The 144,179-nt window shown below is 40.4% G+C and overlaps 1 protein-coding gene across 1 annotated transcript; it reads right to left on the minus strand.

Annotated features, from left to right (window-relative positions):
• Positions 1-2,954: 2,954 nt before the first annotated feature.
• NOX4 (NADPH oxidase 4) lies at positions 2,955-109,570 on the minus strand. The gene is made up of 18 exons (XM_037377951.1): positions 109,491-109,570; positions 108,709-108,804; positions 97,347-97,457; positions 96,236-96,320; positions 95,482-95,579; positions 93,497-93,524; positions 90,306-90,378; positions 85,662-85,742; positions 80,911-81,139; positions 78,689-78,853; positions 78,478-78,540; positions 62,254-62,314; positions 39,955-40,036; positions 15,701-15,820; positions 12,099-12,207; positions 11,437-11,505; positions 9,311-9,411; positions 2,955-3,568 (listed from the first exon to the last, which is right to left on the minus strand). The coding sequence occupies exons 1-18, from the start codon at positions 109,545-109,547 to the stop codon at positions 3,448-3,450; spliced, it is 1,749 nt and encodes a 582-aa protein (XP_037233848.1). The 5' UTR covers positions 109,548-109,570; the 3' UTR covers positions 2,955-3,447.
• Positions 109,571-144,179: the final 34,609 nt, after the last annotated feature.

Consider the following 144,179-nt stretch of genomic DNA (forward strand, 5'->3'; position numbering starts at 1 on the left):
GGGCTGGAGTCCTGAAACACTTCTGATGACTAAAACACAAAGATCCCACTGAGCAAACACTGAGCAGTCTGCAGTTTTGTGCCGGACAGAGTGAGAAGTGGCAGAATACATGGTGGGATCCCTCCCCTGCAGGAGGGCACTTATGACAGACTCACTTACAGGACTCAGTTTAAAGCATTAAGAGACATTGAACTACATAAATCCGGTTGATCTGCAAATGTGGAATTAAGTGCTGTCAGCCTTCACTTACTTGTCTGGTACCAAGTTATATTTTCATGTATGCTTGGCTTACAGATAAAAAAAGCTATGGAGTTTTTTAAAAGAGGGGTTGGTTTGGTTTTACAAGCTGGAGACATACTCAGAAACAGCAAGTACAATGCAGCTTGTAGGAAGACAGCGTTTATCATAACATCTGCCACTCTTGAAGCCAATTGACAGTCACCAACCCTAAAACGTTTTGCTTCTCTAAAACGCATTACTCAAGGAAAAAGAAAAAAAAAAAGCCAACCACAACTGAGGCTTTTAACTTTCCCCAAAACTCACCTTCACCTGGTCTAGCAATTGCTTATATCGGCAATAGAAAGGTTTACACAAAACAAAACACAAATACGGTTGCATAGCAATTAGACAGAACTTTTCACTGCAAGTGCACTGAAGTGATCCCAAAACATTAATTAAGCCTCACAGCACTCCAGAAAGGTAGACAGTCCCAAGCCTGTTTCAGAAGTGGGTCAGTTGAGGCTGGTACAGGACAAAGGCAAAAAGAGGAGATCCTGTCTCTGCTTATATCTCACTTTGACAGCACTGCTTAATGTAAAAACAGGCATTTAACAATCCTACACACAGCGTCAGCTCCTGCTACAATGCAGAACAAGAGCACAGTACTAGTATTGCTATTTTAATTCTAAAGCGCTACCTATATAGGAGCTGAGCCAGAAAATATAATCTGTTTTAGCACAGAGCTAACTACAAAACTAGCTGCTCATTATACGGTAATGGAACCGACATCTATCAGACAGGAGGTGTGAAACGACAAACAACATTGTGATTAGATGACTCTAAACTGTATTTTTTTAAAAAAATTAGATACTAGACCCTAAAACAGGAGGAAGAAGATCACTGTCTGGTTGTGGTTAATAGATACAGTCACAATTCCAATCATAATTTAAGTTAACTGCCAGCAAACAAAAAAGCCTGCAGCATCAGCAATATCCAATAACTATGCATTTTGCCATCAGTGTCATGTTTATAATAAACCCCATACAGGCAGTATTAGAAATAATTTTAATGATTAAAACGTTCTAATCCTTTGCTGCATACCTCCGGTTTTACAGTGATGGATGAACGAGATCCAATGGGAAAATAATGATCCTTCCAGCCTCAAAAAAAAGAAATTAAAATCAGTAGCTGCAATGTAGGCTCCCGTCTCACACTCCATTTCTATTTTGTCTTCTCCCCTCTTGGCTGCTTTGAGAATTCTCATCAGTATGAGTATGCCCATCTCTGGCTCTTTCCTTCCCCCCTGAATTTCAAATCGGGCACAGCCAGAGGTAAAAACTTCAGTGCAAAGTCCAGACACTGAGGAACAGACCCTCACATGGCTTCGCTGCTGCACCTCTACCTTGCTGCTCCACTGAGGGCAACTCCTGAGCAGAAGCTGCCAAGACAAAGACCAAACTCATTTTCACTAGTTACACATACAACATGCCTGTACACCACCTACTAGAAAAATGCTTCCCTCTGAACAGATTCTGATACTTGTAGATCCCTGTAGAGGGTCTGTGTTGTGAGCTGAAAATTAGTGCCTTTCCTATTAAAACAACAAGATGTTCACTGGAAATATGCAAACCAAATCAAATGCACTGTGCTAAATACAGGTGAACCACAGGTGTGAGAGGTGCTGAGCCATCTTATGTCTGTGTGTGCTGCAAACATTACACAGTACTCCTCCCAAGCTTCTGCTGGAGATTAAGAGGGGCAGGTTTTCAGCATGTGTAAAGTGATGCTGCCCTATTAAGATGCACTAGAATGATGCCTATTTATGCCAGCTAAGTGTCTGACTCCTGCTTAAATGCCCTCTTCTCAGCAAAATAAGGGAAGGGGGTAAAGAAGAAATAAAAGGAGTTGGATTAGCTACTGGGTGGAGGAAAAAAACCTTGCTCCTCAGAACCAAAAAGTTATAAAGTACCTGCCATAACCTCTAGCCCTTCCATGGCAACTATGAGCAGAGTGGAGACAGCTGTGAGGAGAAGAGAAGATCTTAAATGTGCATGTTTCAGATCCCTTTGGAACATACTGAAAGCACACTGTAGCTCCTGGAAGGTTTCCCTCTGCACACATGATGCAAAGAGCCACAGTAATGAGGGCTTTGCTCTTACTCTGCTGTAGATCTAGCCTGATCCTGCCTTCAGTGACATCAGTGCAAAGAAGTGTGACTCCAGGGAAGGTACTCAAAGGATCACAGTCAACCAAATACACGCTGGGACCTCTAAAATTGTATTTAAACCTGTTGCATTATAAAATGATCAGTAAGACCATCTGAATGCTTCAAGCATTTGACATGCAGGGCATGTGAGTGCAGAGTGAGTGCAACTTCCACACTGAGCACGTGGTATAATAAAACATCATATCCTGCCTCCTCCTTTTAATTGCTTTTCCTGTTCCATCTTTCTGGCTGCCTAAATCACACTGATTTTGCAAACTCACTGAATGTTGAGTCGATGCAAGATAGAGAGTTCTCCACATACAGCTGTCTGCTTACCAGAAGGCTGTGATTTACATCACAGAGGGGTCTGCCCACAGGTACTACACAGTTGTGCTCGCTTTTCCATAGGTTAACTTACATCTTTCCCGATATTCCACTCTCTTCCATTTGGGGTGGGAATATTCACATCCATTACAGAAGTAGACTAGCGAGAGTAACAGTCATTATTGTAAATACAGAATCCCAATTCTGCAATGTATAAAATATTTAATACGGAGTGTTTTCACCCCAAAGCCATGAGATCTGTATACCAACAAAAGCGATAGTCTTTGCAATACACTATGTTTTGTCATTTGGATTAACCTGGGGTTTGGTTTACTGATCCAGCTTCAGAGGACTGAAGTGGAAGAAGTTCAAACGTTCCACGGATTCTTGTTCTGCCAGCTTTTAAAGCAATTGTGTCTCTCCCCAGCTTCTGTACTTTTTAATTAACAGAAACAACTCCAAAGAATCACCGCTGCCACAAATATTGTGCGAGCGCATTTGGGTTTGAGCTTAAGCACTTATTATTTGTTGGTATACTGCCACATCCATCATTTTCCAAAGTCTTAAATAATCATAAATAAGAAAATCTGTGCTATTCTTTGGTACATTTCTGTTTAAACCACAGCTGAACTTTTAAGTTGTACAAACAAAAAATTGCACTTTTATCTTCCAGAGAGTCTTGCTAGTCCAACAGACTTTCAGCTGAAGGATTCTTTATTATACTCAAACCTTGTCCCATAAGAGTTGCTGCTGTTGCTCAGTTTATGAAGTATCTTAGAGATTTTGTTTGGTCCACAACAGAAAACTCCAATGGTCTTCCTGTTAAAAAAAAAAAAAAAAAAAAAAAAAAGAAAGAAAAAGAAAGGAAAATTTAAAAAAAAAGAAAAAAAGAAAAAAAAGAAAAAAGTTATGATGTTGCAAATAAACAGTAATTTCTAACAATAGACAGAATTGGATTCTGGCCTCACTCTATCATACATAAGTCAACTACGCATAGATTTTAAGGTGAGAACAGCTCACTAGATCGTGTAGTTAGCATTACCGAAAGCACCAGATCTCCCAGGTATCCCCACCACAAGACATATTACTTATTTGACTAAGACAACTCTCAGAAAAAAGTGCCACATCTTAGTCTCAAGACACCAAGTGATGAAAAATTACTACTTCTCACTCCAATTTTTTCCATGATTAATCATTTTTTTATTAAAAATGTGTCTCACTGTAATGACTTCATTAGTGTAACTCGTGATTTACACCAGCAGGAGATCTAGTCACTAACGGTGATTTGTTACACTAATGAAAACAGAGCACTACTAACCCGTGATTATTTCTGGCAGCAGCAGAATAATTTTACCGCTTTAGTTTTACATTAGCATGCAATCTGCCCTTCAACAGCTACATCAGAAAGTCTTATGAAAAGCCAAATACAGAATATGGTACTTGTTCATCATCCAAAGCTATCAGCCTACGTTCATTAGTTAACCTGACTTTTTCACACCACCACTCCAATGACAACAGCTCTTTGCTCTCTGGTCACTTTAAACACAGGCTGTAAGTCAGATTTACAGTCATACAGCATCTAAGGGCTCACAACAGTAGCCAGCATCAGAACAGGGCATATCCACAACAGTGGGCCTGAGCCATTATGATATTCATCATCTCCCTGTTTTCTGAAAGATGAGAAGGGAAAGAAAGGAGCAGGGAAAGAGGATGCAGTGCTGTCTCTTTGATAACACGGGGAAAAAAATAATTCTTCATGTTCCTACTGAAATTGTGCCACTACAGAGAAAGATCTTAAAGATTTACCAGGATGGAGAAACAGCATGCAAGAGGGAACATGACTCTTGCAATTTACAGCACTCACCAAGAGGCTGAGACTTGAGTTCCGGTCCCCGCCTCTAGGACTGTTTCAGTATTTTATCCAGTGACTATTTAATATAAAATACTCATCACATGCAGGATAATCAAATGCACAATTTCACAAAGCAGCCTGTGTATGTATTTGGTGAGAGAAGGGAAATAATACATACAAGAAGAAAACTTCGATGGAAGTGTATGCGCCTGATGTTAGGCTGCAGCTCAAATACCGTGGCAGTCCATGCCATACCAGTGCGCAGCAACACTGGCATGGTACAACTGAGGAGTCAAAACATCAAAAAGCATCACAAAGTTATGCAGGTAACTGCAACGGTGTCCTTGTGCAGGCACCTTATAACACTGATTTCAGTTGCCTTCATTTACATCTCTCATATCAATCCATGGCAAACATTCGTAACTTGTATTTTGCTCAGCCTTATGTGTATCTATACAACGTTCCCGTCCTGGTAGTACTCCTTTCAATGGCAAGGGGTGTTGTGTTGGTGCCTGGATTTGCAGAAATAATGAGATTGCTATTGGTTGTTGCTCTCAAATAAGATTCCTCAGCACTTGCAGACTCTGAAAACTCTCTAATCCATGCACAGTGGAGAAAAACAGTGCATGAGCTGCCAGCAGGAATCTGTCTTCTACTGTGTAATTAATTGAGAGAATTAATGTTTTTGGGTTTATTTTTCATTAGTTTAATTAGTACAGACAACTGATAAATAAAACTCAGCAAGTTTGTCCATCTTTCTCCCTTTCATTACATATATATACCCTCCAAAGCACATACACATTGTCCTGGTCTCAGATGGGATGGAGTTAATGATATTCCCAGGAGCTAGTGTGGGGCTGGGTTTTGGCTTTGATGGGACTTTCCAGTTCCTCAGGCTTCACCAGCAAAAAGGCTGGAGGGGCGCAAGGAACTGGGAGGGGACACAGCAAGGACAGCTGACGCGAACGAGCCAAAGAGGCATTCCATACCACGGGGATCATGCCTGGTATATATACCTGGAGGGTGGCCAGGGCAGGTGGATCATCGCCCAGGGACTGGCTGGGCATCGGTCAGCGGGCGGTGAGCAGTTGTGTTCTGCACCATGTGCTCCTTCCTTCCGTTCCTTCTGGATTTTATTCCTTCCCTTCGCCTTTTCATTGTAACTGTTATTGTCATCATTGTTATTATTGTTCTTTCATTTTTATTCTATTTCCATTATTAAATTGTTCTTATCGTAACCCCTGAGTTTTACATTCCTTTCCAACTCTCCTCCCCATCCCTCGGGGTGAGGGGTGAGTGAGCGAGTGGCTGCGTGGTACTTAATTACCAGCTGGGGTTAATCCACAACACATGTCTAAGCAGCACACACTGTTAATGTATTCCCATTCCGGCAACATCTTTCCAAGGTACACTAAATTTTTGGCCAGTGAACAGAATCACAGAAAGGTTAAGTGATTTGCCTAAGGTCACACAAGAGACTTGTGGCTAAGAAGGTCTCCTGAAACCCAGCTGAGCCACTGTCCTATGCGGTGAGCCAGAAGCTCTCAACCTTCCTTCCCAGGACACCCACCGTCAGCAGCGGTTATGGACATCCCTTCACGTGCCTCTTACCTCCCACAGCTGATGCTCCACGTCCTTCCCCACCTACACCCCTCACTTCCTTGCTTGCAGATACTTTCCTCCCTGTCTTGCTTGTCTCCTGCCCAGTGCCTGTGACACAAGTGGGCAGGCAGCTGAAAGCACCTACTACGTGGAGCAGCATACTACTACCCTGAGCTGATGGGCTTTAATTGTGTATCACTTGTTTGAATCAATGGCTCGCTTTGTTGCTCAGATGCAAACAGGCAGCTAGTAGTGCTATGTCTGAAAATCTTTATAAATATCACTAACATTTTTATAATCAGGAAAACTGTTATAGGCATATATATATGTGTATACTATACATATATATATGTATAGTATGTTAGTACTTTGTAGTAATCTGAACATTAATACAGAATTTTACTCATTCAGAGCACTAAGCAAACAACTCCTGTTTCCTATGTTCCTGTGTTCCTATGGTATGAGTAGGTCAGAACGTATTCTTACATCCATTTTATGAGCAGGGGGAGGTGACGGAGAGGTGAACGCTTTGCTACCTAGAGAGGACAGAGTCAGGACTCGAAATGCTCCAGTTTCAAATCCCACATTCATTCCTAGAGAGACGTTTCTCCTTTAGACTGCACAAGAAATGTATCATGGTGCTCAGTGCCTTTCTCTCCTACATATATTCATGTCTTTTTCTAGGTCGGTCTCCATCCGGAAAAAAGCATGTGTCCACTTCATCTAAGTGAAACTGAGAAAGCCTGACAGCCAAGGCATGGTGTAAGCTTTTCATTCAGGGCACAACTGAGCAGGAACAAGGCTGCTGCTCCATCCCCCAAAAGACAGCCCGGAAAACCAAGAGCAGTACTTTATTAATTATACAAACCGTCCCAACGCACACCGCTGTGACTGCAGGTGTCGTATAAAATATCAACAGTAGATGGCACGCGGCTGCTCCGCTTCCTCCAGAAGAAAGCTCAGGAACCTGATGCTGTGCTGTCCCATGTAAGGCTCTGCTCTGAAGCTCTGGCAAAGCTCAGACCTTAACAAATGTACTTGGTTTATTTGGGACCCAAACAGCAACAACAGCAACAATTCACAAACCACAAACCCATCAGATGGCTGAACTGATGAGAGGTTTGCCAGCTGCATGTTTGTTTATGCACAGTTTTTACAAAAATCACAAGATAAAACGTGGAACATAGCTTGGCTGCCCATAAACAAGCTCAAGGGGATGATTGCAAATACATGCAAAAGCCTGGACACTGGCTCCAGATGCTGGAAACAACCTGGTTGCCCTGTTTTGGGTTTTTTTCTTTGTCTGGATTTGTTTTTTTGCCTTCTTATTGCAGCAGGGTCATTTAGATTGGAAGTTACGGAGAAGAAAGAACTCAAACAAAGCCTAGTAGGAGTCCTTGGAATTGGACTATAGAGAAAAACTGAAGTTCCCATCTCATCCAGGGAAATGAGGCGAATATTTACCTACAACAGGTGCATTTCTGTGGGATAGCTGAGTTACAGGTTACACTACTGTCCATTATGTTACGTGTAACTACCTCTATAGATACAGACCTGTATCTGTAAACCCTGATAAAGGGGTGACAAAGGGTGAGGAAGCCTACATCTTAGCAAGCTGCAGAATAATCAAGTCAGAACATATTTAGGTACCATAAAAGACACCTTGCTTGGAAATAGTGGCACAATTTAAAGACCTGATGTGAAAATGCAGAGGAAATGGTACTTGAAATCTAATTAGGAGTAAAGTGATGGAAAGCACAAAAGAAAAAGCAAGTATGACTACCACTAATATCTTCATCTATATTATGTGCACTTACAGCCTTGCAAGGAAGTGGCAGAAACCTCATCATTTTTACCTTTTAAAACTGCATTCACACAGTTAAACAAAAATACATTAGAATGGAGTGTAAAAGGACAGCAGCCCTCTATGCAGAGGACTCTGAGCCAGAGAGTCAACTTGCTTCTCCCATCTCTCTATTTCCCCTTTTTTCCCCATGGTTTTTTACTACAAAACTTTTCTCTAAGTGGTACTTGTTTCCACAGTGTGAGAGCCCTACTAGGGATGTTCCTCTGTAGCATCCTGGCAAGGGACCCTGTCCACAACATTCTCTAGGACCTGAATCCAAGATATACACTGTCAGCAGCTTACACTGACAACAGTGATACATGCTGGCACTCAATTATTTCTCAAGAGCCAGGGCTCAGTGTCCCCCAGCATATTCAGACTCAGACAGGAAGAGTTAATAAGCCATGGACTGATGTTTAGCTTGCAAGTGAAACGGGACCAAAAGTTCTTCAGGGGACTTGAGGTGAACATGAGAGCGCCTCTCATCCTGGTGCACCCAGATTACTATCAACAGCTACTGAAGGTGGTTTGCTCGCACCCCGCTGACTTTGCCAGAAGCGGATTAGGGAATGTTCACACAATCCCTTCTACCAAATCGGCTTGTGAGGCAGAAAACTCACAAGTGTGGGGGGGTAATACTCAACCAACGAAGCTCGATCTGGACAAAGACATTCCATAGTCTAATTGTATGTCTTCTCTGGTTTACAACTGTTTTGTTTCAGACCATAACATGACCGCCTAGCACAGTAAAAAGGCATTGCCAGGTCTTAAAAAAGAATAAAAAAGTGCCAAGAATCTCCAGAGAATGTATCCTCTGAATAAAAACAATACAGGACAGTCAGACTGTTCCTTACACATTTTGGTTTTAAACCAGCATATTAATGATGAAAATTATAGGAGAAGTCAACAGTTATAACAAATGCAACTTTGTATATAAAACCAGCATATGTTGCAAGCAAGACATTACCATGGATAAAAACATATGCAACCCCTGTGCAGTGAGATGGAAATCTATTACTTTTATTTTTTGGGCCACTGAACATCCTAGTTGCATGAGAAGTTGAACTGTTCCAAGTGTAAAAAAGATGTTTTAGTTTGTACAGGCTCTCTCACAGAAAAACATTAGCTAATTTCAACATCAGTAGCTTTAACATTACACTCTAATATAAAACCAAAAAATATTTTTGTACAAATGTAGCTAGAAACGGATAATATCCCCAGTCTTTGAACTGTGGCATCCTCCAAGTGGACTGGTACTTACCGCCTGTTACACTTTGCTATTTCATCAAACAGGAGTTTCCACCGGGGTCGTCCAATCAAAAGTCTTGAGTTTAAAGCTTGATATTTTTCACCAATTATTTTCTGCAAGAAACAAAAAATTCCATTCTGCCTGATTTGCAGATTGGCTCATATCACCCAGGGCTCCCATTTCTGACATTGGCTGACTTAGCATATCGCTGAGGTGTAAAAGCACAAGTTATCAGAGAGTTGTGATTAAAACTGCAGCCATTCCATGCACCAATACCTCTGCTCACCGCCTTTTCAATGGCTCTCCTTGGTGTTCGTTATACATTGCTCCTCATGCAGCTGCTCATTAATCTCCCCATTACTTTTAAACCAATTTACTTAAGCCATAAAACAATAACCACGCTCTATTATTCATTCCCTCATTGGCTTTTAATGCTAAGCTGGAAGAAACACTGCTGATGCAAAAATCATAATTCTGTCTGAAGTCTTTTCTTAACTTTGTAGAGGATGACTAGGTCTGGAAAAGTAACAGGGGAAATCTTACGTTTCTCCCTGAGAGTAGTTTGCCAGCTGTTTTGAGCTGCCGTAACAGCAGAAAGCAGCCAAAACTGCTCCCTGGATGGAACCCGACCCATTCCAGCAATGCTAACTCACCAGCACTTTCATATGGTCAAATGCCCTTCCACTGCAGGGCATTACCCTTCCTTGGTTCTGTCCTCATGCGATAGAAAGGCAGAAATTCCATCTTATCTAGGCTCCCACATCCACCCTGCCGCTGAATAACCTGAAACATTGCTCATACCAATGCAAGCACAGAGTACTGGCTAACTCATCCTCCGTTAGCCTTTTATATTCAAGAGGCATCTGCCGAAGGATGGGCTTGGCTCCCTGCTGTCACACAGGCATGCTACTGCTGAGCAAAGGGAGCACGAAGCAAAACTACCCTAATTTGGGGAGCAGTCAGCACTTTGGACTAACGTCAGTGGACACAGAAGCTGCAGGGCAATGGAGATTTGAGTTTAATTTCCCCTTGAAAAATCACGAGCAGCATTATGGTTCATGCCAGTTTTGTTGAATAGCCATGGAAGAAAGACTTAAACCAAAGCTGACTTAATTTCAGTAGCTGCTTGATACACAATATTAGGGAACTTGCTTTGAGTTATTTTTACAGTCTTGCTGTGTCATTGCAATGCAGTCCTGCTTTGGGTTTAAATTTTAACCTAACCGTTACATACTGGGTTCATCAATCTGGTATTTTCAAGCACTTCATTTCAATCAACATACGTTGTCCAGTCATTAAATATGTGGTGTGCTTTCGTAACTACTGTAGCTATCACATCATTTAGAGTATGGCATAGTGCTCCTACCAGAGCTGTGAATATTATGCTCTCTCTACCTGATACCAGGCAGATCACAATCCTTTGGGAACAGTTTCTCACTGCATTTGATGTTTTGTAGTAATTGTTAGGCTTGGTTCTGGGTCCGCTGCAGTCAATAGAAAGCTTCCAGACACAGCAGGGTGAAGAATCAGGACTAGGCTCATGTGCTAGATAATGTAAAATGAAGATCGTAAGCATAAATAGCTACAGGAGATGCCAAGAGTTGGGGAATTAGCCCAGCTTTGGGCTTGGCAATACATGACAATCAACAGTTCAGTATAATTTCCAGTCTCAGTCACCAAGAAATTTGTAACTTTTGTCTATATCTGAGGCAAAGAAATCCAAAAGTTTTAAAAATAGCCGGTTTCTCTCAAAATATTTATTTGAAAAGAAGATTTCAGCTGCAAGCTCCTAGAACTATTCTGTTTTGACTCTTAGCCCAGAAATGATGCAGATTTCCCATCAAACACAGCCAACTGTCTGGTCCGTGGCCTGGCCTGGAAGGACCTCTTTCCTAGAAAAGGAAGATATGGATTTCTGCCCACATCTAATCAAGTTAAGGCTACTAGACTACATTCTCTTCAGGCTGTGGGGATGGACTTGCTCTCTTGCCCTAGTAATGAATCAATCAGTTGAGTTTATGGCCTCATTTCCTGTTTTTACCATCTGCAGTAATTCCCTTCTGCCTTTGACTGACAAGTTTGCATCGTCTACTACTCCAAGGTCTAGCTCAGTTTACAAACAGCGTTTAGCCACATACCTGTATTCCATCTGTTTGACTGAGGTACAGCTGGATATTTATATAGTCTGGTCGATTCTCCTGCCAAAGCTGGGAGGATGATAAAAAACAGCTAATGAAATAATATCCCTTCTCTTAATGGTGGTGTAAATTCACTTGTGCCTACTGTGTGCTGAGGGATATGGGTTTCAGCATCGGTGAAGTAACCTTCTAAATGAAGAAGACACACCTGCATAGCACCCCTTTGTGAACTCCAGGATGTTGCACATCAAGCTGTGTACAAAATATTATTTTAGGAAGCTACACTGCCCTTAAAATCCACCTGAAATTTTAAACCCCCATCCCTTCTTGATCTGTCTACTAGCCAAATGGCTAAAGGCCACTCACACTCAGGTCCCCCAGCCTGCACATTCTTTTTACATCTCATAAATCTCACAGATAAGTGTCCAGACTACCGGTACATGGCAACACTGTGCAGTAAAATACTGGTGACAGATACTTGAACCGTTTTGCGCAACTCCAAGAATAAACGGAGTCTGGGTCAGGTAGCACAAGCAGAAGTACTGCTGGAGCTTGCTTGTTTTGAGCAAAGCTGCCTTTCTCGATAGCATGCCAGTTGCACGGTGGGGACATACCTTGCATTTATTAAGTTGTCAGTATCCCTTCAAGCAACACCCCATTACCTTGTTATGCAACATACACAGCAGATCTGCAAACCAGCGGAAAGATTCGATGTCCCTGCACACCCAAATGAAGTAGAGTCTTCTGAGCTTGTAGCATTTCCAGCCATCACTTGAAAATAAAATGTTTGGGAAATTAAAAATTATAATATAAAAAGAAAACATTAATTAAGAAGCTTTATATATATTTGTGGAAATGTGAATTTCCATTAGAAGCTAACTGCTAAGTTGTTGTTCACCCTACGATACATCAGACACTGAAATGACCAACGCAGCCTATTAGGATGATCCTGAGAATATTAAATCTCTTGCACAGAGCTAACACCCTTCACAGATACTTTTTTCACTTTAGGAAGTTGTCAGCTATACAGAAGATTTGGGCAGCAAATATGGATTCATGCATCGTCAAACTTCTATTTCAAAGTAAAGCACAAATTCTAAGTGCATTATGCCAATTATTTATCAGGCTTATGACGTGACCCGTAATAGGAAAATATTGACAAATGCAATAATGTCAGGACTTAATTCTGCCTTTATATGTGAAAAGTTCTGGTTGATTATAATTAATACTGTAGTAAAATCACGAAGACCAAATCAAATCAGAGCTCTATTGTGTTAGGGAACTGTGTGATGTATTACAGTCCTCAGAAAATGCTGGTGGATGAAGTGTAGTCATGGGCAGATTCTGGCATTACATTTAGAAAAACAGGACTCGCGTGTCAGATTTCTAATTCAAATGAAACACAAATACAGCACAAAGGAAGGATTGGAATGAACTGGGAAAGACAACAGAGGTGAAAAAGATCTTGATGATTAATGAGTGCACATAAAGCACAAATATCCAGGAAGTATCCTCTGAGCTGTCCAATGTTGGTTTCTGTTGTTCTGACCACTGAAATGGTCAGTGCAGATTGTTTCCTTCTGAAATAATTTTCAGATAGAGAAGGCCAGCCATATCCTGACAACTTCAAACGCTAGTCCCAGGACCCAACCCCAGTTGAAAAGTTTCATGATACACCTCCCCTTACCCACTGTGCATTACGTCAAACTCTAGTGTGGTCAGCATATCCAGCAAGGGTATAGTATTAGTAAATCTAAATTAGCGATGGCTCCAACAGCTGTCTTCCCTCCCCCTACTCGTAACCTCCGCTGTCAGCCAGAGAAGCAAGGATGGAAATACTCTCAGCAGCATGTAGAGGCTGAGAACTCACCTTTCGTGTAAACTCCCCACAGAGAGAAAAAAAGTGCTTTAAGACTGAGGAGTACAGTGTCTTTCAAGCCTTGATCTCAGCTTCTTTATTTGTAAACTGCTGACCTGCAGAGCAGAATTCCCTCCATCTTTTTCTGACTGCTCATACTAAGACAAGCCCTTAGGAAGGGTCACAGTCTGGTCAGATGCGACAAGATAACCATGAGCAATAGCAGGGAGAGTAAGTGCCTTTCACCATAAAAAGAACAAAGGAGGAGAAACATGGAAGGCATTTTGTATGGAAGTGTTGTAGTTCAGTTACAAAACACAACTCTCGGTGATGAAACATTGCAGCTAGAAAAGAGACTTGGCTGCAAGACTTCATGAAACAAGACAAGGATAGATTTAAAATAGCACCTCAGACGCATATGCTTGGGTCATCTCCAACAGGACTGACCATGCAGCAAAGGTGCAATCCCCCCTCCCAACCAAACCCACATGCCACATGCATGTAACACTTGTGTGTTTCTGCGTTACCACTGTCCATAATAACAGCCACTATTTACAGACCCTTCTACCTGAAAGCTACTAGCCTTCCTTAATATTAAGTTATATTTTCTTAAAAATAGGGCATAGTGTTCAACAGCTGAGTGGAGGGAAGAGCAGGACCAGGACTTAAATTGTGTACATACAACAGGAAACAAATGACTATGCTGACAGGGGTCTGATCTCCCCCCGACCTGCATGTCCTTGACACAACAGGACCGGCCCTGCTGCTCCGCAGCGCTGGCATCATAAGGCAGTTTGCACATATCGCACCTGTCAATTCCTGCTTGTAAGCCAGGGCAAAGACAACAGGCAGATCATCCACTAAACCAGAGCTTTGTTGATATTTAAATACTGAAAAGGGAAGCAGGCTAAGACTGTTACTTTCTCCCAGATTCACAGAATGTTTCCCCTGTGTATTGTACAGTGCAGAAGGGGAAGATCAGCTACAAAAGCAGGTTAGGGGATTGGCTGCTTGGAGGCCAATTTATGGCTTTATCCAGATAAATGGACATTGCAAAAGTATATGCTAACACTCTATGGCAATGTCTGTGCAAGTTCCTACAGCCTCTGATAACACACTGGTAGAGGCAAACACCTCATTACCTGCTGCTGGCCCATCATTATGGCTTGTGTCATTTTTGCTAAACATTGCCAAGGATAATCCATGACAAGGAAAATGGTCATCTTACCTACCAAGGCCCCAGATTTCAGCAAAAATTTACCCTCTTTTGGAGATGATGATCAATACACTCTCAGGAAAAGAAAATGAGGGAGCCCAAGGTGGTCTTTGAGGGCTGCAGCACTATGCAACAGGTGGGACTCACAATTTTCAGAAACAGCACTGTCAGGTCCAGCCCAGATCAATGACAGAAGAACATGCACAGCATCTAAATTCCAGGCTTTAACTTCACCTTTGAGTTAAGAGTTGGCCATTGGCATGTTCGTCTTAGAACAAACGCTTCAGCTGTGCATTGTGAAACCCTTGCAAAGCCAGCTAGCCTTTCAAGCACTTCAGAAAAGGTTTGCTGGTTTGGTTGGCTCTTTATACAGTGCCTATGAAACAAAGGTGCTTAACCTGACTGGAGCTCTTACTCAATACTTGAGAAAAAAACCCCAACAAACCAATCACAAAACATCAATAGCAATCATAAAAGCAAGCCTATCTCACACAGTGTAAGATTTGGTGGGAGCCACGTTAACTTCTTTGCCAGTGTGCCAGAGAAACAAGAGGTAAAAGGTTTGTCTGGTCTGAATAGAATGGCAAAGGCTTTAAATAAATTAAAAAAAGAAAAAAAAAAAGAAGAAGGAAAAGAGAGAAACAAACAAGAAAAGGAAAAAAAAAGCATACCTACAATATAAACTTTTCAAATGGAATTAAACACCCAAATGCTATCTGAATCCAAGCTGATCTCTTTGCTTTAAAACCTTAATCTTACACATTTACAGACAGACCAGGAGAGCTGGCCCTGCATTTCCAGCAGAAAGACTGTCACAACTTCCTGACTCTGAAAAGCTCACTATCACGGTCCATAGCCTCATCTAAGCTGGGACTAGAGGAACAAGACCTGCTGAAGGGCTGTGACTACATTAATCACAGGCCAGGCTGGTGGCAGGATATAAAGGCTAGTGACGCTGTCCTAGCTCTGGTGCATTAACAGCACAAGTCTGCCACAACTCTTTGGTTTACAAAGCCTCTATGAGATGATTTATGCTCTTCATGGCACATCTCAGTCCCCTACCTCCTTCCAACAGATCATTCGCTTATGTTGTGCCAATGGAAGTTTTTAAATACTCTGAAAGTTTTTCTGATATGCACTGCTATGATAAATTGGGAGGAAATTGCTTTAAAAGGCCTAAGTTTACTCACAGCAGTGTGTTGAGTACTGATGCGAATGGTGTAACTCCAATACCTCCAGCCACGCAGAGGCTGACCTCGTAGTTCAAGGATTCCTCAAAGGGACTTCCAAAAGGTCCATCCACATACAGTCTGCAGAAAAAGCAAAAAGAAAACTTTTAGAGCAAGCTGCTACAATCAGAGAGAGGAAAAGTGAGCTGGAATGAAAACTCTACAAATAATTTGTTTCAATTTTTTATTAGTCTTGGGATGCAGAATGTGCAAATCGTTTTCCTGGAAAGCTTTATGTGGAAAGAAACCAATGTACAGGTGGTATGAAAAACTGTTATATAAAATCTCTTGGCACATTGCATGATTAGACAAACTATTTTTTAATCAGACAAGTGGAGGTGACTTAATTATGATTGCCCTTTGTGTCTGGTATTAGAGGGCAACGGAAGTGCTGCATTGGAAACAGCAACAACTTGGTGGGTCATACACAGGGAGAAAAAGAGTTTGGCTACGCCTGACTAGGAGGTTCTTCTCTTGAACATCATTAACAGCTGAGTTGTACAAAGGATTAAAAAAACCCTGTTTTTCCTGGCTTCTCATAATGCTCTTGAACAGGCTCCAAGGAATAAATAAGAGGTGACACATCTCCATCCTGTGATGTGCAAGAGGAACAAATCAACATCTGTCTACTCCTTGGGAGTATGATCCTTGGGAATATGATCTACCCCAGTTGTACAGGAGTTCTGAAGAGGGAGAAAAATCTCTGAGTTGATCTCTTTTGACTCACACCTCTCATTCTTATAACAGTTTTGCCCACCTGTTTTTAAAGATCATTTAGGAGACTAAGTCCCGTTTCCAAACCATTTTGAGTATTTCAGATACTGATGGAAAGTCAGTTGACTATAATTTAAAAATGAGCTTTAAGGTACCTTCAGAAGTTTGACCTCCAGATCTTTCCTACAATTCTCAAAGTCTGACCAATGTCATCCCTAGATAGCTCAAAATTTACGGGCTTTAATATCTCTACTACCAAGATATACCAACTACATACTTACTTCAGTAATAGATTCATTTCTAGAAACTATTATAAAGAGAACTTGAGCAGTACATTTAGTCAAGGTCTATTCTGTGCATGAGTGCCTCACTGAATCACCAAATTTTAGGTGACTGGTGAATAAAGTGAAGTGTGGTGGGACCAGCGCTGTGTTCGGCAGCTCAGTGACTGGGTATTTGCTCACAGCTCGGCTGACCGAGATCAACCTTTGGCCCGAGTCCACAAAAAAGCTCCAACATATACTAGTTTTATACATACACGTACTGGTACTATTACACAACTAAGCTATGCATACTCTATGTCTAATGAAAGAGCATGAGCTTCTTTACAACATCAGCCAGAGAATTAAAGGCAGAGGAGACATCTCTTTTCCCAGACAAAGTCTTCCAACTCTCATCTGATTCTTTCCTTTTGAGGGCTGGAGCTTAGCCATAACTTAGGATCTCAGTCTGATCCAACTTGTGTTAGTTTTGTGGTCTGACCCTTGGCATCTTACCAGTCAAGACAACATCTTGCCTGGGTGTCTTTGGCAAATACGATCCCTTCTAGGAAATTTCTTCCATACCTCTGCTGTTGCTGACATCTTGATGCCTCATATGTTAGGCTTCTTCTTCTACAGTGTTTTCTCTAAACAGCAGCTAAGTACCCTACTTTTTGATGGGTCTGGAGGCAAACAGACTGATCCTTAACTATGCCCTGTCTTATAAAGGCCTTTCTTGGATCTTGGTGTCCTACCTGGAAAGAAAGGGAGAAGACACTAGGCCAGCCACAGCCATCATCATAAGGCATTGGAAGTGCTGGCAGTAGATGTTTCTAAGTAACCAAAATTCATCACTGATATTCATAACTAAGCAATCTGTACCCTAGATACATTTATTCTTATTTCTGTCTTTATATTCTGGAGTCACTACAGTATTTTACAAATGTCCTCTTGGAGAATCTCAAAGCTTTTCAACATCAGGTATGCTAGTTCCAGCATGATGAGAATGCTAGAAAAATAAATTCACTCCTTACTTAGGACAGATAAATTCTTTTGCACAATGGGGCCAAGAAAAGCTTAACCAGACAGGCGCATACAATATAAACAGATCTTTAAGTATCTTGCCATTAAATGTTTCCTGTTACACAACACTTTATAGCCCATTTGCTTAACAAGGATGTATTTTCCGCTAATGAAATTATAACACTTCTGATGCAGAGTGCAGAACCAGCTGCTTTAATAGATTTTCTAAATGTTGCACTGTCATTTGACTGAGGAGGTAAAGGAGCATCTCTTATTTAAATAGGCAACAGAGGAAATCCAGAGAAGCAGGTCATTACTTTGAAATTAATCTGGTCCAGAGGACATTTTGAGAGAAGTACACAAATGTGATGGGTCTCAGATGTATACCTCAACAGATCTGATTTTGGGATATCAGTGTAGGGCAAAAAGAAAAAAAAAAAACAAACAAAACTGGATAATGAAGACCAGCAACAGAAGTCCACTGTCATTCCTGGCATACCTCTTATACATGTGTTACCTGCCTAGCTGGTGAAATCTGGAGAATCACTCCTGAAGGTATGAGGGGCATAAGCACAGGCCTGAGGGAAATTCCTTGCATTTTGCACAAGCAGCACTAACTTTCATTTGGAGATACAAACTTAAAGCCGACATTTTTGGGGAAAAACACAAGAAGACAAAGCAAAAGCAAACTAGCAAAGCAGATTTTCCAGAAACTACCAAAGTGGAGGAGGCAATAGTCATATATAGTAGGGGTGCCACTTAGCAGAATTGCACTTAAGCCTACTTGAGGATTGTCTGAAGTATGTATTTATGTATGTCTGATCTCAGAAGGGACTAAGCAATTCCTGGAAAGTCTGAGCACCACTGAATACCATTGACATGATCAGGAGTTGAAACATGCAAAACTAGATCTGGTCACCGCAAACCAGTCAAGCATGGTGCATAATTCCATGCCAGAAATTCAAGAAACAACCTTCAATTAAGTATGTATTTTGGTCAGATTGCTCTGATTTGTGGGCCATTAGCCCCATCTGGCCTTCAAAATATTTCTGTCTGCCCACTGTGTCTTCCTCCGAGGGAGCGAGGAGCAGTTGTTTGGACAGCAAATGCAGTCAGAGAAGCCAAGAGCTTCCTGCTGCGTCTGCATGTGGTCCAGCACAGAACAGCCAGAAGTCACCACTTCCAAGTGTGAGAAAGAGAAATGGGGAAAAAGTTGGAGAAATATTGCTACTGCATTAACCCACTCCACAAGACTGCCTGAAAAGACTGATTCCAAGGATAATATGATCTCCCTGGACGATATTGTTGGATGCTATAAACATACAGTATTTAATCCTGTTTTGCTATGGGGATAATTTATAACTAAAATAAAGGTAGGGCTGATGTCTTAATGGAAGTGGTCATTTAAGAATTGATCCTTCTTTTATTCAAGTCAGTGGAAGAAAGAAACTTCCTGATGCCATATCAAAGAGCACGGTGATGAACAGAGCAGCGATTCAGTCACGGACTCTTGCAGAGATCATGCAGCTTTCGCTTCCTGTCAACAAGTTCCTTTCATTTGGTAGTGCTGAAAAGTTTTGCATAAAAGCAGTTCATTATTGCAAATGAAATTGCACAGAGGTCAATAAAAAGACAGACAAGTCAAGGGGGTTAAGATCACTTTTTGTTTCTTTAGTTGTGCCCCACATACATCACACCACCATACTATGCTCTCCTATCCCCCAGCCTTAATTTAATTATCATGAAGGAAGGGAATGGAATTATACTGAAAATTCAGAAATTCCCCCTTCAGGCAAACTTATTCAAATAACAAGTTGTTCTTTTCACATGTATTCATTTCCAGTCTTAGGAGTGCTCTGTTATTCCGGCAAAATTTCTTTGCTCATAAACAGAAACAAAGCTCCTCCAAACCGAATATATCACAAGAAATAACAGAGCACATTATTACAATGCATCTTACAGATAGCTGGTGAACATTTTTTTCTATTTGAAGCACAACCACGTTCCACAGTACAGCAGTACAGCAATATCCCAGCAAGCACCAAGAAAATTTGTTCCAGCGCTGGGCAACGCAACTGCAATTAACATGGGGCTGTCCCTAAACCAAGGGACACTGTCTCAGGGACACAGGCAGTTGTACTGCTTTTGAGATCCAAGTTATTACCTTCCATAAGGAACTGCATAGTGATGTACGGAGACACCTGCTCACACCTCTGTCTGACTTGGACCTCAGTGCTGTGCTCTACTTCAGGGTGTAGGTGCCCTTAGAAAAGTTTAATGTTTATATTGTACTTCACTATCCAACTGTAAATGCTGATATTGTTTTCCAGGCTCTTTGGGAGCTACTGTGAGTCATTACCTGGGATATTAGTGGAATAACAGATGGATAGGGGAGTTTATTCAAAAGTCTGAAGGAAATTTTATTTAAGCAAGTATAAGCATTTGCAAGCTGATCAAGCTGATCTTTGCACAGAAAGTGAAGTCCTAGTCTGACTGAAGTTTGTGACTAAACTCGTAACAATGTCAACAGCAGCACGAGATTTTATATCCTTGGAGCAGTATTCAGTTTGTTACTAAGACCCATGTGTAGGTATCTTTGTGTAAGCATACTGAGTAGGCCCCCGATGCACTCAGAAGATGCAGTCAGTACAGTTAATAGAGCCTAGAGAGAGATTCAGGGTGTGATGAATTGCCTGTGTCTACAGCCTATGTCTACTGACCGTAGACATTCAATTCTATAGGGCCTTAGAGATCCATCCCTCTGGAATGGCAGCTGAAGGCCAAGCAGAACTGAAGTGGCACTGGACACTGAGCCTGAGGGACCTGAATCCAGACCTAGATATCCACTGAGATAACTGGAGCTTTGACATCTAACTCACACACAGACACCTACATTTAGATGTCTTCAGCTGGAGCTGAATCCCCATCACGATTACCTATGAAAAGCCCATGTCATTGACCTCAATAGGTTTTGGATAAAGTTCTCCAAAATCACAATAAAATCAACTAACAGCCCTCCTCTCATGTTTGTTCTTCTCTGTAACTTGTCCTACCAAAACCACAGCTCAGTACTGCCATGATAGATACAGCCTAAGAACTCCAAGGAACCAGCTGTCTGATGGCTGACACAGTCTCCTTATGCTGTTCTTCTGCTGTAACTCTTATGCACCAGAGAGATGCTATCACCTCCCTCTGATAACTCACAATACCAGCCTCCACCCCCACATGATCAATATTCAAACAAGTGCCTTCATCTTCCTCCCACACTGACCTTCATGCCTGGGAGGAAAATCTGCAGAGCTATTTCATCATCTCCTTTCAATTTCCTTCTCAAGACTCCTCTTTCCTCTAATATCTAAAAAAACCCAATGAACCAGAAGTTGACAGTAGTTAGGCTGCCGATGGGCTCACCCTCGCTCAGTCATATTCTGCCCAGTACACTCTCATGGTTTCCCTGAATTTTGCTGATTGAATCCACCTGTTTTCTCTTGTTCTTCTAGTAAAAGTTGGTTGGGCCAAGACAGTCTCTCTGTTGTGTGACTGTGCATATTGGGATGGCTTCCTGATGTGTGACTGTTTCTCCAGGGCACTAAGATAATACAGGTAAGCAAAGAATCACTGGAAACCATCCAATTTGGAACCTTATATCAGAAGGAATCTTGCAGAAGGAAGGCTTGCAGAAAACAGAACTGACTGCAGAAGTGTTCCAGGCCACCTTGGAGTCCAAGGCTCGATTCACAGTTTTCAGTAAAAATCTAGCTACAAATTACATGATTTTGTTTTTCAAAGAAGCTGCACTTAATACTATCAAAGATTTTCAAGTATCTTCTGCAGCAGAAACCAAGACAACCGCTTCATCTTTTGAAGTCAACATACGACACTTTATGTCATTATTTAAGCCTCAATTAATAATATTTTTCCAGAGGGCTTGTGATTATTGACAGAAATTCAGTACCAACAGCCTTTAACAGACGAAGAACCACCACCAAACACAGCACATCATCCTTCGTTTGTATGGATTTCCGAAACTACAATGGCTTTCAAGGTTTAAAAGTGTAACAAAATGTGACATCTGGCATGTGAGATCAGAGATTCCCATGTGTTCTCCTGACATTGTGAAGGATGATGGCTTCATTACAGAAAACAGCAGCCCCTCAGACAAGTAAGCCTGCAAAACCCAGCGGGTCCAATTAACTTTATATACTATTTTGCACAAGACTGCAAAGTGTTATGATTCTAATTCAGATATCATTAGGCATCCTCTCCTTTTTTAACAGCTTGAGTTTAATTTCTAATTGATTATTCACTGTTTTTCCTTTAAACTTCAAATGAAATATATACTAGAGCTTGCAGAACCTTCCTTCTACAGAAGTTGCTTCCTTTATCAGTTACTGAAACATCCAACTGTAACAACGTAGATAGCTCAAAAACCTATAGAACCAATTAGGACCAGATCTTCTTCTCATAGAAACATGCCAAATTATAATTATTTTTAAAATTCTAGAAAATGCATTGGTTTTAGAACATCTCAGTTCAATTTATTTCTCCCTGGCTGGGCAAAACAAAATGAAATCACCTGTTCTTCAACTCAGGGGCCCAGAGATGATGGAAGAATTTCCATTTCCATAACACTCTTAGCAAGACAAAATATGTTGAAGGCATGATAAGGGCAAGAAAGTGGAAAAGCAGAGCACGTAACTGCATTTTCATGGATAAGGTTCGTTCTCTAAACCCCGAACTGAGATCCATGTTTTTCTTTGAGACACAGTGCATTTTCAAGGAAAAGAAGATCCCGTTGTAGTAGGAGGGAACACTACAGCAGCAGCAGTTGTACGGCTACCTATGGGGAGCTGGACTTCTAACAGAGGAGTGAGGGGGCTGGTAGAAGAGGAGAAAAGAACGTCACAACTATGAATGAAAATTTTGAAAAAGTTTGGAGACAGAACTTCCACGGAAGGCAATAGAAAACAGACTTGCACAACTGATGGACAGCCTTACAAGCACTGCTCTTCCTCGTTCAGGACTCCTAGAAGGCAATCTCTCAAATCAAGTTAGTTTTCCTCAGAATTGAATAAAATCCTATAAATATTGCCCAGTGTATTTATGAAGAACCCGTATTTCTCACTATCATGTGAGAGAAGCAACAATTTAGATTATTCACTGACTTCATTAAAAAGGTTTGCAAAACTACTATAAGAACTATAATCAAGTACAATTATGTATTCAGACAACTTTATTCTCTGAAAGTATACTTACTTTCTGTACCAAATTCCTGGGTCAATATTCTTAATTAGTGTTGTATTAGTTCTTCTCCATGGCAGCCTTTTTACTGTCATTTTTATAAAATGCTTCCACAATGTATACCTTTGATTAAAGATTACACATGATTTAATTTTACTGTAACAAGAAATCAAATTTTCCACTTGTCTCCTCACAATAACAGTATCTATTTTGTGAAGTGCCTTGCCTCTCTGTAAACTTGTCTCCTGCCTATTTTGCCTCAGCTAATAAAGTAAAATAAAGAGTATTTGTAATGCCTGCGCCACCTACTGCAGCTTGAATTGAAAATTCAGTTGTTACATCAAACAGTAAGATGCTGCAGACCAGCAATCACAATCAGGTTGACTGGGTTCACCATGTTTTTCTCCACAACTCATTCACTGCCCATCTCACTGCAAACAGTATTTCTACTTTAGAGCAATCCACTTTCATATTTGACCTTTGGCCTCTTTCATTATTTGCAGGAAGCTTTTTCTTGCCTATACTGCTTACTTTGGTGGTCATCTCAGAGTTGCCATCTAACAGACGGCATGGGTCTTTCTCACAAGCAGTGCTGATACTAGTGAGCCCTCTTCCTCCCTTGGTAAATTGTAGTCACTAAGACAGGACATCCCATGTCCCCACATCAGTGGAAATAGCTGCAGCATCAGTATCTCAGGGTATTATGGGATTCCTGAAGCACCCGAAGCATAACAAAGCATACTGATGCAACTGGATTGCAGATTTCAGATGCTGATTCAAGTTTTTTACACCCCTAATTATTACATATTAACTAGCACTGGAGGGTCCAATGCAGGTCCTTCAGCCAGGGTTTGGGTATTTTCAGTTTAAGTGAAAAGTCTACATGGGAGTTTAGGGCTCAGGAAAACCCGACAGTTAGTACATATAGCAGATGTAGTAGTCTTCCACTCCTGGCAGCTGCTTTGCACTTAGAAATATACTCAGGGGGCCTATTATACCAAAGGTCAAAATACATTTTTTGATAGAGTATGCAGGGGGGGAAAAGAAGACCACTCTAACTAGACATCCACACTGCCAGTAGACTTTCCTGGTCAAGCTTTAATACACCTTAGGGCCGCGGAAAGAAAAATTGGCACCTACTGACAAATCCCAAGGATGACAAGTGCAGAAATTAAAAACCTAGGTAGGTATCTGCAGAGACAAAAGGAGAGGAGAGAAGCAGCTGTAGAGAGTGCTGGAAGATAAAGTTGGCAGCAAATCAATCTGAAGGCAAAGCCAGGCATATCACGATCCCCTCCAAAGGCAGCCCACTCAGGCTCTTTGGACTAGATTAAGTAGAGATGAAGAATTCAAAATGAAGAGAGTAAGATGGAGGGAAAAAAAAAAAAAAAAAGAAGAAGAAAAAGGACAAATTTCACAACAAATTCTGCAGATGGAATGAATTCCTGCAATAAAATAAAATGTCATCCCTAATATATAGTAAACCTAAGTACAACTATGCTACCAAAAATTTAATAAACCTCCGAGAAACATTTGCCATGCCTCACTCCTGACTCTTTTCTGTCTTAGGGTGTGCTCTGGATCAGCAAAACGACATAGTCCAGTCACAAGCCCATCTTTTCTCTGGAAAACTCTCTTTGTAAGGAAATGTCTCTCACAGCTACACTTCCTTTAAGGAAAGACACTCTCCATGAGCCTCACATTCTACACAGGCCAGTGAATGTGCCTACAGGAGTAGGTTTCCTTCAGGGAGGTTTCATAAAACAAGTAATTGCTGGTCTTGGGGGGTGGGGGCTGTAAAATATCTTTGCTTGGACTTGACCACCAGGAAGTCTAGAAAGAAATTCTCTAAATAGTGCTCTGACACCTGAGGAGGGAGTTCTGCAAGATAATGATAAGGCAACTTCAGATGGCTTCCAGATGTTCAGTGATGGTCAGACAAGTTCATTTCCTTAGTCAGACAGTCTCTTATCTGGAAAGGGATATAGAAAACTGGCAAGGCTGACATGGAAAGGAAGAATACCTGCCGAGCGTTAGAGTGAACCACACACAGTTGCAGTAAAATGGCAGATTAAGGATGAGATCACCCACCCTGGACAAAGAATTCATGATGTCATCATAAGCCTATAGTTGAGTCTGCATACAGATTCATGGGCAGAAGCTTATCAAGCTACCAGAGAATATACTGCATTACATCGTAGGTGAGCTCAGTGCAGCCCTGACCATCATGACCTCTTCATTGTTTTTCTCTGAATATGCTCCAACTTCTTATTTTAAGTTCAGTTTTTTGCAGTGAACGGCCAATTATTGTCTGCAGTGTTCAAATTTCTGTCCTGCCAAGGCTCTATATAATGGCATTATTATTCATAAGTGGTACTGTCATTATTACTACCACTCTAGACATACAAAGATGCCTCTGTACAGCCCTCTTAGGTTATTGAAAATAATTTTTCATCCCCCTAATTTTTAAATGGCTTCAAGCTCTTACCTTTCTATATGCCGTAAGAATATCCATGACAACAGGAGGAGTCTTAATTTTAACATTTCTATGAGTTTTAAGAAGCTTAGAGAACAGGTGACCCTGCACAAGACAGATGAGCAAGTGATTTCATGAGAGACAGAGAGAGGGGACTGGTGTTTAAATAACTCAGATATATAATTCCTCTCGTAACCTTTCCTATCCTTACTTTTCACAAACATCCTGAGGCTGACACCCCACTGGGTATGAAACACTGCTGTAGGGCAAGATGACTATAAGGCACTGTAGAGAACAGAGGCTGGACATCACAGCAGAATACATCTGGAACACAGTCAGGGGCTAAGCCAAAGGAGCTTCTCCTGTAGGTCCAATACCAGTTCATTTGACCAGCCCGCCCTGAAGTTGCTCAGTGTCCAAACAGAGAAACCCCACGGTGTGTGACTGGTCTTGTCACTCTAGAGACATCCAGCAAATCTTGCATTGTGAGGTTTCTTGCACAAAACCAGTGTCCTGCAGCTCCACGCCAGCCAAGCTGATCACTGCCACTGTGAAATGCAGCTCACAGGACTGTGCCTCAGGTCTGACCTCGAAATGCCGGTTTCAATCAGTTAAGAGAGGAAAAGAAGTCAGGCCTTTTAATCCCATCTCCCTCATGCTGATCCACTGTCATTTCCAGAATGCTTCTTACACCTTCAGAAATGCTCCTGTTTTTGGTGAGAGCAGGAAGCAACACCTTCTCAGACCTCCCCTCCACAAGACCAGGAACTCTACATTTAATATATCTAATACTCTGATATACACAGAGAAAAGGCTGTTACGGAGTGCTAAGTATGATCCTAACATTTCCCCCACCCCACACACTGTTTCTTCTTTGATGATGATAATTTCTCTCGGTGAACTCACACTTCTGCCTATTCCAACTCATCTTCCTTTTCTTCCATCCACCTCCTGAAATTTTCCAGATCATTAAGAAATTTCTCTCCATCTACTCTGAAATATAAAATCCTTTCTGGTTCAATATCGTCTGAGGATTTGATTAACCTGGTGTTTACACTGCCTTCCTTGTCATTCATTATTTGACATATTGAAAAGAACAAGTCCCAAGATGAACTGCTGCATATTTGATACCTCACCCCTTTTAAAACCATCTGCTTAAGAACTGATTGCTGCTTGCCATGGGTCAGCACCGACTTTTTTTGGTTTTAGTATGTATTCTTATTTAGAAAATACTTTGCTAAATTCTCTATAGGTAAAAAAATAATTACCTGATTCCAGGACAAAACAAATGGTAAAAGTGCCACTGAATTCCATGATAGCAGGATTTAGTTCCGCAGGACTGAAAGGTATATTATTAAGCAGATATCCACTATATATACATATATATATATATATATATATACCAAGTCTACTTTTTACAATTTATCCTGCTGTGGTACCTATATTTGCAATAAAATACACCAGGACACAGGCAGCACACTATGGATGAAATCCCAGTGCTCAAGGTTCTGTGTATCTAGCAAACCTCATGTTTTTTAAGAACTCACTCTGTATCCATCAGCTGTGATCAGTGGTTTAGGTGTTCCACATATCATTTACTTTCTTTCTGCTTAAGAGTTCCCTTAACAATTGTAATTTAAACAAACTGTAAAGTAAAACTTGGACTGACAGGTGAATACTTCCTAATTGTTCCTTTACGAGATTCTGAAAACTGCATTTACTTTTTCCCTAATGGTTGCATTCATTAACAATTTGCTAAACTACCACCACATGTTGCTACTGTCATTACTGCTGCACCTATTGCGGATGTGCTCAACCCCTAATCAAAAGATACTTTCCCCCTTGGGTTTGGAACTTTCTAAGGAGCGCAAAGAGGAAGGATGAATGCAGCAGCCTGGGTGCTGTGCTGGGATCCAACCTGCTCTTTGTCATACTTTCCTCAGGAAAACTCTGGCAAGTCAGTTTGACACCATGTGACAGCATCTACCTTTAGACAAGAATATTTATATTTCTTAGAGAAGAGCACTGCAGCAATGACTTTATGAAAAGCCCATGAGGCCCATAGATACATATATAACAGTGGTCACAAACCCCATCAATATATGGATCACAGTACTTAATAAGCAAATAAAAGGAAAGGAAGGACAACATTACACAAAGGAGTGTTTCTAAGAGATCCATTGTTTTACCGTTTCCATCTGTCCAACTGACATCTTTTATCTGGAGACCTGACTGATACACAGTTTAAGAAAGGGCAACCGATAGCTTCATATCTCATTGGAGAAGTCTTGCCAAGACAAACAAGTGAAAGAAAAGGTAAAGATGACTGTGGATAAAGGCACCAGCCCTGTTATTTCCTTGTTAATTTGATTTCATCAGTTTAGTTAAACTCACCACCAGTGACCCCAATGATAATAAAACTATACATGATATAGAAGCACTTTTGATATACTTTTTTCTGTGAACAAGTTTTACGGTTCCCTTGAACTTTCACGGTCCAAGGGATCTTTAGTGCAGAGAAAAACAGACCCCAGACTCAGCAAAATCAAGACACCCCCTTTGTTTTTTAATAGATGTTAAATATTTCAGTTATGAATCTTCCCCTTGGACATCATAAGAAGGATGGAACAAGGGAACAAGCCAAATTTAATGGGCCCTTAATTGCCAAAACATTTCCACACAGTGCAGATGCTATCCACCGGTGCCAAAATCTGAGTGCAGGGCCACATAACTAACAACAAAGTCAGTCCAGTGAGGGGGGTTCATCTGACCATGTATCCCTGCCATAGCCAATGCAGAGAGAAATGGATTTCTTAAGCTCCAGGGATGCTCTTTAGAGTTGCTTACAGCCAACCTGTCCTATTTTGCTATTTTGACTTGAGCGCGCCAGGGCAAATTTTGATAACCACCATTTGCACCAATCCCTGAAAGCGGATTCCTTACTTGTACTGCGAATCTACACCAAGAAAAGTTAACCGTCACCCACTACTCAACTAGTTACTGCCATCTAATAACGTGAAGGCAAAATGCATATAGACACACACACATAATTGCATTCAAACAGCAAAGTGCTGCTGCAGATGGGACAGCAAAAGCTAGGAAAGCTCCCCATCACAGAAATGCTGCTTGTGCTGACACTGAAAGAGGGAAGCAGGGGCTGAGCCAGAGGGGACAGCTCTTCTGCTGCACTTAGAGCTTGGAATTAGATTCTCAGGTGCATAGTAATGGCACCACGGGTGAAAGAAGCCTTGGAGACGCTGAACTCACAGCCTGTTTTCTCCTGGGGACACAGCAACCCACACATAAATTGGCAAGAAATTCCTTACACCCTCCTCCTCAACACAAGACAGAAGGAACTCAAGTTGCCCACCAATGCCAGCATCACTTGCCTGTCAGAAAAGCAGTGCCCAGAGGCTCTCATTACAATCACAGCAGCCCTGTGCAGCTGAACAAACTCATTATATTTTGCTCTGCTGACCTCATAAGATAATCCTGTTTTATTGAATTAAGGTATCTTTCTCCATGTAACGTGCAGACTGTGCACAAAACAGAAAGCTCCATCTGTCTTTTCTTCCTTCCAGCTCTTTTTCCTTCCCTCCCTCCCTTCCTCCCACTCAGACCACACAATATTCAACATCACTGCTCCCTTCCAAGCCATTCAGAACCCAAACTTATCTTAAGAGTTGGTTTTGGCTTTTTCTTCTTTTCCTTCAGTTCACCAAGTTTGACATCTGTGAGCTGAAGCAAAACTTCACGTCATCTCCCTGAAACAAAACAGGGCTGACAGAGAGGCTGGCACACAATGATTGTCCTTCACAAAAAGTCTGCTCTTTCTGGATGGAAATCAGCATAGCATTTCACTTGGACATAACTGAAATATGTAACCAGTGACTTTTACACTCTTCAGATCAGCTGTGATCCTTCAGGACAGCAGCCCCTGCCTTTCCCACTCCCAAACACTGGCATAGCCACCGAATTGCCTACCGCATCACCCTAAATAGTGAATTGCGGTGCTTTCTAGTCCTTCTTGCAGCTTATACTAAAAAATTATGGGAAGCCCAAGTCCAGTTCACAACTCTGCTACATTTTATCATATACCAGCTTGAACAAAGTGCCAGTTCCCTAGATTTGAGCAAAGTGAGTGGGATCTCCCCAACACACTTCAAACTTACTGATGGAGCAATTAGCCAAAATCCTAGAACTGCTTCCCTTGAAAACTGCAGTAGCAGGAGATACTCTTGGTGTATTATTAAGATCACAGCGGTTCATCTTCACAGTGCCCAAATGCCCAGAACATCAGGTTTGTGACTCCTTCACAAGATAACATTACAGCTACATGATTTGCCTCATCCAAGTTGAAAATACATCTGGGGATCAAGCACAAGAAAATGTATGGCCCAATTCTGCCACCATTTCTTTGGTCTCTGGTAATAATAGTAACAAAGGATGGAGAAATTGTCACCAACCACTTCCATTGCTCTATTTTCCCTAACATAAAAAATATAGCACAAAAACCAAATAGCTTTCAAAGTCTTTTGAGAGGGGATGCAAATACCTTTGTTTTGGAGAGAACACTGGAAATAAATGCCCACATTTCAAATATTGTTTAGGAAGCTTCAGCTATCTGTGCAAAAAAGGATAATTTAATCTATTTTAAGATCTTCAGAATTGGTTTAGCAGAGGGAAATCAATATAATAAAGAAATTCAGTCTCTTATGGTGAATTGTCTAAAACAGGAAGTAATTATATCTCAAACGTCAGTATTAGAACCCACCAACAATAATGCATCTAAAATACTATTTAAAGTCTTAAAGACATGGTATATACAGTGAAGAGAAATACAAAGCTATAATATCCTTAGAAAACATCATGCGAAGGAAAGCAAAAGCCTGGTCTTCAGAAGTGCTCAGGTATTTGGCTTTCGTTAAGATTTGTTTCAGTACTTTTTTGAAAAGAGAGAACATCGACACTGACAACTCTAAAGGCTGTAGTATAGTTTACCATTTCCATACTGGTCCAGTGGATTTGAAGTAGGAAGACTGACCCTGCTCCCACGTGGATTTTTGGAGTGTGCAGCAACTTTGCCTTATACAAGCTCCCAGATGAATGAGGAAAGTTCCTTGCAGTTTGGTTTTAAACGAGCTTCACCCGTACACAAACTTAATTTAAACCTCATATTACAAAGATACCTTGACAGCAATGGAAAATTAAGTCATAAAGCAAAATGTTACATGAAAGCTATTAGGCAAAGTATTTTAGTATCTTTTCTTTCTGGTCAGTGCCTATAACACAGCTTCTCTCATTGCTTTCAGGGGAGGAAAAAACATCACTATATTCATGGTACCAAAGAAAAGCATTGCTATCCACCTCACTCAACACATGTAATGCCTCACTTTAGATGCAGATGCTTAGACTGGTAATTTTTTTGCCACATCTGTAATCCACAAATTCTTCTACTAAAAAACAACAACCAGGAATTCTTGACTATCATCCAATTTATTTTCACCATCCAGCAACTCAGTACATATCTTCTATTCAAACAGCTTTTGTGTTAGGACTTACCTGCTTTAGTCTCCAATTCTGCTCATGAGCAGCCTTAGCTAGCTGATTAGGCAACACTCGGAAAGAATTTGGCAGTTAATATCATGGGCTGTTGCTGTTCTGCAGCTGCTAACAATGTGTTCCAGCTGCTGGCTGTCTGGCTGTTCAAGCGCATTTGTGATTCTTACAAACCACTTGACGTGGTCGTGGAGGAACTTTCCTTGGGGCTAGGACTGGCCTACTAGGCACAATCTCCCAACAGCCAACTCCCGTCCCCATGACTGAGGATAATTAACATCTGGAATAACATATTATAGGATGAGATGGATTGTCTACCACTGCCAGTTTTTAAGACTTGATAGATGGTTCCGAGCTGAGCTCTAGCCTAGATCCTGAGACATCTTCCTCCACGAAATAGGGTTGACGTACATGTTTACTTGGGGATGCTCAATTCAGGGTGGCCCAGCTGGCAGCCCACAGCCCAGATCTCCTATCCATTTCTCAGAAGAGGCAGGGGACGGCTGTTAGATCAACATCGGCCTCTTGCTGCCCCTGAGTATTACCAAGAGCTTAAAGCCCAACTTGTTGTGTGAAAAATAAATGTGAAGCATCTCCCTCATGCATACAGAAGAGCCTGGCACTCCACCAGTGTCACCCACCAAAAGGTTGCCAAAAATCTAGGCTCATTCTCTGATGAGAACAAGCCATCCTTGCCCATCTAATGCAAAACTAGAACATCATAACTGTCTCTTTTGGCCTGAAGACTTGTCCTTCTCTCTGCAGTTATACTCTCTCTATATATATAGTCTATGCTCTGCTGCCCCAGGGCCAGCAGCAGTGTATGCTGGTTTCTGCAGCATTAAACAGCATTAAGAGGGACTTGGGACACAGCTGAGACAGTTACCGAACAGTCTACCTGCTTCTTCTAACCTTGTCTGAGGAAGAGCCAGAACAATGAGTGTAGCTAGATCTCTGCCCTCCTTAGAGACCAAAAAATAGAGTTTTTGCTTATGTCTTATATTAAATATAAAGAATAACATGGTAGGCAACTCCTTTTCTCCTCTCTGGTTATTTCATGTGTTTAGGGGCATAATATTGTTCATTCCCTCCTTTATTAGAGCTGGAATTTCTTTTCTCCCTTTTTCACCATGACTCATAAAACTAACAAAAGATGCTGCCTCTTTTAATGGGTCCTAGGAGTGTACAGGAGTGAATAACACGTATAGAAGTGAATGAATGATGCTCTTCCCTTTATCCATAGAGTTAAGGAGGAAGTCACTACTGTCAACAACCACAACCCTTTAGCACTTCTTTTTCTTCTTCAAGAGCCTTGCTGCTTGGATTTCTGTAAAACTGTGATAATTGTGAAACTATTTTTAAACTAGTAGAAGACATTATTTTTAAAACTATGGTAAAACTCAATGTAAGGGCAGAAGGGGTCATTGTAACTCTCTATTGCATAATGAATCAAAGAACTTCACTAATAATTTCTGCATCAAACTATGCCAACATCTGTTTGAGCTGTTTAAAAAAAAAACAACCTTCAAGACATCTGGTGGCAGATAACTCCCCAGTCTCACACTGCTGCTCAGTAGTAGGCAAGTACACAGCAATTAAATCAACAGGCTTTACCACGCTCATGCTCCCAAACAGCAGAATGAAAACTGTCTGTAACGTTTTGTCTTATACCATTCACTTTGAACAAAGCAATGACTTAATCTCCCAAATATTTTGCAAGGTTTAGGCATCTTTTCAGTCAACTCTTTCCCCTTCTCAATTGGGAGTATTGCAATGCTCTGCATAAAACAACAGTTCATGACTGCTAACGAGCCACAACTATGCTACGATAAACAGAGCTATGTTAAACTTGCATTCTAGATTGTTTGGTACTTAAAAAAGCATATATATGCACACAGAGCTTCAGTTTTGCATGTATGCTGCTGCACAAATCTCTCAGAGGAAACACATTTTCCCCCACATCTCTCTCCATCTGAAAGATTTGTCCTTGTTTCTTCAAAGCTTCTCAGATTTCAGGTCTAAGCCCTGTTGAAGTTAGCAGCAAAGTTCCCCTTGACTTTAAGGGGGCTGGTTTGCTCTGTGTTGTCAGCACTTGAACTCGAGGCCTTTGGAGAGGGAACAAAAGTGTCTTTATTTTGCACTAGAAGTTACTGGGGCATTGTACTGATACTCTAAACAAGTCCAGCCTCTGTCTCAAGGAATTTATGACCCATATTTGAGTTTAATGTGCAGTCCTAAATATTTCAAGATATTGACTTGGTCTTGTTTGATATTACGTGGATGTGTCTACACAAGTCTTTGTAGGATCTGAGCCCAAACACATACTGCACAGTATGAATTACTGTCCTCTTTCTTCCCATTTTCATTATGGTTTCAACACAATCTAGATTAAGTTCTTGCATTTTTAGTGACACACTTACTCCTATAACATGGTAGTTATTTTTAAAAAAACAGCTAGAAGCCTTTACCCCATCGTCACTGTTGGTTTTACCATTTGGTAAAAATCCCGAATGACAGGAAAATGCCCTTTACTTATAGTGGAGGTTTTACTGTCATGGAGTCAACCCTGCACTGGTCTGCAAAAGTCTAAAGTCTACAGGATAATGTCCTGCAAGTCACATAAAAAAAAAAAAAAAAAGAGAGAGAAAGACAAAATCCCAAACCACTAAAACATCCTATAAACATTCTTCTCTATAAGCACCCTGAGTTTCTTTTAAATGTCATTACAAATTCCTTAAATCTCTTATTTTAATCAAGTAATAAAAATTCTCTGAGACTCAGGTTTTCTGAGAGCTCAGTGCTGCTGGTGAGATAGTTAGCTTCTAGCCTGCATTTTGAAATAAATCTTGGAGCGCTTCAAAAACAGTAATTTTCATGCTTAATGTACAATGCTACACAAACCATTTAAAGTGCTTGTGTGGGCACTTCTGAAAGGCTCCTTCACTTGGCACTTTCCCGTCTGATTGCAGCAATATGGGCAGGCCACGAGTTTTTGCAGTGGAAAACAGGATAGATGTTATTTTAGATGAAAGCACCAATTGCACACAACTGAAAGGACTGTGGAAGACCTGATTTCTATTTCTGGCCTCATCCCCAGGAGAACTGTTCCTGAATGACACTGGTAACTCACATCAGAGTCCCATGCCTCAGTTTCTGCTCTGTAACAGAGAACATCTTTTGTAAAGCACTCCACAGAAAGCCTTTTATAGAAAATCACTCCATGAAAATTCTCCACCTCTTTTTGAAATTAAAAATCTCTGCCTTTACAATGAAGACTCAGTGATGAACGTGTAGGTCATGATTTTCCCCTTGCCGAACACCAAGGAAGATGTTGCTTTTGTTTCTAATGCAAACTGAATTGGATTTCTAGGCCATGGTCCTGCTAGCTGCTCTCATACATGCTGAAATCTGGGATTCAGGGGGAATCTGAGTGGATGCACTGTCCGAGCATCATCACTTTCAGAATCCCAAACTCTCTACTTACTTTTCTTAGACACAGATCATTTCCCTCTAAAAAGAAAAATGTTCTCAAGACAGTTACAAATAAGATGCAAGGTTTATTCCTGGGGTATTATTTATGAAATAATATCGGTTTCTTGGCTCAGATCTCATGCTGTAGTAAATTGGCATGTATCCATTACAGATCCATTACCATTAAAATGAGTAGCAATTGGGAACCAGATGGCACAATGGTTTAGGGCACTAACTTTCTGCCGCCTATTTGTCTAGACTACTCCATGATGAGAATTGAATAACACCATTTGGCTTTCTCTGAACTGAGACTTTCACCAGCTTTTCAAAGATGACCTTCACAAATACACATTTGAAGATACATATATATATAAAAATCAAGATCCTGTATTTTCTGGGGGTTTGTGACCATGAAAATAACCAGAATTTTTGTGCATACACAAAAAATCTACTATAATTTACTAGGAATATATGCCAAAGAAAGGGTTCTAAGTTTATGACTGATAGTATTTGGAATACTCTGTCATTTCATTGTATCTGCTAGGTTCTAAGTTATTTTTTTTTTTCTCTGAAGTTCAATACTTTGTCACTCCATTTAAATAATAAGACAGTGCTCAATTTACATTGTCTCCCTATTTGAGTACAAACAAGTGCTGTTATTTCTCTATGTGCACATTATGGAAACAGTTAACAAAATACTTTCTGAATTCCTGTCCATGTTTAAAAAAACAAAAAGGCAAATAACATTGGAAAAGTTTTAAAAAGAAACCCCCAAAACATTAGATAGAGACCTTTTAAGTAAACCTTACCATGCAAGAAAGTTTTATTTATTTAATTTGTCCAAGAGAAGGGTAAGCTTTTAAAGGACCTCCATACTCTTCTACGCAGGTGTCATTTCAGATGGTACAGGACTTTACTGTTTAGCAGAAAATGGTACAATGAGATGGCAGAGACTGGAAACTGAAGATAAAGAAATTAATGTGATATATGTGAAGTAGTTGATAATTGAAACACGCTGATCTAAAGGCTTGTGAATTTTCCAGTTTGTAACATCTCAATTTAAAGACTGGATGTCTTTCTAAATTTGTGCTCCAGCTGAACCAGAAGCTTGCTGCAGGGATTATCAGGTAATGCTCTATGGCTTATGTTAAGAAGGGACTCAAATTAGCTGGAACGTAACAGCTCCTTCTGTTCTTAAAATCTGTGTATCATCCAAGAACTTTTTCACCAAAGCCACAGCAGATAAGAATGAAGATGAAGTGGGGTGAGGGGTGGGGGGAAGCAGCAAATAATCCCCCTAAATAACCCACATACCTATTTGAGGATTTCAGCAATGTTGACAGTTGAACTGTCAAATCACTTGTACACAGAAAAATTTGCTAAAAAGCTCTAAAGTCAGTACTGTTTCTGATGTCTCCCTCTCAAGCACTGTTTCGTGCAGTGTCAGCCTTTCTCCTGCCTTTTTCACCCACCAACCTCATTCCTCACTATCACATGTCTTTTATCATTTCCCTTATCAATCTGTTCCTTTTCTTTTTTTCTTTTTCACATTATCAGGCCCAGCTACAAGAGACCCTCCTCTCTGGTGTTCCAAGGCAGTTGCGCATCCTTCCCTTGCGCACGCAGCATGGGCAGTCATGAGTTGTGAGTGGAGTCAGCGGGAAAAGACCAAAAGACCCTGGGGGGATGGTGCGACCTAGACCCCCACTGCTAGCACCAACCACCCTGTCACAAGCTGGACCCTACAGTCCAATTAATAAGCATAACAGTGTCTTCGTCAGAAGCAATCCCCTGTGTCAGCACTTTAGCAGTTCTTGCATTTTATAAGCGAATCTGTGTGATAAAACAGTAGGAATGCCGTCAGCAAAGTGGGCAACCAAGGAAAGCATGAGCTTGATATCAATGTGAGAAAAGCTCCTGCAGAAATACGCTGACAGTGAAACTCTGAAAAGTTTTTTATGAGGCATGAGAGCCCTAACGCTCATTGCCAAAGTAATGAGTCCGGATAAGACTCACTGCAACAAGTTTAGGTTGTTGACAGGCCTGATCGTGTTGGTGCAACTCACCTCGGTGACTTCAGCACACTCATGGAGTGAAAGAGAGAAGGAACAAGCTGCAAGAATGTCTGTGATCTGGTTCGCGTGCAAAGGCTCTTCCCAGGTGGGTACGCTCGGAGGCAGCTACGCACCCCAACCCACTTGGCTGCCCACAGCTGCGGATTTATTCTTAGTTTCAGGAATGTGAATCCTCATGGACACAGCAATGACTTCATGCCAGCTAGGAGACAGATTTTCTCCTCAAAACATTTCTCTCTGTGGGTGGGTGGGTTTCCTGATGAGGTGGATGAGGGGCGGTCTAGTGACATCTGATTTCTGAACCATGCCCTTCATCCTGGGACAGTCACTTGAGGTACCAAAAAGACTTGCCTGGATTCGACTGGTCTTGCGAGCTCAGTAACTTGTAACTACGTGCAGTGCAGGATGTTTCATTAAGAAACTCTACCGTAGGCATTTATGGAAGAACATCATTCCATACTCCTTCCCCAGTGACTACAATTTCTTCAACACACGGTTACATTGTCATGTGAGTGAAGCGAAGATAAAAGCCAAGCTCCTTCTGCTCTGCAACCTTGTAAAGAACAGTGAGAGGGCGCATACTGAAGGCTGGGCTGCCTGGACGGATGCTGTACCGATGTGCTGGCGTAGGACCGCGTGTCAGCCCACAGGCCACGACGCAAACCAGTGCGCGTGATGCCACACGACTTGTGGACACACAGTGGCAAGTTAAGGAAGACAAGGTGTTGTGCTGTGTGCCTTTACGATCCTTAATCTTTGTAATCTCAAACCTTTCTATCACCTCCACATGCCAGAGTATGTATTTGCTCCCTGGTTAAGCCAAGACCAGCAGAATAAACTCAGGCAAACACAAGGACCATAAAAAGATCCTGCATTTCTCCCTTCATCAACGAGGAGTGCAAAGCGTGTTTCTTTGATGCATTTGTCCAAACAAATCCAGAACGATGTGCACGCATATTCTAGAAAAGTTCTTCCAGCTATTTCAACGCACAGGCATCTCTGAGAAATCGTACCCAAAATTATCTGGGAAAGAGTTCAGGTCTTAACATAATAAATGTACAAGAACATAATTCAGGCCAGAACATCAAGCTTTCAATTTCTTTCAAAAATTGATGGATTACAGCTTGCTCATTTAGCCTTCAATATTTATTACTATCACTCTGAGTATCCCAAGAGATGCTAACATCTTCCTATCCAATCTCCTTACTTTGGACATAAGTGTCTTAAATATGTGAAAACTTTTGCCCTTTCTACCTAAACACTGCTTAGTCAAGCTATCCAGCTAAGCCATTACTAACATTTCTCTTCTATTTATAGCCTTCCATATTCTTAGGATTTCCTTCAATGTTACAAACTCCAGCTTGTGCCCCATGATGTCTCATTAAAATGACCTTACTGCCTAGATTCTTATGTAGTACACCAGCCATTGCTCAGCTGAAGTCAATGAAGGGACACTGATTTATGAGATCTGTCTTTTCATTACCTTCATTTCTGTTAACTGACCTTTCAAGGAAAACAAGCAGAGGGAAGGGAAAAAACCTGACATGGGAATAAGATAAAATATATTATGAACAGGTTTTCTACCTTCCTGAACCCAAATACTTCAGCTGAAAGACAACCCCTAGGGAAATTAGCACATGCCAATAGTCTTCAACCAGTTTCTAAATCAACTGAAATGAAGGATAAATTTCTGTAACAAGCAAGCAAACTTGCACCAATTAATGATGCTATAAACCGAAATCTAATGGATTTAAGAACACACGCAAACCTCTCTTTCAGCTGGATGCTGAAGTTTGGCTGATTTTGTCTATTAGAGGAATCAGTCGAATCTTGCCAAGTAATGTGGCTGAAAACACGTATTGTTTTGTGATGCAAGGCCAGTATAACTTCAAATAGCAATAAAGCTCCATACTATAAGGTATTTGTTGTATGATCTTCAAAGAGCTGAAGCATCCATTGAACGGAAGACAAGAGGCACTCATTCACCCATGAATCTGACAATCTGTAATATTGCTAGTAGACTGGACTTGCCAAGAATGCTAGCAATAATTTAACTGTAAGGAAATGGAAAGTCAGGCACCTTAGGAATGACTTACATAGAAATAAGAATAATGTTCTCTGAGGAAGGATGATAAACTAGATTCTCAGCCTAGTCTGACAGTGTCCATACTATAAGTGAAAACATCTAAGCCAAGTAAAGCATTCTACTGCCATGGAAAAATAATTGTTCCAATGCTCCAAAGGGTGAGGAGAAAGTCCTAATTTGTGGTAGTCCTAGTGAAACAAACAGACCAGTCCACCTATGTAAGGTGCCTCCCATAGTTTCATATATTGTACCTCCATAGTATTCCAGAAAAACAGTGGCAATGGATAATGCAAACAGTAAATTCAGATGGATAAAAACCCATCTTCCTTGAAGTCAGTGCAAAATTTCACCATTTTCAGAATCAGGATTTCACCCTTGAGTGCTTTTATTTTCAAGTATTCACAGTGAAGAGGTGACTGTTTTTCTGCACTTAGCCCCTCTGTTTGTTGCCTGCTCTTAAAAAAATTCAGATTATCAAATTTTAAGACCTGTATTTAACATTTAGCTACACTGGCTTCTTATTTCAGGAACCCATTAACAAAATTAACTAAAATAATTAACTTTGCTTATTCCATCATTACTGCTGGCTTGGCTCCTGACATTCTTTCTTCCTTCTCCTCCCTCTGTCCATCCTGCACTAGCCTTCGTTCATTGCTCAGTCTGGTCATGGTTAATGCAAGGACTATTTCTTCTTCTTTCCCCTTCACTGCCTCTTTTCAAGACGCATGACTGTTTCTTTTAACCCATGTAGTAACAAGGAGCATTTATTGTTTCGTTCAGGTATGTCACTCAGGAGAAGAGGTTCTGTCCAGAATACTCAATACATGCAAGACCTCCTAAACACACAACAAACTCCTTTGATTTGCCTGCACATGTATCCCTAAATAGGGCAGAAAAAATGTTTTATAGTGCTTACAGGCTTCCAGAGGGGAGCCCGTTAAAATCCAAGGGAATCTGTCACCATAAATGATGGAATCCCACAAGACAAGAGTGTGGATTAGCCTGACAAAACATCTGCCTATGTCAACACAGCAACAAGTGAAACAAAGCTCCACCAGACACTAATCCAGGCAACTAAATGTCTGCACTCCACCACCACCTCCCCACTGACAGCTGGGCAAGCTTGCAAAGCACGTCTGCTTCTCCCTGACTCCGCTGAAAGACTGCAAAGCTCAGTGCAAGTGTGGCTCCCTGACAGCTCTGTCTTAGGACTTCACACCAAAAGCATGTACAGTGCTATAAATGCTTCACTTTCCCTTGCTGCAAATAGACAAAGATTTTATTTCTCCCAAGAAGACAATCTTACTTACTTGGGATAGCGCCTCTGCTGAAAGATGGGCAGAATCTCTGTATCTTGATTTGAATGTAGAAGCAGTAAATCCCGAAATCTTTCTGTCAGGACAAAGAAAAAAAAAAAAGGGGAAAAAACAAACAAACAAACCCAGACTGTGACTCTGCATTATAAGTTCAGGCCACAAGTAAGCAAGCAGTAATATCAGTCAATTCTCTTCTCCAGCAATATTTACCAGAGGGCAAAGCTAAGTATATAGGGAATAAAATTTAGATATTCATACAAAACTGCTGCTAAGGCTAGAAATCACTCTTTCCTGCAAACGCTTTTAATAATATTTTAAAATGTAATTTCTTTCATTCAATATTGAATTCTAGTAGTGCTTGTAAGTTTCTGAGGTCTGCATTACAGGCCTTCTGGGTATCATACACAGACAGCCGTAAACAGTCCCTGCCTTGAAGAGCTTAGTCTAAATAGAAAGAAGACACTAACAATTCACGAGCCACTCAAGGATCACAGTATTCTAAACAAACATAGATTAATTAATTAATCTAAACTAGAAAACAGTATGAGTCCTTGGGTAACTAGTTCACTGGTATTTTCAAGGATGGTTTGAAGACCGGATCGCTTTTTGTTCACTAGTATATATTTAAAAAAACCTGCACTATAGGACCAGCTGCTGTAGGTAAGTTTTTTGTAATTTAGCTTCACCAACCACCAAGTGAAGGGGTGGCTGTGGTGTGTGTAGCTGCCTTTCCCTGATGCCTTTTTCTAGAGGTGGTTAGATGCAATATGTAAGCGGGATCTACAGAAGCTTCTATCAGTGTCAATTTCTCCATTTCTGGAAGATGGGAATCTCCTCAAAATTCACTTGATACCCTGATTCAAGGATAGAAGCAAATTTCCCACCCAGGTCAAATCCCCTTAGCACACCCTGTAGCTCTCCATGGTATGGGACCTGCTCCGTTTCCTTCTTTCCTTCCATCACCTGCAACTTTTATTTAACCAGCCCTCCAGTTTCACAGAAACCTAGGGTACTGGTGATGCCCTCCCACCTTTGCATCTTCTGCTCTTCCTCCAATACCTTTTAACTGTGGCTTGAAGTTCTCAGCTACATGTTTTATTCTTCAGCTGCTAAACCATAGTTTGTAGCCTGTGTTGTGTGTAGTAGCTGTACTACGGGTTTCTCTAAACTAGCTACTTCTTCCATATGTTTTTATGCTGGGAACTGGACATGAGGATCTGTAATCCTTCCTCCCCTTAGATCCCTATGTATCTCAAAAAAAATCCTCTAACCCCAGGTTTACAGATAAGGAAATCAAGGGAAAGAAAATCATTGGAGAAAAAATATGAATCTCCCAGCTCCAGAAAGGAACCATAGCAGCTTTCTTAGTTCCTACAGGTTAGTACATGATGGCTTTCTTAACGTTCAGTTTTATGTACTATTATGTCGTCGTAACTAAACTTCCATTAATTTGGACACTGTTCTGCTATGGAGCCTCTGAAGTGGAAACAAAACCCCAAACCCACACTTCATAAAGTTATAATACTCTGAAGAAAGCATAATAAATTCAGAAGAATAACCCTCTTGTTAAGGACTCCGTTTTAAAGCTCAGTTATCTCAGATGGTCTGATCTAGTCTTTCCTCCACTGATTAAGATGTATTTGCAAACACCTTGGAGAAGATAGCAGGATCTACCAAAGAAACAAGGGCCAATACTTAGTGTCTTTGTTCCTTTATTTCTACAGCTCTTCAGATTCAATTTTGAAAGAATAATTTGTACCTCCAAGATTCTTACTGCATCTTCACCATGTAACTTGGCTTTCCCTGTACCTAACTAGGTCACAGGCTGGATGCAGCCAACAACAATAAATGCAATGCTGTAAAAATGGAAGTGAAACTCAGTGAGCACCTTTTGGGAAGGAACAGCCTGCTCATCGTCTTGTCAAAAAGCTTGTCATTACAGCTACTTCTCTACCTCTTTAGTTTTCAGGAAGATGCAATGATTTTTTTTTTTCTCAGACCTCCAGTACACAGCAGTACACTGTAGGCGGGCATGCCCTGTCATCCTTAGAGATGATACGCTATGATTTTCAAAAGCCACTGGACAAGTACTGAGAGGCTTCAGGAAGTTTGCACTGGTGCAAAATACCCAACTGTGTATGTTTCAAAGAAAGCACATTAATTTCCACTCCTACCTCAGGAATCTCCCAAGGCAACTCAAGCTGCTGGCGCATTTCTGGGAACCCTTTACAGAAAGGCTCTGTAAGAACAACAGCCTTCATGCATGCATGGTGGAGGAATGAGAGGAAGTTTTCAATGGCAAACACTAATGATAACACTTCCTTCCACGATCTAAGGGTTCTGACCTCCAGAACATGATGCAAGTCACCACGACTAAGGATCTGTCTTTGGAGTGGTCTGATTTACCTAAGTTTGAGGGCCTACAACGAGGTTCAACGGCAATGCAAAGCATGGGGAGACATGCTCTTCTTCAGTTCAATACGGCACAACACCACATAATTACACGTGAATGAGTGAGGCTGGTTTGGCGGATCTTGCAAAGGGCCTGTGACTCTCTGGGAGAGATAAAACACATCTCGGTGAGGGTGCAGACATGTCCTGCTCCATTGTTCTGCCCAAGAGGGATGGCAGGGTGCCATATTCCGTCTGTATCACCTACTCCATGACTCTTTTTCTTGTACTGCTGCCCTTTCCCATTGATCTAGGCCACTTGACTGCACTCCAGGACTCAATTCAACAATCTTGAAAATATTTTGAATAGGAATGTGACAGAGCTGGCCAGTACTGGAGTGAAAGCATCCAAGTTATGGCATCTGAAATTGGCGTAAACAGCTTCCCTACTGGATCTTGTTTTAGTTAAAAGTCAACTTTTATTTTTCTCCCCTATGCTATGGCAAATTTTCCAGGCAGATGTATTTTCTTTTTACCATATGACTTCACTCATTTTTCCATGGCAACACTTACACTATATGGTAGCGTTCCATGTAATCTCAAATGCATCCTACAACTTCCTCCAGCACATGTAGCCTCCTTGTCCTGTAAAATTCTCTTAAGAGAAATGGCACACTGAACAGAAGCCTTTAGGATTAATTTGTCCCATAGGACCATTATGTACATGTTTCACCCTTCAGTTCTATGATATTCTCATATTAAATATATGAGTGCACAGTACAAAAGTCACGCTGGTGCAAATGGCACTATTGCCTTTAAGGACTGTCCAGCAAAGTGATGAGAAAGGTGATGAGAGCTTTGGCAGCTACTGACAGAACACAGGTGCTTTTGGTGCTTTCACAAAAGTATCAGAAGCCTAACACTTGACAAGAGAATGTTTTTCAATTTGCAAGAAAAAAATCCCAATGATACCTTCCAAGAGTGGAAATTGTTCAAAAAACTAAGATTCTTTTCTAATCCATGTTACAACAATATTGAAGACTTGGGAACTGATGAAACTAACAACTAGAGCATTTTTACATTATTTTGATTTGCAATCACTAGTTGATCAAAAGAACCAAACCAAGTCACACACAATCTTATTACCTGGCTCACTTAGAGAGACATCTCCCAAAATTGAGTCTTTTCCATCACTTCCTACAGTTTAGTACCTGAAGTGTGATGCTTTTGTCTAGGTGTTGGTCTGGTTTGTTACCAAAACATGAATAACGTTTACTTAACCAAGTTTTAAGAGGCTTACTTCTGAAAATCTGCAATTATCTTCTCTATCCCTCATTCTATCCAATTTGCAATTTACATTAGTTTAAGTCTGTACTGGCTAGTCTCCTAATGATTCTTACAATGTTCTGAGATCCATTATGCCATTGATTTTTTTGTCACTCTGCTGAGTGTGACACTGCAGACATGTCTCACTGACTCTCCCATAAGTCTACCACAGGACAAAATTCTCAGTGCACAGTCACGTTCTTATGCTCAGATTTATCTTTTCAGCATGCTGGGTGTCTCCACTTCCTCCTGGCTTTCATTTTGAACATACGGTTCCTTCCAAATCCTTGATCAGTGAGAAGTCCTCAGTTAAATTTAGTCAGTCTTACTGGGATCATAAATGTTTACTTAAATCTGTAGCTTGGTTACCTGCTATGACCAAGGGCTGGATGCAATAACACAATCTTATGCCCTGTCCTCCTAAATCGGGAAGGCTGTAGACTACGAAGAACAGAAAGTCTGTCACTGAAAGCTTTAGAGATTTAATCTGTCCTCTTATGTATACCTTTTTTCCCTGTCTCTCATCTAATTCTTCTTCCTTCTTTTCTACCCTTTACTCCTCCTCTCTACTCTCAGCTCAACATACAAGTCAGTTACTGGAATGTCATACGAACACCCACTAACACCTTTATAATACCTCTTATGACAAACCAGTTATCAATTTACAAGGACAGAAGGATGCATTTTGAGGGAATTTTTCCCTTTGAAATGTTTAGAAGCATGTCATTGCTGTTTTCAAGCAGAATGGGGTTGTGCTCCGTTTGGTGAGTCAACAATAGTGCTAGAAAAATTTGAGCAAGAATGGGTGCATGGTCTGAAGCCCATTCCAGCTGGTTACACAGTCCAGTTTCCTTTCTCCAGGACACACTATTAGAAAGGTGGGAAGAGAGACAAAGGGAAACTTTATTATAGTATTTCTCTATATGGGGCTGTCAAAACAAAGAAAAATATCTGTACAGAATGTCCCTTTGAATTAAAACGCATTATTCACATTTTGTGACAGAGACACTATTATAGGGAGCACTGCCCTTGTTTTTTTAAGCTGTCACATCCCTGGAGCTCTTATTGCTTTAGCACTTCGAAAATGATGCCAAAAGTCATGTGCTGCAGTTGTGTCAGGTTTGACTTTTACAAGTCAGGTCTTGTGGCTCTTCTTTCCTTGCTCCTTCTTGTTACAAAATACATTACTGAAAATAACAGTAAAGTAACTCCGCTGAATTCCAAGGGTCTTGAAAAATCAAATTCTAGGTCTTTCAGAGTTTGATGGGTCTGTAACTATGAGGACACAGCAGTATATAACCGAAGTCTGAGATACTACTGTTTTTAATAAAAACAGGCTGAACTGCAAGCAGTCATCTCTACTAAGAACACTGTAAAGCTGACGTTAATTGCTTTCTATGGGATAAGGATTTTTAATAGCAGTTTTATAGATTATTTTTTAAATCAAATTTAGTAAGAATAAAATGAAAGAGAGCAACCAGAAAATGGGAGACCAGAAAGCCTCATCAATAGAATAAAGTACAGAACACTGCAGTGCAGAAGCCTAGCCATCTACCAAAAGGTCTATCCATAGTGTCACGCTTATGCATTGGGACATTTTACAGTCATGTTTCTGTACCTGTAGCACTTCAGCAATCACTGAGACACAAATCTCAGTTCCATCTTTCACCACATGGGATACCTCCAAGCCCTGCAATTTCAAACTAAAAAAAATATCTGCCTAGTTTTATGTAAAATGCAGAGTGGTCCAGAACACCTTCTGTGTCATGAATAGCTCCTCAGCATCTCGCGGTAATAGATAGATAGATAGACAGACAGATAGATAGACAGATAGATAGATAGATAGATAGACGGATAGATAGATAGATAGATAGACAGACAGACAGATAGATAGATAGATAAATCAACTGTGTTAAAACCGCTAATGGCATTTGAAAGGACTTGATCTGCCTTGTTTTCAAGCTCTGTAAATTTGGAAATGCTGTCATCAGTACTTCCTCAGTGCCTTGTTAAAAAAAAAAAAAAAAAAAGAAAAAAAAGCAGGCATTTAAGAAGAAATCTTTGCCAATTAAGGGCTATAAAATTATGATGAGCAACAAGATGGCATCAAACTGAAACGTCCAATATTTTAGTTTGCCCTGTGGCTTATTAATGGCCAAAGTTTCTGAAATTAAGGAACTGTCACTTCTTTCCTCTTCAAGAGTCAGTGCTACAAATAACCTCCATCAGACTAAAAGGAAAGGAAACAATGATGAGGTAATGTTGATGAGCTAAAGGTTCCAAAATTATTACATCATAAGCCCAGGAATTCCCCTGAAACATACATATTTTGCTGATACAAAGAGACAGGCTTTTTGACTGCTTGAACTTCCATGATTCTCAGTCCATTAAGCCTCATGGAGTTTAATTCTTCCGTGTTTTCACTACTATTTCCTTCCCTCCTGATCCGTCATCTGAAAGACTAATCAGACTCCACCATTGACAGAGGTACTAAAAAAAAATAATATTAAAAGCTATTAACAACCCAGAAAGTTGAAAATTATATAAAAAAACCTTGCTGTTTGTATTTACTTCAGGGAAATAGACAAGCTTTTACAAAAAGGCAACTGGTCTCTTCATTTTCTAAGCCAGGTAAATAAAAAGAAACAGTGATCACCCTTCTGTTCAACATTTTCTTTCGTGGGATTTTACTTTATTTAAGCAGAGGGAAAAAATAGGAAAATCAACTAATCATTACAGAGGCCAGCAGTGAACCTTTCAGTAACTCTGGACCTGCAGAAGGTCTTCTTTGAAGAAAGTCTCGGTAGACCTTGCTTTCCCTCTTAACCTGCATTTGCTTCCTAAAATGTAGTCAGCTCCTTCTCTTTCTCTAGCTGTGTGCTTACCAGCTGGAAATCATTCTCCCTTCCCAATTCTGGCATCAGCAGATCGTTTCCCTGCTGGAACTCTAGGTGTTTTCTTCTGTCTTTTAAATGTCCTACCTACTATGTCAAAAATTAGCTTGGACGGATTTATTTCTAACTACACCTCCCTCATTTACACTATAATCACACATTGCATGATTTATGTGTGTATGCCTGTATCTCAGCCGATGCAGAAACAGAGTAAAAGGCAGTTCTTGTCCAAGGAACCTTAAAAGTTTGGAAATGAATGATGAGAAGGAAAAAAACATCACTTGCTTGTTTCAGACCAGGGAAGAGAGATGCTGAGGACCATATTTAGACTGCATTTTGTATGTCGAGCTTGACAAGGCAGCAGTGAATGACCCAGACTGCCAATTATGAGCTACACTGCCAGACTCGGGTTCCCCAGCCAGCCAGTGAAGAGAAGTGGACATAACATCAAAGTTAAGCAGCCTCGATGCTCAGGACTGTTAGAAACCCTTCTATAGGTTACACGGCAACTCCCTGGCAGGGCTGAGGATTAGCTGGACTGCTGGAGTTCAAAACTGATGTCTTCATTAAGGAACTGTTGTTATTTTGTTCTCAGAGGTACTTGCTATACTTGCAGACTACTTCTGTCACGACAGTAGAGTTCATTTCCCAACTCTACACTTAGAAAGTGTAACAGCAAAACAGGGTTTAGAAACAACACAAAATGGTAACTTTAAAAAATATCTTTATAAATACACACTTTGAAACAAATGTTATTTATGCAGATTTTTTTTAGCACTGATTTCTGCAATTGCTCCGTTTGAACTCCCCATGAGCCAACGTAAGGAGGCTCAGCTCCCACCTTCTTCACTAGTGGTGTACTTTCCTCTTTCACATGTCAGAAAAAATGATGAGGCACCAGTATATAGTTTTTTGGCTTTAAGGTAAAGCTGTGACACTTGATCTAGAAAGCCCTTAGATTCACAAAAAAAAAGAAGACTCCAATTATGCAAGGTGGGGGGGGGGGGGGGGAATTCAGCTGGTTCTCTCTTTGTAACTTGTAATCTGATACAGAAACTAGAGAATGCCCAACCTTTCAAACGCTACATTGTATTTTAACACTGAAACGGAGCTACTATCCAGCTATGCAATTACCACAATACTATCCAGCTCTGCAAAGCTCCACAGGGTATGCCTCTAAAAAGCTGAGCAAAGGCATAGTTTGTCAGGCTGTTCTGACTTACACCAAGGGTCCCCTCTACCCTAACATCTTGCTTCACATGCAGACACCTACGGAAGAATCAGCAGAAGACAAGACTCTCCTGCTGTCACCTTCCCAGCTTCCAACCATTTCTATCCCAGTGGGTCTCCTTAGCCTAAGGTGCTTTGTCTACTAGATATGCCCCGACTTCTCTTTGAAGCATTTGCCCAGTTCCCCATGTAAACCTCCTAATCTATCCAACACCCTCTGATAAGGAGTTCCGCATGCCTCCATGTGTCTCATATGAAGACCCATCATCTTATGTTTGCTCTGAAATAGTGTCTTTCTGACTGTATGTGATGGCCAAAAGTTCTGATACTGGCAGAAACCATGAATAGACATGCTCTACCCACTCACTCTTCCAGTGTTACCTATGATTTTGTAGACCACTGCTATGTCCCCCTGAATTATCTCTTTTCCAGGCTGAAAAGGCCCTGCATACTCAGTTGTCCTGTGTTTGGAATCCTTTTGCTCACTGTCATTCCTTCCTGAACCCTGTCCAGTATCCTGCCTGACAGGTGAGGACCAAACCTGCACGCAGGATTCAAGTCCTGGGAACACCACAGAAATACCCAGCTGCAGAGCGATCTCCTCCACTTTATTCTCTGCTTTTCCCCTAATAATTTTTCTCTTTATTGCTGCTGAGCACAGAGCTGAAGTCTTCATGGAAAAAATTATCATGACTCCAAAAATGTTATTCTTGGGCTGTCACGGTCACATCATCTCCAGCCCTGTGTATCAGTTTGTCACCAAATATATTAAACATCAGTACATACCCAAATGCATACATGCGCTGGTATTTTTAGCCAGGTCTATAAATAGGTTTGCAAATGTAATCTATTTTTTTATATTTGAACAAGTTACAAGAACTTTAAATCAAATGTTTTTAAATGGCAGTCACAAAATAATGGAATTAATCTCACACAAGGCTGAAATTTGTATCATAACAAAATCACCACCAGTCCTTGGGAACTCACTCTGGGGCTTTTGTTTATTCATATTTGCTCTCAGTTTAGACTGTAAGCATGGGACCGTTTCACCCTCTTACTAATACAGACACAGTTTCACTATTACACTCAAACATGCAAGTACATCACTGCATAATAACTTTGCAGAATCACAGAACAGCTGAAGATAGAAGGGATCCCTGGAGATCATCTAGCCCAGTCCCCTTGCACTGAGCAGGGTCAATGAGAGCAGGTTGCTCATGGCAATGTTCCATTTGGTGGTGAGTATTTCCAGTGATGGAGACTCCACAACCTCTCTGAACGACCTGTTCCTATGTCTGACCACCCTCACAGTGGAAAAGTTTTTCCTTACATTTAAAAAGAATTTGCTGTATTTCAGTTCATGCCCGCTGACTCTTGTTCTGTCACTGGGCACCGGTGAGAAAAGCCTGGCTCTGTCTGCTTTATTCCCTGCCAGGTAAAAGTAAGCAGGACAAAAGATTTTGAAGGGAACAATTACATGCCATGAGACTTGCATTCAAGATCTAATGAACTTTTCCCTGCACAACGTAAGGGGCAATTTCAGGCTGATAAGATTGTATTTTATCTTTGGCCACTGCTGTTGAGGTGGGTGATGCACAGAATGCTTTGCATACCCAGAACACACAACAGGCCAGTCTCATAGAAAGCACTGTAACTCCATTAGAACAGAACAGAAGAGAAGTGCTAACGGGTTTTGACATAGCAAAGGATGCCCCTACGGACACAACACTGCCAAGTATATCCCTGTTCTTTGTGTCAACCCCTTTCTTAACAGTCACCCAAAATTTCACTAACAGATAAAACCAGCAGGTCTGCTTATGGGGAAAAAACCCAAACATGAATATCAATATTTTGTGCTGTTTCCATTGATTGCAACCTTTGGCTAACACAGCAAACCGATGTCTGTCTGAGGAGAGGGAGGCAGCTAGTTAGGAGCCAACTGTCCCCACAGCTGGTAAACATGGAGCCAAGCCACTGCCCTGCCATCGGCTTTGTACATGCTGGGCAGGTTCAATGCTGGATTCTCTTCGTTGGGGCAGGGATGGGAAGGAAAGCAAAAATGCTAAAGGAAAAAAAAAAGAGTTTGCGAAATAGAAAAACACATCCTCCCTCTCTGCCTTGTAATGTAAGGTAGCGGTGAGACCGCCCAGCTCTCTTCCCTCCACCTGCAGCTGTGAACAGTGTTGTTAATCACCAAGGCTTAGCTGATGTAGTAAGGTCATGAAGCATAACTTTTCCTTCCTCGCAGCTAAGTTGTGTGCATACCGACACAGAAGGTGCTAAGTTTTTCTCAGGGTCTGTGCTGAGGGCCAGACAGAAAGCTGAAATATGCTGAACGCTTAGAAACAGTGCTCAGACAGAACAGCACTGATACACATACACCCTGCGGGGGAAACGCCTGTTGCTTAACTAAACCAAAATGCTAGAAATAACAGTAACAAGGCTCCAAATACGAAACAAAACAACAAAATTAAAACAAAAAAATAAAAATGGGGTATTAAGGGACTCCATTTATATATAAAAAGCATTCCTCCTGTGTTTTCAGCTGCCTGTGTCTTTCAGAGAACACACAAGTTTTTCTCTGAAAGCGCTCCCAGCACTAGTTGCACTTGAAGCATAACACAGGATAAAGTGATCAGAACTCAGCTGGATCCTATTTTCTATGTAAGTTTTGCTAGTCAGCTGGGGATGATCCACTGGGAAGAAATGCACGTGTTTTCCAAAGATCTAATCACATCTGAGGCTCCATTTCTTTTAACATCTCTCAAAGGGCAATATCAAAACTGAAGCAGGAAATCATGTGAATGACTGGCAAATGAAATGAGCCATTAGATACGGCTTTTCCTTTTTTTTTTTTTTTTTTTTTTTGGTAGGCAATAAAACCTAATGCACACAAGTCTATCAGGAAATGTATCAAAAGTTTCGTTTAATTTCACCCCGATATGCACAATTCTGTTATTTCTTTTTACATCTGAATGAGACATGTCATTCTTGAGAACTTAAATCAGCCCACTCCCTGAATATAAATTACTATATGTAACCTAGTCTGGGTAGTTTCGCTTACTCTTAATAACTTCTTAAAAACACATATATTTGTTGACTTAGCCCTAGCTCTTGTGTAGACTCTCCTCCAAATGCTGTGGGATTTTCTACCAGATTGTTGTCTTCATCTTTCAACTATCATGATGCTATGATGCTAAATAGACATGGTTTTACATGACATGAAGTCTGTTGCTACTCAAGTCAACAGAAAAAGTATTCCTAGCCTTGAATGGGAGAGAGAAGCTTGAAAATGTTACTATGTAATACACTACATCAGTAACTATTTTCTAGAACAAAGAATCAGTGGTTTAAGGTGATTTAGAGCACAAAGTTCCTCACAACATTGTCAGGAAATGGTTTGGTAGGTACTTTTCTGAAAAAGGAATTTTGCCAATTCTTATAACTATAAGCTGTCATTAAATATCTGTCTTTTCATTCTTTTAGTTACCAGTCATGGCTGGTAATGGCATACAGCAAGGCCTTGTACCATCACAAAATCAGCAATACAAAACAGCACAGAAATGATAACACCTCTTCATGCAGAAATGGCACATGCTGGTGTTGAGAAGTATGGGAGACACTTAAAGAAATATTATTTCTAAACAAATTTTTGGATTAAAGAAATGCTCCTTTATTTGGAAACTGCACTGAGAAAATTTCATTTGCCATGCTTGTTAATAATGGGGCACAATTAGCATAATCCCCTCAACACATTAAAAAATGCAAACATCAAATAACAGAAATTATAAAAATGCCTTCCTTTAATTATAAATTTTGCCTTTTTCAAGCCAGTCACAGCTAAGCTCAAGAGACATTCAGCTAACGCAGTGAAGTGAAATCCTTGAGGGAAAGCCCTGTGCCGTCAGGCTGGCACCAGCCACTTGGCAAAGCACAGCAAAGGATCACAGCTTCTTCTTTGAAAATTTGTGTGGGTGTCTGTGATATTTTCCTTGAGGAAATGGCACTTACAGTGTGCTTAATGAACAAGGGAATATGTTAAATTCATGGCAAGAGATAGTCCTTAAAACTGCTTATCGCAATGAAGAGCACCAACTGCCCACTGATTTTCATTCCACATAACACAAGGAGGCTTCTTGGAAGCTGTAGATGCGCTAATTATTGCCAACAGTACAGTAAAACCATCAGAGCAGCTATTCCATCAAAACTCAAAATAGCCAATAATCTCTGAAACTCCTGCTCTCCCCAAAATCCCCCTTCAACACTGAAAAATGTGTCAACAACCCTTGCTAAATGCCACTCTTCACTGAAACCCCCCTTGTCCAACACACATAAAAACACAAATGTGCCTGTTCGGATCCACAGGCTTTCCAGGCTCAATCCTCAGGAGAGACACATTCTCTTTTTCTCATGATTATGGTATTTACTACAGCATAACTTAAAATTTTCCGGTTCCAGGTAAGTCACAAAGCTAAGCGGTCACCCACTGTTTATCGGCTTCTACACACAGAACAGGTCCCTGCAAATTACTAAAAGTACAGTGATGCTTTGAGTACAGCATTGTCCAAATTTCCCTCTCTATAGATGGTCAAACGTTTTCAATCAAAATGTTCTTTAGATAGGATATTAAGATTTTAAGAGAGAGAAAATATTAAAATGTAAAAAACACACTCAAATGCTGAAACTTTAGGGACGTGTGTGATCATATATATCTAAATACACTGCGGCACTTCATGCAAGTCACAGTACACTTTTCCCACATGCCCATCTTTTTTCCCAGTTAGAGCTCCCAGCCAGACTGTATCTGCCGTGATGCCAGTGCTTTCTCTCTCCAGGAGAGTGTGAGACCGTGACATATTACAGCAAATATACACTAAACTGGGAAGCCACCCAAGAGAAGATAAAGAAAGCTGGAGACATACAAATCCTAAGAGGCAGCGAGGAGAGCATTTACAAGTGGTATTTTTGGCTTTCAGACAGTATTTCTGACCATATGAATTTTTTGGGAAACAAACAATATTTCTCATGGAAAAGGTAAACCAACTTCTTTTTTTTTTAAAAAAAAAAAAAAAGGCGAGCATCTTCTATTAATTTACCAGACTATTTTATCGCTCATATTTCCAAGGGAAAAATTGCTTTATAAAGTAACAGGGAATAATGTAATTTCATTCCCTGTTCTCTGCTTTGGCTACACTGCCTCTTTGTCAATCCTGCTTAAGGCACTGCATGCCTGAAAGACAACCTGTTTTTTCCGGCTGTTTCAGCTATCTAATAAAAGATATTACCGCTCCCTACAAAACTTGCCTCTCATGGAATATTATTTTCATTATAATGTACTTTGGTCTAATCTGCTACAAATGTCACAAACCATATAAATAAGAGGTAATGCGATATCCTTTCTGAAACAAGCTCTGTCACTTTATCCCCATTATGAGCAAAAAGTGCTTTAAATAAAGAGGAAGAACAAGAACATGCCTGAGCTGCAGAAACGTGGGTTATAATGTCAGTGAAACAAAATCCACGCGGCACCCTGCCCATCAGCTGCTGCAGCTCATACCACAGCACCGTTTATTGCTGTCATGGCACACTCTGCTCCACGTACCACAACGGGAAAGACTGCAATCCCATTCAGATCTTGGAAAGTGATTTCCAGCCTTTGAATTCCCTCCTACAGTTTCTCCTCACAGCGCTATAGTTAATGCTGAGAAAATTGAGTCGTTTGTCTCATTAAGAAATGCCATGTTCAGCACGTAGCAACCACCCTTTCAAATTTCAGTCAGAATCTGGATGCAATAGAAATTCATTTACTTTGTAGCTTCTTAAATTTTATGGAATATTTTAGGCATTTCTGCCTCACCGCTTTTTGAAATTTCAAAGCCTGATAAAAAATAAAATAATTGGGTTTTAATTACAAATTAATTAGTGGAGTGACACTCACAAAAGGATGTGTTCATATTAAAAAAAGGATTGCACTGGCAGTCTGACTCCATTCCCATCAGGAACTGCCCCACATCTGTGTTCTATATTCTCCTTTTTTGAGGCACAGGACCACAAGGTTCATAGTCCAGTACAGAGTTGTGATTAGCATGTACTTTTGTGTGTGGTTTAAGTACGTATAAAATACGGAGCCATAAAAAAATTTAAACTAGACTTTTTTATTCTGTTTGTAACAGATACCAAAATACTAATTTTGACAAATTGTGGAAACCTGCTGTTGGCCCACTGTCACAACATGGTTCTTTCAGGGCAAGTTCTGAGGTTTGGTTGTTTCCCTAAAGGAAGAACTAATACTTTTGCAGCTGTCACATACCCATATTGTTTTCACAGGACTCCTATTTTTGCAGTTGATAACTATATAGTTGCTTGGTGGCAGATTTTTATTAATGGTATTTATGACTTAATGGGACAGAGCTCCAGGGGAGGACTGGGGCAAAGAAAAGCTCTGATTGGCAAGATGCCCCTCAAAAATTCTTGGATCACACACTGGCTATATTTCCTTATGGTAAACCCCAGATTCTCCAGCTAGTGCCTGATGCATCAGAGAAACAACGTATATAGAATGGTCAAAGAACTGGATGGAGCAACAGGAAGGTGTGTGAGGCACATGAATGCAAAGCTAGGTTGCAAGGGGCTACAGGGAATTGATGCTAAAATTTGGGGTGTAGGATTTGCTTCACATGAACAAGGACAGCACTGATTTTAATGCGCTTTGGAGCAGAAAGATTTTGGAGCAAGCAGTTGCTGTTTCAAGGAAGTCTGAAGTTCGGGCTGAGGACATGCAGCTGGTGAAAAGTGGGGTAAATATACTTAAGGAATAATAATAATTTTTTTTAAAAGCAATAAAGGAGATGGGATATCCTAACTAGAACTTCAACATTAATATAATGCCAACAAGGAGTTATACAATATTTGCTGTGTAAACAGGGTGAAAATGTCATTTAACTATGTTATTTGCTCATGATGACATTTGCAATGTTGTGGGAGTTTTAATTAACTCCTACGCAAGTTAACTGCTGAGCTCAGAATGAATTCTGAGCAACTGATGGCCCCTCTCCCTTCTGATCCAAGCTCAGACAAAGCACCTGTGGAAATAAGGAGACAGGTAGGAGAGACCAAGGAATAAGGAACAATACAAGGTAGCATGATAGGTAGTCTTGTGAACAGCCCAGCAATCACCACTGCTGGTGGTCTTCATGGCAGAAGAAAGCTACACTTTAAATCATACCACAGGCCAAATCAGTGATGAGACCTCCGCTGCAAAGCAAGCCCATTTCTGTACTTAAAAGCAAAGTCAGAAGTGGAGAGGGTGAAGAAAGCAACGTGTCAGTCAAATGCAAGTTCTCAAAACTTGAACTCGGTAAAACAGATGAACCAAACAGAAGGCACAAAGGCACCACGCTCATGTTCTGTAAGCATCTGCACACAGACAGAGGCAACAACTGAAATGCACACATTTCCCAGGGGTGGTTTGTGTCCTGAAAGGAAGGAGTAAAGAGGGCTGAGCTTCATTTTCACAAACAGCACAGAAAGAGCCCATGGATACCCAAAGGTTGAAGCTGAAAAATCTGCAGACTATTTCAACCCCAGGTTTTGGGTTTGGCTTATGTTAACTTCTGTATAGAACTTACTGTAAGAAATTCTAAGCATCATGCAAGACTTGGGAGCACATAAAGATAACTGTCTCTTCTGATCATCAAGTTTAGAAATATCAACAGTTGTTGTTTTTTTTTTATAAATTTTCCAAATTTGCAATGTTTTACTTAATTAACGACACCACTTTTATAATCTGTTAGAAAAGGATCCCCAAAAAGAAACCTTTCAAATCTACTTTCCAGATATTTTTTAGTTAAACTGTGGTAACTCATAATTCCAAATCTGAGGAGTGTGTGCTTTCTTGTTCTGCCAAATCAGTTTCAATGAACTGGGAACAAAACAAGCTGATGTTTGGTAGCGATTATTCAGCAAAACTTGAGTGGCATCTAGAGGAGTCCGCTATTGTCCCCCGGGAAGTGCAGGCATGCATGAAGAGCTGGTGTTTGGATACAAACTGTCCCATTTCTCTGGAAACCGTTACACACCTGAGCTTGTTGAAGGTGCTCACACAAAGGAACCAGAAAGTCCAGCCAGACTTTGTATACTCATTGCTTGAAGCAGCCATGTACCTCTGCGCAGAAACTACCACAAGAACAGGACTTCCCTAAGCATCCCTAAGCAAAGACTAAAAGAAATATGGTGAAGCTAAGCAAAGATTTCCCTCCCTAAGCAAGGATTAATAGAAAAATGGTGACACACCGGCAACTCCAGAACAGCAACTTTGCCTTCTTAAATAAACACAGCATATAAACAGTGATTACAAAACCAGAAATCTGCCTGGCAGTAAACTCAAATATCTGTCCTAGAGCTTTTCTATCTTCTGACTCTCTTTCCTAAGTGGAAAGTAGCTTTTTGCTTTTTTTCACTACATTCATTTAGATCCCATCAGCCACTACATGTTAATGTGCTCCACAAGTTACAATCTTGTAGTTCATAAGGGTACTCGAAACATCTGAGGCACGACAAAGAATCCTTCAACCTTGTATTCCCGAACCAGTTCTTAGCTACAGCAACATCCACACATCCTGTGCGTATTATATAAGGATAAAAAGAATTTACATCATTCAGCCATGTCACTTTTAATAATCATTCCATAATTAAAAAGAGCCTGGGATACACAAACAGGTGGAAATAACAGGATGCATGAAGAAAGGACTTCAAAGTAGGAGAAAATTTCCTTCAAGGCAACTTTCTCACCCAAAAATCTTTTTTCCCTGTAGAGGCAAAACTCACCAACTGTTCAAATCAGAGTTGACTCAAGTTATACTGGTTTTGGTACTAAGACAGCTGGAGTTCAAATAACATAAAACAATCCAGGTCTGGAGCCAAAATTCAGATGTGTTCACCTTCAGCATTAATTATTTAATCAGAGGAAAGGGGCTTCCAGCATCAAGCCAATAAACTACATCTGTTCTCCTTTTTCTCCATTCTCTTAATCCTGTCTTTTATTGAGCCTGCTTTCAGTCATAATTTAAAAAAATTAATGAACATTAACGGCAATAAAGAATAAAACTAGCACTCCTTATGGCACTTTGCCTGAGTATATCGTTAAGGCATTTTAACTTCCCAGTAATGTAACAGTATTAGTTTTATTACTAATGTCAAATTTTATGTAAAGAAACATGATTAGACCTTTTTAGCAGCCAATTCTGGTATCTTCCTCAGAAGTGTCAGTAGGATTCACTGACAATATAAGAATTGGTAGTCATAAGATCTAACAGCAGAAAATAACCTCTATCCCATCTCTGTCTTCTGCTTCCAAAGCCATGTTGATTTTGCTGGAAAAACTGACAGTACCACGTCATTAACGTCTTTACCCACTGCCAGGAATCTCATGGAATAACTAAACACAACAAAATACACGTTACTATGGAATGCAAAAGGCCCAAATCAAACAGAGCTTGAGGTAACAGCAAAAGAGTTGACCAAGTGCTCATCGCTAGTGACTAGATATTTTTAAAGAAAATCAGTAGCAGTTATAGTGATCCTGGAACAACCTTGTCACATCCTGCAGGCAGACTTTGTAGTCTTATTATTCCTTCTTGTCATCTTCTGCTTCACACATTCCTCCAGTCTGAATTAAGAGCTGGTATGAATATAGCAGATACAAACTGAATGATCCACTACTACAGTATCTCTAAAACTGTCCCCAGGGTTACTAAAAAGAAAATATTGCTTCTTTGTTAGCTCCTATGCTTGCTGATAAATTCCAGCTAAGCACAGCAGTACACAGCAAACCTGGGGATGCTTCAGGCATTCTCTAAACCTGGAGCTGCAAGGGCTTAACAAGGTCATGTAGATACTCCTGACCAATTTGACAAACCCTCCCAGCCCAGCAACTGTGGATCATTCTTCCTTCAGAGTCACTCAAAAGGTTTGTTTATTTTCTTCTGTAAGCATGCAAAAAATCCTCAGTCAGCCTCTAAAATCCCAAAGAATTGCCTTAAAATTTTTATCTGTTTAGAAATAAGAACTATGGGGCATGTACTCTTCGCTGTCTCAGGTTTTAGTCCATAGGGAGTTAAACAAGATCCATGCTTTCATAAATTTGCTATGTTCTGGAAAATTGTTTGTAACTGAAAAAATTTTGGTGGGTTGCTGTTTTTTCCCCTGAAACTGCTTCAAATCTGGACCTTCCAGAAAAAGGACTATGACATCAGACAAAAATTCACACTATATCATGTCAGATTCAAAATACGGTAGTCAGTACCTAAATGACCTAGTGACAGCATATATCCTCATCTCTAGCAGGAAGAATTAAGCAAAGGTGTGTGTTTCCTGATGAGACCTAGAGTTTACTAGGGTGATGCATATTGGTATTCCATGATCTATCTGTTCTGGCTCTAGCTGGAGTGTCCCCACACACATCAACACCTCCTGCTGCCATGACATTTAGTAACCTACAGAACAGAAGTCTCAGATTCAAAGGGTGGTATTAAAGTGCTCTTAGAGCATCCCCGCAATAAATACCATACTGCTCAGAATGGTGGACGGGCCTTGTGAACGTCTCTAGGATCGTATACAACTACGCAGCAGGGTGATGTCACCACAAGATAAAAATTACTGTAGAGCACAGAACAGCAGCAGTGTTCTAAGCACGGTCCCTCATCAATTTGTACCAGCAACACACTGCAATTTAACAGCAATGTTTTATTGCCTTAAGGCATGTAGTTCACCTTAATACCTCTGAGTGCTGTGTATCTGCTTTCCACAAACACATGCTGCACAGCTTCAGAAGTCTGTTATTTCAGCATCATCAATATCACTGTCTGTCTCACACCCTGGAGCCTGTCTAGTCAATGAGACACATTGTCTTGATACACTGCCATGGCTTTTTTTCACTGCTGTCAAGTGGTTGGACACGAGGCGTGCCCTACAGCCTCTTTTTTTCCCTCCAGAGGTGCCAGATGAAATGTTGGCTTTAAAACTAAACAAGCAGTAGCACTTGAGGCAGCAGCAAGGACAGAAAAAGCATAAGGCTGATAGATGACAACACTAAGGACAAACTAGACAGTACATGGGACAAAAAAAACTTTCTAAAATCCCTTTTGTACATGCTAAGCCAACTTTTTTTTTTTTTTTTCCCCAAAGCTCAAGCAGAAATAGGTGACCACAGAGATACACAAGAGAAAGAGAAAAAAAACTCTTTAGAGGGCAGGCTAATAGCAAGATCAGCCTATTAGCACATGCATGGATCTCACATCTCTGATCCGGGCACGAGCCATTGCAGGGACTTCAATGTTACTGTAGGGTTTAAAGTCGCCATCCACCAGCTCAGCTGCAGCATCTGCCAGGCAGCCACAGAAGAAGACACACTGACTTAGCTCTGAGCCACAGGGCTAACCCAACCTGCAGGGCTTCACGTTTGCAACTACCACAGATCAACCACTGCAAACCCGTCATAACTTGAGTGTCTAAGTCCTGACAGGGTAACGAAGCTGTGGTCTACAGCCATAGTTTCACCTCTGTCATATCACAAAATAATTGCATTAATAGTACGAGCCACCACAATGCCATGAAACATTTTGTTAATAAATAGGTGCTGGCTTCACTAGTCACATGTCAGCACAAAGACAGTAATTACATTATCAAAAAAACATTGTTTAAAGAGGTCTATAATAGCTGTTCCACTACTCACAATACCCAGCGCACACAGCAAAAGATGGAAAAATCATGTTAGAAACCTTTTCATGGGAAAAATCACAAGAACTGTCAATTAACTAAACTACCTCCCTCTGAGGTAGTGATGTATGTATCTAGACTCTACTGTATGTCTCTCTTTTCTGTGATGCACATGAAAGCTAAGCACAATACATTTACTAATACCACCATAACGCAGACAATAAATGAAAGAGCTCAGATTTGTATTGGAAATTTATCTAAAGATGGTGCTGCCTATATAATGGGAGGTAATGTTGTGCCTTTATCCAAATCTCCGTCTCAGAACAGCAGGTTCTCAGCTCTTCTAACCTCAGATAAAGCCATTTGTTTTCAACAGAGAAAGAAATACATCACTTAGGGGTCTGGATTACCATTTAGTTTGCAAGGGTCTCAAAGCTACCATTTCTGAGGTTTCTTCCTCTCTTCCCTACTTTTTCTGTCCTACATTTTCCATTATTCAAATAATTGCTTTAAAAAGCAAGTAACAGTGTTGCCTGAAGACCTACTAAATACCTGCTCCTATGCAAAAAATTATTTCTAGAGTGACTGCTTTTTCAGAAGCAGTTTCTTGCAGCTTTTTCTTTTGGCTACCTAAAAAGATATGCATTGGGATATGAGCAATAAAAGTTCCATTAACAGCAACTTCTCATCAGGAGTTGACAAATCTATTACCCCTTATCTTTTCTCTTGATATGCAGTTGCTTTCCCAACCTAAAAAAAAAGTCACTAAGGCCACGATATATTCTTTTAAGGTTTCAAAACATAAGACTCTGTGTCAGTGACTTGACCCAAAGCATAACTGGCAGAATTGGTTTGCCAGCACTGTGTATTCCCCCTCAAGTCCTTGCAGCTAATGGCAGGAAATTGTTGCTTCACTTTTCTTCATCTCCCAGGTGCAGGCAGCAGCAGCTGAAGCCAAGCAAGAGGAGAAATGTCTCAAACTAACCCGTTCTTCTTCACATTTCACAGCATATCTCACTGCACTCTTCTTGTAGCCTTTTGATTTAGGTTTGTAACTGAGTTCCCTGAAATAAGCTGTTAACTGTCTTTGGTATCAGCACAACCTGTCAGGAATGGGAAAAGGCAATACGAAAGCGAATTTCAAGAAATAGGATAAAGGCTGAGAGAAGAGGTCATGAGAAGAGTTCAAATGACAGTATGTCACATAAAAACGCCAGCCCGATATCCTGTCTGCAGAAGTGGCCATTAGAGCATGCTTCAGCAAGATTGCAAGGAACGTGGCAAATATAATAAGCCTTCCTCAGTCAGTGGGTTAGAGACCATTAATTGTCACAGGGCTTAAGAGACCCAAGTGAGAACTGGGCTCCACGGTACAGATGGGGCATCAAGGGTTAGGTAAACTGCCTGCTTCTCAGCAGCACGTTTGTCCCCGGGAAAGAGATCCCTGTGTAGCAAAGCTAATACAACAAACGGTCTCTGTCATGTGACAGTGTCCTGCATCTTACACAGTCCTACCTGGGCAGATCTGCCCCTCAATGGAGAATATAGGTACTGAGTTGGGAAAATAACATTTAAATGCTAAGAGAGAACAATTCATGCCACAGAGGCAACCAAAAAAAACCTTCAGAGATGCCACTTCTTTCAGAAAACTCATTTAGCTAGTACTTCCCCACCCCACTTGTCCCAATAACCCACTGTACTCTCCCAGGTAGGAACAAGCCACAACAAAAGAGACACCATACTGCGACTGACCAGAGGTTAATTAGGTCCATAATCTACCTCTGGCCAACATCCTATAGTTGAAGCAAGAGCGTAAAATCAGGGTGATTATGGAGCATACGTGCATATGGCACTGCCCTCCCAGCCTTTGCCTATTAACGTTTCAGTGACTCCCACAGCCATGTATGCAGCCGGACCAAAAGTTCAACAGATACTCATGGACTTACTTACTCTTCCTGAATTGGTCAAATCCCTTTCAGGGCAGCAAACTCACTTGACTCGGTTCCACAAACACACAAGCTGATACAAATTTAACAGGGAAAATGTTTCCACATAGGAACTGAACAAGGTGGTGGTGTGTATTTGTCTTCCTTACAAGGAAATGCTATGATAAGCAAGGAATAAAGTTAGCCACCAACGAATAACAACAACAACTATCTCTTGAGTATACAACTGTCACCAGTGTTGTCACAGGGAGCAGCAAATTACCATTCTCCTCTGCAGGGAATCCTGGCTTACACCCCTGGTCTGGAGGCCATTCAAAGAGCAATGGAAGAGCATGGAAGAACATGAAAGCAACCTGTAATCTCAGTGTACTACAGGCATTAATAAACCTGGCAGCCACCCAAACTGCTGGCACCAAAATCCGTTTATCTGGGAGCTGCACATTTCAGGATTTCTGCAGACACTACTACGCACAGAGGCACTGCTCTGCACAGGGGCAGCAGGCTATCAAAGAATCGGAAAAAGAGGCAGAAACAGAGGAACATTGGAAGTTATTACATTGCAATCACAGGATCTGTTAGTAGTTGGAAAAATATGTTATCTGAAGAAATGCACATCTGAATAAAGCAGGGGTTGCATCAAGAATGTAATAAAAACAACTTTGGGAAAACAAGCATGAACAATCTGTAGTGAGAATACACCACAATCAAGGAACAATTGTGCTGAAGCCAGAAAGGGATAACAGTTCAAGCAAAGGTATTTGGCTCTGAAAAGGAATTGTTTTTCTACATACCTGTCCAGTCTCCTACTACTTTAAGGTGGACCCCAAACGTTGCTTTGGTATCTGTAGGGCACTAAAAATATTAAATATATTAAGGACCACTTCTAAGTAACAAGAAAACAACAAAATGCATTCAAAGTACAGTTGTTAAGACAGAACCTGGTGTAAATAGGTGATTCCTGAGCAGCCATACCAGCAGCTATACCCTTTAAAAAGCAGGCCTATCACCAGTACAGGTCAGGAACTCAAGCATGGTTAGTCTCCTCTCAGTTTTAACCCTTTCTTCTGGTCACAGAGGAGGTTGGGATGAGCTTGTCTGGGGATGTGATTTGGAACAGCCACTTCGCTAAGCATTACTCAGCAGTGATACCAACTGAGGATACAACAGTACAAATACTCCCTCTGTTATTGACAATTCTCACTCAAAATCAGGCACTGCCCCATCACTCTCCATCACATCAAGGCGCTTAAGAGACTTCTGGTTCTTAAATATCATGGCACATCTTTTCAAGCTGATCATTCGCACAAAACTCATGCTTTCTTCTAAACGGAAACTTGGATTTTGCTGCACTTCTCAAAAGTTTAGAGTTTGCAAAGGAAAAACACCAGACTGCATGGCACATGCTAAAAATCATTTTGCAGCCACCATTCTCTCACTCCGCACCTATGTCCTCACCTCAAGGCTACTTACTTGTGGCTGTCAACACAGGAACAATATTAATTACAATCTTATCCACACTACGGTATCTAAAAAACTCCAGTTAAGCCATATCAAAGGTCTAAGGAGCCTCCTCAGTTTCATTCCTTGTTAGCTACAAGGAGATTTCAAATGCGCCGTCTGGACAGCTTTTGCAGGTACACCAAATTTCATATATAAACAGGACAAGCAACTATTCCTCAAGATTGTTCACTTTCCTTCTATAAAGCAATGTCATTCATTTCTTTTGATAGAAGATATTAATACTGAGATCTGATGCCTGCCTTAGAACCTTTTAATACTAAAGATGATCCAAGCTCCATCATGAACCCAACACCCAACAGATGACGCTCCTATCTGGTTTTTAATACTGCTACAGACAAATATGAATTCTGAGGAGAGGGCTTAAATTCAAGGAACACATCTAGATTATAAATAAAGGAGGCTCAGGTAGTGAATCCAGGCACCAAATACTCAACTATCCACCACGCTTGTGAAGACACTTCTTGGCTTTGTTCCGGACCAGTACGATTAGCATTCCCAAGACAATTTCTTGTGGAGTGGGAAACTACTGGCCTCAGCGCTGAGGATCAGTTTCTATCGGTTCCTTACTTAACAGCATAAACATAACAGATAAAAGGTCAGTTTTCTTTACATCTTGGCAAACCTAGAACAGGGAATACAATGTCCCTGCTAGTCATTCCATTTTCCTGAAGGTGAAGAGCATTCTTGTTAAGAGTACTGATTACTAGACATACTTATATTTAGTTTCTTGTCATCTTTCAAGTTTTCTTACAAAAATTTGGTACACAAACGTAACAGTCATAATTATTGCAAGTCTCAGGCTTCAAAAAAATGGCATCAAGAGAGGGATGCAGGCCAATCTCACATGAGGCCAGTATTTTCTGTGGCTAGGTGCAATGTCTTCCAATAAAATTGTGAAGACCAGCTCTCCATATAATAGCAGGTAAGCAGCCTCTCAGCCGGATAGTTGCATACTGGCAGCAAAAACATCTGTTCTCCTGGGGGCCTCCGTAAAAGCCTTTGGCAGAGCGCATTTTCAGTCTGGTCTGTCCCAGAGCTCTCTGCTGTTCATAGGAGGTTGAGTGATTTTCTTAGTTCAACTAGGCACAGCCCCAGTCAGCATACCTTCTATAAAAGTGTCTGTCAGTCCCTCCTTCCATAAAAGTTTATAGCAGAATACCCCTTGGCTCCAGCCAAAGTAGGTCCAAACCCGTTATCCTTTTTATCACACTTGTGACCGACTCCTTTCTGCACTACTCTGAAAAATTATCCGATAAAAAAAGAGATTAATTTATCTTCAGGCTTTAGGAAGACTTTTTTGATACCTGTAACTGGATATGAGAGTTCCTCAGAGAGTTCTAGAAAAATCATATTGTGCCGCTAAATCTTACCAGAAGAAACATGCCCATTATCTAGGTTACACAGAGTGAATTTCCCCCCGCTCAAAAGAAAGACTGTAGACAGCCCAGCGAAGGGCCACCAAGACGATGCGAGGACTGAAGAACCTGACACACAAAGAGAGGTCAACAAGGGAATGTGCTTGTGTAATGCACAGAAGAGAAGGCTCAGGGAGATCCCTGTCTTCTAATACAAAAAAAAAAAAATCTATAGAGAAAACGAAGGTGCTCTCTTTACCACCATGCATGGTGACAGGACAAGAAATCAAGGGCACAAGTGCCTTTGGGGAACTTTCATCTAGATATAAGAAAAATATTCTTCATCACAGAATAGGTAACCAGAGAAATGGTGTAATTTCTCTTGCTAATTCAGTTTACAAGTCCCTGGGTAACCTAACCTAAGGCTCTTGCAACAGAGGGTTGAACCATACGATCTCCAGAGGCCTCGTCCAACTTAAGACTTTCCTATAGACTGTAATTTTAACTCTGAAAATTGTATTTATGTTTTTACTGTACAGAACACTTACTTTACCTCTCTCATCTCTGTAAACACAATTAAGTCTCCAAATTATGGCTTCTTCCAGACTGTTAGAGAATATATTCCAGAAGCTTAAGAAAATACTCAAAGACAGTTTTTCAGAAGTTTAATCATGAAAGTGGGTAAACTTTCCCATCAGACCACTGGGCATATGTAATGAAGTGCAATGAAAATATCCTCTTATATATTTAACCTTCTTCATGAAATCACGGAATCATAGGATAGCTGAGACTAGAAAGCACCTCTATAGACTGACTGCTTCAATCTCCTGCTCAAGCAGGGTCTGCAACAGCAGGTGGCTCAGAACAGAGTCCAGCTGCACTTTGAATGTCTCCAAGGATAGAGACTCCACAGCCTCTCTGAGCTACCTGTCTCACCCTCCCAGAAAAAGTGGGGGGTTTTCTTATGTTCAGATGGAACCTCTGTATTCCAGCTTGTGTTGTCCTGTCACTAGGTGCCAATGAGAAGAGTCTGGCTCTGTTTTCTTCACTCCTCCATCAGTTCCAGTTATCTCAGCCTCTCCTCATGTAAGAGATGCTCCATTTCTGGCCCTTTGTGCTCCAGTATGTCCATGTCTCTCTTGTACCAGGGAGCCAAGAACTGGGCACAGACCTCCAGATATATCTCACCAGTGCTGAGCAGAGGAGAGGGGTCACCTCCCTCAACCTACGGGCAATGCCCTGCCTAATGCAGCCCAGAAGGCTGTTGGCCCTCTTTGCTGCAAGGGCACATTGTTAGCTCATGGTCAGCTTGGTGTCCACCAGGACCTCCTGGTCAATTCTCTGCTGAGCTGCTTTCCAGCCAGCCAGTTCCTATCGTGTACTAGTACCTGGGGTTATTCCTCATCAGTGGCAGGATTTGGCAATTCCCTTTCATGATCTTCATGAGATTACTGTCCACCCAATCTTCCAGACTCTCAAGTTCCCTTAATGGCTGCACAACCAGCTAGTGTATCAACCATTTTTCCCAGTTTTGTATAATTTGCAAACCAGTATTTACCCCTGAGGTCATTTCTGACCATTTCACCATTTCTGACTGGCCTCCAGCTGGACTTTGTGCTACTGATCACAATCCTTTTAGCCCGGCAGTTCATGCAGTTTTCCATTCACTTCCCTGCCCATTCACCTACTCCACGCTTCATCAATTTATCTATGAGGATTTTATGAGAAACAGTGTCAAAAAACTTGTGAATTATGGTGCTCTTTTCCATTTTACATGTCTAAGTGCCTGATCACCTATTTTACTTTTAATTTGCCACATCTCATCTTTAAAACACTGCACAGCTAAACGCTGTTTCAAGATCCTTATTACAGTCAGCTCATACACACATTTAAACTGACATCTATTTATTTTCTATGAAGACAAGCATAAGCTGAAGCACCCTCTTGAATTGGAAAACATGAGAATAAGCACATAAGCCTCGGTCAAATAAAGGCGTATCAAAGCGGCCTCAGCAATGCATGATGTCCTCTCTCTGCAGCTGTGAACAAAAACAATTAAAATTGTTTTTAAAATGTGTTTTGGCAAATAATACTTGAACTTCCCCTTGCTCCTTTTAATCTGGGAGCCCTGAGAAACAATCCAGTGACTATTAACCGTATTGTGGCAAGAGCTGCATGCAGCCCCTTATTTTTCCCCAATTGCTCAAAAGCAAATTGTAAAGATTAGGCAAACCTGAAATATATATATATATATATATATATATATATAAAAGGCTTTCTCTTAGCTCCTTTACCTTAAATAATGTTTTCCAAACAGGTAAATCACTAACTTGAAAAGTCTGTCATGAGAAAGGACATTAGACATGGTTAAAGAGAAGTTGACAAGTGCATTTGTCAGTAGTTCTTTCCGCATTTTGAAGAGTTAAATGAACCCTGTTTGCCACAGTCATTTGATTAAAATGCTACAGTACACAAATTAACTGTGGCAGACAGTGTAATGACATGAAGCTATGTTAATCTTATTCTAACCTCAAGCTATCTATACCTTTAAAAAGGAAAAGATTTTACAGGTAGGAACGTCTACACTAATCAGGTTATCTGCCAGCATCTGGCCATCCTCCAAAAACAACTCGAAATCAAAGGAATTCTGTTAAATTTAATAGAGCTCTGCAGATTTACACCCCTGGAGAAACCAAACTACGCTCTCAGCATTGGAAAGTTGGTAGATTTTCTCAGAGTTATTAATCCTATGTGAGCAAGTTTACAATGCCTATTTTTACTGTGGGTTTGTATGTATTTTCACAATCAGAGCACTGAGAATAGTATTTTATATGTAGAAAAAATTATGGAATACAGATTATTCTATATCTTGATGAAAAAACACCTTTCCATATTTTTTTTTCCTTTTTTTCCAAGCTAACTTGAAATACAAATGCAAATTATCACACAAGGAATTTGCAACAATCCCTGGAGGACTTTATGCTTATAAACCACCAAATTAATTGCACTCATCAGTAGCTGTAGCTCTACTATTTACCTCTATGATGAGAAAAAAAGATTAAAATTTTTAATAATCTTAATAATTTAACTATTTTATGTTTAATGCACTACTAGATTAAAACAGACTTGAAATGTATTTTATTTATCAGTTTTACATTGTGAACATGACTCTCAGTTGTTCTCTGTGCCTTGCTTTCATATGACCCCAAAGTGAGTGCACTAGTTACTATTACACCCAATTTATACTGGTTTAAAAATCTATTGGAGGCAATGAGCAGTTGAGGAATCTGTGCATAGGAGAGCACAACATGTAGCAAATGAAATCTATGTTATCAGCATCTGTTTCCATCTTAGAATACCCTGGATATTTAACATTACTGGTATCTCTTCCCAGACAAGAATCCTGGCCAGATCAAGAAACAGAACAAGCCTTGCTGAAATTTAATGGTGTTAAATACTACTGAAATATTGTAAAAACTCTTTTTAGACCTTGAGTTCCAGGGAGTTGGGATGAGTCAACAGCAATCTAGCAAGAAAATAGAAAGTTATTTCCTGAAAGTTTCCAGTTTTGTACATCTCTACCACAAGAACTGAGAAGACTCTTGACGTTCGGTCTTGATTACAGCACTGCCACGGAAGCGCTGATGCATACACCAGGATAACACTGCCGAATACCTATCATCAGAAAAAAAGGAGATGCAAGGGATGCCCAAGTTATGTACCCCCATGTGGTTCTGCAAATAAAGCTCCTTACAAGTTCCATGTGGAGATACTGCTTTCAAGCTGATGCACCACAGTAAACACCAGCTTCTGTGTTTGGCGCTGTAGCAGGTAGCCTGAACAGTGCCCAAGGTTTCAAAGATCTGTGCCACAGCGGGAAGAACAAAGTGAAACCTCATCTTTGTCTGATCTGGGGAACTAAAAAGCTCATTGAGGAGTTTGTTCAAATAAAGGGAAACTCCTTCAAAGAAGGCTTTCATCTCGGGGGAAAAATCCACGATATGAACCGAATATGGATTTGCAGATATCCTGGCAGGGACCCCAACCACTGCTGAGCCCCTGATCTGTTTCCGTGTCTCTGTCTGCCTGCCAGGGTGATCCAGCTGCACTGCGAACCCTGTGTCATCAGCCCGTCCTTGCTCCAGACTCAGATGAACCCTTACACATCAGAAAAACACATTAAAATCTTAGCATGTTTGGGACAGCAGCAGAATTGGGGGGGGGAAAAAGAACTGAACTTTCCCTTCTGAAGCTGGGGGCAGCAAGAAGAAGAAAAGGTTTTCAGCTGTGAACCTCTGAAGCTCAGTAAGCTGTAGCTTGTCTGGTTTCACACAGAACTGATATAAACATTCTTAAAATGATTCATCCCAACATTAGAAAATCAAGGGGAGTGATGACAAACACAGACACGCTATATAAAGGTAGCCAAAAAATAGTAGCTAGACTTAGTCTGACTCACAGGAGGTGAACTCTGTTACACTGGCTACCCCTGCTTTAACTAATGAATCCCATAAGAAGCAAATTTCATAGGAAAAAAAAGTTAATCAGAGGAGTTACTCTTTTAAACACATTTCTGCCTCAAAGGCTAGGAGAGTCTCTGAAATGGCTTTGTTTATTTTTCTGTTTCATGTTACTTTACACATCAGATACTGTCTAAAACTTTCCCCTGTTAGACTTTGTCTTACGGCTACCCTAACTTAACTGGCAGACATCAGCAGACATTATAACATCTCTGAACGTGGGGAAATCCTAACTGTGGAACACTATTTAAGTACCAAGGGTGTCTGAATGATGGAGAGACCACCATGTCTTGAATACCTATTGCTTCAGCCAGAGCCCTCCCGTTGTAGAGGTGACTCCTTGCAAGAAGCCTGGCTGCAGAAATACATCCCAAACACTTTTTCCCTTTCACTTTTCCATTCCCCTATACTCCTGGTTGTAAGACACCTGCAGTCTAGCTAAGTGGAAAAAACACACCATAACACTGTGGGGTGCTCAGGATGCATCACTGGTGAGCTGCAGTGTCAAGGTCCTTCTGGTCATCTGAGGTCTAACTTCTTCTGTAACACAAACCACAAACCCACACCCACCAACTGCTGTGAGTCTGTCGTTCAGCATTTGCTACTTCATTCCCTGAAGTCTCTGTTGTTAAATTACACTGTGTTCAGAACAACCTTTTTGTTTTTTAGGTCTCTATCTCAGGCTTTGAGTTCCTTGATTTCACTCTTGCACCACAAGACGACACAAGTCTTTACTGTAATAGGTATCTTAGGACTGCAAATAGACTAACAGACTTATAACTGTGAAATACATATAAAGTGGCAGAACAGATATAAATTGGGAAATAAATCAAATGAAATTATTTGTTTTCCAGTAATTCTGTAATAGCCCAGCTGCTCCTCTATTGCCGCTACAGATGCACTACAAAGACACACTCCTACAGCCTAGTCAGTATTTGACTCCAGCAAAACCAAGGCAAAAACTTGCTGGCTACCCTTCCACCCCAGCAGACTCATTACATTTTCATATAATCACAGAACCACAGAATGCACAAGTTGGAAGGAACCTGTAAAGATCATCAAGTCCAATTCCCTATAACAGTGAAAATTTTTCAATCCTAGCAATATTCAACCCATATAGTTTATGCATTTCAAATTGCTAGCTAGTGGAAAAAACAAACCACAACCTCACAGGATGCTCAGGACGCAAGGCTTTGTCCCTGAAAGAGTAAAAGCCAGAAGATCAATGTTTCTGCCCAAGGCTGCTTCTCCAAGTCCTCCAAGGGTATGCAGACACATGTTTAAAAGTTGTGCTTGGTTGGTTTTCTTTTGTTTGTTTGTTTGTTTGTTTTTCATTTTGACATTCTCCTGCACTTCCTAGACATTTCTCCAACCTGACCTAGCAGCTACCCTAGAAGCAACACCTCTGATGTGAGAAAACTCACGTCTCTGCTAAAGTCACTAGATGCTTGTTATATATTGTAAATTTACTTTCATAACATCAGAAAAAGATACTGCTCGTGAGAGGGATCTTCTGTTTAAAGTATCTGCTGAAGGACAACCCAGGATCTAGTGAACTTGAATGTAACAATTTCTGCGTTACCTTGATCCAAGGGTCAGATTTGTAAGTTTAAATTAAAGTCAAGGTTTATTTAGGGTTTTTATACAGACTCCAAAACCCTTAACCCCAAAAACCAAACAAACAAATGCAAGGAAGTACTAAAGCCATCTGACATATTAATCTATTCTATTTTTGTTTTACTTGAATTCTTTGTCAAACAGCTGCTAGATTTTCTACTTCTATGAAGAACAAGCAAGCTCTAGGGATTTTAGTTTGCCAGCAAGATACTTCACAATATCTGCATTTCCCTAAATGCTCTGTAAATCATCTCATAAAGACAAGTTTCATAACCATTTGTACAAGATATTTAAAAAAAAACTTATTAAAATGTCATCGTGTTAGATTTTGGTTTTATTGTATTTATCTGTCAGTATGAACTCTCTTGATGTCCTTACATACTTCTTACTCAGGCAAACTTCCAACAACTTTTCAATTATTTTTTTTAATGAAGTATTTCAGAATTTGGCTCCTAGGCTTTTCCTGTTGTGGATAGTTTATTTCTCAAATTTACAGCACAGGACATGCGTTTCTCCATCATCTCCAGTTTTGCTCCTTGTACAAAAGTACATTGCTTAAAAGAAGCTTAGAGTTAAAACTTCACTGCTAGACTGTTGACACCATCACTGATTTTAAATAAACTCTGGATTATCCAGGGATAAAGACAACCTTGGCTCTACAAACCACTGGTTTTCTCTTACAAATCAGTGTGTTACTTGTGACATTGTTTAGACTCATGTATTATTTGCTGAGACCTTTTTGACAAGGCATCACGGCCACAAATGTAAATGTATAGATCAGGTTCATCATCTTTTTAATCCCATCATGCCTAAATCCAGACACCAAATGGACTTAAAGAGAGGTGAGGAGGTAACAAGGAAAACTCAATCTATAAAAAAACAAATCAAAACAAAACAAAAATCTTAAAGGTAGAAAATCTATGAATAAGCAATAGCTCTGAGACATTTAGGTACAGTACTATAACCAGTCATCTACATCACAGAATCACAGAACCACTGAATGCTTTGGGTTGGAAGGGACCTCAAAGATCATCTAGTCCCAACTCCCTCCTCCCCAGCACCTACAGCATCCAAGGGGGGATTCCCAGGGACTAATTCTAGCACCTTCTCTAGTCAATGGAATAATGTGGTTCACAGGATTTAAGTTTGGCTCCTGCCCTGAATGTCTCTTGGAAAAGTCTCTTACCCTCATACTACAGCAGTACTGAGTAGCCAAAAGCACTTCCCTTCGTCTGCTTTGCGTGCCACGAGTGCCCGTCTAGAGGAGGTTTTGTGTCAATGTCTGCATATAATGCATAAAACTCTGATATCTCATGTTTTGGGTATTAAAGTAATACTTTGGGTACCTTGTTACAGTGAAGTGTCAAAATACCTGACAAGATAATTTATTATACATACACAATTGTCAGAAATGAAAGAGGGCAATCATTTGACTCCAAATATTTTAGCTGGGGAAAAAAAATAAATTACTATTCAAAACAGCAGATCTACGCTGTTGGGTAAAACAAAACTTAATGAAGCCTTTCCATCAGCACTTCAACTTCAGCAAAAAGGATACTGCACTGACTCATTCAACAACCACAGCACCTACTGGGCTCTCCTCAGTAGCCACCACTGTAAAAAACAGCAGGAATGAAGCTTTGATGAAAGACTTGGTTCACTACTACATGTAGTTCACTACTACAGTAGGATTAAGTTTTCTTTTCCCCTTAGAAGTGGTATTTCTAGTTTAGAGATGGCCCTCACCGAAAGAAGGGTTTTGAACAGTTTGAACTCTTCCATGCATGCACCAGAAAGAAGGATTTTAAACTTTAAGCTATTCAGGCAGCAGTTTAAGTAAGCTCTGATTCACGCCACAACGGCAGAACGGTAGCTCCTATCATTGTGCAACACAGACTTGATCTTCAAAGGGAAATGGAGGTGTGACAGCAGCCAGTGACAACGAAAACTGTCCAGGATTTGGGATAACAGATCATTTGATCCTGTACATGTGTATGGTTGTTGCAGAGTATAAGTTTCACCAAACCTCAGATCTGAGCCATCTCCAAATTTAGAAGAATTCACCTCTTGGTTTTGTCCTTATTTCCAGGTCTGTCACAATCTAATTTCCACATGAAGTGATATAATTGTTTCCTACCTTCTTTCGCCACCAGCAAATCAACACTACTAAAACAACAACATTACCAAGGTTTATGAGGTGCTGGGAGTAGACACCAATCTCTTGGTAGCCAAGCTGCCTAAACTGCAGCCCACGAGAGTTTGTGGCTTGCATTGACTCTGTAGTAGATTCAGCAAAGGCTGCATGAAAGGACGCAGCACATCTGAAGCACTTAACATCTGCAAAACACAAGGCTACTTCCATGAGGCTTACTGCCAAACACTGCATGCCAATGCAAGAAATTCCAAAAACATAGCAGAAAAAGTGACTTCTCTGGTAAGACACTAACATGTTTTCTAAATAGGAAACTACTTCTGAAGTCATTAATTAGCGAAAAAAATGAAGCATGCAGCCGTAAATGGTCAATACTATGGCTTCACGCTGCTGCAAATAATCGGTAGTGTGGTTAAATGTCTGGAAGGAGAGGGAACTCAACACCACATGGAAAATGTAACATGGACATGGAAAGAAAACCAATGCTATAGTAAGCTGGAAGCCTTAGTCTCTTCTTGTTCATACAGGTTAAAACAAAGAGCAACCAGAATGAAGTCAGAAGAAACAAACACTTTCCAAAATGTTAAAAAAGAAAAAAAAAAGAAAAGAAAAAAGATGAAGGACCATCCTTTCTACTAGAAATCTGTACTATTGCTAAAGCTTGTTTTCTTTTCCAAGGGCTTTAAAGATTGTTATAGACAATGACATTTAAACTGCATTCCACAGCAGATGAGATCCATACTTTCTTCCACAAAAGTGTGAAGAAATGTCAGTCTTGGGAAGCATAGCACTAAAGAGAAAATTCCTGATGTTTCTTTGGATGGTCTGAACTCCAGACCATACTATACACTCGGTCTGAAAGACATATCACCTTTGAAAAGGGCATCAAGTAGAAACACACAAAAATAGTTTGTCCCTTTACAAACCCTTAACTAAAATATTTTTTTACAGAAAATAAAATATCTTGGAGCTGACTGTATTCTGCTCAGATTCAATCCTAAGATGCAAAAATGTCCTATCTAAAGTAAGTAAATTGGACACAAGGGCATACAGGACTGAAAATGTTACTCACCGTTTTACACAGCATAGTAACAGTTGTGTACAGTTGTGTATCGAAACCAGTGAAAGAAGCATGGTAAAACATGTTAAAAAGAAAGCATTTTGTTAAAGTAAAATCAAAGTTAACGGAGCAATGAAGACTATATGAAGCAAGTAGCCCACTATGAACTACCTAGAACTGGCCAGCTGGTCAGTTGCAGGAATCTCAGGTGTTGGGTCATCCCTTCATCACCATTCCCAGCCTTCCCAATGGATAACAAGTCAAGGAATCACAGAAGTGCATACAAAGTGAATAAAAAAAAGCGGGGGAAAAAATTAATAAAAAAGTGGAAGCATGCTTCAAAAATGGAGTTAAAACCATGCCAGCTTCCACATAGATCATGAGGGAAAATTGGGATCTCTGAGTGCCTGAACTTCAGAGTGTACAAGTGACACTGCCAGCAGGCTGAGGGAGGCGATCCTTCATCTCTACTTAGCACTGGTGAGGCCACGCTTGGAGCACCTGTGTCCAGTGGAATCCTCACTCCTAGAGAGACATGAACATAGTGGACAGAGTCCAACCAAGGGCCATGATGATGATTAAGGGTCTTGAACGTGTCTTTATGAGGAAAGGCTGAGAGAACTGGGACTGTTCAGCCTGGAGAAGAGAAGGCTCAGGGGGATCTTGTCAATGTCTATAAATACCTGAAGGGAGGGTTCAAAAACGATGGACCCAGGCTCTTTTCAGTGGTGCTCAGTGACATGACAAGAGGCAATGGGCACAAAGTGAAACACATGAGGATCCCTCTGAACATCAGAAAATGCTTTTTTACTGTGAGGGTGACTGAGCACTGAAAGAAGTTGCCCAAGGAGGATGTGGAGTCTCCATCCTTGGAGATATTCAAAAGTCATCTGGACATGGTCCTCAGTAACAACTGAGTCTAGGAGGCCCTGTCTGAGCAAGGGGGTTGGACTGGGTGCTCTCTAGGGGTCCCTTTCAATTTCAACCAATCTGTGATTCTGTGACAGTAGAGCCAGGTCACAGCTTAGCAAAGAAACCAGACTAGCAGTTCTGAGTTCAGAGAAACATGGATTTTGCTTCTCCAAATTACCGTGTGCATTTTGCACCAATGACTTCTGCTCATTCCTTCCATCAGCAGGGGGGGAAGAACATTTTCAAATGACAAAAAGAAAAAGAAAATAAACGGCACTGCACACATTTCTGAACAATGCCTACCTCTTTATGTTCACTTGGTTACGACTCAGAGCTCCCTCTGGCTCCAAGCGAAACACACGGGAGCTTTGCCAGAGTGTAATGGGAGTGGGTTCAGGCCCTTTACACAGCCTCCCAGTGTTCTCCTCCACCCTGGTGTTATGTAAGAAACTGAACTAAACTGTAAATATTACACAACCTCAAACAGGGAAGGGACTAGTAAAATATCTGCATGACTCCTTCACGCTGACTCACCCTTTCCTTTCCACTTTTGCTTATAGTCCTCACTTAGAGTACAAAGATATGCCTGAACTGGACATTTCTTGTCTTTTAAGCATACTCCAGGTACAGTGAGATGCTACATCAGCTTAAACAGGCCATGACACAGCGCCTGGGGACAGGCTTTTCAGTAGGGCCTGTTACGACAGGACAAGAGGTAATGGGTTTGAACTAAAAAAGGGTCCATTTGGACTAGATAGAAGGAAGAAATGTTTTACACTGAGAGTCATGAAACGCTGGCGCAGGTTGCCCAGAGAGGTGGCGGATGCCCCATCCCTGGAAACATTCAAGGTGAGGTTGGATGGGGCTCTAAGCAACCTGGTCTGGTTGAAGATGTCCCTGCTCATTGCAGGGGGATTAGACTAGATGACCTTTAAAGGTGGCTTCCAACCCAAACCATTCTATGACTCCAAGCAGGACAACAGCGCCAGAAGGCGGCTGTGGTTTTTCCCCTAGCTCTGCTGTAGTCACCACTGCACTGCGCTTCCCGTATCTGAAGCCCCACGTGCCTCTCATGCAGCTCTCACTGTGGCTCTAAGCCCCACTCTCCTACAACAGCCTAGAAAAATAATCCAGAGATTGTCATCATCCAACAAAACAAACAGCAGTAGTGTTCCAGATCGTTTGCTAACTACAAGTAGGTCAGATGGGAGCCGAACAAATACTGAGTTAAGCTATTGCCTACACACTCTATAAGCACAGTCCCATGTTTGGCATCATATTGAACAACAAAAAAGAAAAGCTTTCTAAGCAGGACAGGAGCCCGAGGCATATTGTATGACCTAGAAAGACGTGTGGAAATGACTGGCCCCTGCTTAGGCTGGGCAAAAAGACTCATAAACTTTAGACATTTCAAATCCTCATTATGCTGTAAAACAGCCATTTACCCAATAACAGCATTTCTCCAGCATAGCTGATGTTCTACTTAAGTTTGTTTGTGGCAATAAAAATGAAGCTCTGAAACTCAGTGGTAATTTCATATCTTGTAACAGTTAAAATATATATGCAGTCTTGAAGGATATGCTGTTATGCCAAAGGATATCACTGTATTTTAAAGTATGATGCATTGAGTATGAACAGAAATTGCCTGGTCTAGTATTACATACTTAAAATATAATGTCTTGTGCATGAGTGAACGTTGCTAGTTCTAATGTTACATATTTAATACGTGACTGTAAAAATTACACAAACTGTAATTTATCAACTAGACTTATGTATCGGAGATATACTGCACATTATCTGAATATAAATGAGCTACTTAAATTCACTAAGAAAACTCAGACTCACAACATCAGATATATTTTCCATAGCTCCAAGATCTAGGAGGTTTTATACAAAAATAATTTTTCATAGCATGCATTATTATAGTATGCCATTTTAAATATTAGATTAAATCCTCAACTCATGCAAAGAATCTGACTTCAATAAAACAACTTATTCAACTTAATCCTATGATCTAACTTAGTAGGTCCATGTCAGCAGTTTCTTTTCTGATAAAACCTCTCCTCATAACAAGTAAGTTTTGCCACAGAAGATTACTGAACCTGGCCTAATATTCTTTGATGGCATTATTTCTGGAAAACAAAATCACACAATCCATGCTTTTAGCAGTGTTATAATATAAGAGTAAATCTTTATACAGTCCCATAGTTTCCAAACTGTGAAATTAATACTAATTGATCAAATTATTACCATTATTTTAATTTCCACTGAGTTGAACAGTCAAATTAAAAACATGACGTTTTGAGATTAATGTTTAAATAAAATGTGTCCACTGGTATCGAACGGGGCTAACTTTATCAAATATAGCTATGCTAGGGCCAAATGAATGTAAAGAGCAATCGGAGACTTACACTAAGTTCTTTAAATTTATCCTCTGATCACTAAACTAATAAAAAATGTAAATAATACTGACTGAATCATTCTGCTCAAAAAAACAGCTAGCATTCCATCATACTCAATGCACACTATCTTTCAGCATTGCACACCTTGTTATCTTTATGCAGTATACAGTGGGAAGGCTTAAAAATTGCCCTCTGGAGTTATCAGCAGATAAAAACCACACGCCTCTGCTTTCTACTGGTAAGGCGAACAGCCAGGAAAACTGCAAAAATCAGGCTATGCAAGTGCCAATGTTGCTTCACCAAGCTATCCAGAGGCAGTTTCCCTTAAGTGAGATTCAATCCCAGATGTATAGCACAAAATTCATTTTGGGTGGAACTTAGTGCGGGTTCCCCCATGACAGCAATTGCCTCCTGGCTTGGCACATAGGTAAAGAAACTAAAAAAAAACCAACCAAACCACAAAAAACAAAGCAAACCAAAACACCCCACAAAACCAAAGAACTGGAAGTGGACAGGACCTGCTTGTGCCCTCTGAATTTCACATATTATCTCAGGTAAAATGTCTCAGCCGTTCCATAGCACTAAGTACAATTCAGTGGGCATCAGATAGCAGTCATCTGTCCAGATATCAGTTATCAGTCCAAAGAAAAAAATCAACTGTGAGCATTTATCTCCATGGTCTTCTTGCAGAAGAATATCCATTTCAGGCAATCATAAAGCCTTTATTCCCTTTGGAAGGAAAAGGCTGCCACTAATACTTAACCTTAGATTCTGCTTTTTGTAACAGTACAGCCAGTGCAGCACAGTGATTTTTTTTTGGTAGCATCTCCCAGGCATTTGCACTGCTCACTCCTGGAGGACTTCAGGTCTGTTCATATACAATTTCATTGTATTCCAGTCTGTCTCCAGGGGGTCCAGTTCCCATTCTAGATCAATTAAGCTGAGTAAGTAATAATCCCAACGTTGTATGACTTCACTGGTATATCACTTTCATCAATATATCTCTTAATACAAAAATAAAGCAGAACACTTAGAAATTTCTTTTTTAATCTTGATGTTTTTCTAACTTTGGAAAAGAGAGTTGCAGGAATATCTCTTCACTGAACAGGAAAGACAACAGAAAATTCACTGCAATTTGTGCTCATTCTGTCTTAAGGTCTATAAAAATGGCTGAAACCTCTGTAATGAAACAATGATCAAAATCACATGGGCTTTATTTATTTATTTATTATTGCTTTTCAATTACGGAAGACTTTCAAAAAAATTCCCATTATCATTCTTTCAACAGTGGAGAAAATTAAGTATGTATTGAGTACTGTCATACATAATAATCATCCCATTTTGAATTCACTGGTACCCTCATGAATGAAAACATAAGCTCTTCTGGAAGGAATTTTCACCTTGAAGGAAATAAAGACCATTTGCTTACCAAATATAAATAAAAGGAAAAGTATGGAAAAAAACTGTATTTCTTACCATTGTAAGGGTGAATGGATGGCTTTCCAGTGCAGACACTCTTGGACAATGTAGAATCACATACTGAAACAAAATCAGCCAGAGAAAATAAAATGATAGAAGAAATATGTTCAAAACATTCAGCGACAGGTTAGTACCTACAGAGTGAAAGTCATCCTCATAGACAACGCTACGCAAAGAGCAGTAATTTTTTAGGGGCACATTAACTCACCTGGCCAGGCCTTGCTTTAAAGTTGTCTTTTATCATCCTTACTTCAAGGACGTTGGAGGGATGGCTTAACACTGACGTTATTGTGACTGGTTTATTGCTGCGGATGTAGCGGTACAGCCTCTCCACACAGTACAAGCACAGAGGTCCAGAAATCCAAAACCAGGTCTATGGGGGAACAAAAATATGTTACCTCAAGGACTTTTCATTTTATGTTTTCTAATTTCAAAACTACATGAGTGCTTGCAGGACCTAATTTCACATCTATTGTGGAACAGCATTTTGGTCACAAGTAACCTCTGTATCTCTCTACATGCAGAAATCCACGCGCATTATGGAGGCTTAATCAGTCCAACCAGCGGCAGCATCCACAAGCACAAACAATTTCAATCATAAACCTCATCAGGAACAAAATGCTAATGACCTCATTTGCAACCATGTTACTCTGGTTTTATGTAGTTAGACTGCAACTGGTTTCAGCAGTGATTGACACAGTACGTACACTGTTTCAAAATCTAACAGACCAGAGTACTGTAAAACTGGTTAACCTTTATGGAAAAACACTGTCTGACTTGCAATATTGTTTGACTATTAACTTTTTCTAATCACCTTGGGTACAAGCAAAAACCTAGGAAAGAAGCATTCTTGTGCTGTAGAATTTATGCTTATACTAAACTAGTGTAAAATCATAGAAAAGGGAGAGAAACGGGCACTTTTGAATCACCACTCGTTTGCCCCTGTGGAAGATGTGTACGCTAGGCAAATAATGCCCTGGAAATAACCGTTTCTCTGCACTGATTATAGGGGGAGCCCTGGGTGACTACCTCAGAGAGAGACATTTGCAGCTGCTCAGCTAAATCCCATCCTGACCCTACGACTCAATTACTGACAGCTTATGGCAGAGCTAACTACTAATTCCACATGTGCTCAGTCATTCAAGCCACAGCACTGAAGTGCCCTCGACCCCCATCCATCTTCCTTCCCCCGTGTTTGAAGTTACACATCAGGATCTCTTTCAACTAGCAGATTATTTAATTTCCTCAAGCACCTCTGGTGTTACAAACTTCAGTAGCTCACAAGACCTAAGGCCTCATTTTTTTTTACTATTTTTTTTTTAGACTTGGTATAGCTAAGTGCATAAAACACTTCCGAATCCAAAAAAGTTCTAAATAATGTTACAAGCTGCCAGGAGAACACTGAGTGGCCGTTTCTTTCCATGGCTCTTCTTTTCCTCTGAAAAGCTCTGAAGTCCCTAAGAAGGCTGTTTGATGTCCTGTGGGTAATATGGGGCCAGATATAAATTGATGCTTGTAATGCAGCAGTATTACTAAAAAACCAAATCCAAATAATTTCTTGGAGGAATTGAATGTAGAATTGACTGTTTCTTATTATGATTACATAATCCATAGAAAATGGGTTCCCACTGCAGCTAGTAAGGGACATATGTGTTCTACAGAAAACAATGATAATAGTAAAGAAAAACTCCTGTGAGGTCTGTTATGGGACCACCTTGAATGGTGGGCCTTGGACTTGTGAACTCTCTGTTCCCAAACTTCCTCAGGCTACTTGCCAATACAGCCCAGCTCATCTTTTCTCAAAAGAAAAGAGAAAATTTGGATGAAGAAAAATCTGCTGCCACATAACATAAAGAAACAAAAGGAAAAGGCAAAACAGAAAAAGGCTTTTCCGTCCCCGCTGTCATTATACCCATTTACCCATGCCACATATAAAACAAGCCTGTCTGCAAACAACAGGCTATACAAAGCCAAACCACAACCAACTGCAACCCAGAAATGACTTGCATCCTCACGGTAAAAAAAAAGAACAAATGAAGTTTGATTATTTCAATTAACTACCGCCTCACAATGCTTACAAAGGGGACTTTATGAATATGTTATATAAATGTTTGCTCTGAAGTGCTATGCTGTAATTTAAAGTCACATTTATAGCAAGACCAATACATCTCTTATCATGTTGAACAAAAAAGAACATTACAGCCAACCTCTTGACGCTTTTCCACCCTATTCTATGCACCACATTGTAATGCAGTTCAAGGTTTAATACAGATTGTTTTTTTCCCCACCAAATCTCTGAACGCCTGAAAAGGTTTTAATAATATTTTCCATTATTAAAACATCTGGTCTGGAAAAGCAATAATTAGTGGTTATGGCTGACTGAAAGACTTGGCATGGCTTGTAATACCTGAAACGTCGGATCATACAGACCTCTGGGAAGTGTGACTGGAACTTGGGTTCCTCAGAACAAATTCCCATAAAGTTATTTTGTACAAAGGGTTCTGGTACTGGTAAGTCCTCTGGGAAAGGCTCAGTAGTATAGTCAGGAAATGGCTCTTCAAAAGCCTTTGGCACCGTCATACTCTGTCGGAGTGTTTTGTTAGGATTAAAGCAACCAGGAGGGTGTTCCTCTAAGTTGGTCTGGTACTTGAGCACTCCCCTACAGGAAAATAAAAACAGCAAAGACACTGAAATAACAGTCAAAACTAAGCAACTTATCTTAATTCGGGGAGGGTTTTAGAAAGTGGTCACAAGGCTCATCTTCCGTAAGAATTCTATTACATTTGTTTTCAAGACTTTCAATGAGATCGAAGCTTTGCAACATTAGAGCCCTCTGTTACTAGAGGCAAGGTTTAACTTTTCCAGCTCACTTGGCACTCCCCCACTGAACAGCCTCAAGCTTAATACTGCTTGAAAGGGGGAAGATCTTGTGGAAGCCTTGAAAAAAAAGTAAATAATCACATTTCCAGTTCAATCACACCCAGGTTGTTTTCCTGGTCTTCCCTACAGTCAGCAAGCCCTGTTTTTTAAGGCAACCTGTATCACAAGTGGCCTAAGCTGCCAATTCATAAACTGCAGGAATGCTCCTGCTACTTGGTGTTTATTAGGTTTGCACACAACAGTGTAACTTGCTCCTTTGAGTATCATTTTTCTCAAATAGAAGCCAAGAAGAAAGTCCTGCATGGTAGGTAAGGAACCTTTCTTGCATATTATTTTGTGGGGTCTGTGCTCGTGTTTTAAGCTAAAGTTAAATTTATAGTAAAATGAAGTGAGAACTTTGCAGCTGCAGCTAGAAACAATAAAGAAAGCAATGGAAACAGGAGATGTTTTGAGGTATCTCAAACATGAACAAATCACTGAAAATGAGGAAGAAACAATAATGCTAGCAATGAAAATCCTCAGAAGTACTACTTGCCTCCAAATCTGGATTAGATGACAGTAAAACCACAAGAAGGAATATTTTGGGAAAGAAAAAAAAAAAAAAAAAAAGGGCTAAATGACAGCTGTATAGGAGGTGCTGGCTGGAAAATAATGCACACTGACACAATGTCTGGTGAGACGTGCCCTCTGAGCACGGTGAGGCCATGTGGTGAAGGTTCATCAAGTATGCAATCAAATATAAGGACATATGCCCCCCCCCCCCCTCCTCAATGTACACACACAGCAGCAGCGGCGACAGAGTTTAACTCACAAAAAGAAAGCAAAGTACGACATCTGCAATACTCCCAACTTAAATGGGCTCCAACAGGCTACTGGCAATCTTCCCTACTGAAATGCAGTCCTGACAGCTAGTAACATGCTTCCCGCATGGTCCAGTGAATAATGTACAGCTTGGAAGCTAAACCTGCTCACTCTGAAGTCCACGTTCAGCCCTGGGAGAATCACTTGGGAGGTGTCTGTGCACCTCCACCCATGCTTCTGTCTGCATTTATTGTCTGATCATGCAGATCACCTGCATCTGGCATCCCTGTTGGTCGCTGCATATCTACAAAGTGACAGACACCCCTAGTATTAGGCTAGTTCCCTGCTCCACAAATGATATAGTGCCTCATGGATTTAGTTGGAAGTCACAGCACATGCGATATTTTTCCAATCAACCTTGTATGCATGCCTGCCAGCTGCTCCCACAGCTACTCTGCTCTCACAACATCCCAAAAGAGGATTCAAAGTTTTCCTTGAGACATGAATAGCTGAACTGCAAACATGAGCATTCTCTCCAGTGATATCTATTTTGTTTAAACTATTACAAACATGCTAACTGAGCAGCAAACTGGAATGACAAACCTGCCTGTTAACAGCAGCTGCAATGACTCCCCTTTCTGAGGCTGTCAAGGAAAGGCAAGTTGTCTTACACACCCAAGACCGGCTCCCATAAAGGTTGAGTTCTGCATAACTCTTAAGGAGCCTAAGATATATCTTCAGATATTTATTTGGTGCAAGACTTGTATACCTAAAACTCAGTGTGGATGTCAGTAAGCAGGAGACAGACATCTTTAGCAAACAAAAATTGGAGAGACAAAAAGGATAAGTCATGTGAAAGTGTCCTAGGAGCTGAGCAACACAGCATGCAAGACTCGCATGGGCATACGTCAACGTGTGCCCCAATTTTCCATCCCCAAAACAGAGACAAAATTCACATCTGGCTGGAGTTGGAAATGATATATCACTATTTCTTCATATTTTTCTGATGATAAGCTAGAGGCCAATGGTTCTAAGTATTCTTATGGGGAACTGCACTGCTCCTATCTTCTCATCTGTTTTCTGCTGCTCAGCTCAAGGTGAGTTGCTTGAAGGGTCTGCTAAAGGTCAGTGTGGGTGGAATCACAAGAATTTTCAGCCTTTGGAAGATAAGTCTTTGGATAACTCTAGTGACAGCACAAAGGTCTTATTCTTAGCTCCTGTGAACCAACATAACCCATTTAACTCCACATTAATATCAAATTCAGATCCACTGAGGATCTGGCTCCAAATGTTTTGTACATTTTATAGATCTTTACATTGGTACTAGAAACATCAAGCTTCTATTTTACGTAAACAATTTTATGTTGTTGCTATTACTGGCTTAAAATACAGATAAATTAATGTAGATATGCACCAAGCCTTAAGCCACTAAAATATTTGAAAGTCACATTGCAAGAAGTACGAGAGCAATGAAAGTCTTTAAGGATAATTCCCTGATAGATTCTCCTCTCCCTTGGGGTAGGGTTGAAAGAACAAACGAGTAACATGAGAGATGAATCATACCACTTTATACACTGCCAAGAAGAACCTGACTACCCTGAAGAAGAGGATACTGTAAGAACATACCCATAATAGTTTGAAATAAAACAAGAATCCAGGAATACTGTGAAATACCGAAAAGGAGAGTCTTCCAAGACAGGTAAATCCTCGCCCAACCTGCCTGCGCAGTTCAGCCACAGGAGATGCATTGCTCTGTGGAGTAACTGGCCATGAGTCTGCAAATCTCTAAGAGATGCCATGCAGGAGTCATTTGGGCACCTAAGCGTGGCTATCTAAGCTTCCTTTCTTCTCAGAAGTGATCTTCTAATCAATACCACCAACAGCGCCCAGAAATCAATGCAGCTCACTTGAACATAGGTCTTTGTAGCAGCAAGTTGGTTGAAGCACCATTCAGGCTCCACTGACTGTATTTATTAGCACTCATTAGACTACAATGGAAAAAAAACACTTAGAAAACATGCGGAGTCCTACATTTATATATCTTGAACTGACTCCCACTCTCCATGACTCATACTTCTCCCACTTTTAACTGACATTCAGTTCTTTCAGATTTGCACTGAAAGACTTTCCAATTCAAAACTAAAGAGGCTGCATACAAGATGCCTGTTTAGTGCTCAGTGTATTACCGCAGCCTTGGTTTGCAAATGTCTCCAACTAGACCTCTTCCTTCACGAAGTCACAACACGGTTAGGAATACAATGAGCAAAGGATAATACAGAGAGGGAGATGAATTAAACTGAACATGAAAAATACTCCGAAGGCAATCACTGGAACAGATTGCCTAGGGAGGTTAGAGGATCTCGGTCACTAGATGTTTTCAAGAAGTTAGACAAACACCCGTCAAGAATAACTTTTACAGTAAAAGGTCATCCAGGCCCAGGGTGGGGAGAACAGGTTAGATCCATCTTCCCCAGCTAAGAACAAGAGCTATGCCACAGAAAAAAAACAACAAAAAACAAAACCAAAACAAAACCAACCAAACAAACAAACAACATAGATACAAAAAAAACCCCAACAAACACACAATACAAAACCCCCAGCCCACAGAGAACTGGAATTATGTCCAGGAGTTTCAATTGTTTTGACCTCATTATTTCAATTCACCAGACCTCAAGCTGAGTTTGTTTTGTTCAACAATGTATTCCTACCGTGACCTTGCTAGGCCTAATTACCTTTCCCTGTTTGCTTTAAGCAGCGGTACTCTGTGTCGCACAGACGTTAAAGCACCCTGTGTTTCAGTAGATGTTTGATAACATGAGAAATAAACGCCATTGAAATACACCTTCCCTTTCCTATACCAACCTCTGTCTGCATCTACATCCACAAAGGAAACTTCAGAGCCATTAATGGACCAGATCTTCACCCAGTGTAACTTGTGGAAGCTGCTCTACCTTGCAGTAGAGCTGGGCTTGTTTGTGCCCAATACAGACCTGACCATCAGCTTCCTGGCACACGAAAACTGGTCTGATGTTTTTGAAAACAAGAAGAAAAAGTACTAAATTTTGTATCATAGCAATGAGAAAGAGATAATTAGGGTGAGGCCGTTCCTTTCCTCTCCTTAGGACTCAAAATGGAAGGTAGAGAGGAAAGAGAAAGGGATGAGCAACTTTGCTTCATGTTCTCCTCTCAGCAGCCAGGTAAGAGGAGTAAAAAAGAAACAATAATGTTTTCTTGATTTCCCCCTAGAAACTGGTAAAATGGACAAGGAATAAACTTGAAAGTGAAGAAATCTGTGCTAGTTGGCTGTAGCAACACACAATTCTCTAACCTACAGTCTGAACGTGTTTTAAACAAAGCCCTGTCAAAAACCTGGAGAGAATATCATCTTGTCAAGAAGCTGGCCCACTGTGCACAAGCAAGCTTGGGAAAGGCAGCAATCCAGGGAACTGCTCTTTCTGCCTGTGCTTCAGGAAAAGGGACAGTGTTTTCCATTTACTTACCCAGAAACGTGCAGCATCAGCAGCATATAGAAGACAAAGAAAAGGTTGTGCGTATACCAGAAGATGTCATAGTTTGAAACCCTGAAAAGAATAAACCATGTTTCAATGCTGTTTCACTCAGATGGAATCACTGCTAATTAAAAGCAGATCTGTGCACACAGGACATCATTATACACCCCACACAGTCATGTAGGATAGTCAAAGCCCAGTACGTATTCCTACAGGCACACTGTGCTTGCCAGCAATTAAATGTTGAGAAGAACAGGTGACTGGCACAGAAGTAAAAAGCTGAGGAAGAGAGACGAAGGACATAAAAGTACAGAGCCAGCTAAAGAACTCCTCCTCAATTAGAAGACTTCACTGCTTCCATAGGTCCTACTTAGACCCTATCAGATCCTTATAGGTAGAACAGTTCTTCAGTCTCCAGGCTCAAAACTCAGTCTCTTTACAGCAAGTGCCTCCTCACGTCCTCCCTGCCCCAATACAGGGCTGCAGTGTTTGATGTGTCCCGGCGGTACAACACACAAACAGGTAGCATAGCAAGAGAAGGGCTGGTGACAAAGCTAAAAGAAACTTGTGAAGGTATGGAGTAGAAGGAGATATAGGAGGAAAGGGAACTACAGCCAAAAGGCAACAAGAGGACAGGTAGGAGAATTTCTGGGGCAGAAGGCCACATTCCGTGGGACTCTAGGTTTGATGTTCTTGGGAGGAGCAAGAAGAACATTACCACTGTGAGGATCAGGAGAGGCGAAGGGGAAAGAGGGCTTCCTTTCATCAGTACTTGGTTAGGTAACATAAAAAGAATCAAGACCAAAGAAAATACCCATCTGGAACTGTTTTCTGTTAAGCTTGTTTGTTTTTTGCTTGAGTAAAATAGTCACCAAAAAACAACAACAACCAAATGGTTAAGAAAATACTCTACTTCATAGCACACAAACATACCTTTCACATTACACAGCATGGTAGGAGAGTTCCATCCAAAACCAAAAAACCTACCCCCATTTATAAGCCAAAACAATTATTAAATGAAAAAAAAACAACCTAAACTCTGAGAACATAGTTTAAGAAGCTACTCCGACATAGCTAACTTTTTTCAGAATTTCCCCCCACACACAGCCTTTTACATAAAAAGCAAACTACCCTTGCTTCAATATATCTGGAATGCACCCCGCATTTGTTTCTGTCAATACAGGACTTATTTTCTTTCTCATGACAGAAAAAATAATTTTGACAATCTGAGGGCCACCAAAACAAAATCCAAGCAAGGGCAGTTCTAAGGAACCCAACAAATGCAGGGGGCTCTGACACCCCCCACCCCCCTTCCCCCTGCCATCCTTCCCCCATTCAGCACTACACTAACACTTTTTCCTCCTTGAGGCTACTCAAACCATTTCCAACTACCCACTCTCCGGTAGGTATTTCCATGCAGTCACTCATCTTTATCTGTAAGGAGCTGTGGGAGCGAACTATATAAGCAAGATTGAAGTAAAGGATGATGGTGTGGGGAGTGGAAGCACAACGGGAAGGGACAAAGAGAGTAACATTTACCCCCAGGCCCAAAACAGGTCTTGCAGCTCTGGTTAAATCTGGTATCTTGCTACAACACCAAAAGCAGCACACTGAATTCATTTATATTGGATCTTGAGCATTTTTTTTCAGAATGTATCAATTTTTCAAAATTTCAGTGATGGAAAGTCAATCCCAGCTTCTGACATGCTGTTTTCAACAGTTAATTATTATTAGTGATTAAAATTAACTGCACACCTGTTGTCTGAATATGTCTGAGTGTCAGCTTCCAGCCAGTTGAGCATTTTATCCTTGTTTCAGCATTCCTTCAGATACCTCTACTACAGAATCCTGGTTCCTCATATGTATCAAGTTTCCCTAAAGGTAATGAAGTCCTCTCAACTTCACCTCCTTAAACCAAAGGGATGGAGATCCTTGAACCTCTTACCATGAAGCATATTTTCCAACATTTTAATAATTATGTATTTCTTACTTGTATCCTTAAACCGTGTATCCTACAGATACATACAGTATTTGAATACATTCAACCTCCCTACTACTACATATATATTTTTACAGTTTTACAGAACATTTATTACTTTCTTTCCCTTCTTCTTAAGGCTTAAAATAGACATTACTGACCAAATGAATGCATTTCTTGGAAACACAAAGTCCTGAAAATTTCAAAGCAAGCTGAATATTTAATTTTAATTTTGGTTAACCTGCTTTAGAATTTTGGAGGTGAACACCTGCAGGAGTTAACTTGCTGAAAAATACAAGGGGAGATCGCCATGCTTTAAAGGGACACAGTAAGAAGACAGTTTTGGAAAAGTATTTTTAACCCTGTTACAGTTAGTTTTGAAAAAGAGGGTATATGTGGTGGTTTAGAAGATGAAAGTGAAGGCTGGAATATTTGGCTACAAAAGGGATGGCACTGAAGTAGCTATAAATTAATGTTCCTTTAAATATACAATTTTCAAAGTCACTAGAGATTGTGTTTAATGGAAATACTCTTGATCAACATTAATTTGAAAGTTAGTAAAAATGCCAACATTTATTCACAGGATTTATTGTATTTTCTAATATCTTCATAACCCTACCAACAAACAACTACCGAATAAAAGACGTTGGTCTAATTCTCAGGTATGACAGGACATAAATTTAGAAAATTTTTCAAACAATACTCACTTTCCCCTTTTAAAACATCCGCAGTTAATTCAATCCTTCTAATATTTATTCACACAGTTTACTGAACAAGTAAAGGCACAAAAATAACAGGATAATCATGCATAGAAAAATTTCAAGAAGAACAAACGAAAGAAGGAATTATTAAGCAGGTCAATGTGCAAGAGCGGATTAGGGATGAAATCCCAAGAAATTATAATAGCCTCCGAAATACTTTCTAAAAAGCACAGATTCTGACAAGCAGTGAACAATTACAATTAGTTTTCCTAAGATTATAGTGTGACCACAGCCATCATAAGGCATGTGAGAATCCACAGAGAAGGAGACTGAAAAGGGACAGAAATATGCACGTGGAAGCTTGTTTCCTTAGGAAAACACACTATAAGGACAAGCTTGAGCCACATGCCTGAGGGAAAAGTCAGAATAAAATTTCTAAATAAGAATTACAGCTAGAGTAACAGGAGATGCAGATGATGTCTTAAGGGCTTTGATTTTGCAGGCTAGATGGCAGAAAGACAGGAAAGCACTTGAACTCCGAGTAATTGAAGAAGGAAATAACAAGCATGTAACTTTGAAAGATGAAAACCTTAGTGCAAGAACCCCAAAATTATTATTTCCAAGAACGTGTTTGTAACTACATATACTTTCCTAAGTTTCCCAATCATTAAGAAATGCTGTTCTTGTCTTTTTTTTTTTTTTTTTTCTTCTAATTTATCATGGCCTTGGAGAAAACAGGATTTTGTTCTGGCTCTCTGCTGCAGAGTGAAGTAATTGTTTTATTTTTCCATATTTCTAAAACTGGCTTTCTTTTGCAAGTAGAGCCATCTGTGTGGACTATGTAACATGCAGCCATGTCTGACATCTTCTGCAGAAGTCTCATCCTGCACTTCTGCAGCCTACAGTGCCTCACAAAGGTCTCAACCCTGGAATTACCTTTGTCAACAAAAAGTGCACAAGTATTTGCTGAACTACTTTCTTGAATCAGCACCTGATAATATTACTACTCAGGAAAGGCAAATTAGTTCAACAAAGTTCAAAACCACATATCTAGCTTGCATCAGTGGAGCACCATTAATGTCTGAAGATACAGAATTAAAATATCCTTCAGTGTTTACTGAATTGAGATGATGCATTTACGTAATCAGTCTCTGAATTCACAAGAGACTGCTATAAAACATCAAGGGGGATTTTATATGCTTCAATTGGAGAATCTAAGCCTTAAAAAGGCTACAGTGTTGGGCTAGATCCTCCAAGGTAGCGGTCACTCAAATGGACTATGTGTGTTCAATAATGTTGGTGCAGAATGTGAACCCACTGGAGGACCAAACCTTTGGAAAACCCAGCAGCTACTCTGAGCCAATACTGCATTGCTGTTTCGAATTATAACCGACATGAAAAAGAATGTATCTGACAACCAGAAGCAGAGCTTTAAAAAGGCAACATTCTACTTAAGTAGCACAATTCTGTTTTGATTTGTTTCGTCGATGGGGTTTTTGGCGCTGTTCTTTTACAGTTTGTTATTGCAATTAATTGGTGAAAATAATTAAGATAAAAATATCATCTAATTTTACTTCCAGTGGACTTAATTTATGCATTGGACAGAACTTCCCATATGCTTAGTTTACTGCCTCCCTGTACAAAGAGGAAAAAAAGAACTATTTAAATTTGTAAAGGTCTAGATTTTTAACTGAGCACATTCTTCACACAGTATTTTTCTCTGAGGGCAATTTAATCAGGTTTTATAATTTCTGAATACAAAATTCACTGTGCTAATTTACCTGCAAGCTAGTAAAAATAAAAATAAAAAAAATAGGGCAAGAAAACTGGTATTTTTAACACTAATTTAAATAATTCTTGCCTTGTATTGCATTTACTTTTCATTCCCTCTAATCAGTACCAGAATATGATTACTCAAATGGCATTTTTCAGTATAATGAACAGATTATGCCTTACCTGATGGCATACGTAGAAGCTGTACACATCAGGAATAACACTAACACCATAATGACTCCAGTCAGACCTGGAACTAAAATGGACATAAGGTAATTGACATTTGAACTGCGAAGAGGTGTACGTCTCCTACGACCTTTTAAGAAAGTGGATGCTGCTAGACATACAAATCATGACTCAGTCAAACTCTTGCATCTTTTTACCTCTTGAGGACAATTCATGTTTTAAATTAGATAAGAAAGAAAAGCTGTTGTGTAACTTCCCACCTTCCCAGAGAAAACCACCCTTTTCCTTGCATTTCACCATGCATCACTGATTTCCTATCAGTCTTTGCTCCTGTAATCTTTTGCACATTGACATTTGTCTCTAAGCAGGTCACCAAGAAAAAATCCTGTCTATTTGTTTATTTGTAAGACTGACTGTTTATTTGTAAGACTGACTGTACAAGTTTCTATATATCTCTTTTTTTCCAAACCCTAAACTCTCTTGAACACAACAATTAAAAACCTGGTCAGAGGCAGAATTTCAAGCAAATCAATTTCTATGCAAGCTGTCACTACAATTGTTTGCCAACCCGTTTCATCCTGGAATGAGAAAGTGCCTGAAATTACTCTCCATAGCATTGTATCATGCTTGAAGTTGCCCACAAAGCAAGGTCTGTGACAGGGATCTACAGCCAGCATTTGAGAAGGAAAGGTTAACAATATTAAAGATTGGACTCATCCTCTCAAAAGCAGACTTGTACCAAAACTAGTCTATCCTCAGCTTTTTTTAAGTCAAAGGAGAGTTACAAGTATTTCTACAGCATGATTCATCTCACCCTGAAGTAGAATCCTGCCCATAAAGCACAGTAAACCATCAGCCTAAAGATAAACTAGAAAAATCCCAAAGCTACCACTTCTTCTGAGCACCTTATCTTCAAAACTGGAATCCCAGGAACTAAGAAATGTGAATTAAGAATTCAGAAACTAAAAGCCATAAAGCATTACGTCAAAAAGAATGACAGTTTTTAAGCACAGTCTCTGGTCACCCTAAAAGCCAAGTGTTTGGGTTTAAACAAAGTCAGGGCAATCACCAAGCACAAAGCTAAGTAAGTGCTGGTTTAGAGTCAGAAAATAAACATCTCAACCAGCTTTCATGGATGTAAATGGCAAAACCATGGATTTTTATAGTTCAGAATCTTTTACAGGATCATATCCTAATGGTAAAGAACAAGCCAATTTTTTAAATAATTAATTGGGATTTTAGACTCTTCAGCAACAAAGAGACAATTTCAAATCTTAACTTTTTATAAACTTCTCAATATCCTCTTGTTGAAAAGTCTGATACATCCCAAATCACCCCTCAGTTTTACGAACTGTAGGAAAAATCCTGGTCCCACAATCAATGGAAGTTTTGTCATGGACTGCATAAGAAACATAATTTCACCCTTTCATGGACAGGTTACAATTAAAAACAGCTGCAATAAAACCCGTGCATATTCTTTCTGTTGCCTGCTTCTTCTCTTCTTCTTTCTTAATCTTATTTGATATGCAGTGTGCAATCAGTCTCCCCTCTGATTATATATCAAATACTTCCAATCCAATTGCATTATAGAACCTGATTCAGCTTCCCACACTGTCAGTCAAGCCACAGGTCACCTTTTACATCCAGTTCTTCAATTCTCTTCTCCATCAAACTGCAAACGTGAAATCACTCACAACCTGGCCCCAATTCATCAGTGCATTTTTAGCGTTCCCTCTCCTCCCTGTCCGTATCTCTCTTTACCTCTACCACCTTCAACACTTGTTCCTCCCCCTGTCAGCCTCACACCCTTATACAAGGAGGTTCTTTCCTGGACTGATGTGAAAAGGCGCTATAAATCCTTCAAACTCCTTATTCCTTCTTTTCATTGTGTTAAAAAAAATCAGCCGATAAACTAGTTCTGGACTAGTTTAGGAAAAGACCATTTTTTGCCTATTTGCACCACTCCCAGTGCAGCAAAATCTTGGTCCCTGCCTGGGCACTTCTTCAGCACAAATAATAAATGTTAGTTACCAGTTGTTAGGATTGGGGGTGATCTGAGTATTTTTAAATTTAAGATGACTGAGAATCACTGCTTTTTGCAGCATTGTGCTCAAACTTTCAAAAATGCAGGATTTTCACGGCTGTCAGAGGGTAAAAGGAGTTCCACCTTGCAGGTCCTCTGCGCAGCTAGAGATCTCAAGGTGTTCCCAGAAGCCAGGACAATACTTGATGGGGCCTCTGCACTGGTTCTCTACCCCAAGTCCTTCTCCTTTATCCAAGATATAAAATATAATTCTTAGCTGTTCGTTCTGATTATCCCTCCACACCTTCAACTCCCTCCTCTGTCAGTTACCCTCTTTTAAGCCTCCACCACTGAACCTATTTCCAGTTAGCAGTTAACTTACGTGTCTATTTCTATGATTTCACTTTCCCACTTCCTCTACTCTCAATTAATCTAAATGTTCCCTAGGGCTTCTGGAAAGCACTTCACGGGTTGCTAATTCTAACAAACGTATCAGGATTGACAGATCTAGAACCCCACTCATTGCTGTCCTTTGGATAGTTCCCATTGGACCTTGCCCTAAGTGCTACCAAGTTGGGATTTTTGTGTTTAATCTAAATAAAGGTGAAAGACAGCTGACATCAGGAAGGACCTTTACCTGCTTGTGAAAGCATTTGCACCTCGGGATTGTGCCTACCTCTCCATACCCAAACATTGCTCCCTTCTAAATTCCTGCACCAAAAATGTCTTTGCTTATGTATTTTTTATGAGTGCTGAAGCCTGATTCCTGTGTAACAGTTTAGATTGCTCTTATGTCAAACCAACCCTTAAATAAACCAGCTGAAGCAAGGAGACCGCTTTTTTGTTCTCTTTCTTTTTTTAGGAATTGGATCATTTAGGAATTTGGGTTTAATATTATGCAGAATCTCTGTTTGAAACTAATGATTTTCCACTGACTCATCTGTACAACAACTTTGAAGATGCTGTTCATCCTACTACAGGGCTTACATAACTCCTCCATCCTGACTACTGGATAAGCAAACCCAGGTTACATTAACACAAACAACACATCTCAACCTAGCTGACATACAACACACGGAGCATGCAAACACAGGATCAAAATGTTTTGTCTCCAGAACGATGATGAGAAGCAGCAAACTTTCTCACTCTTTCACAACCTACTTACCAGTAGCAAAAAGCAGTTTCCTCGGGTCCTGAACAACAGGCAAAAACAAACAAACAAACAAACAAACAAACAAAAAAAAATACATGATTTTATATCTATATGAATAATGTAATAGTAATAAGTAGCTCATAAAGCTCACACGCTCGAAGGCATAAGCAATCCCTATATCTGGATGCAGGGATGGATTTGGTAGTTGGTAACAGTTTACACTGACTGCAATTCAACATGAACAAAACCTTTAGACTTTGCATTCCCCCGGGGAAGACAATTCTGATCTGTTATGAAAAACTAGGATCCAGATAATTTTACAGATGATTATTTTTTTGAAAGCTTAATTTTACTCAGTTACCTCATACCTTTGGGAGGTCAGAAGGCAGCAGAAGAAAGAGAGATTTTTAATTTAAATGAAAGACAAGCAGTGAGCATTTTCTGCCAGTTAGATCACCCAGTGGACTCTAGTGAAGCAGGACTGGACACAAAGGAGCTGCCAATATAAAAACAGATGTTCCTGTGTCCTTCACCACACATGAAAGGAAGAGGGGATATGTCAGCCTCACAGGAAACTGCTTCCCACCTCCCGAGCCCTACACCTTGTGACATTGTCTTCACTGGGGATAATTTAAAAAAAAAAAAAACTTGCAGTAAATGCAGTGAGGGGAGGTGAGCAATCTTCATACAGGTCAGGCAAAATGAAGTGTCCCTCTCCTTGACCTTGTCTGCATCCAGATGTGTGATACCCACATACAGAAGATGACAGTAGCATCCAGACTGCCCACCACAATTAAAAAAAACAGGTTTAAGTGGAATTGAAGCACAAAGGTTCAAGAGCTACCTAAAATCTGGGAAGTTTTGATCCTAGAGTTAGTAAAAACTTGTTATTATTGCCATTTGCTATTGCAAAATTCCTAAGGCTGCTTACTACAGGCTGCCACGCACGCCCTGGCCCATTCTTGCCTGAGGCAAGCTCCTGCTAATGTTCCTGAGGAAGTTAAGTCTTTCAGACCACTCCTAACACATGCAGACACTAGAGTTCAGCCCAGACCATCAGCACAATAGCTGGTGTTGGCATGTTTGTCTGCCATAGATAGCTTGGTGATTAGATCATTCACCCAGGGAGTGGAAGACCTTGGTTGTTGGTCCTTATGCGCCTGGGCTGAGTCAAGCTTTCCTTTTTCCAGGAAAGGATGCAGATGGGATAGGGTCATCCTAAATCTTTCCTAATGAAGCTGGTAGAAAAGAAATGCAGACTTGAGACTAGAATGAATATAAACAAGAGAGAACTTGATTGTAGCCCAAAGAAGAAGGAGTCCCGGACTCTGGTCTTACTCCTGAAATCTGCAAATATCTCTCCAGTGCCAAATACACAAGGAAGCACCTGGAGAGGGGTCCAGGACTCTGATGTGCCTGCAAGATATCTGCGCCACGGTCAGAGGAGTCATGCAAATGAAGTATTTCATAAGTAAAAATCAGCTTCCAGTGCAGTTTATGCAGATAACTAATTCCACTCTTAGCATATATATACTGCAGTTTCTATCGCAGTTTAAAAATGCAAAATCAATCTCAAATCTCACTGTCCCCAAATCCCCAGTACACATCACATAGCACTATATTCTAAATAGTGAAAATGCAAAATGTATTTTCCCAAATGGCAGCAGAAGTGTCTGAACCAGGCCCATCCAAGGAACAGAGAGACGCAGAAGAGAAGCAGGAGAACAAGGTGCAAGGTGAAAGGACGACCGTATTCTCCACCTCATAATCCAACAGGACTGAATCCTGCTGGCTTGAACAGAAAGTGCTTAATACATGCTTTGTTCAGAGAAAGAAGTAAAATCCACAGCAATCCACATGATGGTGAGTTTTCAGTGCACAAAACAGCTGCACTGTATAGATTGCACAATGGATCATACAACTGAACTGAATATACAAATAATCATATATTTAAATTATATCCTCAAAAGTAAAATATGAAAGGACAGCTGGCTCACCTCACCGCGATAGTTTGCTGCATTTAGCGCCAGAAACTCTTCATTGTATTTCTCAGAGAAGTTAAGAGCATTCACCAGATGAGCAGCAACATGTAAGACTAAAAAAAAGAGAGTAAAGCTGAGATCCGTAAACAAGAGGTAGACGTCATCCTGAAGTAAAGAAAACTGGCTACCCAGATGCCAAGCTGTAATCACATCACCTGTATGAGATGCATCAGGGACTAAGGAATTCTTTTTCTGAAGTAAATCAGGTTATAGATATTCATGGCAGAACATTGTATGTATTTTAGTATTTATTAACACTACAGCAATCATTTCCATACTGCAATGCTTCAGCTGGGAGACAACATTCCAAGGTGTCCATTCAAGAATATTTCTTCTTCACCAAATTGGTGATTGCTATTTGTCTCTACTGCTCCCTGTTCTGCAAGTAAGCCTGTAGCACCCTGCTTCTTTGCTCAAATTGCTCAGGCACAGTAAGGGATCACTTGTAATGTCAGATTTTGAACTTATCTCATATACCTGTCCTTTTAGAAAGTGGAATTTTAAGGAAAGGTTTGGCATTAGAATGTAAGCACATGTGTTTAAAGGAAAAATAAACAAAAACCCACACACATCTGAGAAAGTATCCACGATTTAAGATGCAGAAGCACAGAGCAAGACTACCTCCAAATGTACTGTACAAGAAAAACCACAAACTACTGCTTCGATATGTTTCCAAAACAAGCTACTGCTCAGCAGAGTGAGATCTCACCTGAAAAGACGCATATTGTAACCCCGCACGTCACATGGAAAGTTTTACTTTTATCTAGCAGCCTTCTGGTTTTCCTGCTGGCAACCTATTAAGAGAATAATTTAAGCAATCGCTCTTCTAAAACAAAGCAAATGAAAAAAAAGATAACAGCAACTGAGCTGATGTAATAGCAGCTCTAGCTTTTACTAGGTTTAACACCCTTGCAAGCGAAGTACCTAAATTTAAAAACTACAGGATTATGTCAATGAACAAGTTTTGTGGTCTTAATGAAGAAATTACAGTTGGGTCTGTATTACATAGATGTCAAGAGCACATAAAGTAATGTCCCTCCTGGCCTTAAAATTTAGGAGTTCCAGCACTAATAGTTGTAGGTATCACTGGCTCTTTAGTGAGCAGGATCAGAGGGAAAGATCTATTTGCATACATATATGTGTACATCTATTTCCATACATTTGCATACACACATGCATCAAATCTCATAGGTACTGTCACATGATGAACAGAACTCACAGGTTCGATCTGCAACCATCTAGAAAACACAGATGTTCCTCAAAGCTTTACTTATATTTCTGTATAAGCAACGGGCGAATCACAAACAAGCTAAACTATTTACTGAATACTGGTACAGAAAAGAAACCCTCTTAGCTTTGCCAGAACGTTTTTTCTCCCATGATAACGAATGTATCCCATTGGGTATTTTTATTTAAAGTCCTGCCACCTCTAGCAGGACATTTTTGGTCACGCAGAGACAAAGTTCTTTTTGCTCTATTGGATTCTACCAGGAAGCAGTAGAGAGGACACAGACATCTTTTATATTAGAGTTGGGAAGGAAGGAGGAGACTACATCTGGTTACAGTCCCACCGCAACGTCCTGTCCTTCAAAAATGCGTTGAAGAAACCTTCCTCACAACAGGTCCAAGGAAACTAATTCCAACCAAGGCATTGCCTTCAAAGGAGTCATGAATCTAGGCTGAACTCCCGATACTTGCACCATGCAGGCACATACTGTATAATAAACAGGGATATAACAGGGTTTTTCTGTTATTTTTAGACTAAACAGAGACTAGGGCCCTCTCCTTCTCAACTGCTGCGCTTTGACAACAGTTCTTACCTTCTGAGATCCTCGCAGGAAGGCCAGGAGAACACGGCACATTGGTAGAAGGACCAGGCAGCAGTTGAAATTGAGGACAGATGCTGAAGCTCTGCTAACACACAATCCTAGCTGAACAAATATAGCAAGAGTTAGATTACAGGGAGAAAAGACACTCTAATGATTCAGGTGTCAGTATTCAACCTCCTTTTCTTTGCTGTCAAACTAAGCAGTTCCCATGCTCTCTTAACTTCAGGCCTTCATGATGTTTTACATGTACTGGAAAAACCACTGTACACACAGCTTGCTAGCCTGTTCTCCAAGGGAAACGGCTCTCACCTTTGCATCAAAAATTATTCAATATTAAATCTGTCAGCAATAATGCCAGCAAATGACACCTTTCTACCGAAAGAACCAACATCCTCATTAGTGATCAAAGCCACAGAGAACAAAGTATCAGAGACAACGGTAAGTGTCCGCCAAGAAACTACGCAAAAGCTTCAACAGACATAATTAAATAAGAAAGAGGGATAAATACTGTAAAGACACTAGACAGCCACTCAGGTAAAGTGTAATGATTTTCTAGTAAACAAGCCAGAAAAGGATGTTAAAAAAATTATACTGATTCAATCACATTGAAATGATAATATTGTTTCAAGGGCTTTTACAGAACTGCACGGAACTCCTCACCCATTCACACTATGCAGTGCCATATTTTGACCTAAAGAAAAGTAGCTTTTCTTCAGTTAAATACTCAGTAGCTGAGAACTATAACGAAATCTAATTTCATTAACGCTTTTACTGGTATATTTGGAACTTACATAATTAGAACAAAAACACTTGTCAAATAAATGAACAAAGCACACATTAATGTCATAACCCTGTATTTTCAAATCTTATTATATTCTCTCATTCATTTATGATTTTTTTAAAAGTTAGCAAAATGCCATTGTTCTCCTAGTTATTAGGCTGAATTACCATTTTACTAGCTTACATAAAGGAGGCTTTTAGACTGTCAACAGATTTCTAGAAGGATATTTCTTACAATGTTCTCTGAAGCCCAAGTTTTTAAACTCCTGAAAAAAATAATAAAAAAAATTATAATACTATAAGATAACTCAAATACTGCAGAGCTATATGAATTATTTGAACAGGTACAAATTATCTAATATAAATTAATGAAGATTTATTACTTTTTCAAAATGATACTTTAGGTCAAAAACAGAATATTTGTTATTTCTCAGTCAAAAAAAACCTTCAACAGTGCAACACATATTCATAGCTTATCAAGAAAGCTATGGAGAGAAACAAAGGGTTTATTTATTTATTTATTTGGAAACATTTTTTTTACCAAAATTATTAGAAAGGCCTTGTAGTTTCACGAAAGCCTTGTAGTTTCACAATCTGTAACTGTTATTAGTTGTTTTTACAGACGTATCTACATGTCACAGAAATGGATGAATATATAAACTAGTAAAAATAAAGTAAACAAAATAATTGAACTTCAGCATGTCTAGCAAGTTCACAAGCACAACAGCGTGACACGAGCTTCTAAGTACTATAAAACTTCAAAACTGCCAGTTCTCACAGTAACACCCACCTTCTCTGCAGTACATCTGGGCTCAAAACCAGAAGGCAAACAGAAGGTAAAGATGTTCAATATACCTGAAGCATCAAGCCCTCCCCCTAAACCCCGTTCCTCTTCTGCCTGCTTTACATTACTTACTTAGACCTGAGTGCCAGGGGCCTCCTCACCAGACATCACCAGCTGCCACAGAACAAAGGTGCCACAAGGGCACCTTCTCTCACAAGCTGCCCGGGCAATTACCCGACAAAATGCGCTCTAACTTGTCCCCTGCCATGTAAATGTGGGATCCCTGGCAAACATCCTTCGAGCAGACCTCACAAAAGGGAGGGACACTTACAACACAGGCATCTCTAACCTACCGAATTACAGAAAACAAGAGTGGAATGAACCACATCACTTAGTTCTTTCCCACCCTCCAGACCTCCTCCACTACTTCTTCTAAGGCACTGCTAGTTTTTTTTCCTTACATAAAACCTCCCTTGCTTCCATTTCAGCTGTTACCCCACACTCTGTTCACAAGCACTATAAGGGATTATTCTTGCTACTTCTCCCTCACAAGTCATGTTCTTCCGACATTGGATCGTGCTCTCCTCCTCGCTCCAGACTCTCACAATTGGTCCAGAGCCCAAGTGCGAAGACTACAACTGAGCACCAGCTACAATGGACACAACCTCAGCAACTCAGCTGCGACCTTACTGAAAGCTGATGTCACTTTCCACTTCAAAGTATTATTAAAAAACACGTATGTCAACAACCAAAATAGGTATTTCTCTATCTATCCTTGTCCACAGTAGCTTAAAGTTACTTCAGAACATCATAAATATTGTTGGGCTATCGGATAAAATGGCAATACCCTTAGATTAATGGATTTAATGGCAAGTAAAATGTCTCTGTAATGTGCCATTTGAATATACAAGACCGTCTCTATTTTCATTAATTATTATTCCTCGAAAGGGAAGCTAAAAATTAGCTATACACCTCATAAAAGCAGTAACTTCAAAAACATAATCATTAAACACATCTAAGCATTTTTATTACAGCTTGCTGATTTGCTACAGTATTTCATTGATTAAATGAGCATGACTTGAAAAACCCAAGAATTATCTACAATTAATGTTACACAAAACCCACAAGTAAATTGAATCAGTTTTGTAGCTCTTGACTAACACCCAACAGCTGAAAGAAATTCCAATACAATTAATAAGCAATCCAAAAACATGATGTATCATTACTTTCTCAAGAATTTATGTTGTCTTTGAGTTTAAACATAAACCAGGCATGATATCAGTTACCCAAGAATTCCTTTATCAGAACAACTATTCTTCCTACAAAACTTGAATAAAGCAGTCTAGTTTCGAAGAGTCTAGAACAGAATTAATTCTACACTGTATGGTATCAAATAAATGAAATAATTTGTGGTAAGAAATAAGTAAAATGCCAAGCAATTCAACTGGTACAAAAAATACAAAACAGTGATAATGAGCAGAAGCAGCTACCCTACTAACCTTTCATTGTGTTTTTCCATGCCACTATTTAACAAATAGTAAATATTCATTCATAATGCAATTGCTACTGAAGAATGCCCTTACATTAATTCTAATTCCGTTTTATCAGCATCTGCACAAAGGGAAAAAAAAATAACCAGAGAGAGAAAGAGCAGGAAACAACTTCTTCAAATATGGAGTGCACTTCGAGGAAAATGCAATTGAAATATTTCCACCAATGATTCATTTAAGATTTTATACTGAAGAAATCAATTTGGGCAATGTTTGCTGCAAGAAGTCCATGACCAGTTTGAAAACAATGGTAAAGCAATACATTTAGCAATGCTTAGAATCATAATTCATGCACGACCCAGAAGAATAACAGAGTACTAAGTTCACTCTTAACATATATGCAAAGGCTAAAAATATCCCCATGAAACTAATCCTTTCCAAATGGTTTTCAAGTGGTCTCTTTCTTGACTTCCTCACATTGCCTGGGTGGCATAGTAACAAATGAACACAGTGTATTGTTGGATTTTTAAACAATAGTACAATAAAAGATGACTTTTGCTCCAAGGCAACTCACTGGTTCTAGAAGGGAATATATATTCTTATTAAGTAGCTAAGAAATGAGAAAAATATAGTCCTCTTTTCTTCATAAGACTATTATTGTTTTCAGGGGGAAAAAAAAAAAAACACAACGTGTTATTTCATGTTAGTAGCACATGAAACTTCTGTAGAATCAGAGAGGAAAAAACACCCCCAAAATCTCTGCTGGACACTCTCTTCTATCCACTTCTGCTGCTATCAAATCTGAGCACCTGCCAACCCCCTTCTATGCTCTGCCTACCCAGTACCACACACGCTGTTATCACATTTCATGGAGGGGCAAAGAGGCATAGAAAAACTAAAGGATTAATCAAATTCACAGAGGAAATCTGTGGCAGGGATAGCAGGGAACCGGTCTCATTACAAACCTGGACCCTAAAAAGTAGTGTAGATTTTCCCTCCAGACAAGTACAAAGCAACCAACATATTTTCCTTCTCCAAAGCAGCAGGAAAGGGTTCCAGAGCTACAGCGGGAATGTAAGTTCTCCAGCTATCCCTGTCGGATGCACAGTTCCACAGAAATCAGGATGGACTCCTGGTGCTCATACAACGTGCAAAGTAGGGCAGAGGAGCAAAAAGTCAGTTCTCATGAGATGTTTTGTGTGTTGCTGGCAGCAAAGCAGGGGAAATTAGCTTCTCTGTAGTTAGGTAAATTACTTCAGTATTTCGTTGAGGGCTCGTAACTTATTGTGTACTACAAAATTCACCACAGTTCATCAGTTATAAATACAGAGATGAACGTTACCTGCAACTGCTGTGCACAGAAATCTAATATTCTACATATGGCTCCGAAACATACGGGACAGCAGAATGCAGGAACGCTTCAATAAATACTGTTCTACCTCATCTTTTAAGCCCATCCGGTAGGAAAAAAACTGGAATACCATAAATACTTGCACACCTAAGTGATGTGAACCTGTTTCTCAAAACCTCCCCACCTACAAGCAAGAATCCTAAGCAGGTCATGGCGCAGTAGAGACACCACACTTGATGCTCTCTCTGGAGGCCTTTCCTTAAACTTCTTCAATCTTCCATGGTTCAGGGCAACTTGAAAGGTTGTGGGAAGACTCATAAGCCACATGCTGCCCTGTAGACACAGGTCACAGACCACCTCCTCAAATCAGTACTGGAGCAGCTTAACATATTTTTGTAGTGGGACAAACCGTGCCACACAGTGTGCATCCTTTTGACCTGACTTCCTTTTCTTCATAGAGTACTCATTGTTTTGAGCAACAGAGCACAGATAATCTAAGATGAAGGCCAGATCTCAATTGTACAGATAGTAATTATGCCCCCTAGGCCTGCCAAATCTTTCTGGGAATATATATCTTTAAAAAAATAAAAAAAAAAACCCCACAACAAACCAAAAACCACAAGCAAACCCTGAAGGAGCTGAACGGAAGGAAAATGCAAGGGTAGCATTGACGCATGTGAAAACTTCTACAAAAGTTTGACTTGATTTTCTTCCTGAAGATGGAAGGTTTCAAGGCAGGACTCTGTAAATCCCAACCTCATGTACTGCAACCCTTTAAAAATTAAGACTCAATGGTGTGATATTTATGAATCATGTTTGACAAAGTATATTAAGTATTATGAAAAAAACACGACAAACCCCAGCAATTCTCTACAAGAGGATTTATCAGCAGCCCAATTCTCTATGCTAATTCAACATCAGTCTTCTGCTTCAATATATGAATCACAAGTTGGGTATGATATTACAGAAAGGGAGAAACAACAAGTTTTAGCTCTTTCATGAGGTGCTGGGTATCTTCCCTGCACTACTGAGAATCAATATTCTCACTGGTCACTTGAAACTCACCAAAGAGGCATTCCTTGAAGGTTTTCCCTCTCTTTCTGTCCACATAGTCATGTCATGTTCTCATTTTATACACAGTGCCTTTGTGTTAGGTGTACTTTCCTTTTGCTTAAATCAATCACTCAGTCTGAAGAACGCAACGATCTTAACCTGGAATTCAATATTAGCTTCCAACTTCTTGATAATCTCCAAAGCATATTCACTTAAAAGGTTTCAGACCAAATGTTCTTCTTTGTTAATCTACTAACAGTTAATTTAATCTGTTAGAATCCTGACCCCAGGAAATGCAATTTTAAAAAATACTTTTGTCAGTGTTTCTGAGATACAGGTTTCATTTTGTACCACACAGAACGATACTTGCACAGACTGGAAGGAAACTGAAGTTATCTTCCAGATTTGAGTGTTCCAGAGCATCCTTCTGTAACAACATCACAAAGTGTCAGTATTTTACATATTAACTAGCAACAAGAGCTTGAATGGTTAATCCTGCAAGATGCAGCATGACCTAACCTTCACAAACTTGGTCATGAACCAAGGGATTAAGGGTACCCAAGTCCCCCCAAGAGATTCACAACACAGTGCAACTCATGGCCAGATCAGGAAGTTGTTTATTGTCACATCTGAGTCACAGTTACACAGAAGTGATGCAATGTCTGCTATTAAGGGCTTCCTTTATGCTGAATTATTTCCCCTTATCACAACACAGTAGGCAATATGGTCTGTAAAACCAGTCTTCTGCAGTGTAATGCAGCTATTTTTATTTTAAGACCTGCCATTGTTGGACTACCATGGGAAGCATGCAATAATACATAATATAATTAATAACATGCCAAAGAAACATTTTGGCTGCAATTCAGTTCTGCTCTACACAGAGTATTATGCCGTGATCATCTTTAGAACAAGGAGCAATGACAACAAGAAGACACTTTTTAACACAAGCCTACATGATACGGTAGTAAAAATTTCAGTTAATCTTTTCAGATGTACCTCTACTAATTGAGCCTCCAGTACGGACAGTTTCACAAGAACTTCTCAGAGGTGGAAGTTCTCCCATAATTAGTAATAACATAGATGTCCTCCACAGGATTACAGCCATTTGAGCTAGAAAGAAAGGAAGAAAGGGAGAGAGAGAGAGGGAGAGAGGGGGAGAGGAAGCGAGGGAGGGAGGGAGGGAAGGAGGGAGGAAGGAAGGAAGGAAGGAAGCAAGGAAGGAAGGAAGAGAAAGAAAAAGACAGAGAGAAAAAAAAAGGAAGGAAGAGAGAAACACAGAGACAGAGAGAAAGAAAGTGAAAAAGACGGAAAGAGAAAGGAAAAGAAAGAGAGAAAGAAAGAAAAAGAGCAAGAAAGAAAGAAAAAGAAAAAGAGAAAGAAAGAAGAAAACGAACAAGAAAGAAAGAGAAAGGAACAAAACAGAAGAGCTATATGGTGCAAAGCCTTAGATCTTCATTGGCTTATAACTGACAACAAGCTCAGTGATGCTGAACTGTAGGCTGTCCAGGAAGGCCAAAAGGTTGAAGGAAAAACAGTTTTGGCACACCAAAAACCTAGAACGAGGTAAAGCGAATGCAAGGAGAGATTTACTTGCAAATTCAAGGGGACTATCAAGGTAAGGTCTTGTGGATTAACACCCTCAGTCTTCATTAGGGGATCTTGCACATAGGTATAGATATGTATAGCTTCCATAGCAACATAAATCTAATATTAGACATTTTTGCTACATATAACACTCTAAAGAGCAGATCCCAAATTGCCTGGTTACAAGACAATTAAATAGCAAAACCATGCTGAATTAAGGAAAATAAAGGGTCAAGATACACAACTCCCTCCAATGCTTATTTGTGTGGGAAGCAGACGGCAGTGCGGTTGTGTAAGGATCAATGAAAGCAAAATTTGGCCTCAATTAGTAAAATCTCTATCATTACTAGCCAGAAGAGATATGCAACTTACTGGAACATCTGGAACATATTCCAAGTAGTGAATAAAGATGACATAATACTGATGCACAGTACTGCACCGTAAGCAGCAATTCTATAGACAAGTGAGGCAGCACTTCTTTTCAGTCCCATTTCCAGTTATTCAATCTTTTCCCAAAGAGATCCTTCTGAGAATGCATTTTCTTCAGTTTGGTCTGAAACCCAGTTTATCTCTTGCATTAGCAACCATGTGACTGCATTAATTTGCGCAGGGACTAGAGAAGGAATAGGGAAAGAGAGACCTTTTATGCTGTGACAAAATGAGCCCGGTGCTCTTTCTGTTCATGGGGAACTCAAGCAACAAGAAACAGGTATTTCATTTAATGCTTTTAAAAGCAAGATTTGAGTTCTATAATAAGGCCGGTACTGAATTTCGGACTGAATTTCTCAGTAAGACACAAGCAAGTTTGTTGAAAAAAATACACCCAAGCTAATCTGAAGAGAGAAATCTTGAAGTCTACAAAGAAATTAATCACCTGTACAATTTCTCTGACCGAGCAGACACAAATCCTCCAACAATGAATATTTTGGAGTCACATCACCTGATTTATGAATCTTCCTTTCTGTTAATTCATGCCTACTACATCTTCTAGTATCTGTCATGAACATAAAGATGAGAATATTCCTTTTATAAGAAATTCATGCCTGTTCGGTGTTTCCAAGGCTTATCTTCTTCTTGCAATGCAACGCCACAATTTAACATTCATTAAATGTTATTTTGAGACTTGATGATCTTAAAGGTCTTTTCCAACTTAAATGATTCTATGATTCTAAATTATGAAAAACTAAGATTTTTTATCTGAATTATGTTGCTGAACCAGTGGCAATGAATGCATTCATGCAGTAAGAGTATGATTGTAGTGTTACAAGCAATTAAGTATCTAAACGGATGGTTCATCAAGGCAAAAGTACTGGGAAGTGGTTTACATCCACTAGGTTCTGGTTGACCTTACACCACAAGAATCGTATAATCACAGAATTATTCTGGTTGGAATGGACCTTGGGATGTCTCTGTTCCAACCTCCTGCTCTAAACAGGTTCAACACCAAACTCAGACTAAGTTTGCTCAGGGTTTTGCTCAATTACTTTTTGAAAATCTCCAGGAATGGAGATTCCACAGTGAAGAGTTTGTAGTCTCATCAGCAAGACTCAAACTGAGCAAAGCAGTGACATTTGACACAACATAAATTTACCCACTAAATTTTATAGCATAGAATAGGCTAATTAACCTCCTCCTAGCACATCAGTACCTTTGACTTGTTTATTCTCTTTGTACTTCCAGGACACCACCATGGTCTTAGTGTCTTTTTACAGTTACAGCATTAAGGATCAGAAAGATTGTCATTGAAAGACTGAGCGGCAGTTGGGAACCTAAATAATTTTAAAATCCTGTGCTTAGTATCTTGCTTAACATTGCAGTGGATGCAATTGGAAAAGCATAAAATTGAGCCTCCTTCTTCTCTAGAAGGCTGGAGGAAGATGAGCCACCTCAGTGACCACTGAATGAGAGACTAACCTCATTCTTTCTCCTTCTTCACATCAGAAAGAAAATACATGGCATGAGAACACGGCAATATTGAATATATGCAGGCTATTCAGCCCAAGATCTTATTTCATATCACAATCTGATTTCACACAGCAATTCTTCTTGTTCTCCATCCTGTTACTCAGTAAACAATAAAATTACCTGTGTAAATCTTTCAGTGCTGCAAGTACAGTTCTTAAGAGAATTTTCGGCTATCATAGCAAAGAGAGAAAAAAAACCTCCTTAGCAGACCTCACTAATAAAAAGAGAATGTTTTTTTATTGGAAAAATGCCATTCCTTCTTGCCATTTTTTGTTAACTTGCTGGAAAAAGGAATCAATTATCATGCAAGCACCTGTAAAATTGTTAAGACTAAAAAAAATAATCAACTGTTGAATTATAAATGAAGAATTTTAATCTAAATCTCAAAATCTTCAAACATCAAGAAATGGCACACAGAGACTCTGCAAGCCACTCACCCACATACAGAACAGCGAGGAGACTGGCTGCGCTGACGGGCCACGGACCAGTGGCTACACAAACCAGTACAGAAGAGGAGCAAAAATCCCCATGGAAGGTAACAGCAGCTCTAGCATGGATATGCTTACTTTGTTTCCTGAGGAAACTAAAATTGGGTTCAGCTTTCCCAACCCCTGCAAAATAATCTGTACATGTGTATAAATATACACATATACAAATATACTATAGAGAAGGGAGAAAGCTAACTTGGGGGTATAGGGATGATATTTAGGCAAACTGTAAAAAGTGAATTGCAAGAATGTTTTACAGTCTTTAATATTTTCAAACTTTTGAAATTAGTTTCAGAACTTTGACCAAAAGTATCCTGAAGACTTAGCTCTTCACTTGCCACCTCATTGTAGAAAGTCTTTAAACTTCTTTGGTATTTCACAGTTGCAAACACAGCTAGACAAACTCAAACACATGGCTTTCTGGTCCTCGTCTCCTGATCAGCACAAGGAATCTGTTGCTTGAATAATCTCACAGGTTCTAGACACACATTGTATTATTTTGTATGTGACTTTCATTTTGAAGTGTAAGAACACCCCAGACAATGAGCTGGCAGAAGGCAGATGAGTCTTCTGAATTGAGAGGAATTTTGCTGATTGATACCAGCTGACAATCTGGCCAAACATGTTGACCAAGAACATTTGCTTTATGAACAACCCACTTGCTCTGTCAGGAACAAACAGTTTTCAAATGGATGCACTGGGCTACAAAGCCATTAGAGATTATGGTATAATTAAAAATGGTTTCATGCTTTTTCCTGCCATCATCGTGAACAATTTAAGTATTTTCATTCCCTTCTTTTTGCACTACCTTTGCTAAGATTCATTTCTTGAACACATCTGAGTCAGCCATAAAAAGAAAAGAAAAAAACCCACCTGTACCAGGTCAAAAGTTTATGGAACTGGCTGGCTATGGCAATGATATCAGTCATATAAAAGAATATATCCTGGATCTACCAAAGATAAAACTCAGAGGCTCTACAACAGGTTAGGCTGTGCATCATCTGTGCTTTAACCCCATGTCAACTTCCCATTGGAATCCATTCCTGAGTAAGACACAGTGTTACAAAGCATCATGTTATTCACCTACTTTTTCCTGGGTTCTCAAATTCTGAGCAACCCTAAAACATCCTCCAGAAAGCCGTTAAGCCTTAATCTATCCCTTTGCACAGAAATCATTTCAAACAACTGCAATGGCATAGCTCTGGGTAACTTCACAAGACAGACCAGTATCTCACTTCCCCAAATTATCTTTCTGGGTCCTTCTGGTAGTGCTGGATGCTACCCTTGCTAAATCAAAACAGCCAAATCTTCATCAAACCATTCATATTGTAAAAATTTGTTATTAGAAAACAAAACTGAAACTACATAGATTACAATGATTTACACAGAATGGAGGACCTGTGAGGGTGACAAAGATTGAAAAGAACTAAGAATTATCAAAGGAATTCCTTCAGCAAATACGTATCACAAAAACGAGGTTAGAAAGAATTTGCCACCACAAGCCCATAAGCTTGGCTAACATTTTTATGACAAAAAAGTTGAGCTCCAGTCATCTGTTGAGCATGTTTCTGTTCCTGTGAGCCTGCAAGCAGCTGGGAACACCGGGAGGGAGGAGAGCAGAGGAGGGGGAAGGATAGCTGTCCCACACTTGACTGGCTCCTTTTTCTTCTCAACACTGTTCACTTTCTACTCCTAAACAACTGTCAACGCTATCCCAGTAATTTCCGACTTGATCCTTCCCCACTTTGCAGAGTTAACAGGCAGTTTGTGTCATCCCTGATTAGCAAATGCGTTCTGCCCCCCCCCATCTCCCAGCATCCCAGTTTCCAGGGCAAAAAGTACTGTCTGGGTCACTCACCCCTAACATCTGATGCAGATAATAATACTGCAGCCCTTGATTATAGAGCAGAAAGGTTTTCCAGAAGAGCCATACATTGAGGAAGAGCCAGAAAACCTAAAATGAAACAGAAACAAGAGACTGTAAGTGAAAGTTACATGTGCAAACTTTTCAGTGGTAATTTCTTTCATTCATAAAACCCACATGCCTGCAGTTTCATAAACATGTAAATGGAACGGGGAAACAAACTCAAAGCGTGGAACGTTTTAATGTATTAAAAGCAACAGCCTCTATGGGAGAGATTTTCACTTTCACTGAACTTCACGAAACTTTACCTTTGTGACCCAAGAGGGCTGAGAGCTGGGCAACCCTCTGCATGGGAAACGCTACCCCAAATCTGCAGTTAGGTACCGCGGTTAAGGACTCAAAGAATGAAAACCAGCAACAAAGAGACAAAGACAAAGGCAGGAAGAACTTGACCTCCAAGAAGCCGCATCTTCTCCCCCAAACTTTCCCGCAGAGGCTCCAACAAAGAGCGGAGGCCGGCAGAGCGCGTGCCGAGCCGCAGCAGGACACGGCCGCCTGCCCCGTCCCCGGGCCACGGCACGGACGGGTACCGGGGCCAGCCGCACCGCGGGGCGCGCATCCCAGCCACCGCGGCCGCGCATCCCTGCCCGCGCCCCCCCGCGGCTCCTCGGTGCCCCCGCCGGGCCAGCACCCCCGCGCCCCCCTCCCCAGCCTTCCCCGCAGGTCAGCCCCGCCGCCGGGACCCCCCCCTTTCCCCGCCGGGGCAGCCCCCTCACCAGAAAGAGGTGTTTGCTCCCCTCGTTGGCCAGCCAGCTCCTCCAGGACAGAGCCATGGTGCCGGACGCCTGCGGGGCAGGACCCGCGGGGGTGGGGGGGCGGCCGAGCCCTCCTTTTCAGCTGGGCTGAGCCGGTCCTCCCCTCTCCCCACCCCTCACCCCCCGCCCTGTCTTCCGGCCGCCGGGGCGTTGCGCTCCGGCCCCGCCGCGCCGCGCTCCGGCCCCCCCCGGCCCCGCCGCGGCCACCGGGCGCTGCCCCTTTGTCTGCCGCCGGCCGCCCTTTGTGCGCGGCGCTGCCCCGGGGGCTCGGCTGGAGCCACCCCCGTGAGGGGCTCGGGATCGCCGGGGCCTCCGCCGCCGAGCGGTGCGGCCGGCTGCGCATCCCCCCCCCCGCCCGCGTCTTGCAAAGCGCGTTTGCCCACGGAGGGTCCCGTCCGTGGGGTTGCCCCGTGCCCCCCGCCCCGGCGGCAATGCGAGCAGGAGGAGTGGGGGAGCCGCCGTGCGCGCAACTGTGCTGCGATCCGGGGGCAAACAAAGAGGCTGTCCAAGGAACTACCGTCGGGGCTGTACGTGAGGTCCTCGAAAGCTGGGAAGGGCCAGGCGGGGATGTTCCGAGGTTGCTCCAGCCCCGTCAGGTGTCCCTGCGGGCAGGCGCCGGTGCCCAGTGTGCGGGCACGGCGGGTGCTACCGTACCGCAGGCACAGGGAAGGATGCTCTGGGCACCTCTGCACCCACCATGTCCCCACTCCCGATTGCTATGCTTTGCAACCAGGCTGCTTTTTGTTGCAGGCTTCGTGTTGGGTTTTTGGGTGGGTTTTTTTTGGAGGGGAAGTTGCCCCGGGTGCTGACTTTCATATTAAGGAATGGCTTTAACAACCCCCTTGTTGCTAGCAGCTTTTACATACAACACCCTCATGAGTCACCAGGGGAGCTTCCACTCCAACCCAGGCATCGTGGTACACAGGGCTGATCCTGGAGATAGCAGCAGCAATGATAACTGGCAGCAGAGCAAGGCTGTTTTTCCAGGAGTTGCCAAGTCCAAGGAGCAGTGCCGAGCAGTCTCATCCAATGCAGCTTGAGCTGGCTGTCTTTCTCTTACAACTTGAAAGGTGGCGTTTTTCTTGTTCCTCATGAGCCACGTACCAAGGGTCCGGAGAAAACTGGGATGAAGCTACGTACCATCTTTCTGCAGTTAAAGATGGAGGGAGTGTCTGACCCATATGTGGCCCTACACATAAAGAGTAGAAGTAGGGCATGGCTCCTGTGAAACTTGGTTGGGGTTATTGTGGCTGCAGTGGGAGCCCTGTCTGAGAAAGTGGCAGGATTTCTGCAGTTGTATGACACGCCAGGTGAAGTTTTGGACCAGCAGGACAGAGGATTACAGCTATTTCATATCATCAAATGACATTAAAAGGAGAATAGTGAAAGGGAACATACATAGTTCAAATTTAGGACTCACCAGAACCATAGTTTCATGCCAAAGCAGCTCTAACAGCAGAAGAAATAGTACAGTTTATTTATCTTGTTTGCTATTTCCATTCACTTGCTCGTTTCTGTTGGATTGTAAAGAGAAATGGAAACTGCTTACAGAGAACCAGATGATGAAACTTCTCTAGACAGGCATGTCAAAGCTGGAATGACAGAAAATAAAACTTGTAGGATATGTCAGGCCTAATAATATGGGGCCTTGGCCAAAGCTGAAGCTGCAGCAAGCACAAACAAAACCAAAATAATTTGCCCGTGCCATATGCTATACTTCAAAATACCCTTAGAAATGTCTCTGAAAAATCAGCTTATGCAGGATTTTACTGCCCACTCACATGAAGCTGATGACTCATGAGCCAGAAACGGTACTTCACTGCCCACTTACCAAGTGCTGCAATGCATGTGGAGTATATGAGTCATGCTTCAGTCAACATTGGATCCTACATCATATCTAGGTACAGAGCAAGGAGTGTTTTTGTAGAAAACACCCCTTTTTCTTTCTCCCTGGAAACAACCAATACAAGTTTTTCTTCCTCAAAAAGGTTGAGTTTGCAGGTGGCTAAATCATGCCTTCCCAGGGATCTCTGGAAGTTTTCTATCTTCCTTCTTTGTTTTAAACCATTCCAGATGGTTTATATAAGCACGTGTTTAAAACTTATTGGTGAGAGGACTCAGAATGGCCATAGATGCTAGTTATAACCTGAATAATTAGAGAAATTATAACATGATCTCAACCATCATTTGAGAACCAGCTCATGTCTCCCCTGCTTTGTGAGCATCCATCCTCCAATTATGATGACCTCTGTGCTTTGTCCTACCAGCTGTTCAGAGCAATGTCAAGGCAGGCAGTCCCTCTAAAGAGACTGATCTGCTAAGGTTGCTTCTATTGCATCAGCAAAGTCATCCTGACCTCACACTTACCTTTGAAGTCTACTTCACGTCAGCATCCACTATGTTCAAATCTACTCTCCCAGAGCTTATTCAGGTACTTCACAACACTTGGCTGAGTGTTGTAGTTAATGTTACAGGTGTAGCTTAAAAGATATCTGGTACTGAAATTTTCCTCACATACCTGGGAGTGATCCAGAGTCAAATCACCTAAACTCCTAGCTGTCTCCCTCTCAGCATATCGTAATCATCCTGCAAGTTCCTGCAGTGACTGCACATATTGTGAGCACAACACTGTGTCCTTCCAGTCTGGGGAGTGATCCAGGCCCTTGATCTGCTCTGTTGCAATCTAGATTTAGGCAGATGGGCCCTTAAATTCTGCGTGCATCCCTAAGGGGATTGATCCAGCATGACTTCTTAGAGTATCAACCCTTAACACTGAGGTCTTGGGAAGAGAAGGAAATGTTGGCACCAATTTCATTACAGAGAATGGGAAAAGTGTGGTTTCTGCATAACAGCCAAGTATGATTAGAGCACTTGCCCAATAGTGGGAGAGCTGGACCTTTCTCAAAGAACTGCAGCCATTGTATTCACATCCCAGGAAAGTTTCCTAACCACTGCCTTTCACCGGGGTTGAAGAAGGAAACAATCTCCAAGTGAGCCACTGTGCAGCCAGGAATGCAAGAGAGAGGTCAAAGAAAATCAGAAAGGGATGCTGGCCAAGTGGCAGCAGCATGCATCTAAGGAATGCATCTTAGGTGGATGGAAAAGATCATCTAGGAAAAGGAGATTTTGGGATGCTAGTTCATTTTTTGTTTCCATTGGAAGAAAAAATGTGGAACAGATTTTGAATTCAGAATGTTCAGGAGAAAACTGCAATCACAGGAGAAACCAGAATCAGAAAGGTTTCCCCACAGATTAACTTCCTATGTTTCTTAGAACATTAGACTTAAGCTACATGTCATTTGCCTTTATCATTTTTCCTATAACTCTAGTGTGTAGTCACAACATTAGAGTAAAATGACAATCAAAATGTATGTCACTTAAGATCTGCGCCTTGTGAGTAATATCCTGTGTAATGGCATATGGTTTTTATGGCATTACATCTTGTGTCATTTTTTTCCTTTTTTGAAACTGGATCTTTACATTTGCTGCATACCACAAGATCAACTTGCTTTCTTGTATGCTCCCTGATGGAGTCGGAGGCCTCCCTAGGGTGAAATGCTTCTCCAGATTTGGGTGACAGCCAAGTTTATTAATTTCAGTGAAGCTGCAATGATTCACGATAATGCATTATTTACTCTGCTGTAGTGTCTAAGAATATCAGACATGGCCCAGGCCCACACTTTACCTTTCCAGAAAAGTAGAATTTATGCCCAAAGACTTCAAATGAAAAGTCAGACAACAGCAGATGGGGATCTGATCCTCGAATCTTGTAGATGCAGCAAAATGGGCAGCAAGGCACAAGTGCCCTGGCAGCATTAATAGGCTGTGTTTTGATTCAATTCAAACAAACTCTCTCCTAAACCAAGCCATTCAGCCACTGCTCCGTCCCATGCTACAACTTCAAAAATATGACAGGAGGTCCTACAGTATTTTGTCCTCAAATAACCTCCTACACATCCCTGATTGGAACAAGAAAGATATCATGACAACTCCAACACACGGCACCATCGTTCATCACGAAAGAATGCAAGCACATAGCACATGGGGAAAATGTGTATAATAAATACAGCTGGAGTGCATTCCGTGACAATTTGAGAGAAATGCCAGTTATATTTATTTTTCCAATGTTTGTAAGACTTTCTTGAACACTTATTACAGAATTAAACTACATATCTATGGATGATTAACACACAGCATCCTGCACCTTCTAAAAAGTTTTAGGTCCAATCCATCTTCCACTGAATTTGTGGGCCTTTCCTTGATTTTTCTATGAGTGGAGACCAGGTATGAGGATAGTACAGGGCTTAAAATGTATACTGCATTTAATGTAGAAGTCAAAGGAACTATTATATTCCCCCAAACTGGCATTCCAGAGATTCTCAACCAATTATTTCTGTATTTGGCCAATCAACTCTGTTTCAGCTTGAACAGATCTTTAAAAAAAAAAAGCAAAAAAAAAAACCAACAAAAGTTTGTTAGCTTTATTTTAAAAGTTTGTTAGCTTTATTTTAAAACCTTTGAAGAAGGAAATAAACACAAAACCTACCAAGCTAAGTGATCCCTTAATTCATAATTCTTTGCTTTTTTTTTTTATTTTTAGACCAAACAGGACTAAAACCATTTTGGGAGCATTGGCATTATCATGTAGTTTGCTGTTACATGTAAATTAGTCTATCCTCAGAAATCCCTCTTCCGTTTCAAGTAACTTACTATAAAGTCACCTTTTACCTTTTTTTCTGGTTAATTGAATAGGCTGTGCATTTAGTTCTTAGTTATTCCCTCCAAGACAATGTTTCCAGAGGTGGAGGGATTTTAGTAGATATTTCATCTTCCTTTCTGAAGAGGAACCCCCTTCTTTTCACACAACAGTCCAAAACCAGGCTCACTATTATAGGTAAGAGCGCAAGTATCTTAATACATCATGGGATACTCCTCAGCTTGTATCATATTATCATAGAATGGTTTGGGTCAGAAAAGACCATAGAGTAGTCCCCACCCCCCTGCCATGGGCAGGGACCTTCCACCAGCCCAGGCTGCTCCCAGCCCCGTCCAGCCTGGCCTTGAGCCCTGCCAGGGATGGGGCACCCACAGCTGCTCTGGGCAGCCTGGGTCGGGTCTCACCACACTCACAGTAAATTTCTTCCTAATATCTGATCCAAACCCACCCCTTTTCAGTCTAAAGCCATCCCCCTTGTCCTGTCACTGCCTGCCCTTGTAGAAAGCCCCTCTCCAGCGTCCTTGTCGGCCCCTTTAGGCACTGGCAGCTGCTCTAAGGTCTCCCCAGACCCTTCTCTTCTCCAGGCTGAACAACCCCAACTCACCCAGCCTGTCTCCATAGGAGAGGGGCTCCAGCCTCTGATCGTCTTTGTGGCTTCCTCTGGACCTGCTCCAATAGGTCCATGTCCTTCTGATGCCGGGGGTCCCAGAGCTGGACGCAGTACTCCAGGTGGGTTCTTATGAGAGCAGAGTAGAGGGATGGGCAGAATCACCTCCCTCACCCTGCTGGTCACGCTGCTTTTGATGCACCCCAGGATTCAGTTGGCTTTCTGGGCTGCAAGTGCACGTTGCCAGGTCATATTGAGCTTCTTGCCCACCAACACCCCCAAGTCCTTCTCCTTGGGGCTGCTGCTCTCAATCCATTCTCTACCCAACCTGTATTTGTGCTTGGGACTGCCCTGCCCCATGTGCAGGACCTTGCACTTGGCCTTGTGGAACTCCATGAGGTTCACCCAGACCCACCTCTCAAGCCTGTCAAGGTCCCTCTGGATGGCATCCCTTCCCTCCAGTGTGTTGACTGCACCACACAGCCTGGTGTCATTAGCAAACTTGCTGAGGGTGCGCTCGATCCCAGTGTCTGTGTTGCTGACAAAGATGTTGAACAGTACCGGTCCCAGTACGGACCCCTGAGGAACACCACTCATCACTGGTCTCCACTTGGACATTGAGCTGTTGACCGCAACTGTTTGTGACCATCCAGCCAATTCTTTATCCACTGAGTGGTCCACCTGTCAAATCCATGTCTCTCCAGTTGGGAGACAAGGATGTCACGCAGAACAGCATCTGATGCTTTGCACAAGACCACTTAGATGAAGTCAGTTGCTCTTCCCTCATCCACCAGTGCTGTAACCCCATCATAGAAGGCCACCAAAATTTTCAGGCACCATTTGCCCTTAGTGAACCCATGCTGGCTGTCACCAATCACCTCCTTATTTTCCATGTGTCTTAGCATGGTTTCCAGGAGGATCTGCTCCATGATTTTGCCGGGCACTAAGGTGACACTGTCTGGCCTTTAGTTCCCTTGGAGTAACTTTTTTTCCCTTTTTAAAAATAGAAGTTATGTTTCCCCTTTTCCAGTCAGTGGAAACTTCACCAGACTTCCAGAACTTCTCAAACGTGATGGATAGTAGCTTATCCACTTACTTCACCAGTTCTCTCAGGACCTGTGAATGCATCTCATCAGGTCCCATGGATCTTTGCACCTTCAGGTTCCTTAGATGGTCTCTAACCTGATCTTCTACAGTGGCCAGTTCTTCATTCTCCCAGTCCCTGCCTTTGCCTTCTGCAGCTCGGGTGGTGTGGCTGGAGCACTGGCCAGTGAAGACTGAGGCAAAGATAATGTGCTTGCCAGTTTAGCTACAGCACTGCACTGAAAATTTTTGGTGCTTCCAGACCATGAATAAAAGCTATTGAACAGAGCGGGTGTGGAAAAAAAGTTACTGAACATCCACACTAATACACTACCACTGAATAACAATCCCTTGTGATATGCACTTAATAAAATAAAAAAGTTATACCCTTCAAAGGGAGGCCAGAGCTTTAGTGGGTTTGTTAATAACTGAGTTTTGGAATTATCCATGAAATAAGTAAAAAGTGGGCAAGAAATGTTTCATATCAGCACAGTCATTTCTCAGATAGAAGGGGAGAGCTGGTTACGAGTGCACAGCAATAACTGAAGACAAGAAATAAAACTGTCTTTTACACCTCCAGTAGCTTGCATCCCACAGTGACGTACAGCATCCTAACATTGTGCCAGGGCATCCTGATGTGGTGCCAGGACACAAAGGTCAGTACCAAATAATCTGCAATATCCAGGTTTCCCAGCAGGCTCATTGAGAACCCATCAGTCGCTGTTCACTGAAAAATTTTAAACAACTACAGTACAAACTACAGTTCTGATAGTTTACAGAACATAGTTTACAGAAACTCTTAATGATTACAGTACAACATCCAACAACATACTTATGTAAGCATCATAAATATCAGCATTGAGTAAACAGTCATAATTTTCCGATTCTTGGAAAAAAAATTTCCTCCAAAGAGTGTAAAGTTACAAGCATCAAGACTGCAGATCCGAGATTGGCACGTTCTTCCATGTTAATTCTACCAAACTGCTTTTGTGCTCTTACTACACAGTTAGTGGGGCAGGAAAAAAAATTGGAAAGGCAAGGGCAAAGGAGGGCACAAAGCTAGCAAAGGAGCTCTGAGAAGTAAAGCCGACTTTTATCCATGATAAGAAAGAAAAAAGTTAAATCAGGAAAGAACTTTCGATACAGCAAGATTAAAAGTTACCATATTTTGGTCAGATATCCCAGATACTATAAATTCCTAGCTGAGGAAGAGTTCGTTCTTTGTCTATTCACATTGTCACACATCAGAATCCTCTTATAAAAGTCCCTCAGCCAACTTTACTACTCTTATTTAATCTGGGGTTACATTTGTCTTTGTAAAACTTGCTCAAATCACTCAGGTAGACTACTTTGTGGAAGATCGCTGCTGTCTCCACATTTGAGAAAGAAATTCCCATGGGAATGCAAAAAAAGAGCTATTCAGATGCTTCTCCTCTAATGACATTGTCTTAAAAAAAATTTGCCTCCTGAAGGATGCCTTTAGACTGCCTCCAAGACGAATCTTGCTGTCTGTACAGATAGGGAATCTGAAGTGCAATACATGCTGTTGCCAGAGGTATGAAAATGTCCAAATGCTCACATGAAGAGGAAAGGTTGTAACAGCACCAATTTAAAAAAAAAAAAAAAAAAAAAAAGAAAAGAAAAAAAAAAAGAAAAGAGTAATAAAAAAAAGAAATAAAAAGAAAATAAATTAAAAAAAAAAGAAATAAAAAAACCCACCTCAACACATAAGGAATGGCTGGAACCTGCCAGACCAGTAGTATGAACTTAAGGCAAAAAAGCTGAGTGTGCCATACAGCTGCACTTGCTGGGGAGCTGAGGAGTAATACAAGTATGGTGAAAAAGGAAGATCTGCTTAGATTGGAGAGAAATGATGGTCTGAGATTCAGTCAGAACAAGCAACTACAGTTGGCAGTAAAAATGCAAACGCTAATGAGGCAAAGTACTCTACCACTCGTTAAATAAAGGGGAACACCAGTACGTGGATAAATATTTATACCCTGTTCATGATTACAATTAGCCTGGAAACTAGATGAGGTGCAATGAAGTGCTGGAACAGCTTTCCATTAAGAATAGTGGGGAAAAAACCACTTGTTAAATGCTAGAGCTCTATTGTTTTATGAAAAGGATTGTATAATATCTTCCAGAGTAAGTGGAAGACTGTTAAATGATTAAAGTTTCAGAAAATGTTTTCCAGTCCAAACACACCTTCCACCAATCATTACAACAGCTGGGGACTGCCCCCCAGGGCTCCCAACAGTCAGGCGCCGTCCTGATTTCACCACTCCCTCCGTTTTTAGTGGCAGTTTTTTGGGTCAGAATTGCAAAGTTATTTCTGATGTTTTATTTTCAATTTAATATTGAACACAATGTTTCTTTCTCTTAATTAAAATCCTCTTGAACACTGTTGAGAATGTGCCTATTATTGTCACATTTATGGGGCCATGCTCCAGGATTCAACTATTTTTGTAGAAGTAATACTTAATATTCTTACTTGGCAATTAACTGCACTGCAAATTTAACTCCTGTTCCTTGCTTCCTGTGACCTACAGAGGCAATCTCACAATGTTAGAGGATCCCCACCCCCTGTTCAGTTTGATAAAGCCCAACAACATGTAGAACTTTCTGCGGCTCATGTTGCATTTAGTGCTAAGACAAGGTAAACAGTATCAGGCAAGATAGTTTAGAGAAGAAAGATTGTGAACATTATGGAGAAGATTATTGGGGATAGACTCAAATCCTTTATTTTATTCAATTAGGCTCTCATCCAGTAAAGGTCTTAGGCACACATTTAACTTGAAAAAAACTCAAGCACTGAGGTCTGGTCTAACTTTGCTTACAGTTCAGGGATTTCTTTACTCAGAGAGGGCTTTCACCACGTATGTAAGCGCTTTGTTTAATCTTGCACAGGAGTAAATGAGAAGCTACATTACTGAAATGCATGGAATTATGTCAGTTAGACTGGGAACACAATATATGTATATTTCTCCTTGTTCTCCCCTCAGTATTGAGTAAGCAGAACCAGTTTTATTAGAGATGGCCGTTATGTAACTGCTTGACACAAAATGCTGCTGGCTGGAAAACCTTGATTTTATATGTATGTACAGTTTTAATAACACATTTAATTGTTATTGAATATCTAGAGGTTTATGATTTGCTTGCATAGATAGATACGCTTACTAAGTGATGCTATGACTTTTTTTCAGACCCTGGGATTCTTTTGCAAAATATCTAGGTAGAAAGTTAGGACAGGTTTTAGTTATCTGAAACTATTTTGGGCTTTCTTACTAGACAGTCTTCTGGAAGAATCTGAAGGTCTCCTCATTGTATAATAAGGACGCATATTAAAGTGAATGTTCTTTATTCCTCTGGTGCCACAAGCATTCCACAAGACCTTGCAAATTAATGAAACACAGTTTCTGGTGAGACTGCTTAAACTGAACCAATGAACAGCATCATGACAGGTGGGTCTTGAATTTTTGTGAGACCAATTCTGCAACTAAGAAATAAATATTCTTGCATGGCAGTCATACCTCTCAGCTACACAGTAAGTGAATTATTTCCACAATGGTTTAGTATTCCCCAGCCATGTTTTATGACAGCACTGTTCTCTTTTTCCTTATTTATGTGGTGACTCTGAAAAATATGCTGCAGTCACCTTCCCATATTGCAGGTCCGATATATGCTTGCCAAAGGCTTCCTCCTGAGAACAGTGCCACTGTGGATTGTGTTAAGCCTCACTGAAACTAAGGACTATAACCAAACTCACTGCCCTCATTTCTCTCATTGAAGAGAAGCATAAGAAGAAGTCGCTGAAATCCGTCAATGAAAAAGGTTGTTGAAAAGAAATATCCTCAGAAAAGAGCATGTTACTGCTCCGAAAGGCAAGTGTGCCAAGGCTGAATTTATTACAGGGCAGGGTTTGCTACACAGCAATTTAGAAAAGCAAAGTTTACTTTTGCATATGAAAGTATTGCAAGCTAAACCCAAAACAAATAAATGGAAGAAACACAGAAGCAGAGACACCTTGAATAAAAGTACCAAGATCTGTAGCTGATGAAAAAAGCATGGACCACATACAAAGACAATCTTCTTTTTACTAGGTCCCTTGTTAGGAAAATATAAATGTACATTCTTTATGAACAAACATTTTTGCAAATATTTATTGTATCAGGAAGTGCTTTGTTTCTTCATACATATTTTCTTCAAACATTTTTTCCTTGTCTAGTCCCAGTGATTAAAAAATAAAGGAATACTGTAGAAGATAATGACAAAGTTTCTTCAATTCATGTACATTCAAAATGAATTGTTCAGTAATTCAAATTTTAATCTCAGGGAAAATATATAAGATATAACTAACTTGAAAAAAATGTTCTTGTTCCCCGAAGTAAGAATTCTATCATAACTCATCCTTTTATGTTTATAGTATTATGAACACTTTATAAACTAGAATAGATTAATAACATCTATTTTTAATTATGCTAGGCCTTTGGAATTACAGCAGTAACTCCTCCTTACTTGGTAATTAGTGGCCTATAAGCAGGTTCAATCCTTAAATGTTATTAAAAAAAAAAAAAATTCCCTCACATACACAGTTTGAAGCACATTAAATCATTTTAATAATGAATGATATACCAAGTAATCTTGAGCAGATTTTTGGATGTTCTTTTCATTACCCTATACCCTCAGTGGAATTTAAGCTATCATCATGTACTTTGGAAGCCAAAAATGTGAATTACAGTATCAACTAAACAGTTAATATTAATTAATTTTAAGGACTTTCGAGTGGAAAGATTTATAAAGATGTTTAAAAACCAAAGGTCAGTAAACAGCATAATTTTTCAATAATTTAATACAAAGCAAATTTTTCTATTTGATTAAGAGACAGTAGGGGAAGGTGAAATATGCTTGCCAGGAATGAAATGCATTTACATTTTTGTGCCAGTAAAGGTAACTGACTGACAACAGAGACAAAAAGAAATAAACAAAAAAGATATAGTCAACTGTCTGCGAAAATGAAAAACATTTTTCTGTAATTAAATTTCTTCCCAAAGGAAATAAATTTTTCAGTTCAATGCCAGCGTTTTTCATCAGATAACATTCCCCAACATCTACAAGGAGAGTGCTGAAATACTATGGCACTGGCATTTTAAAGTATGTAAATCTGTAAGATTTTATTTGACAAGAATTAATGCTTTTGATAGGAAAAAACTAGTTCAGCAGAAAATTGTTTATATTAGCTGGTTGCTGCTCACTTTCATTCTCAACATTTCTCTCTTTCCCTTGTTTTGCTACATGTTAGTAAAGGAAATCACAGGTACATTCTCATCAGGTTTCTCTACCAGTAGTAGCACTACCTGTCATCTACACTGACCTGGATACATCTTCTCGTACCAAGACATGTTCTCTTGAGGGAAACTGAGGATTTTGGTACCCATCTAAAATTTCCAGACATACATCAACTTGATCAATTTATAATGGTTGAGGTCTGAAAACATTTCAGCTCCTTTTTGGAAATAGGTCCTTCATGAAGGGTTTCTTTTGAATCATATGTTCAATTCATCCCAAGAAACCAAAACATAGTTCATGGTGGTAGTGAAGTAAGAAAACAATTGAGCAAATCCCAGGTCACTGATGATGATTGTTAGATCTAGACCCTATCATTGAGTGGCATCTGACATTGAACCTAGGTGTTTTGTCCTCAGTCCAAGGAGATTTAGACCTGTATTTTCCTACCACCAGTTTCCAGGGGTGGCTAGGGTGTGGATATGCCATTGAAACTCTCATCCAGTGCACTAAATGATGCAAAATTTGGGCAGCAAAAAGGACTAAGAGCACAAGTTATATCTGGACTCTGCCACAAATGGGAGAACACGAACAGAAAGTATAAATTCACAGTTGCAGTCCCAGCTCCTAGCATTGCTGCTGAGCAGCACATTAACAAGATAACACAACTTTTTGAGAAAAGCTGCTCCTTAAATTAGTTCACCAGATGGTTACCTTCTTTTGTGTGACATGCCACACTATTGCAGTAGAAGCAGATGGATTCAGAAAATCACATATTTTTATTAGTATTCAATGACTATTGTAATTTCAGACACAGAATTTTACTGTGTTTCTTCTGACGTGCTATGATATTTTTCAAGAAGATGTGATAAATGTTAACAAGGCATTACAAAATTTAACTATAAAAAATAAACCCACCATTATTTTTTTTTCCAAAACAAGACTTTTATAATTTCCACTTTGGAACAAATTTGAAGATAGTTTTCATTGTGATTAAAAATACCAATATTTTCTGTGAAACAGACCTCTCCTCTCCCCTCCCCTCCCCTTTCCTTTCTTTTAACAACCTCTAAAAAAACTCAGTGGTGGGCAATTGGGCAATAAAGTAATATTGTTGTAGCAGTAGTACCAGCATAGATATATTCCAAGTCTACTGCAGAATCCATGACTTCCAGCCTATGTTCTACTTCTGTACCAACTGCCCGTGCTACATCTATGTCTCCTTGCCGTCCCCTCTGGTATCTGCACAAAATTCCTTATCCTGCAACTGGAAGGAGATTGCACTAGAAGGAAAGCACACATCCCTTCTCCCTGAGGAATAACGCTCCCTAGAGCGGTGCTGCTGAGCATTTGAGATTAGCAATCTCAAAAAGCGAGTGAAGAAGGTAGATGCTTGCAGAGCGGGGATGGTCCTGCACATTAGGAAAGTGGATGAGGAACGGAGAGTCCAGCAACCTTCTACAGCCTTTACCTTGAGATCAAGCTCTCAAGGAACATTTTGGTGTCTTAGCAAGTTTGGGCAGAGAAGGAAGCAAGAAATAAGAAGGGGAAGAGTGCACAGCCAGAGTCACCTCAAAACCTATCGAACCGTTTCTAAGAGGTTTAGTAGGATTACTAAATACATAAATATATGTGTATCTCATAGAAGATTAAACAGTATCATCTGTTGCACTAACACAAATACTTATCCTTTTAGCAGAGTGCAGTAATTCCACTAGGATGTTGCAGTCATCATCTGTTTATGCATCAATCAGCCAGGTCTCAGGTAAGATATACTGCAAGGGTGACAGTCATACCTGGATGGGAGTGCTGAGCACCTGGGTGGTCACCACATCTCCCAGGACACAAAAACAGGCATCACTCACTGAGCAGTGCTAATACAGGAGAGCTACAACAGTTCGTCCCATCTTCCAGGCAAACCTGTGCATCATATGAGTGCTGTTTGTATAGCCACAATCCTAAATGTCAACCTCCTTCAATAAAAATCCACAGTACATGTGCGCACGTATGTATAAACACAAATATATATTTACTGAAAGTAACATCTCTTTGTTATAGCCAAAACCAAAGAGAACATTGCAATGATAAATTGGAAAATGCATCTTAAAGATCCTGATAGCATTTTTTATTTTTATCCATTTGTTTTATGCCCCACATTATTTGTAAACATCATTATTTTAAATTTTAAGTACTTAATAGGAACACTTTTTGTATCTATTGCCTTTTTATGACTGCTGTAGCTATAAAAATATATACACTTTATATTTTTAAATAAAGAACTCACAGTGCTTCGGAATATAATTGTTCTCATCAAAGAATCTGTACCTACCACAGAGAAACTGTCGTTCTCACTGGGGAATGTTTTGTTTACCTGTTGTTCCATATAATTGCTAAATTCTAGAATTCACAATTGCCTACTGAATGCCAAGATAACATTTCACTTTAGGTTTCCCATTAAGCTGTATTATTTGTCTTTGCTGTAGAAATGAAGAACTGGAATTTAGAAACCCCATTGTTCAAAGGAAGCAAATAGCCGTGCATCCTGAGGAACAGTGCTTCCTCACTCAGTCTGCCTTCTTCAGGAACAAAGGCAGCAAGAATGACCTTACCTGTGCAGAGTTGTAGAATTTTTTTACAATAACACAAATACTTGATTTGAAATACTGCTCCGCATTAGTTCACACAACTCATATAGCACATCTAATTTCTGACAGCAAGAATAATTGACAAAGTATTGGTGTTATATAGCATTTCTAATCACAAATGTTGCCCTTCTGTTTTTTAAGCTAGCCTAGACAGTCATATTTTAAAGTAGTGTCAGATACGTACTGAAGTATGCTCAGTGCAATTCTAATTTAGCTGGACATTTCTCATGCTTTGATTATCAAACCACTTAAATGAAAGAAACATGAAGGAGCCATAAACTGGCGTATAATGAGTGCCTGTATCAAGCCATATAAAGAAAGAAAGGAAACCAAAACCATTTTGTAATATAGCTTTTAGAGTCATTTGTTATTTAACCTGTTTGTTACTTTTAAAATTGTCTTCCTGTTATTTCAATGAACAAATCTGAAGTAACTCTGAACAGCACAACAAACTTACTAGACATGTCAGTTCCTTGGGGTAACCTAGCCTGGGGGCTGAAAAGTTTGCTTTTGAATTGCGTTCATTCCAGAGATGATCATGCTAACATAATATGGAAAAGGTCTGACAATATTGTATCTAAAAAGGCATCACTAGTTTACACCAAGATTGATGAGTCTATGTCTAAAAAACACACTTAAAAGAAAGATTCTCAATGAGTGAATACATGAGGAGAATGACATAAGTGTTTGTTATATATCTAAGTAACCACTTACATTAAGAACATCACCATCAGTGGCTAACATCATCCTTGACTGTGACTTTCCAAAGATAGAAAACACACAAGAAGATAGACTAAAGTCAAGGCAATTAATATCAAGGACATTAATAACTATAATAGGTGATACAAGCCCACCAGCATGGTCAAGTTTTTTTGTAAGCATGATACTGGAGGATTTGAAGGAGGTTAGTGAAATGGCTTTCAAGAGTTTTACAGCAAGCTCCTTTTAGCAAGGAAGGCAAAATGGGAAAAGCCCAGTTTATGTTTGCTGTTGAATTTACTAACTGGACCAGGAAAGTCAACAGTACTGGCTGAATAAAGCTGGTGATTGACACTGTAATAGCAGATGAGAAGTAATAAGCACCAAGGTACTTCATAGCCCGAGTATTTTATGTTTGATGTGTCAGTGAAAAGGAACAATTCACCACAGTGGTTGATAAAAATAAAGAGGAATTTTCCATATGAAGAAAGACAGTTTCGGTGTCAAAAACTTTGCACTGGTGGCAGGAACAAGCTGCAGTACATTCGCATCCTGTCTGTAAAAGGAGATCAGTGGTAGAACCTTGATCTTTCAGTATTCACGTAATGCAGGAAGTACGACTGTTTTCACTAATCCTAATGAGATCAGAGCCGTAGAAACCTAGATAAACAGGTGACGGGGGGGGGGGGGGTGGTGGGGGGTGGTGGTGAGATTAATACACTGGTTCTCTGTCTCACTAATGTAGCAGTCAAAGGCAGTTCAAAAATAAGCACCTACTTTGACTACAAGACAACATTTTTTTTTCAACCCTCTAACTCTGTTTAACGAGTCAGATGTTTTAGACATCAAAGACTTTAGAGCAAAGACTGGAAATGAGGTTGCTGGATTTTCCTCCTCTGCTCAGAGACCTGTCTTCTACCCTACAAAATCCTACAATCTTTCTGTAGAAGAGCCAAGTGTCACAACATCACCAGAGGGAAGACATTGCCTCCAGCCCAGCCTGCCTGACAGCCTGGTAGTTAGAGTACCCTCCCACATAGCGTGTAGGGTGAGTTTAATTTCCTGTGGTTGAGGAGTACTTTCACCATTAAATCTTTCAGCATCTTGCTTGTATGCTTGCACCATCAGAATACTGAATGAAAACAGGTATCATCTTACTCTGTATTTGAAAGGGGGGAAAAAAAATCCAATAGCATTTTTCAAAGTCCCCAGTTTGATAAAGAGTTTTGACAAAACCTGCTAGATGTAGCCCAGCTGTCATTAAAATTTTCAGAGGTGATTATGTAACGGACAGCTTGATTCCTGCTAGGAACGAGATACCTAGGCCTGGGTAGAAGCACAACCTTTAAGATGCTTGAGAATTGCCAGTGTTAAAATGATGCATCTGAAAGAGCATGAATAAGTGACTGAGCTCAGATAAAATGGAGATATCATCTTATTGTGCAGGGAAGGAGAGTCAGAACTGTGGTAATTAGGGCCATGCACATATGTTCAGCATCCAGAACCATAACCACAAAGACTGAGCAAACTAACACAGCACCAACAAAATATGCAGTTTGGGGACAGCTCCAGGGAACAGACATTTGCATGACAAGGTCCAAAAAGACTTCAGAAACCTCACAAGGTTGTAGAGGACAGACTGTACATATCCCTAAAAATATGGTACCAGACTGACTAGTTAAGAGAATTAAAAAGGGGAAAAAAAGAATAAAAAATCCCTTCCATGGGGGGGGGGGGGGGGGGCAGGGATGGGACACTGAACCAAAATAAATCCAGAAACCAACCAAAAGAACATGCCATCCTTTCACATTGACCATTGACTAAGACCCACTGTAGGACAAGATGTGTTAATCAGGCTGGTTTTTTTGTCGTCAGAAGACTGTGTCTACTTTTAATAGCTCTCGTTGTTTGGGGTTCTTTTTAAGTTAGACCCTTTGATGGAGGGTGCTTAACAAATGAACCATCTTGCATTTTGGAATTTTCTTTTTATTTCTTTATTTCTTTTTTTTTTTTAATCCTCTCCATCCAGCGTGTGGCCTCACACTTCTTCACATTGCATTGCACACTGGATACTCTGCTTCCTAAGGAACTTTTTTATTGTGTGCATTACTGCAGAAAATAAGTGTCTCTAACTTTCACAAATTTGCACGTAGCCTTGTGACATGTCCTCATTTTACAGGTAAGAAACTAGAGTGGTTGTCCCCTAAAATGCTTACTGATTCTTACATCCTTCCATTTTCCCTCTCCTGATCTCTGATTATGTTGGCTTTCCACTTGTTACACTACAAGCTTTACAAGACCAATAGCCCTTCTCATCTTTGTGCCTTGTCAGTGCTAAATAAACAAAGCAGGATGATAGAAGATATTTTTTTCCCACACAGATTGAGAAAGAATTTGCAGTTCTGGCCATCTTGCCAGGCATGTGTCAAGTATTAGTTAAACAGCAGTTTGGGGAAGAAAGTTTGGACTCGGACTTATTACCTTTGCTTTGCCTCCAGTTTTTCAAAATAGTTCTCTAGGCTATGCAACATACAGGCAGATTCAGTTCACAAGGGAATTGCTGTAGGGACTATGTGCTCTGTAGTCCACAAGTACATTTATTTCTGTAGACTAAACATAACAGATACATCTCTCTAGCACGGCAAACCCATTCCAGTTTTCAAAGTTGACTGTCCTGGAGGCTCCAGTCTCTGTGCAATGTTAAGTGAGCCAAAATGCAGAAAGACAACATGTAATTTGTATTATTATTTATTGTATTCCAAGCATCCAAGTTCGGATTATAAAAGCCTGAAAAGAATGCTTTAGCATGCAATATCCATTCCAGGTCAAGCAAATGGCCTTATATGCTGCCCTGTCTCTGAGAGCGGCCAGGGTCAGATGCCTAAGAAAAAAAAAGAAGAAAACAGCAAGAGTCTTAGGGATGTCTCTGCAGAATACTCACCCAGCATCTCACTATTCATGGTCCAGGGAGTTCCTGAGAGTCAGTCTTTTTTTTTTTATTTTAATCCTTAAGGTGTTTTTCCTTCCATTGATTGTCCATCACTTTAAGAACCATGTGGACTTTCAGTGTCCACTACCTCCACTGCTAAGAAATTCTACGGCTGAACTCTAGATCAACGAGTATTTTCTTCACCTGCTTAAGACCACTTACCTACCAGTTTCATCTGACATTTCCTGCTTATTCTTTTAGAAGTGCAATTGTTCTGTACTGATTTTTATCAAAGCACTCAGGATTTTGAAGACCTGAATGTCTTCTCCTCCCCAAAGGTATGTTTCTTTCTGGACAATACCTCTCAGTTCTGCTATAAGTTATTTCTCAAACTCAAATCACATTGGTTGCCTTCTCTGTTGCTCTCCTGAGTAGTACTATAACCTTTTGGAAAGAGATGGACACTGTGTAGCATTGGTTCAACAGAGGCCTGACATTGCTTCTGGACTCTGTAATTCAAATATATGTAAGGAATAAAGGTTTACACTGAAGAAACAAAGAATTTTAGAAGTGCCAACAGATTTGTATAATCAACTAAGACAATTGTCAGGTTTAGTCAGAATAGGACCAATTAAAGCTTGAATAAAACCAAGAAAAAATACAATAATGTGTAAAGGTTGTACTAAATATGCAGAGAAAAACTTTACAGAAAATACAGAAGAATAATGTCACACTTTAGCTCAAATTTATGAAACAAAATGAACAACAGAAAATAAAAGCTTGGGTTTTTTCCTTTTTTTAAAATGTTGACTAAATTAGAAAAGATATGCATCAACATTTAAGTAACATCAAAGAGCTGCAGGTGATGAAACTAAGCTGATTTGGAATCCTTAAAAGATGTGACCTAAGTTACAAATATTTTGGATGGTACTGAGCCACTTAGCTACCTGTCAAATCCCATCAAGGATCCTACTTAGTGGATGGTACAGTGTGTCCTAACAGGAGGAGAAACTAACAAAAATCTAAAGAAAAGGAAGCCTTAGCAATAATAAGCAGCATCAAAAAGTATGTGAATGCAGAAACAAACTGTGAAAAGAGACATTATTGAAGAAGGATGGTACTTTGGGGATCTCATGAAAGAGGCTGAAGAAATAATATGTGAGCAAATAATGAGAAGAGAAATGTTACCGCCAGCTTGGAAGAAGCTGCAGAATGACAGCTCCAATCACACAGCTGCACAGAAGATAACTAAACATGGACTGGGAAAGAGAGGAAAATGGATATGATTTAATTATCTCAACAGAGCTGGTTTTAGCCACATCTGAAGACAAATAGAAGAAAGGTCATCTGAAAGAATGTGAAGCTGCTAAAAACCCAAAGGAAAATGGTAAACAACATTTTAAAAAATGAGAAATGGGAATAAGGAGACGAAGAACTCCCAGTCCTTGTCTTTATTAAATGGGATTTTATTAAGTTTAATTCTGTAAAACATTCAAACATAACAAACAATCCACAGAAAGCATAAAAACAAGGATCAGGGTGCTGCAGAAGTTCATAGAGCGAGTCATCAGGCTTGGCCCCTAAAATCAACCAAAAATTGCAGGCAGGAGGAGAAAACCTTGAAACGCTACAGCGAAGCCACCCTAAAGACTGCCTTGGATTTTATATCGGTAACTTGGAACGAGGGTCCTTCTTGCAAAGCCAGAGACATGTCAAGGATTGAAAGATTATCAAAATCTATGGATAAATATTTATGTTATCTTCAGTTGTTCTGAAGCCACACAAAGTTTCACAAGGCAAATCACATTGGGATGGGAAAAAATCAGATCAGATTATAATGCAATTGACTTCATAACAGGAAAGTCATCCTGAGGTAGAAAGCAACACAACCAAGCCTAATTGCATTTCAAAATGCAGTTCAGATCCAGAATAAAAGAGTGGGTTTGTCCTCCCAAAGAATAAGGTTAATAGAAGTCATTGTATAATAAGACTCCATTGTTACGGAGGAAGAACTGTGCGTTCCTTGGAACTGCTCTGAATTCTCATTTGCATTTAGTGCCTTCTTATAACACTCATGTGCAGAGGCTCCTGGAAATGGAAACCTGCAAGTCCAAGTCTGCACCAAGTGCCAGGTGGGACAAGACATCAGCAACATGTTTCTGCAGCTTATGCCTTCTTACTTCTGAGGTTTTCTTTTGAAATGGTGTTTATAATTTCACAGTCAAGAACTGAATCTCTTGCTCTGCTACAAATCAAACTGTTTGCATTTTGAGCTCTAGTTAAAATGAATTCAGGTGAATCTTACCAATAAAAGACATCTTACTTTTGGGGGGGGGCAAGCAATTGCAATAACATATTGCTGTAGGTGTACTCTCCCTCTGCTTCGTGGGATCTCCACTGTGTGCCACATGTTTATTGCAGTGACAGAGGAAATGGTCAATGCACAAGTGACAGGAATAGAGCCAGGACATGCAGAGGGCAAGTGAAAACATTTTTTTTTAAAAAGGATTCATTAAGGGAGACCTAGGAGGAAGAAGAGAGCAAGTTGTTCCCTTCTTTACTAGCCTTAAAAGAATCACCACTTGCTGTGTCCATAATGCTCACCTTAAGATGTTGTAAAGTACTTTACACTCAGAAAAAATTAGTGGATAATGATACTGGCTACATATCAGTACCCTCAGCATCAACAGGGATTTCTAGAAATCATTATGCATAGGTTTTTTGTTTTGGGTTGGTTTTTTTCCCCAACAACATGTTTCTGAGGAAACATCTCTTCTAAAATTTTTTGTATGTTCACATTCTTCAAAGAGCTGGGTTTCAATGGTCTTTTCCCAGTCTACTTCCACAGCTAGCTCCGTTCTTTTAGGACTTGCTGTGAAGTATTGGAATTCTTTGCTTTTGATTGGGAAAGGGCTTAAATCGCAGTCTCCAACAGAAGATGCCATTCGTTGTTGGCCAATCATGGTTTACAGAGATGCAGCTGAGAAATTCTGTCAAACCTGATGTACAAGAGTGGGGATTTCAACAGCAACTACTTCTCAAAAACCAGCATTTTAAAAGCAATGTACAATTAAGGCCATTCTGCCCTACTTTCAGAGTATCACAGATTAAAAGACTTCATCCAGCAATTCCTACAGCAAGCATATAGAAGAAATACCTAATGCCAAAGCAAATTTCTTATACCCACTTTCATTTAAACACTTAAGTGATAAATAAATAAATAAATAATCTTCCACAGCCATTGGTAATAGTTCTTAGTAGTTTATTAACTTCCATGTTCAAGTGTTTCCATTCTCAATCTGAATTGATATGTCATCAATTTCTAAAGACTGGATCTTGGGCACAACTTGTTCTCCTAGATCAGTCCTGTTGGATTTCTTTTTTTCTGTTGGTATATTCAAAAGGTACCTTTATCAGCTTTGCAATATTTCTGTTTGTAAACAAATTAGGCTCAGTTATCACACCTGAAACCAAGTTTAAAATCTCTCACTTATTTTCAGAATGCTTATGAATTGCTTGATACTTCTGTTTTGAAGAGAGTAACCAGATCTAGAAAAAATATTCCAGTAGTCTTCTCTCTTCTGCCCATGGCTAAAACACCTCTTTATTCTAACTGAAGTTCCTGTCATGTTAGATCCAAGCACAGTGTTTACCTTCAGCTACACTGCCACACTTGAAGTTTGCACTTGATTTGCTATGGATCGTGTCCCAGCGCCTATCTCAGAATCACTTTTCCAGGAGATACTTCCTCATCATAGGTATATGACCTTTTCCCTTGGCATTTCCTATAACTTTATTAAGAAGCAAATTATTCATAGGTACACTTCATATCAATCTGTAGAAACCTACTGGTATGACTGACCTGTCCTCCAACTTGCATCTTATTTGAAAACTGCATGTGTGTTCATTTGAGGATGTTTTGAGCCATAATTACCTGTTCAGAAGCACTGGGCCAACACCATCATGAGGAAAAATCAGATGCTTTCTGTTTTGTTAAAGAAAAATAAGAATATTTTTATCATTCAATATATGCTACGCTTATGCACATATGAGTGTAGTTTCTTAACTAGTCTTCAAACAATTAAAATTTATCGATATATCAAACGTAACTAGTATCATTGCTTTCCTGGAGACACTCTTAGCAAGTTAATAAACTTGCCCAGTGAGCAATTTTGAAGACTAAGCTAAGTATCTTGAGTATTTGCACTCCAAGATTTAGGATGTTTGGATAGTATTATTACTTGAAGTTTAAACATTGTTATGAAGTTTTTAAACTCAAGTTTGAAAAGAGGAAACAGCCAAAGAGCAGAAGAAAAACAGTCATCAGTCATTCCAACTGAGATAAACAGAGACTGAATAATGAAGATTTTTTTTTTCCTGGCAAGATTCTCTGTTTTTGATTTGCTAGACCAGCTTTTAAGGGGGGGGGGGGGGGGATGGTGGTGGTTTAGGTTTTTTTCTTTGTTGTTGTTCGTTGTTTTGTTTTTTTAAAAATATTTGCCTGTCTGGAAAGAGATGCACATGAACCTCAGGGAAAAGAAGATGTGCTCAGGACAGTAGCACAGCATAAAATGTTCAGACACTGGAAAGAGATGACCTCATCCTATTTTTGCCTGAGTCGGCTGGTTGTAAGAAGTGAGCTGGCCATGAATCTGCTCCAGCAACACTTTGGAGAACTCAAGTTTAGCATTAAGAGGGGTAATGCAGTTCCTTTTCCTCCATATGAATACAGTGGATATTTTGGAAGTTTAAAATGCACCAAAATTAAAGGAGACCAGAAGGTTAGTTCACCCATAGAAATATTAAGGAGGAATTATGATTAACATCATAAAGGAATATATCATCATATGCACTGTAAGCAGTAAGATAAATTATCCAAGATATTTTTTGCAGTAGGGAAAATTATGAACAATTCAGAGCAAATAAATTCTCTCCTGAATGCCTGTATTCTTCTTAAGACACATTTAACAAGAATATTGCTTTGACTTTCTCTTCTAAGGAGAACAAAGGAAAAATCTGCTTTAAAAATTAAACTAAAATAAAAAAGTGCTAATCTAAAAGTTATTTTCTGGTGAGGGTGTCTCTGCAGATTCATCTTACGTTGTTCATACACTTCGTTCCTGTCCTCCAGCATGCTGAGATGAGTATCCCAAGCCCACAAAGCTCCACACAGCATTCAGCTTTATTGACTATTTCTCTTGACAAAAGTCAATTTTGCCACGTTGTTCCAAGCCTTAACTTATCTGTTTTCCTCTTAGCTGTTTCTTAAGTTTCAGCAAACAAGCTGTATCCCTCACCTGCTTCCCGATAAAAACCTTCTCAGGCTAACCAGGACTACCCTTCTAGCAAGCTGGGAGAAGGCCATACGATGCGCTAGCTGAAACAGACTTCTTGGTTGTAGTTATGCACATCCAGAACTGTCATCTGCTCACACGCATTGATTCCAGCACAAAGTTATTTCTCCACCAAGCTGGGACATAGAATTCTCCTTTTTTAAAGGAAATGAAAACCACAGGGGTTCCAGACCGCAATGGGGCTACATCTTTCTCCATGTTGCAGTGAAGCATGGGGACACAACACAGAGATAAGCTCTCTCCAATGTTCTGACAGAACACCATAGCAGAACTTATTCCCCCAAAATATTTTAGGTTTGCAAATAATATTTTCTGTTAAAGGAACAAATGAAAAGTTATTTCAGTTCAGAGGTGTTTATTTGGGGATTTTGGGTTGTGAGGATTTTTTAAATCAAGACAACACTGTGTGGCATATAAATGATTTTGTCTTGGTAGCCTTTTACATGTGAAAAAAATTATAGTAATTTAGGGAAAAGATTTGTAAGCTTTGAGCTAAATTTTGTTGCCTAATCCAAAGTCTAATCCAAATCAATTTAATTTAACTCATTCATATTTCTCTAGATTACCGCAGTTCAAATGAAATTCAGTTTGGTTTCAAATGTCTAGGTGATGTTTCCCATGTACACGGATGCTTGTGCAACCAAATCTCTTTTGTCTTGCACTAAGGGTATATGCTCACAGGAAGATAGTAGCTGAGGTGAAGGTAAAAGGGCTGCATATTGTGACTGAAAGATTCTTTGACAAATTCTCAATGCACTTGCATAACTAGCTAATACATTTTGATTCTCCCCCACCCCACCCCTTGAGAGTTTTAAGTACCTCATTCATCACATCCTCATCTCTAATAGTGAAAACTAGCCTTCAGCCATGAGATGCTGCATGTAATGGCAGAGGTTTATGTTGCACATAAGGTTTCTAGGTTACACAAGCTCAGTAATGACAGTGAATCACCTTCTAGATCATAAAGCAGAAAGCATTCTCCTCCAGAGAAAACAGAAAACAATTTATGCATAATGTGTAGCCTTGCTAAAATGTTTTTCCCAATGGGGCAATAAAACAGTTCTGAGAAGTCATAGAAAGAAGGGAAAATGTTGTATTCCCCTTTTGCCTTTGCTTCAGAAATAGCAGCTGTGCTGAAGACATGAAGGGATGAAAAGTGATCAGAAGTGGAAAAATGAGCAGATTTACGGTGCTATAATTCAAACTGTAATAGAATAAAATCATAGCTACCATGTAGAGACATAAAAATTATGATCATGAGTGAGTGAATTTTAAATATAATTAATTCTACTGAGAAACATAATTAGTTAATTATATAATGGGAGATTGTTGCTTCCTATATGCTCCTGAGCAGCGCAGGGTGCCAGACACCTTGATGCACCCTTACAAGAATTTCTCTTTTATAAGCAGCTCAGTTCCTTCACAGAGATGCTACCCTCTCACCCTCATCTTGCAAAGGTGTAGGAGTGAGCTGGAATAATTTCCACTTCTCTTCCTCTCACAGAGGAGGTATCATACCTCTGTTTAGAGGTGGCAGAGCTGTACTGAGGCATTTCAGTGCCTGAGGCAGGTTGTTAATTCGCCTTCCTCCCACTGCTCCAGCTCCCAGCCCCTCTGCTCCTCCCCTGCCAGGCAAATCCTGTGGCCATTAATGCTTGTGTTCTATATCCCCGATACTCCCTCACACATACCAAAGGAGACTTTTGCACTGACCTGAACATAAATCTTCTCCCTGGTAGATATCATTAACTCTAAGTCATCCCGGGAGTTCAAGCTATATTTTCCTGGCTCTAGAAGAACTGTAAGATCCTCAGCATTTACAAAAAATGTTGCTTTGGATCTATGATGCACATTTTCGTGGAAGTTCATGTGGCACTTTACTGTGCTTCAATTTTCTGTTGTTCCATTTTCAGGCTCAAGAGACTAGGACCTAGGTTCTACTTTCCCTTCAGTAAAAGAAACCTCAGTTTGTTAATATTGGGCATTTTAATAGGTCCATTCTTGGCAACTGTGTGAGGTTTTATATTTGCTTTTAAGGGCTTATCAGCAGAATTCTGTGAGCAGCAATATTTCTGTGGTATCCTATGGATCGATAGCTTGTTGGTTGAGTTCAAGTACAGGCAGAAAAATGTAAGTAGAAAGATCTCAAATGTCTTTTTAAGTTTGTTTCTTTGCAGTAGTTCAAAAGCAGAAAGTTCTGCTGATAAGTAAAAGTTCGTCACACACAAGACTTAGGAGTCAAACCACTGTATATCACCACACACTGACCTTAATTTTTGGGGTGACAGTGAAACAAATTATTTCAGTTTTGTGGACCTTAATTGGTTCATTTCATGGAAATAAGAAACAAAATATTTTTTTCTTTGCTTTAAAAGAAATGTCAGTTCCTTGAATTTAAAAAAAACTGCAACTACTTAGGACATTAATCATGGTTTGAAAAATTTTAACTGTCCCATCATGGTTTGTTTATGATATACTTCTTCATCATAGCTCATGTTAGTACTTGAAGAGATGTTTTCCCTAGCAGAAAATTATAAGTTCATTTTTTTTTCTTTGCCTGTGTATTAAAATGAGACATTTGGGCCAGTTAGAATTTTGCTCATTCTAAATCTTTGTCCTGACTCTATATTGCTGCTGTAATTCTTCAAATGCTGCAAGAAGGCAACAGAAGTTGTAACTTTCTATGAGGCTGGTAGTCAGGAAAGTATTTTTAAGGTAAGTATCTGTGAAAATAGGTATGATCATCTGTTTGGAAAAGAGAACATAATTTTGCATTGGTTGACTTTCTGGATATCACAGTGGACACAGTTTTACCACCACTCAATAATGGAAGATCTCTTTTTCCATAAGTCATTCATTAATCAACAAACAGGATCAGCTAATTCAGCATAACATAAATATTTCTCATTATCCAGGGGAAGATCAAATAGTCTGAAATTGAAGGACACAGTAGTAAACAACAGACCATATACAAGTATAAAGTAGAAATGACAGTTGTCAGAGCTGCTGAATAGTCTTGTTCTCTGTCAAAATCAATCCATTCTTAGTCCAATGAAAAGAACCAACATGACTGGGAGGAACGTCTTCAGTCAGTGTAATCAGACCTTTGAGGAACCATTCAGGGAGGTTTATCTCATAAACTGATTAAGCTTCATCTTAAATTTCATTCTAATTTCAGTTCTGCTGCTCCTGTTACTTCTGAATGATCATCATACAGCTTCATTCTTCAGGTACCTAGATACTTTCTTCTGTTATCCAGCTTAAATGTATTTACGTTCTCTGAAATCCATCCTGAAATTGTTCCAATATTCTCTATCAGTTTAATTTCTCTTTTTCTAAATTGTTCCTTCCCAATACCATCACCTGGCCACTTAAGATCTGCTTTGCTTAGCCAAACATGAAAGAAGAGATGTTCTCTGGGGTAGTCTGGAGGCTTGCATCCCAGGTAAATATCAAGGGTGAGTTATGACTCATTGCTGGGAAGAGACCACAATCACAGACAGGTTTCCAGAGCCCTGGTCAATGGCATCAAAACTTCCTTCTCTCTGGTGGAAATATGTTGTTCAACACATCACAACGTTGTGTTTGTTGTTTTAAAATTCTTTACTGAAGGCAAGATAGGGGAAATTTATTGCATCTCCTTTATTTAGCAAAACCCAGAAATCTTATCAGGAAAAATGGCTGTGTTACTGAATATTTTTTGCTCTTGGGAAATTCATGTTCCTTTTTCTGCATTTCCCACAGACCATCCCACTGGTAAAGGATTTTCTTCTTCAAATTACATAGCAAAATTTTTCATATAACCAACTCAGTCAACTACATTCAAATTCTGTTTCAGTCAACTACATTCAAATTCTGTTTTGTCCTCTCTAAAAGTTGCATATAACATCTCTTTCCCATCTCCCCGCCCCGCCCCATTTGACAATAATCCTCACTAATACATTCATGTTTAATGTAATCTGAGTAACAAAATTCTGGAATAATTATCTCACTCTCCCCATACATACACTCTCTCCTTTAGATGCTAAGCATCTTGAGATTAGCTTTCACTTCAGTTCTGGCAATTTTAATTTTCATAACCAATTTAATCAAGACATTGACTGAATGGAATTTGAGTTCTGTCAGTTCATAAGATAATACCTAAACTACTACTTACAATTTCTTCAGGAAGGAAAACAAATGTTTTGCATGTCAGGAAGCAGCAAGAGCAGGGCTGCTGCACAAGGGAGGATGAGCTGGAAGCTGCAGGTGGCCACAGCAGAAGCATGGTGCAAGTCCCTCACATCTGAGCAGTGCAAGATACTGATAACAGGATCCATCAGCAGTCCCAGACAAAAGAAGGTGATGAATCTGATCCAGCACGTAGATAAGGGGTCCAGAGCAGCAAGAGACAGGCTAGAGACAAGACTAGAGGCAAGTCAGCAAGATATGTCCAAAAGACAGGGCTAGAAATGTATACATAAAGTACAGCTCAGGCAAGGCATAAGTACACAGCCTGAGCTTAAACAGAGCTCCCGGAGAACTGCACAGGGGCTGCATGGGGTGAAGGTCCCAAGGTGAGGTCAGTGAGGACAATTAAGGCCTGCTGGTGCACTCAAACGTCATGGTGGTCCTGAAAAGCAGTACCTACCCTAATCCCAGACACTGCATGGCTTTGACAAAAAGATGCCCTGAAAAGGGAAAGGATGAACACCACAAACCTGAGAAAGAGCTGGGAAATAGTGTATCTACATGAATAATTCCTTGACTTTGACCCCTTCATAGCCAACATTTCTGCAGGCATCCACCAGACAGAATTCCTTTACTGTTTTTATTAGCCTTAGAGTACTTTAGGACTCTCACTAATTATGATGTCAAGTCTATAGCCTTGGAGAAGAGTTTATTATTTTCATTAGACTATGACTCCCCTGCCCCCCCCCCAAAAAAAAAAAAAAAGCTGTGGTTTATCAAAGCGTTACTTCACTTTTGCACCAATTTGACCATTTTGAATTTCCATTACATTCAGATACGACTTGTAAAGAAACTTACTTATCTTAGTATATTAACAGTGTTGTCCTATTACAAATCTGATGCATAGCAATGCATCTAGATAAAGTTAAAGTTTTAAAACATCAATATCAATGACAATTTCTAACAGTATCTTAGACTTCTGCCACTTTCTCTTAAAATTGCAAGCACATTAGATGCCATTTCTAAATTCCCAGTAAATGTGGGGGCTGGCTTATGTTCTTATTGTCCTACTACAAAGTCAGTACAAGGTGAAAATATTGTGACAGTGTTTTCTTTGATATTTTCATTGATATGAAAGTTCATTGATAATGCAGCAGAAGACAGACAGAGGCTATAATGACGGGGGTGCATACCTGGGTTTTGAAGGATTCTGAGATTTACAGGTGGAAGAGTATGGCCTAAACCAGCAGGTAGATGTTCAACTCCCAGGCAGGGAACACCAGTGGCAATTCCTTGAGTGTGTTTGGAAGGGTGGGGGGAAGAGGACTGGGAAGCAAATGAAGTCCTGTCAGGTAATTACATCTCCAAAGAAAATCTTTTTTTCCCATTGTTAGCTTATATGGTAACATTGATGTTTTTTGGTTGGTGCCTCCAAATCTCTATATGCCCTTTTCTCTGTTTCATAATCCCTCTTTCCCATTTTCTGTTGACTGTGCTGACACAAGTCATTGACAGGGGTTCACAGAATCACAGGATGGTCAGGGTTGGAAAGAACATCTGAAGATCATCTAGTCCAACCCCCTGCTAAAGCAGGTTCACCTGGAGCAGGTTGCACAGGATTGCATCTAGGTGGGTTTTGCATGTTTCCAAAGCAGGAGACCCCACAGCCTCTCTGGGCAGCCTGTGCCAGGGCTCTGTCACCTTCAAAGTAAAGTTTTCCTTCATATACAGATGGAACTGCTTGTGTTGCAGTTTGTGCCCATTGCCCCTTGTCTTGTCCCTGGGCACCACTGAAAAGAGCCTGGCCCCGTCCTCTTGACACTCGCCCTTAAGATAATTGTAGGTGTTGATAAGATCCCCTCTCAGTCTTCTCCAGGCTGAACAGCCCCAGCTCTCTCAGCCTTCCCTCATCAGGGAGATGCTCCATTCCTCTCATCATCATCTCTGCTGGCCCCTCTCCAGTAGCTCCCTGTCTCTGTGGAACTGGGGAGCCCAGCACTGGACCCAGCACTCCAGGTGCGGCCCCACCAGGGCAGAGCAGAGGGGGAGGACCCCCTCCCTCGACCTGCTGGCCACCACGCTCCTCCTGGTGCCCCCCAGGGTCCCACTGACCCCTTGGCCACAGGACACACCACTGGCCCACGGGCACCTTGCTGCCCACCAGCACTCCCGGGCCCTTCCCCGCAGAGCTGCCCCCCAGCAGGTCACCCCCAGCCCCTGCTGGTGCCTGGGTTTATTCCTCCCTAGGTATTATTATAACTTCAATCACTAAAGTATGATACATGAGGAAGTACTAAACCTGGTGACACAAACCTAAAGCATGAACACAGTCACAGTGCTTTACAATTAAGACAAGGTTGATGAGAGAACAATTTTCTCTTAGCTCACAAACTGCACAAAGTCTACATTTTGTAGCTGGCTACAGCTTCTGTCAAGAGAAAGCAGATGGGAATGTCATGATATTTTCATAGTGAGAGTCCTAAAACACTTTAAGAGTAATAAAACCAAAAAAACCCTAATGATATACAGACTGCTAATACTTCCCCTGCTGTGAGACACAGCTTTAATTAAATATATTCACAGTTAACTAACTGCAGATTGGAGGCAGTACTGGGACTGAAAGGTCGCCAGTGAAAGATAAACAATGACAGCCAACAGTCATATTAAAAAAGAAAACAAAACAACAAACCTGCTTCTTGGGCTGTGCCTGGGAAAAGAGACAATTTCTCATGGGTAATCTGCAAAGTACTCCACATTTCTGAAACGTAAAGCATAAAATACCACTCAAAAATAAATAAACACCCCATCGGCACCCAAGGATGCCAAATTTCAGATGATGGAGGCTTCAGCTGCAGGGTAGAAAAGGTTTCCAAGGCAGCCTGGCCTTGCTTTGAAACATCACCTCTCTCCCACTCCCTCTCTCTCTTTATTTAGCTTCCTCTTGGGACCTGCCAAGCATTTCCTTCAAAACAGTTTTTGATATGCCAAGGAGTTATTCCCAAAGCGAATAAGACTTCATTGGGGACCAAAAAGGGCATCTGGTTCAAATAAAATCCTGGATCAGAGAGCAGGAATATTTTGCCTTTACTGATATTAGACTTCCGCAGTTTCCAGGGAATAGAGTGGTGCACAGAATGCCAATTCAATTAAGCAGCACTGTTGTTTCCTCTAATTCCAGCAGGGATGTTCACTGTTGCAAGGCAGAGACTCTTGGGAGCTACTAGTTCCTTCCTATGTGTCCTTAGGCAAGATTCTTCATATTCCTCTACCTCAGTTAACAGGCAAGAGGGTTGAAGTCTCAATTAACATGAAAGAAACGTGAAGGTGACTGTAGAAAAAGTCCAGTTTTGTCATTATTACATTTGCATTTGGTCTAGCTGATGCATCTCTGCTCCTATTGATCACCTTCCAAAACTTTCAGTTCTAAAGAAAACACAGTGGTTGTTTGAATATGCAAATTTATAAAGTCAAAATTATGCTACAGCTAATCTCGTCAAATCTAGGGGATTGCTGAAAAGCAGCCAGGACTCCTGTCTCCTCTGTGTTCAGGTGCTGCTTTGTACTTACGCTTTCCTGAGTTCACCATGAGCTGGTAGCGCTCACTAAAGGCAGCAAAAAAGACACCCACCCACATGAAATGTTGGAGTTACAGAACAGACCTGGCTCAGTCGATCAGGCAAACTCTTGAGACAGCACATAGGGAACAGCAGGAGCACATTTTCAGGGAGCTGGTGAGGGGCGCAACAAGCAATGGCACCTCCAGCCCGGTAGCAGTGAGCTCCCCTTGTCCCATCTCAACCTTATCCTTGAAACATCCCCTCTGTCCAAGAAGACTTCCCCACAAATGATTAATTTTTCAGATAAGGAGGATGAGGCCAGTAAATGTGACTCTTTTTCAGAAACAAGGGGGAACCTTCAGAAGTTATGAGGCCTTAAAAGTCAAGAACACTTTTAAAAACAAGTCCATGTATGTTTGCTTGGCACCCTGTGGTCCTGGAAGCCATTTCTCATGCTTTCCTCTGCTTACTTCTCTCAGACCTCTTTCCAGAGAGACAAGCAGCTGAGAAGTGAGACTGGAGGAGTTGAACAGGAAAGTATAAGACTAAGTTTAAAGTCCCGAATAACTATTTAGACCATTCCATCATGATCATACTACAGCATCAAGAAAGCTTGCACATTAACTAGAGCAGATGAAGGGTGAAGGGAGGAATTCATGTTTCAGAAGGAAAAGAGTTCACAATTTGCTCAATTTTCAACTCCCCATGTTTTTCCAGTGTAAAATGTTAAGGAAAAAAAATATGAAGCGGAGGAGAAAAGTTTGCTTTCTTTCAAAATACAGTTTCAGCTGGGTAGTTTTCTTCCCTGATCATTCTGCCATTTTTTCAATACTGATCAATCCTTTCCAACAAAGTGGAGAGGGCAAAGTGAAGGGAAGAGAAAAATTTCCAGTTCATTACAAAAAAAAATAAAAATATTCTGTTCCATCTCCTGATCATTCAGTCTTTGTTTGGCTTAGTAGAAAGAGAACATGATTTCAAAAGTTGGATTTTTTGTATTTAATGAAAGTTATTACATTAAAAACTGGGTGTTGTTAATATTGCAAAGTCACTTCCTAGACGGGACTAGAAGGAAAAATTGCTTCAGCAGTTGTTCTGGTCCAAGACATATTCATGCTCTGTTATCATATTTGTAAAGTAAAAATTTCCCAGCAAAGGAGGAAAAATTCTACCTCATCCAAGCCTCCTCTGATCTTACTTGTTCCATGAAATTCAAACTCCTACAAATACTGACAAATCAGATGAATAAACCTACAGTGGACAGGCATACCAAGATATGAATCCCTTTCTTCAGCTCTAAATTAAGAGTTATGATTGGTTATCCTGTGGTATTTAAAAATCAGGAATTGTTCCTTCTCAGGATCTGCCTTGCTTTTAGAAGCCTGATGAGAACCGAACTCTATTTCCTTGAAATTCTTTATTTTCTTTCTACTTGTTCCCACTTTTTTTTGGAATCCTCTGAAGCTGGAACCTGTTGTATTTGTTATATAATAATGGAATGATCTTCTGATGTTACCACCCATAATCCTTATTTTTAAGGTTCAGCCACTAAGCACCATAAAGAAAAAAAACCCCAAAGTTCTTACTCCAGACACATTGAGTTGATAAGTCGAAAGGGCCTGTCAGGCAACATTGCATAGACAATTCTATGCTTCACCTTAAAACTGCAGATCTAGGAGGTATTACCAATATGTCAATTAACATGCATTCACACTAATTGAGGGAACAGAAGGCATGTGCCCTTCAGAGATCTGGCCCGTCATCTTCAAACCTGTGTTTGAAATTAGGTTTAATTAACCCCAGAGTATAAATCAAAACATTTAGCATCCCACTAAACCCATCATGAATCCCTTGGAAGGGAGGAGCTAACAAACATATCCCAAAATTATATACTTTTATCTTTTAGCAGGGAGAGAGAAAGAAGACATTTCCTGACCCTTGTTAATAATAGTGTAACTTCAGCTTCAGCAACAAATATGGGATGTTATCCAATTACGCATGCAATGGCTCAGGTCCTTGAGCGAACGTAAGGATGTATCCTCTCTGTTTCTGGTGCAGCAGGTATGTTTTCTTTCCATGCTGTGCATCCACCTCAACCCAGATGGTGCTCTACCACTTGTCAGTTGCTATACAGCCCTCGCTCTGAACTGGGAAAAACCAGAAGCAGCCTAATCAGTGTAGTCCTTACTCAGGAAAAGTACCGCAAGACTGCTGTTCACATAGGAATCAGCAGAGGTCTTTTCTCATAGGAAAATGCAGCAGGCTGTTGATCTGTCTTTGCAGCAGATTCTCAGCAGGAATATATCAACTCGTCAAATGGCAATCTGCCACTATGCCTTTTCCTACCGTTGCCATACTCTTTGCTGAGCGCTAATTGCACAGGTTTCTGGAATCTGAAACTCTTCTGAGACAGAATTCATTTGGGACAGAATGGAAGAGAGAACTCTTACCCTTAATAAATAAACCAAGCAGCTATAATGACTGGGACCTTGACCTCCAGTTCATTTGTGCATAAACTATATAAATTGTAGGCATATGTGTATTTTTGGTTTTCCCCCCTTTTTTCCGTTTTGTAAATTATACAATCTGTAAACTTCCAGTGGCAAATCAAAGTTAACCCGCAGCCCTCAAACCCACAAAACCAACACTGAGCCTACTAGTATGCACTTTGTAATACAGGATGAGTATATTTTTTTTAAAGTTATGGGACACATTTCTAACTTTTAATCCCATTGCCAGACTCGCTAGGCTACAATGGTTGCGAGATCAACAAGGTTACAGTCTCAACCATGAAGCAGGACAAAGACTGAGGCTGTTTGCTTGTACAGCAATGAGTTCCATGCTGCTCTGGTAAATTATTCTCAGCTAATTAGGTGAAAGCAGGAACGCCATCATTGACCAGGTCACTGCTTCCAGCTTCATTGCCTCTTCCACCCCTTAGGTGGCCCGATGACTAATTAGCCTCATGCATTAAGAGTCCAATTTACCTTAATTTATTTAGAGTGACAGAGATAAACCATTAGGACCCCCATCCCCTGTGTGGCAGGGCCTAAAGGACAATGGAAGGCTGTAATTTCATTAGCTGTCCCAAGCTTTGCCTTAGTGTTTAGCTCTGAGGCCCCCAACATGAGAAGGACATGGACCTGTTGAAGCGAGTCCAGAGGAGGCCACAAAGATGATCAGAGGCTGGAGCTCCTCTCCTATAGAGTCAGGCTGGGAGAGTTGGGGTTGTTCAGCCTGGAGCAGAGAAGGCTCCGGGGAGACCTTAGAGCAGCTGCCAGTGCCTAAAGGGGCCGACAAGGACGCTGGAGAGGGGCTTTCTACAAGGGCAGGCAGTGACAGGACAAGGGGGAATGGCTTTAGACTGAAAGAGGGGAGATTTAGATTAGCTATTAGGAAGAAATTCTTCCCTGTGCGGGTGGTGAGACACTGGCCCAGGCTGCCCAGAGCAGCTGTGGGTGCCCCATCCCTGGCAGGGCTCAAGGCCAGGCTGGACGGGGCTGGGAGCAGCCTGGGCTGGTGGAAGGTCCCTGCCCATGGCAGGGGGGTGGGACTGGATGATCTTTAAGATCTCTTCTGATGCAGACCATTCTATGGTTCTGT

Source organism: Falco rusticolus, chromosome 2, assembly GCF_015220075.1.
Source record: "Falco rusticolus isolate bFalRus1 chromosome 2, bFalRus1.pri, whole genome shotgun sequence".
NCBI lineage: Eukaryota > Metazoa > Chordata > Aves > Falconiformes > Falconidae > Falco > Falco rusticolus.

Bases quoted from the DNA above. Each gene is read 5' to 3' on its own strand.
- NOX4 (XM_037377951.1), bottom strand. From the start codon at position 109,547: ATGGCTCTGTCCTGGAGGAGCTGGCTGGCCAACGAGGGGAGCAAACAC. The intron at 93,525-95,481 runs GTGAGCCAGCTG...CCTGTTGTTCAG, and splicing joins CAGCAAACTATCGCGGTGAG to GACCCGAGGAAACTGCTTTT. The intron at 81,140-85,661 runs GTAAGTAAATGG...ATTTTCCTGTAG, and splicing joins CTGATGCTGCACGTTTCTGG to GGGAGTGCTCAAGTACCAGA.